This window comes from Nesoenas mayeri (assembly GCF_963082525.1).
Source record: "Nesoenas mayeri genome assembly, chromosome: 28".
In the NCBI taxonomy this organism is placed as follows: Eukaryota; Metazoa; Chordata; class Aves; order Columbiformes; family Columbidae; genus Nesoenas; species Nesoenas mayeri.
In genome coordinates, this window is record NC_137558.1 from 1478239 (window position 1) to 1607751 (window position 129513).

The 129513-nt window shown below is 67.9% G+C and overlaps 22 protein-coding genes across 27 annotated transcripts in view; 6 read left to right on the forward strand and 16 right to left on the reverse strand.

Moving 5' to 3' along the window:
* PAN2 (poly(A) specific ribonuclease subunit PAN2) overlaps positions 1–7061 on the reverse strand; it is a 9219-nt gene extending 2158 nt beyond the window's left edge. The window contains exons 1-18 of one of the 2 annotated variants that reach the window (XM_080360479.1): positions 6972–7061; positions 6242–6536; positions 5590–5759; positions 5365–5485; positions 5208–5285; positions 4851–5118; positions 3934–4276; positions 3492–3588; positions 2894–3013; positions 2646–2765; positions 2448–2576; positions 2110–2309; positions 1662–1801; positions 1336–1442; positions 1003–1101; positions 611–687; positions 337–478; positions 10–147 (exon numbers count right to left, since the gene is read on the reverse strand). In XM_080360479.1, coding sequence (XP_080216605.1) covers positions 10–147; positions 337–478; positions 611–687; positions 1003–1101; positions 1336–1442; positions 1662–1801; positions 2110–2309; positions 2448–2576; positions 2646–2765; positions 2894–3013; positions 3492–3588; positions 3934–4276; positions 4851–5118; positions 5208–5285; positions 5365–5485; positions 5590–5759; positions 6242–6517 — 2625 coding nt within the window. In that variant the 5' untranslated portion in view covers positions 6518–6536; positions 6972–7061. Of the gene's footprint in view, positions 1–9; positions 148–336; positions 479–610; positions 688–1002; positions 1102–1335; positions 1443–1661; positions 1805–2109; positions 2310–2447; positions 2577–2645; positions 2766–2893; positions 3014–3491; positions 3589–3933; positions 4277–4850; positions 5119–5207; positions 5286–5364; positions 5486–5589; positions 5760–6241; positions 6537–6971 lie in introns of both variants that reach the window. The other variant, XM_080360478.1, reaches the window with a different exon arrangement.
* Positions 7062–8315: 1254 nt separating this feature from the next.
* Positions 8316–9322, forward strand: IL23A (interleukin 23 subunit alpha; the record flags this gene model as incomplete). Its single annotated transcript, XM_080360500.1, has 3 exons — positions 8316–8486; positions 8611–8709; positions 8975–9322. 3 exons carry the CDS (start codon positions 8316–8318, stop codon positions 9320–9322), a joined length of 618 nt encoding a protein of 205 aa, XP_080216626.1.
* Positions 9323–9488: 166 nt separating this feature from the next.
* On the reverse strand, positions 9489–16662 carry STAT2 (signal transducer and activator of transcription 2). The gene is made up of 23 exons (XM_080360567.1): positions 16589–16662; positions 16096–16227; positions 15799–15949; positions 15627–15725; positions 15464–15556; positions 15303–15381; positions 15119–15204; positions 14892–15040; positions 14659–14817; positions 14435–14587; positions 14311–14331; positions 14128–14221; positions 13965–14021; positions 13805–13888; positions 13629–13736; positions 12465–12600; positions 12315–12364; positions 12156–12244; positions 11952–12088; positions 11669–11857; positions 11520–11577; positions 9710–10803; positions 9489–9644 (listed from the first exon to the last, which is right to left on the reverse strand). Exons 2-23 carry the CDS (start codon positions 16224–16226, stop codon positions 9514–9516), a joined length of 3348 nt encoding a protein of 1115 aa, XP_080216693.1. The 5' UTR covers position 16227; positions 16589–16662; the 3' UTR covers positions 9489–9513.
* A 1783-nt stretch (positions 16663–18445) lies between these two features.
* Positions 18446–26543, reverse strand: TIMELESS (timeless circadian regulator). 4 transcript variants are annotated; one of them, XM_080360520.1, is made up of 30 exons: positions 26428–26543; positions 25990–26126; positions 25589–25742; positions 25395–25509; positions 25251–25313; positions 25061–25162; positions 24820–24975; positions 24602–24735; positions 24042–24129; positions 23765–23941; positions 23475–23692; positions 23276–23379; positions 23028–23197; positions 22833–22952; positions 22612–22763; positions 22438–22535; positions 22243–22360; positions 21085–21286; positions 20853–21004; positions 20700–20785; positions 20501–20624; positions 20335–20417; positions 19926–20071; positions 19669–19840; positions 19522–19590; positions 19333–19451; positions 19106–19250; positions 18979–19021; positions 18776–18867; positions 18446–18693 (listed from the first exon to the last, which is right to left on the reverse strand). In XM_080360520.1, the coding sequence occupies exons 2-30, from the start codon at positions 26084–26086 to the stop codon at positions 18581–18583; spliced, it is 3612 nt and encodes a 1203-aa protein (XP_080216646.1). In that variant the 5' UTR covers positions 26087–26126; positions 26428–26543; the 3' UTR covers positions 18446–18580. The 4 variants fall into 4 exon arrangements, with proteins under 4 accessions (XP_080216646.1, XP_080216645.1, XP_080216644.1 ...); XM_080360519.1 differs by having other exon boundaries at positions 18979–19018; positions 22833–23197; XM_080360518.1 differs by having other exon boundaries at positions 22833–23197.
* A 585-nt stretch (positions 26544–27128) lies between these two features.
* MIP (major intrinsic protein of lens fiber) lies at positions 27129–29408 on the reverse strand (the record flags this gene model as incomplete). Its single annotated transcript, XM_080360530.1, has 4 exons — positions 27129–27353; positions 27667–27747; positions 27846–28010; positions 29049–29408. 4 exons carry the CDS (start codon positions 29406–29408, stop codon positions 27129–27131), a joined length of 831 nt encoding a protein of 276 aa, XP_080216656.1.
* A 2723-nt stretch (positions 29409–32131) lies between these two features.
* Positions 32132–34811, reverse strand: LOC308050452 (aquaporin-2-like; the record flags this gene model as incomplete). Its single annotated transcript, XM_080360568.1, has 4 exons — positions 32132–32323; positions 32934–33014; positions 33933–34472; positions 34797–34811. 4 exons carry the CDS (start codon positions 34809–34811, stop codon positions 32132–32134), a joined length of 828 nt encoding a protein of 275 aa, XP_080216694.1.
* A 2943-nt stretch (positions 34812–37754) lies between these two features.
* RBMS2 (RNA binding motif single stranded interacting protein 2) lies at positions 37755–41879 on the forward strand. The gene is given in 16 exon segments (XM_080360595.1): positions 37755–37821; positions 38195–38343; positions 38428–38486; positions 38581–38672; positions 38771–38928; positions 39839–39918; positions 40005–40114; positions 40201–40247; positions 40332–40422; positions 40530–40577; positions 41285–41293; positions 41295–41339; positions 41341–41394; positions 41487–41561; positions 41659–41685; positions 41687–41879. Coding segments are annotated over 16 exon segments (1263 nt in total). The 5' UTR covers position 37755; the 3' UTR covers positions 41840–41879.
* A 3708-nt stretch (positions 41880–45587) lies between these two features.
* Positions 45588–62512, reverse strand: BAZ2A (bromodomain adjacent to zinc finger domain 2A). The gene is made up of 29 exons (XM_080360468.1): positions 62443–62512; positions 59551–59682; positions 58807–59289; positions 57999–58163; positions 57573–57692; positions 57204–57395; positions 57074–57134; positions 56896–57004; positions 56672–56773; positions 55646–55856; positions 55503–55564; positions 55354–55419; positions 55060–55272; positions 54735–54989; positions 53565–53779; positions 53386–53460; positions 53103–53265; positions 52633–52692; positions 52417–52552; positions 51752–52341; positions 50934–51159; positions 49976–50131; positions 48785–48948; positions 48035–48312; positions 47817–47949; positions 47587–47733; positions 47285–47508; positions 47054–47197; positions 45588–45957 (listed from the first exon to the last, which is right to left on the reverse strand). The coding sequence occupies exons 2-29, from the start codon at positions 59678–59680 to the stop codon at positions 45789–45791; spliced, it is 5049 nt and encodes a 1682-aa protein (XP_080216594.1). The 5' UTR covers positions 59681–59682; positions 62443–62512; the 3' UTR covers positions 45588–45788.
* A 524-nt stretch (positions 62513–63036) lies between these two features.
* ATP5F1B (ATP synthase F1 subunit beta) lies at positions 63037–66118 on the reverse strand. The gene is made up of 10 exons (XM_080360416.1): positions 65953–66118; positions 65379–65561; positions 64940–65114; positions 64721–64842; positions 64335–64519; positions 64093–64251; positions 63883–64005; positions 63587–63799; positions 63309–63510; positions 63037–63230 (listed from the first exon to the last, which is right to left on the reverse strand). The coding sequence occupies exons 1-10, from the start codon at positions 66092–66094 to the stop codon at positions 63133–63135; spliced, it is 1602 nt and encodes a 533-aa protein (XP_080216542.1). The 5' UTR covers positions 66095–66118; the 3' UTR covers positions 63037–63132.
* A 552-nt stretch (positions 66119–66670) lies between these two features.
* On the reverse strand, positions 66671–71493 carry PTGES3 (prostaglandin E synthase 3; the record flags this gene model as incomplete). The annotated part of the gene is given in 10 exon segments (XM_080360449.1): positions 66671–67439; positions 67688–67712; positions 67980–68042; positions 68267–68356; positions 68492–68590; positions 68680–68749; positions 68835–68948; positions 71287–71332; positions 71335–71427; positions 71430–71493. Coding segments are annotated over 10 exon segments (684 nt in total). The 3' UTR covers positions 66671–67419.
* Positions 71494–72929: 1436 nt separating this feature from the next.
* Positions 72930–80008, reverse strand: NACA (nascent polypeptide associated complex subunit alpha). Of its 2 annotated transcripts, XM_080360481.1 has the most exons (9): positions 79923–79938; positions 79463–79534; positions 77858–77899; positions 74342–74427; positions 74163–74240; positions 73670–73816; positions 73468–73596; positions 73128–73250; positions 72930–73056 (listed from the first exon to the last, which is right to left on the reverse strand). In XM_080360481.1, the coding sequence occupies exons 2-9, from the start codon at positions 79530–79532 to the stop codon at positions 73042–73044; spliced, it is 690 nt and encodes a 229-aa protein (XP_080216607.1). In that variant the 5' UTR covers positions 79533–79534; positions 79923–79938; the 3' UTR covers positions 72930–73041. The 2 variants fall into 2 exon arrangements, with proteins under 2 accessions (XP_080216607.1, XP_080216608.1); XM_080360482.1 differs by lacking the exon at positions 77858–77899 and having other exon boundaries at positions 79923–80008.
* On the reverse strand, positions 75096–77836 carry LOC308050380 (uncharacterized protein). The gene is made up of 2 exons (XM_080360480.1): positions 75202–77836; positions 75096–75117 (listed from the first exon to the last, which is right to left on the reverse strand). The coding sequence occupies exon 1, from the start codon at positions 77443–77445 to the stop codon at positions 75238–75240; it is 2208 nt and encodes a 735-aa protein (XP_080216606.1). The 5' UTR covers positions 77446–77836; the 3' UTR covers positions 75096–75117; positions 75202–75237.
* A 263-nt stretch (positions 80009–80271) lies between the features above and the next one.
* Positions 80272–83833, reverse strand: PRIM1 (DNA primase subunit 1). Its single transcript, XM_080360483.1, has 13 exons — positions 83707–83833; positions 83432–83589; positions 83255–83361; positions 83110–83183; positions 82847–82983; positions 82722–82780; positions 82342–82452; positions 82154–82244; positions 81939–82080; positions 81801–81870; positions 81636–81721; positions 80564–80662; positions 80272–80477 (listed from the first exon to the last, which is right to left on the reverse strand). The coding sequence occupies exons 1-13, from the start codon at positions 83807–83809 to the stop codon at positions 80458–80460; spliced, it is 1257 nt and encodes a 418-aa protein (XP_080216609.1). The 5' UTR covers positions 83810–83833; the 3' UTR covers positions 80272–80457.
* A 509-nt stretch (positions 83834–84342) lies between these two features.
* LOC308050454 (retinol dehydrogenase 16-like) lies at positions 84343–85746 on the forward strand (the record flags this gene model as incomplete). Its single annotated transcript, XM_080360571.1, has 4 exons — positions 84343–84658; positions 84739–84997; positions 85231–85394; positions 85526–85746. The coding sequence occupies 4 exons, from the start codon at positions 84343–84345 to the stop codon at positions 85744–85746; spliced, it is 960 nt and encodes a 319-aa protein (XP_080216697.1).
* A 579-nt stretch (positions 85747–86325) lies between these two features.
* Positions 86326–87801, forward strand: LOC308050455 (retinol dehydrogenase 16-like; the record flags this gene model as incomplete). The annotated part of the gene is made up of 4 exons (XM_080360572.1): positions 86326–86641; positions 86722–86980; positions 87341–87504; positions 87581–87801. The coding sequence occupies 4 exons, from the start codon at positions 86326–86328 to the stop codon at positions 87799–87801; spliced, it is 960 nt and encodes a 319-aa protein (XP_080216698.1).
* Positions 87802–91511: 3710 nt separating this feature from the next.
* On the forward strand, positions 91512–92603 carry ACKR5 (atypical chemokine receptor 5; the record flags this gene model as incomplete). Its single annotated transcript, XM_080360573.1, has 1 exon — positions 91512–92603. The coding sequence occupies one exon, from the start codon at positions 91512–91514 to the stop codon at positions 92601–92603; it is 1092 nt and encodes a 363-aa protein (XP_080216699.1).
* Positions 92604–96316: 3713 nt separating this feature from the next.
* ZBTB39 (zinc finger and BTB domain containing 39) lies at positions 96317–98568 on the reverse strand. Its single transcript, XM_080360621.1, has one exon. It carries the CDS (start codon positions 98530–98532, stop codon positions 96394–96396), a length of 2139 nt encoding a protein of 712 aa, XP_080216747.1. The 5' UTR covers positions 98533–98568; the 3' UTR covers positions 96317–96393.
* A 3700-nt stretch (positions 98569–102268) lies between these two features.
* Positions 102269–102939, reverse strand: TAC3 (tachykinin precursor 3; the record flags this gene model as incomplete). Its single annotated transcript, XM_080360574.1, has 4 exons — positions 102269–102414; positions 102511–102540; positions 102668–102755; positions 102838–102939. The coding sequence occupies 4 exons, from the start codon at positions 102937–102939 to the stop codon at positions 102269–102271; spliced, it is 366 nt and encodes a 121-aa protein (XP_080216700.1).
* Positions 102940–105860: 2921 nt separating this feature from the next.
* Positions 105861–113815, reverse strand: MYO1A (myosin IA; the record flags this gene model as incomplete). Its single annotated transcript, XM_080360714.1, has 28 exons — positions 105861–105984; positions 106795–106922; positions 107003–107155; positions 107223–107355; positions 108620–108726; positions 108823–108957; positions 109050–109124; positions 109349–109435; positions 109593–109661; positions 109739–109888; positions 110025–110118; positions 110199–110399; positions 110474–110700; positions 110816–111016; positions 111131–111193; positions 111440–111544; positions 111624–111689; positions 111788–111874; positions 111958–112076; positions 112156–112303; positions 112396–112499; positions 112575–112673; positions 112755–112818; positions 112961–113007; positions 113096–113200; positions 113292–113386; positions 113506–113621; positions 113693–113815. The coding sequence occupies 28 exons, from the start codon at positions 113813–113815 to the stop codon at positions 105861–105863; spliced, it is 3225 nt and encodes a 1074-aa protein (XP_080216840.1).
* A 1483-nt stretch (positions 113816–115298) lies between these two features.
* On the reverse strand, positions 115299–119033 carry NEMP1 (nuclear envelope integral membrane protein 1). The gene is made up of 9 exons (XM_080360484.1): positions 118917–119033; positions 118217–118338; positions 117915–118125; positions 117672–117744; positions 117464–117557; positions 117185–117299; positions 116844–117069; positions 116441–116614; positions 115299–116236 (listed from the first exon to the last, which is right to left on the reverse strand). Exons 1-9 carry the CDS (start codon positions 119005–119007, stop codon positions 116029–116031), a joined length of 1314 nt encoding a protein of 437 aa, XP_080216610.1. The 5' UTR covers positions 119008–119033; the 3' UTR covers positions 115299–116028.
* Positions 119034–121631: 2598 nt separating this feature from the next.
* Positions 121632–124121, forward strand: NAB2 (NGFI-A binding protein 2; the record flags this gene model as incomplete). The annotated part of the gene is made up of 6 exons (XM_080360501.1): positions 121632–122429; positions 122568–122701; positions 123198–123249; positions 123474–123606; positions 123680–123880; positions 123996–124121. The coding sequence occupies 6 exons, from the start codon at positions 121632–121634 to the stop codon at positions 124088–124090; spliced, it is 1413 nt and encodes a 470-aa protein (XP_080216627.1). The 3' UTR covers positions 124091–124121.
* An 850-nt stretch (positions 124122–124971) lies between these two features.
* Positions 124972–129513, reverse strand: part of STAT6 (signal transducer and activator of transcription 6) — an 8702-nt gene continuing 4160 nt past the window's right edge. The window contains exons 10-22 of the mRNA XM_080360509.1: positions 129416–129503; positions 128523–128645; positions 128339–128431; positions 128058–128264; positions 127887–127981; positions 127665–127801; positions 127415–127561; positions 127214–127283; positions 126946–127071; positions 126743–126850; positions 125965–126045; positions 125638–125760; positions 124972–125561 (exon numbers count right to left, since the gene is read on the reverse strand). Coding sequence (XP_080216635.1) covers positions 125366–125561; positions 125638–125760; positions 125965–126045; positions 126743–126850; positions 126946–127071; positions 127214–127283; positions 127415–127561; positions 127665–127801; positions 127887–127981; positions 128058–128264; positions 128339–128431; positions 128523–128645; positions 129416–129503 — 1594 coding nt within the window. The 3' untranslated portion in view covers positions 124972–125365. The remainder of the gene's footprint in view (positions 125562–125637; positions 125761–125964; positions 126046–126742; positions 126851–126945; positions 127072–127213; positions 127284–127414; positions 127562–127664; positions 127802–127886; positions 127982–128057; positions 128265–128338; positions 128432–128522; positions 128646–129415; positions 129504–129513) is intronic.

The window sequence follows — 129513 nt, forward strand, 5'->3', positions numbered from 1 at the left end:
GCTCCTCACCTCCTTGCGCTGGTGGTAGGTCTCCCCCACCTTGATGTGGCCCACCAGGCTGCCCCCGGTGCGCGAATCCAGGATGTGGACCACGGTGGCCATCAGGTCGTAGACGTAAACCGAGTCGGGGTCGTCGCTCGGGCTGAGCTGCGGGAGGAACCGGCCCCGGGGAACCGGCTGAGCCGCGATCGCGGCCCCCAGACCCCAACCCCGCACGCGCCGTCCCCATCAGGCGTCCACGCTCACGTCCTCATCTCTCGCCCGCGTACTCTGGGTTCGGCTCCTGCAGCCCCATGGGACGTGACCGCGTCCCCAGTGGGACGGCGGCGCCTTTACCTCCTCGCTCTCGCTCCAGTTGCACACATCCAGCTCCTTGCTCTTGCTCAGCCTCATCTTGATGGCGTAGGGGATCCAGACGTTCTTCAGCTCCTCCACCGAGGGATACAAATGCCCCGCGTCGGGGTTCCCCAGCTCCTTCCTGCGCGGAGAACCGCAGGAAGCCGAGTTGGAGGTGTCACCCAGGCCAAATTCATCACCAGGTGACAAACAGCCCTGAGCGAGGGCAGAGAACAAGCCAGGAGGTGGCAGCACCCTGGGGAAGGTCACCTACCAGTCTCCCAAAGAGATTTCTTTGCCTTTGGTGATGTCAAAACCTCCTCTTTGCATCAGAGCTCTCTGGAAGGCGAACTGGCAACGAAACACAGGGATGCGTCAATGCGGGGGGCGCGAGGGGCACAGCCAGCCCAGAGGGGCGGAAAGGACAGGGACATAACGTCGGTGATGGGGACAAAGGCAGCGAGGACACCCAGCGCTGCGCCGGGGAAGGAAAAGGTGGGGGGACGGCAAATTTAGTCATTGTTTTGTCTTTTCCACCTCTAACCACAACCAAACGCTGCGAACAGAGCGGGGGACGCTCGGGTGGAGAGCGACAGGTTGGGGACAGCGGGACCCGAGCGAAAACGCCCCCGCGAACCCCAAAGGAGCCCGTTGTGCCGCCCCCACCTCAGCCTGCGCCTTCCAGAAATCGGCCTCCTTGGAGCTGTTCACCTCGCAGTTAATGACCAGGACATCGGGCAGGCAGCGGATGTTGCGCGTCTGGACCTGCGGAGGGAGCAGGAGACGGTGACACCGACAGCTCCAAACGCACCTTTGCCCGGCTCAGCTCGATGGGGTTTCCCTCTGCCCCCCATCCCGGGGGGATTCAGCTGGAATCGGGTTGTGCAGCCCAGGAAATACCCATCCGGGAACCGAATCCCAGCTCCGGAGCTTCCCCGGTGAGTAACGGAGAAGGCGGCGCGGCCGGCGCCGCGGGAAGGACCCGGCGCCCCCGCTCACCGTGGGCTGGTACTTCTCGCAGTTCTCGCACCAGGCTTGCGTGTTCTGCTCCAAGCAGATGCTTCGCTTTAAAATCTGGGCAAACTCGTAATCTTTGGCTGGCTTTTCTGAAGGGAGAAAGGAGAATAACGTCACCTCCCAAACACGCAAATCTTTACCGGTTTAGCTCAGCCAAACCTCTGGGGTTTTCCTCAAAACCACCAGCGAGAAGGTCAAGCCCCAAATCTGCTTTGCTTGGCTGGTTGGGACGCGCTGCCGGTGTCTGTCACCCCTACGGACACCAAACCCCACCTGGCCGGGGAAATCGGCGATCACCGCGCCCGTACCGGTGCTCTCGGGGTAGGAGAGGGTGAAGAGCAGCGTGGAGGACACACGGACGGTCTCTTTGCCGCAGCGGCACATGCTGCAGTTCTCCATCTCGCAGCTGAAGAGCTGCCCGATGACCGAGTCCCCCGAGGTCCCGAAGCTGCTGGAGGTGGAAAAGAGCAGCGGGGTGAGCGGGATCAACCGGAACCTGCACATCTTGGGGTTTTGGGGCCAGCACCCCAATTCCAGCAGCGCTGAGGGAACTCGGAGCCGGTGGCGGCTCCGCAACCCCGAGAAGGGGGTGAAGCTGAGGGGAAACAGCCTGGGGTGTCAACCTGGCTATGGGGTGGCTCCCCGTGTCCCGCGCAGCGCTCGGGGGCAAGAAAGGCCCTTCCCAAGGGACTGAGGGGACCCCGGGGAGCCAGCCCCCCGTCCCAGGTTTGGTTATTCCCCGTGCCAGGGGTTTACCTGCCGCCAGCCCCCCGATACGCCTGCGGCCCCTCCTGCTCCTGGGTCTCCTGGTGCAGCTGGGTGAGGATGAAACGGTTCCAGCTCTGGATGAGCCGGCCCAGGTTCACCTTCCCCGTGGCCTCGTCCGAGTCAGCCAGGATCAGCCCCAGCGCCGAAGCCTCCGGGATGGTGCGGAAAGCCCGTAAAAAATTGCTTCCCTGGGGATGGGGCAAGAGCGGCGTGTCACCGAGGTCAAGCGACGGGAGTTTCCGCGCTGGTTGATGCCGTCAGCCGAGGATACGGCACCACCCGGCTCCTGCGGCGCCCCCGGCAGCCCAATCTGTCACCCCACAGACCTGGCAGGGGTCTCCTCGGGACAGGTCCAGCATGTGGAACAGCAGCCCCAGCTCGCAGCCCAGGCAGAACTCCTTCTGGCACAGGTGGTTTTGCACCAAGCAGCGAACCGGCTCCAGGAAATACAGCACCTGGCAAAGACGGGGGGTCAGGGGAGGTTTGGGGGGGTCGTAGGGGGCCGGGCAGGGGGGGGGTCCAACCTGGATCATGCAGTTGCAGTAGGCGTTGGGGATGTGGGGCTCCAGCCCTGCAAACAGCGTCTTGTTGTAATGTTTGAAGTCAAAATCTTCCAGCCCCAGCTTGGAGTATTTGATGGTGACCTGAGCGGGGACACGAGCGTTAAACGGGCACCGTCCCGGTGCCGCGGCGCTCTCCGCGGAGCCACGGCGGGCGCTGGGGGTCCCTCGCCCCACATCAACCCCCTGGGGACCCCCTGAAAAGCCACCACCTTCCTGTACTTCTTGGCCACCATGTAGAGATGCGGCTCCTCCTCCCGCCCGATCGGGGACTCGGGGACTTGGCTGAAGCTGTCGAACTCGTTGTCCGTCTCTTTTAAGCGATAGGGAATCTGCGAGGGGGTGAGGAGGGCAGAGCGGCTGAGCCCCATGGCAAAGCGAGGCCCCACGCACCGAATCCAGCAGCTCCCGGGCTTTCCTGCCTCCCTGAACGAGCGAAGGAAGGAGCCGAAGGAGCGGGGCCGTGTGCCAGCACCGTCGCTCTCGCCAGGGACTTATCGCTCTGGGAAACTACGGCGGCGCTGCGGGCGAAACGCGGCCGTGTTTTCCCAAGGGCGAGGGACGTGCCCTCACCCTCCCACCCGGAGAGCTCGGACCTTTCCCACCGCGGAGCCAGCGATCGGTACAACTGGGGCTGCAGCCCAAGGGGGAGATTCCAGCTCCACCCAGGACCTGCGGAGGCTGCTCGGGAAAAGCCGGCACCTCCGAATTATCCACTTGGGATCCTGAGAACGTCACCCTAAACCCCACGGGAAGCTCCGAGGTGGCTCCGTGCGCGGTGAGCGCTCCGGCCCTCCTGAGAGCGGGTACCTGGTTGCGGAGCTTGGTCCTGGGGTTCGGGGCGTAGCCAATGAACCCCACCTTCTTCATGGTGCGCAGGATCTCGGGGTCCACCGGAGGAGCTCGCCTGCAAAAACACACCGTGGCTCAGGCACCGGGGGTCCCACGAGGGTCCCCCCGAAACTCGCTGTTCGTTTTCTATCACAATAAAGCGCCCGGATCACGCCAGAACACGGCAGCAGCGCCAAGTGTCGGCATGTTTGGCACAGATTAAAAACAAGAGGGTTTCCACACAAGCGGAATGAGCCGGGATCCCACCAGCTTGTCCCCAGCATCCCCAGACCCACCCAGTCACCTTAGTGGTTAAATCCACCGTGGGCAACTTATCGTGCATTTCACAGGGCATGAGATGTGGGGGGGACAACAGGAGTGGATCCCCAGCAGTTTTCACCGGGAGACACCGGGAAATTACCGGGGTGCCGGAGCCGAGTTGGCCGCGGGCCAGTCGGAGAGCAGCGCGTCGCTGGTGAGCGGCACGGGGATGAGGGACAGCGGCACCAGGTCCTGGTTCCAGTCCAGGTGCGGCAGCGTGTCCACCATGCAGGGCAGCGCGAAGTCGGTCTCGCGCGAGTAGGCGTTGAAGGTGACGTCGGGGGAGTCGGCCCAGAGGTGGACGCAGCCCTCGGAGTCCCCAAAGGCCAGTGCCTGCTTGCTGGCCGACACGTCGAACGCCATGATCAAGGGCCCCACGGTGTTGACGTGGAAGATGTCGGCGGGGTTGGCCAGCCCAGTGGGTTCGCAGAACTGGCACTGACCTGCGTGGGTGGGGAGGATGGAGTGAGGTGGCACCGGGTGAGCCGGCGCATGTGTCTTTGGTGGCCAACTCTGTCTCATTGGGGTTTAATGATGGGATTGTCTTGGGTGGAAAAGCCCCTTAAGATCACGGAGTCCGCGCATTAACACACCGTGTCCCTGAGAACCTCATGTCGGTCTGTCCAGCCTTCCAGGGATGGTGGCTCCACCATGACCCCGGGCAGCCTGTCCAATGCCCCACAGCCCTTTTACCAATAAATCATCCCCAACATCCAATCTGAACCTCAAGATCATCGAGTCCAACCATAACCCACCCCCAGCACTGCCCCATGTCCCTGAGAACCTCATCTCCATCTGTCCAACCCCTCCAGGGATGGTGACTCCACCACCACCCTGTTCCAGTGCTCGACAGCCTATTAATTAATCATTTTTACTTAATTTCCAACCTAAACCTCTTTCTCCAGCCCCTTGCCCAGCTCTATTTCCCTTCCCTGAACTCACTCCGGCACCTCAAGGTGTTTCTCATCACGAGTGGCCTCAGGACCGTGACCCCGGGGGGGACGCGGCTTCGCGCACCTGTCTGGGAGATGATGGCCAGGCGGGAGGTGTATGTGGGGATGAAGCGCAGGAAGAAGGGGTCGATGTGGACCTGCAGCGGGGTGGTGGCTCGCATCATGCGCAGGTCGTACACCTTCAGGAAGCGGTCGCACGCCAGCCCGTTCATCCGGCTGGAGAAGCCGCAGGTCACCAGCAGGTTCCCGTGGACGTCGAAGTCGGACAAGCTGCCCGAATAGGCGTCGAACTCGTGCTCCACCACAAACGTGCGCAGGTCGTGCAGGGAGACCTGGAAGGGTCCGACGGGGCGGTGGGTGCCACTTGGGAGCCCCCAGGGTGTCCCCAAGGGACGCTGAGCACCAGCAGAGCGGGTGTTACCTTCCCCGAGGTGTGTCCGCAGAAGAAGAAGCGGTTGGATTGCCGCATGACGGTGATGCCGGGAACCTCCACGGTGTACTGCGGAGCAGCAGCGCGGGGTGAGCGGTGCTGAGCCCCACGCTGAGCACTTCCCCACGACCCCCCGGTCTGGCTGTACCTTCTGCGTCTCCTGGACGGTGTTGAGGTCGATCTCCACGACGTGGTTCTGCAGCCCAGCGACCAGCAGCGTGCTGCTGTCCGTCAGCAGCAGACTGTGCATGTCCTCGGCCTCATCCATGCTGCGGGATGGGGAAGGGAAAACCCTCGTGGTCCCACCCCGCTCGGTGTGGGGAAGGGGCTGCAGGACCTGCCCCACATCCCCCTGTGACCCCCCAGCACTCACAGGTAGTCGAAAATGATGAGCCCCCCTCGGGACATGCACTTCAGGCTGGTTTTGGTCAGGAACAGGACGCCGTTCTCCAGGCTCTGGATCTGGCGGATGTCGTCGCTGCTGTTCACTTGGAAGGAGGAATATCGCTCCAGCGTCGGGCCGAAGAAGGAGGTGGCGTGGCCCTAAAAGCAGACGGGGACAGGCTCACAGAGTGTCAGAGGTTGAAGGGACCTGGAAAGCTCATCCAGCGCAATCCCCCCATGGAGCAGGAACACCCAGATGAGGTTACACAGGAACCAGGCGGGTTGGAATGTCTGCACAGAAGGAGACTCCACAACCCCCCTGGGCAGCCTGTTCAGGCTCTGCCACCCTCACCACGAACAAGTTTCTGCTCAGATTTAAGCGGAACCCCCAGTGTTCCAGTTTGCACCCATCACCCCTTGTCTTACCGTTGGCTCATCACAACTCACCCCAGTTTGCGCCTTCCCCGGGCGCAGGGGGGTTTCCCACCCCCCCATTCCCCCCAAAACTACAGAGACCACACAGACACAAGCAAAGAACCAAAAGCGGAGCGGGAAACACCACGAGGCTCACGCTCCAGGACACACCGAGCGCCGGCACCCCCGTTTCGCTCAGCGACCCCCATGTGTCCCCCTCTACTCACCCCATGGTTCCCGACCCACAGCATCTCCTCGTGCAGGTCGAAGTGGGAGGCGGCGACGGGCACCCCCACGTCGGAGACGGCGGTGTGCAGCTCGCTGTACATGCCCTCCATGAGGTGCACGGGGTCGGGCACGGCCATGGCGTCCATGGCCACGGCGTCGGGGTCCAGCTCCACGCCGGGCAGGAGGCTGCCGGGCAGCTCCAGCGCCGCATCCAGCGCCGGGTGCAGCGGGGCCGCGTATTCGCTCAGCGATGGGTCGAGCCCTTCAAAATTCATGGTGGGAAGCGGCGTCTCCCTGGGAAGCAGAACGGGAACTGAACCGGGCGGGCGGAACCGCCGCGGCGCCGGTTCGTGGAATCGCGGAGCTCCCGGTGAGTCCACGGGGCGGAAAAGGCGCCTGGAATGTCCAGCGCCAGCGGCCGGTGAAGCCCCTTCCCCCGGAGCGCCGTCACGGCCGCGAGAACCGCGGGAAGGGGTCCCGGGGCACCGAGCAGCCTTCCCGGGGAACCGGAGCCCCGCGGGCGGCACCGGGCCAGCTCCGCGCCCGCCGCCGTTATCTCCGCGGCCCCACACCGGACGCACCGGCGCTATCGGCCGCCGCAGCCCCGGGCGGGGCCCGGACCGAGCGGAGGGGCCCCCGCTCTCCCCGCCGCGTTCCCAACCCGGTACCCACAGCCCCCGCGCCCCGCGGCGGCGGCCGCTCCGCCCCGCGCCCCGCGCCCGCCGTTACCGAGCAGCCGCGGGCAGAGCCCCGCCGGGGCCGCGCTCCCGGGCCCGTCCCGCCGCGCCGCCACGGTCGGCCCGGGGCCGCCGCCGCCCCTCTCGCCGTCACTATGGCAACCGTGCCCCCCGCGCTCCCGCCCGGTAAACCGGCGCGCCCCCGGGAGAGGCGGACCAATGGCAGCGCGGAGTCGCGGGCGATGGCCAATCAGCGCCTGAGGGAGGCGGGACTAAGCGGTGCGGCGGGCGGCGTGACGGACGGCGCGGCGGAAGGGACAAAAATGTCGAAATCGGTCGTTTCGGTGCGGGGTTGTCACGCAGTGTCCCCAACGTCCCACGAAGTCCCAAAGTGTCTCCACAATGCCCCACGGGGGGGGGTCTCAGCGTGCACACCGGTGTCACAGCATCCCGTGGTGTCACACGACATCCCGCTGGGTGTCACGCAGCATCTCCTGGGGTCCCAAAGTGTCCCCAAATGCCCCACAGCGTCCTACGCTGTCTGTAGCCATCCCATCGTCCCCACTGGTGTCCCACAGCGGCTCCTGGTATCCACGGGGTCCCTCAGTGTCCCACGGGATCCAACAGTGTCCCCAGGGCCGTGCACCGTGAGCTGGAGCCGGTTCTGAGCCTCACCCGCCCCGGTCTCCGCCGGGACCGACCCCACCGGGACCCCAACCCCGGCCTCCCCCTCCCAAACCCGCGGGGCACACGAATCCACGGGCAGGGACGGCGGGACCTCGGCCCCGGGCCGGTGCCCGAGGCGCGGCCGGTGCGTCGCCGCGGGTGCGGGGAAGGCCAGGGGCAGCCCCGGCGGGCGGGAGCGGGAAGCGCCGGAGCCGCCCCGTCGGGGCCGCCGCGATTGCAGCGCCGCGGGCAGCACGACCCTGCCCGGCGGACACCGGCGCTGCGCGGTCCCCAGGGGGTGCGGACCGGGGAAGCCCCGCCGGGACACCGCGGAACCGGGGAGCGGCCACTTGCCTCGCCGGGGCCGCCCCGGCTGCTTTCCCGGTGCGGCCGGGGCACGCACGGGGGACAGCGGAGGGGACACGGGGAGACACAGCGAGCAGGCACCAAAGGAACAACGTGGGGACACTGGGTGCCGCAGGGCGCGGAGCCGCCAGGAACTGCCCTGGGTTTTCCTGCCCGTCCCATCCCGTCCCGGCGCGGTGCGGGACCGGGCGCGGCGGGGCGCAGCCCGGGGACCCCGGCCCGGTATCGGTTCTGCTTTCGAGGGAGGCGGCGATTTCGCAGTAACGGGGGGCGGGTGCCACCTGCCGCGGGGATTCCCCACCTGCCGCCGCCCCATAAGAGCCCGGTGGCAGCGCCGGTGGCGGCACCGACCGACCGACCGGCCATGGCCCCGCTCCGCCGCCTCCTGCTCTGCCTCTGCCTCCCGCTGCTGCTGCCGCCGCCCGCGGCCCCGGCCCCGGCCCCGGGACCCCGCACCGACTGGGTCGCCTGTAGGAGCCTCTCCCGGGAGCTGTCGCGGCTGGTGGCGACGCTCAAGGAGCCGCACCGGGTGCTGGTGAGTGCGGGGGGTTCGACCGGAGGGACCGGCGGGACATCCCGGGAGGAGCGGGACCCGACGGGACGGGATGCCGGGGGAAGTGTGGGGGGCACGGGGACCCCACTGACCCCTCCGCTGCCAGGAGGAGACGCAGCTGAGTGAGGAGGACCCCAAGAACTGGCCCCCCCGGATCCGCTGCAGCGACGCTTGTGACCCCTCCACGCTGGACACCAACAACACGGTACCGAGGGACGGGGGGTGCTGGGGGGACAGTGGGGAGCCTGGGGGATGCAGCCGGGTGTCCCAGGGCGGGTCTCAGGGTCCTCGGAGATACGTGCAGGGATCCCGGGCATGGAGAGTCTGAGGGATGTGCTGGGGGGTCCCCGAGGTGCCCCGGGATGCTGAGGGATGTGCCCAGGTGGTCCCAGGGATGCTGGGGGTGTCCCAGGATGCTGGGGACTGTGCCTGGGGGTCCCGGCCCCCCCATTCATGCCCTCCTCCCCCAGCGCTGCCTGCAGCGGATCCTCCAAGGGCTGCAGCACTACCGGGACCTGCTGGGCTCCGACATCTTCACCGCCCGCCGGCTGCCCCAGCTGGAGGCCACGCTGGACCAGCTGCTGGGGCTCGTGCAGGTGAGGGGCTGGGGGGCTGCAGCGGGTGGAGCGGGCACCCCGAACCCCGACCCTCCTGACCCCCCTATCCCGCAGCAGGAGCACGGCCGCCCCCCCCGGCACCCCATGGCCCCCAGCGAGACCTGGGCCCACCCGCTGCTGCAGCGCCTGGCGCTCCAGCGCCTCCAATCCTTCGCTGCCATCATGAGCCGCGTCTTCACCCACAGCGCCAGCGCCCGCTGAGCCCCCCACGACCCCCGACTATTTATTCCCCTCCCCGCCGAGGGGCTATTTATGTGTGACGCTCTCTATTTATCTCGGGTATTTATGAGTTTCTAATAAAGGTCTGAATGAGACGAGCGGCTCCCCATGCACAGCACAACACGGGTCTGGCCGCAGGCAGTGGGTGAGGAAGAGGTTTATTTACAGGGGGGTCACTGGAAGTCGGTGGCGTCGATGCTGAGCGGGGGGAAGTCGGTGGTGAAGAGGGAGCTGGCGGCGGCCGGGGCCGCGTCCTCGGACTGCGGCAGGAATGGGTCGTGGGGGGCCAGGAGCACGGCGCTGCCTGCGGGAGGGGGACAGCTCAGCGCCGAGGGGACACCTGTGTCCCCTCCCGGCCCCGACACCCACCTGCCAGCCTGGGGTCCAGCCCTCCATCCATGGCCTCAGCAACGTTTGGCATCAGCTCCGCCGGCTCCAGCGTCCCCTGCATCCCCCGTGGCCCCGAGCCCGGCTCTGGCCCGTTCACCAGCGACTCCAGCAGCTCCTGCACGTCCGTGTCCCCCGGCAGCAGCTCCAGGTCCCTCAGCTCCGGTGGCAGCTCCTCAGGGACCAGCAGCGGTTCCACCGCCCCAGCCACCGGCTGCATTATCCCCATGTCCCTAGCCACCGGCTGCAGCGTCCCCGTGTCCCCAACCACCGGCTGCATTATCCCCGTGTCCCCAGCCACTGGCTGCAGCATCCCCGTGTCCCCAGGCAGCACCTGCAGTGTCCCCAAGCCCGCTGGTCCCACCTGTGGTGTCCCCTGGCCCTCAGGGACCAGCTGCAGCACCAGCTGTTGCTCCACAGCCCCAGGTCCCACTTGCTGTGTCCCCTGGTCCCCAGGTCCCATGTGTTGCAGCGTCCCCAGCCCCCCAGGCAGCCCCTGCATTATCCCCACGCCCCCTGGTCCCACCTGCAGTGTCCCCTGGCCCTCGGGGACCAGCTGCAGCACCAGACCCCCAATCTCCGCCTGCAGCATCCCCGGGACCCCAGGTCCCACCTGCAGGGGCTGTGGTGGCTCCAGGACTTGGGGCCCTGCCTGCAGTGTCCCCAAGCCCCCAGTATGCAGTGTCCCCAGGCTCCCAGATGTGACCTGCAGCGTCCCCGAGCCCCCAGGCTGCAGCATCCCCAGGCTGGTGGCCATCATCTGCCCTGTCCCTGGGCTCAAGGGCTGCAGTGTCCCCAGGTTCCCAGATGTGACCTGCTGCGTCCCCAGGCCACCGGGCTGCAGTGTCCCCAGGTTCCCAGATGTGACCTGCTGCGTCCCCAGGCCACCGGGCTGCAATGTCCCCAGGTTCCCAGATGTGACCTGCTGCGTCCCCAGGCCACCGGGCTGCAGTGTCCCCAGGTTCCCAGATGTGACCCGCTGCGTCCCCAGGCCACCGGGCTGCAGCTGCAGCGTCTCCAGGTTTTCCGTAGCAACCACCAGCTCCTCTTCCGTCTGCCACGACTCATTCGCCTGCCTGCAGGGACAGACACGGGCTCAGGGGACACCAAGCCATGGGTGACAGTGTCCCCCTTCCACAGGGACAGATGTGGGCTCAGGGGACACCAAGCTGCGGTGACAGTGTCCCCCTTCCGCAGGGACAGATGTGGGCTCAGGGGACACCAAGCTGCGGTGACAGTGTCCCCCTTCCACAGGGACAAATGTGGGCTCAGGGGACACCAAGCTGCGGTGACAGTGTCCCCCTTCCGCAGGGACAAATGTGGGCTCAGGGGACACCAAGCCGCGGTGACAGTGTCCCCTTCCCACAGGGACAGATGTGGGCTCAGGGGACACCAAGCTGCGGTGACAGTGTCCCCCTTCCGCAGGGACAGATGTGGGCTCAGGGGACACCAAGCTGCGGTGACAGTGTCCCCCTTCCACAGGGACAAATGTGGGCTCAGGGGACACCAAGCTGCGGTGACAGTGTCCCCCTTCCGCAGGGACAAATGTGGGCTCAGGGGACACCAAGCCGCGGTGACAGTGTCCCCCTTCTGCAGGGACAGATGTGGGCTCAGGGGACACCAAGCCGCAGTGACAGTGTCCCCCTTCTGCAGGGACAGATGTGGGCTCAGGGGACATCAAGCCGCGGTGACAGTGTCCCCCTTCCGCAGGGACAGACACGGGCTCAGGGGACACCAAGCCGCGGTGACATTGTCCCCCTTCCCGCAGGGACCGGGGTGTCCCCTGGCGCACCTGGAGGACACGCGGATGAGGCGCCGGTTCAGGTATCGCTTCTGCTCCGTCAGGGTCCCTGGGGACAGAGCGGGGCGGTTGGCGGGCGGTTGGCCGGCGCTGTGCCATGTGCCGTGTGCCGCACCGCGCCGTGCCGTGCCGTGCCGTACCCTCCTGCCGCTGGCTGTAGTAGGGCCCAAAGGCCTCGTCGCGGGGGGTGTCGGGGTACAGGAACTGCAGGGGGTTCTCGGGGATGTTCTCCTCCACCAGCAGCTGGTAGTCGCGGATGATGTCGGGCAGCGCCAGCGACACCAGCTCGGCCGCCGTGTATGGAACCACCGCCCGGAACGCGGGGGGCCCTGCGGGGCGGGGGCGGGGGGGGGCAGGCGGGGTCAGCCCCCCGCAGCCCCGAGGCCGCGGTGAGGGGCGGCAGCGGGGGCAGAGGACACTCACCGCTCTCGGGGTGCTCCACCCAGGTGCAGGTGACCCCCCCCAGGACGCTCTCGCTGAAGCGGATCAGGAACGTCCCCGTTCGCTTGCTCTTGAGCAGCTTCTTCTCCTGCTTGCGGCTCACGAAGCCCAGGATGAGGCTGGGGAGGCGGCACCGTCAGCCCCTGCGCCCCCCCCGGCGCCCCCAGCCCCCGGTTCTGCTCCTACCCGTCCTTCCAGAGCGGCTTCAGGTGCTCCTGGAGCAGCCCCAGGATCCCGTCCAGCCAGGCCCAGAAGGAGAAGCCGGAGGCGCCGTCCTGCGGGAGAGCGGGTGAGCAGGGACGGGGGGACGGGGGGACAAGGGACAGCAGGACGGGCGCAGCTCACCTTGGAGAACTTGGGCCAGGACACGGTGCTCTCCGGCGACGGCTTCGAGCCTGGGGGCAAACGCGGGGTGAAGGGGGGGGCTCGGCCCCTGTCCTCACTTTGGGGGGGCTTGGAGGGGAGAGGGGGCTTGGGGGGGGGGTCTGGACTCACCGAAGAGCTTCTCGGCCAGCATGAGGAGGTGCTCCCGGGCCAGGCCCCGCTCGGCCACGCTCTCAAACTGCCAGCTCAGCACCTCGGCCAGCCGGGGCCAGGGGGCGGCGGGGGGCGCCGAGAAGAACTGCTGCTCCTGCCGAGACGGGGAGCGGACGGGGGACCGGGACGTGCAACACACATGGGGACATGCACCGGGACAGGGACATGCAACAGACATGGGGACACACACCAGGACAGGGACGTGCAACAGACATGGGGACACGCACCAGCACAGGGACGTGCACCGGGACAGGGGACTGGGACATGCACCAGACATGGGGACACACACCAGGACAGGGACGTGCACCAGACATGGGGACCCACACCAGGAGAGGGATGTGCAACAGACATGGGGACATGCATCAGACATGGGGACACACACCAGGACAGGGGACAGGGATGTGCACCAGACATGGGGACGTGCACTGGGACAGGGACGTGCACCAGACATGGGGACATGCACTGGGACAGGGGACAGGGATGTGCAACAGACATGGGGATGCACACTAGGACAAGGACGTGCACTGGGACAACGGACAGGGACGTGCACCAGACATGAGGACATGCACTGGGACAGGGACATGCACCAGAGATGGGGACATGCACCGGGACAAGGGACAGGGACATGCACCAGACATGGGGACGTGCACCGGGACAAGGGACAGAGATGTGCACCAGACATGGGGACATGCACTGGGACAGGGACGTGCACCAGAGATGGGGACATGCACCAGAGATGGGGACATCCACCGGGACAGGGACATGCACCGGGACAGGGACACGCACCGGGACAGGGACACGCACCGGGACAGGGATGTGCACCAGAGATGGGGACGTGCACTGGGACATGTACCCGAGATGGGGACACGCACCAGGACAGAGGACAGGGACACACACCAGAGATGGGGACAAGCACTGGGACAGGGGACAAGCATGTGGACTGGGATAGGGGATGGGGACGTGCACCAGGGACCAGGACGGAGCAGGGACTGGGGACAGCCAAAGTTCCAAGGCATGGAAAACGGACCAGGGACAACGACCAGGAACCCGGGACAGGACACGGGGACAGGGATGGGACAGCAGGACCAGGGGGAGACGGCGGGGCTGGGGGGTCCCGCTCACCTTGGGGTTGCTGGGGTCAGTGCTGAGCATGTTGAACCAGAGGACGGAGGCCCAGGCGCTGGAGAGCTGGTTGGCGTTGGAGATGATGACGAAGGGCAGCGTGGAGGTCTGCAGGGGGTTGGGGGGTCAGACCTGCACCCCCCGAGCCCCCAGCCCCCCCCGGCCCCCGCACTCGCCTCCAGCTCCAGCTCCAGCCCGCAGTAAGCGTACGCCAGCGTGAAGGTGATGAGGTGCAGCTCCTCCGTCACGACCAGGGGACCCTGCCGGGAGGTGACACCGCAGGGACCGCGTGGCACCGGGAGGTGACACCTCCGCACCCCCCGGCCCTGCACCCACCTCGCCGGCGCCTTTGGCGCCTTTGCCCGAGCGGCTGTCCTTCTGCTCCTTCAGCGTCTGCGGGCAGCACAGAGTCAGCCGGGGTCGGGGGCACCGTGGGGCTGGGGCTTTGCCCCCTCCCCGATGCCGTGGGGGACGCGGGGGTCGGGGTGGGGGTCCCTACAAGGTACTGGAAGTCGCAGACCAGCCCCTCCTGGGGACTGTCCCCTGCCAGGATGGTTTTGCTGCTCGACGTCAGGATGTTGAACTTGCGAAACCTGCGGGGCAGAGAGAAGCGGGGGGTGGGGGGGTCGGGACCCCCGCGGGGCCACAGTCCTGCCCACCACCAGCACCCTTCACTTCTCACCCTTTTATCTTGGGGGGGTCCCTGCAAGAGAAAACAGTGCGTCAGCATGAAGCGGGACCCCCGCGGCTGGGCTGGGCGCCCCTGCAGGGTCCTGGGACCCCCGTGGGCCCCCCCCAGCTCTGACCTGTCGATGTGGATCTTGGCCTCCATGCGGTGGTTGCGGTCGTGCAGGCGCACGAGCAGGCGGGCGCGGGCCGAGAACTTGCTGGCCGTGCGCAGGACCAGCGGGCGCTTGCAGGGGTTGGGCATGTTGGGCTGCTGCTCCACCACGAAGGCTCTGCGGGCACGGGGCGGGGGTCAGGGCTGCCCCCCCCACGCCCCCCAGCACCCCCCCAGGGCCGCCCCCACCTCTGCAGCAGGTAGGTGAGCTGCTCCTTGAGCCGCCGCTCCAGGAGGGGGGTCTCTGCCTTCAGCGGGTCCCGCTCGTACGTCACCTTCTGCCGCAGCTCCCCCAGCGCCCGCAGCAGCTGCAGCAGCTGGAACAGCCCCTGGCCCAGCTCTGTGAACCTGCGGGCGCCGCGGGGCTCAGCGGGGGCCCATGCGGACCCCCCTGTCCCCCCTCCCACCCATCCCAACCCTACCAGGTCTCCAGCGGGCGCAGGCAGGTGTCGGCGGGGGCCCCCATGCAGGCGCGTTGCTGCCGCTCGCGCCAGTCCCCCAGCTCCTGCTGCAGGAACTCCTGCAGCCGCTCGCTGCGCCCCAGCAGCTGCTGCATCTGCGCCAGCACCTCCTGGGGGGACACGCGCTCCTGAGGCCGGGGGGACGGGGACACCATGGCCCCCCCAGACCAGCCATGGCCCCCGCTCACCCGCCGCTGCCGGTCCAGGTTCTGTAGCTTGGCCTGGAGGGCTTGGAGCTGCCGGACGTACTGGGGGTCATTGGTCTTGTCCTCACCTGAGGGCAGGGGGCAATGTGGGGTGATGGGACACGGGGGCATGGGGCAGCACCACCCCATGTCTCTGCCCCTGGCGGGGGGCAAAATTCACCCTTACCCGGCACATAGTGCACCTTGAAGCAGAAGTCGAAGGCGTCCTGCAGGTCTTCCAGGTGCCAGAAAGCGCGTTCGAACTCCTGGGGAAGCGGGGGGGGGGGGGGGGAAATGAGGGGTCGGGCAGCCCCCGGGGTGTCTGTGGGGCGTCAGGGGGGTCGTTACCTGCACGGCCGTGTGGAACTCGGCCAAACGGCGCTGGATCTGCTGCTTGCGGTCGCTCTCCGGGGCAGCGCTGGGCGCCGGGGCGGCCGCCCCCTGCAGAGACACGGGGCGTGGGGCAGCGGCCGGCGGGGCCCGTGGGGCGGGAGGGGGGACCCTGCCCTACCTGCCCCCCCGCCTGGCCCAGGCGCAGGATCCGCCGCTCCTCCTGCAGCAGGTTGGCCACCAAGTTGGCAAATCGCTCCGGACACTCCTCGAACTCGGCCTGCGGAGGGACCAGGGCGGGGTCAGTGGGGCGCAGACACCCCCAGGACCCCCTTCACCCCAGACCCACCCACCTGGAGGTCCCGCCGGGCCTTGCGCAGGTTGTGCTTCAGCGTGAAATCTTCGTCGCCCAGCCCCAGGCTGCCCAGGCGCTCGCCCAGCAGCGCCAGCAAGGAGTGGAACAGCATCCGCGCGTGGGACGAGAGCGGCTCGGCCGCCTGGCGCCTGCGGCACCGCGGTCAGCACCGGTACCGCCACCAGCACTGCGGCTCAGCACCGGTACCGGTACCACTGCAGGTCAGCACCGGCACCGCAGCCCAGCACCGGGCGGCACATACCGGCACGGCCCCGCACCCCGGCCCCCCCGTTACCAGTTCTGGTCCTCGATCCAGGCGGCCAGGCACTGCCGCACGGTCATGGGCAGCGCGGCCCCCGCGTACAGCTGGTGCACCCGCTCCAGGTGCGCGTTGGCCAAGCTCTGCACCTCCTGCCACTGCGCCATGCTGAGGGGATCGGGGTCAGGGGGGTCCCACTGCCCCCCGGACCCGGCACAGCCCCCGGACCCGGCACAGCCCCCCGGACCCGGCACAGCCCCCCGGACGCGGCACAGCCCCCCGGACGCGGCACTGCCCCCCGGACACGGCACTGCCCCCCCGGACCCGGCACAGCCCCCCGGACTCGGCACTGCCTCCCGGACACGGCACAGCCCCCCGGACCCGGCACAGCCCCCCGGACGCGGCACAGCCCCCCGGACGCGGCACTGCCCCCCGGACCCGGCACAGCCCCCCGGATCCGGCACTGCCCCCCGGACACGGCACTGCCCCTCGGACACGGCACTGCCCCCCGGACACGGCACCCCCGTACCTGCCGCTGCCCCCCGGGACCCTCGGGACCCCCGCCCGGCCCCGCTCTCCGACCTCGGCGGCCCTTGGGGCAGGAAGGCGCGGAGGCCACGCCCCTCTTCCGGTTCTGCGCGGCAATTGGCGGAGCGCGGCAGCGAGGCCACGCCCCCTCGGCAGGGGAGCGCGGGTTCCAGCGGGGTTGCCCGCTTCCCCGAAATGACGTCAGGGGGCGGGGCCAGAAAGGGGCGGAGTGAGAAGAAGGGAGGGGCTAGAGAGGGAACGGGGCGGGACGGGACGGGACGGGGCGACCGGGACAGGACATGGGGACAGGAAATGGGGACAGGACATGGGGACAGGCACATGGGGACAGGCACATGGGGACAGGATATGGGGACAGGGATATGGGGACAGGACATGGGGACAGGCACATAGGGACAGGACATGGAGACAGGACATGGGGACAGGATATGGGGACAGGGACATGGGGACAGGGCCGCGGGACCCGGAGCCAGGCAGGGCACGCTGGGTGGGACAAGGACAGTGACGGGTCAGCTGCCAGCACGTGGTTCAGACAAGGCCACCCCGCGGAGCCAAGGTCCCCATGCCCCAGGGCAGAGTGGCCCCACGCTGATCGGTGCCAATACCCCCAGCCAGGGACAGGGACACGGAGCCGCCACACGGGACCTTTATTCAGATGATGAGGACGGGGCCGCTGTGGGCGGTGGGGGCCGGCGGGGGGTCCTGCTCGGCGGTGAAGTAGCCGATGAGCGCCCGCACCCCAGCCTTGAGCCCCGGCTGCAGCCCCAGCTGCACCCCCAGCCCCACGGGGCCGCCGACGGCAGCGGCCAGGGCGGCCAGCCCGGTGTAGCCCAGGTCCTCGGCCACCTCCAGCGCCCGCGCCGAGGCCTCGGCGTCACAGCCCTGGAAGGCGAAGTAGATGCTGGTGCCCAGGTTGTAGAAGGTGCTGACACCCGGCACCCACTCCAGCACCCCGTGGGCCTCCCGCTCCCCGGGCGGGGCGCAGGGGTCCCCGTCCTCCCGCCGCCAGCGCCGGGGGACGCGGCGGCACAGCCGGGTGTGGGTCCCGTTCCTCGGCGCCGCCGCGCAGGGCGATGCGGTGGCAGGACCCCCCGGCCGCACCAGGCTGAGCAGCAGCGGCAGCGCCGTGGGCGCCGGGGTGTCCCGCAGCCGCGCCAGCCCCCGCAGCAGCGCCGCGGCCGCCCGGTCCCCCATCTCCCGGCACAGCCGCAGCACCGCGGCCTCGGCCTGGGGGGCGCAGGCGGCCGCGCTCAGCGCCAGGGCCATGGCGGCGCGGGCCAGGGCGCGCGGTGCCGGCGGCAGCCGCGAGAAGCCGGGCAGGGACTCGGGGCACAGGCCCTGGCACGAGACGCCGCGCCCCGGCAGCGCCCGCGGGGGAACGTCCTCGGCGAGCTGTGCCAGCAGCACCCGCGCCGCGGCGCCGCCATCGTCACCCGGCGCAGGGGGGACGGCGGAGAGGGGGCGGCTGCCCAGGAGGAGGAGGAGGAGGAGGAAGAGCAGATGCCGAGCCATGGTGGCAGCTCCGGGGCGGCCTGTGGAGATAGAGGCAGGAGAGCCCCGTCACCCCCCCGCAGCCACAGCTCCCGTCACCCCCTCGCCCAGCTCACCCGTCCGCCGCCGTCCTGTCCCGTCCAGCCGCCGCGGCCGCTGCCCCCGCGGCCCCTTTATAGCCGCCGTTATCAGATGTTGCGACACAGGGAGCCCGTCCCTGTCCCCCAGCGTGGGGATACGGCGGCTCCCACGCCCCCCGGACCCCCAGACTCACACAACAGGCAAAGCCAAGAGCTGCGTTTATTTATTTGGTCTCTTTCCAGATTTAAAAGGTATCAGAGAAAAAAAAAAGCTGAAAGAAGAAAGGAGTTTGGGGTAAAACCACCAGGGAAGGTAACAGGGCCGAGAGCCGCCTGCTTGTCCAGCGCCCTTAAAACCAGCTTTAAACCCACAGAAACCCCGAAGACAGCCCAGGGAGAACCGCTCAATCCTCCTCTTCCTCCTCCAGGCGCCGGACACGTTTCCGCCTCCCCGGGGGCTGCGGCTCTTCGGCCTCATCCTCCTCGGAGCCGGGGGCTGCGGGGGCCGGTTCTGCGCCTGGGGGTGGGGAGGGCGCTGAGCCCCTGGGCAGGGGGGTGCAGCGCAGGGGCAGAGCCCCCGCAGCCCCCAGGGAACCCACCTGAGCTCCCCGTGACCTCATCCTCGCTGTCCAGCTCCCGGCGGCGCTTGGTGCCCGGCTGCACCGCGCTGGGGACGGGGAGCGGCTCCTCGCTGTGGCACGGAGGGGTCAGCGCCGCACCGGGGGACGGACCCCCCCGAGCGGGGACAGGACCCCCCGCGTGGGGACAGGACCCTGCGGCGGGGCCAGCACAAGGTTCTCACCTCTCCGAGTCCGATCCCAGCGTGGCCGGCGGCTGCTCTGCTGCTGGGGATAAGGAAAGGGGTTGATGGGTGACACCATGGCAGGGAGACCCCGGCCACGTCCTGCACCCCCAGCGCAGCCCCTCACCTGCATCCAGGGCCTGGGGACACCCGGGGGACTCCAGCAGCCGCTGTGGGGAGCCCGGGGGGTCAGGGCCGCGGTGGGCGATGGAGGCGGCTGCGCGGCGGAGCTGCTGCGGCGTCAGGGCGGCCGGGATGCGCCAGAAGGATTCCTGGAGGAGACGGGAGGCGGTGCAGGGCCAGGCCAGAGCGAGGGCATGGGGACAATAATGGGGACAATGACGGGGACCGCACCTGCTCGCTGGCGGGGGGCCGCAGCCCCAGCTGCCGCAGCAGCGCACGGAAGCGCCGGTTCTCCATGGCGTCCTCGTTCTCCTCGGTCAGCGGCACCAGCGGCACCGGGTGGGACGCACCTGGGCGCAGAGCAGCGTCAGCCCGGCCCCGTCACCCCCACGGCCGCCCCCGGGCCCCGAAGCCGCTCACCGTCCTCCTCGCGGTCCCGCGCCGTCCTCCGCAGGCAGCTCTGCAGCCAGCGCAGGGGCCCCCCCAGACCTGGGGACAAGGCGGGTGAGAGGGGACACAGCCCCAGGGGACAAGCCCAACCTGGGGGGGTCACAGCCCCTCGCCCACCTTCCCGATGCAGACGATACACCAGGCGCCCCCCGGCGCCTTCCTCGGGCGCCCCGTGCTCCTCCATGGGCCCTTCATCCTCCTCCTCATCGTCCTCATCCTCCTCCTCCTCGCTGTCCCCGTCCTCTGCCGAGCTGTCCTGGGCCGGCACCGCTGGGGCACCCGCTGCGCCCTGGGGGGACGGGGGGGTGTCGGGGTGCATGCGGTGGGGCAGCACCCATGGGCACGGCTCGGGGACCCCCCCCAGTCCCCCGTACCGGGGCGGGGGGGCCATGGCCCTTCTTGCGGCGCTTCTTGTAGAGCTCCTTGCGTTCCGCCACCAGCCCCAGCCCCAGCAGCTTCTCCACCACGCGAGCCCGCGACCGCCGCGCCGTCAGGTGCTTCATGATGTTCCCCAGGACGTCTGTGGGGACGGGGGGGTCAGGATGGGGGTGAGGATGAGGGGGTGAGGATGGAGGGGTGAGGATATGGGGGTGAGGATATGGGGGTGAGGATATGGGGGTGAGGATATGGGGGGGTGAGGATGGGGGGGTGAGGATGGGGGGGTGAGGATGGGGGGGTGAGGATGGGGGGGTGAGGATGGGGGGGTGAGGATGGGGGGGTCAGGATGGGGGTGAGGATGAGGGTGAGGATGGGTCCCCCCCCACCCACCCGAGCCCCGCTCACCATCCGATCCCTGGAACTCCTCGAAGAGCCGCGTCAGCTCCTCCTCCTGCTCCTGCGTCCACAGCACGATGCGGGTGCCCTTCCTAGGGTGGGGGAACACACACATGGCCATGGGTCCCCACCCCACGGCGAGGGGGAGCCCCGGGGCGGGGGGGTCCCGACCCACCTGTCCCGCGGGAAGTCCCTGGCGCTGGCGGCCAGTCCCAGCCGCACCAGCTGCTTCACCACCTGCCGCCGCGTCCGCCCGGGCGCCGGGAGCCGCGCCAGGATGGCGGCGACCACGTCCTGGCCTGCGGGAGGGGGGGGGCTGCAGTGAGGGAGCCCCTGCAGCCCCCCCCGGGGCGTCCCGCTGCACCCCCTGGTACCTTCCACCTCCTTGTACTTCCAGTAGAGCTCCCGCAGCTCCTGCTCCTCCTGGGGGGTCCAGGGGGGGACCCGGCTCCTGACAGCCCTGGGGGGGCGAGGGGAGGTGAGGGGGGTGACGAGGGCACCGCAGCCCCCTCCCCAGCCCCACTCACCCCTCGCCCTCGCGCAGGGACCCGTAGCCCTGGGTCATCTCCCACACGGCCGCCGGGCTCTTCCAGAACAGCAGCTCCACGAACGCTTTCTTGTTGGTGGCCGCCAGCGCGAAGAACTTGCCCAGGATGAACTTGGCCAAGGCCACCAGCTCCTGCAGGCAGGGGGAGGGAGAGCTGGGCGGGGGGGACATGGGGACGGACCCCTCCCCGGGGAAGGGGAAGGGGGGCGGACCTGGTGCGCGGCGGCCGCGGGGTCGCTGAGCAGGCGGTGGAAGGTGGCGAAGAGGGAGAGCTGGAACAGCAGGGCCTCCATGCGCAGGTCGCGGGCCAGGCGGTGCAGCAGCCGCGCCGCGCAGTGGTTGGTGCGGGGGCTGTTGCGCTCGTACCCCCGCAGCAGCAGCACCAGCGCCCGCACCACGGGAGCGCAGGCAAACCTGCACGGACCCCCGCCCCGGTCAGCAGGGACACCCCTGGAACCCCCCCCGGTGAATATGGCCACCCCCGGAACCCCAGGTCAGCAGGGACACCCCCGGAACCCTCACAGTCAGCAAGGACAGCCCCGGGACCCCCAGGTCAGCAAGGACACCCCCGGAACCCCCACAGTCAGCAGTGACACCCCCGGGACCCCCCCCCCGGTGAATATGGCCATTCCCGGACCCCCAGGTCAGCAGGGACACCCTCGGAACCCCCACAGTCAGCAATGACACCCCCGGGACCCCCCCCGGTGAATATGGCCATCCCCGGACCCCCAGGTCAGCAGGGACACCCCCGGGACCCCCCAGGTCAGCAAGGACACCCCCGGGACCCCCCAGGTCAATATGGCCACCCCTGGACTCCTAGGTCAGCAAGGACACCCCCGGAACTCCCAGGTCAGCAAGGACACCCCAGGATCCCCATGGTCAGCAAGGACACCCCCGGGACCCCCATGGTCAGCAAGGACACCCCCGGAACCACCCCCGGTCAATATGGCCAGCCCTGGACCCCCAGGTCAGCTGGGCCACCCCCATGGTCAATAAGGCCACCCCTGGACCCCCAGGTCAGCACAGCCATAGTGAATCTCCCAGACCCCCCTGGTCAGCAGGGCCACCCTTAGACCCCCCAAGTCACCAGGGCCAAGCCCCAGACCCCCCCCCAGTCAATATGGCCACCCCTGGACCCCCAGGTCAGCACGGCCCCCCCCTGGAATCTCCCAGACCCCCCTGGTCAGCAGAGTCAGCCTGGACACCCCCCAGTCAATATGGCCAGCCCTGGACCCCCAGGTCAGCACGGCCACCCCCTGGAGCCCCCAGTCAACAGGACCAAGCCCCAGACCCCCCCCAGTCAACAGTGCCACCCCCAGAACCCCCCTGGTCAATACGGCCACCCCTGGACCCTCTGTTGCCCCTCTCACTGTTTCAAGTAGTCGAGGAAGTTGAACTCCTTCTCCGACACCTGCATGGTCTCTTCCTCCTCTTCCTCCTCCTCTTCTTCCTCCTCCTCCGGCTCCTCAGCCTCGGGGGGCGCGGGCTCTGCGGGGACAGTGCTGAGGGACCGGGGCACCCCGGCACAGCCCCCCCAGGTCGCGGTGCCGCCGGCGGGGACTCACGGGGCAGGGGAGCGAAGAGGATCTCCCGCAGCAGCCGCGTCTCCTCGGCCGGCCCCGCGTCGGCGGCTCCGAACACGTCCCCCTCGGGCCACACGTCCCTGGGGAGCGGGGACAGGCTGGCACCACGTCCCCGCAGCCCTGCCCGCGCGGGGACGGGGACCGGGGTGCCGGTACCTCGCAGCGCGGAGCAGCCGCAGCGCCGGGGCGACTCGGCCGTCCCGCAGACACCCCTGGATTTGCAGCAGCGCCGCCGCACGCTGCTCGTCCACCGGCACCTCCGAGGCGGCGTCGAAGGGCACCAGGTCCTCGGGGAGGGGCACCTCGCCCTGTGTGCGACGCCGCTGTCACCCTGTGACACCCCCGGTGTCCCCCGCGGCGCCGGGTCCCCCCCGTACCTGCAGGCAGCCCTGGAGCTGCGAGGCCAGCGCTGCCCACAGTTTCTCCAGCTCGGGTGGCTGCGGGGCCGGGGCTGCGGCCACCACCGGCTTCTTCCTCCTCCTCCGCACACGCTTGCTCTGGGGGACGAGGACGGGGTCACGGGGGGACAAGCGGCCCTCCAGAGACCCCCTGGCGAGGCGGCCGCATCCCACCTGCACCACGAGGCCGGCGCGGCCGCGGCAGAAGCGCTCGAGCATGCGGAGGAAGAGATGGGCCGTCTCCACCAGGTCCCGCAGGAAGCTGCGCGGCTGCTTGGTCTCGTCGAACTTGCGGAAGAGGGTGAGGAAGAGCTGCCGGTACTCCATCAGGTAGAAGATGTTGCCTGGGGATGAGAAGGGGGGGGTCAGTTGAGGGGTGCCGGGGTCGGAACGCGGCGGGGCGGCGGGACAGACGGACTCACTCTTGATGACCTGGCTGCTGTCCCGCACCGCCTGCTCGGGGGACCGATCCATCTCCTGCACGGTGCGCAGCAGCTCCTGGTACGCCTTCAAGGCCAAGTGCATCCTGCGGACCGGCAGCGTCAGGGCAGGACCCGCACCCAGGGGGGTCCCAAGCGCACGGGGGGCGTCCCAAACACCCACGGGGGTCCCCAACGTCACCTGCGGGCCCAGGTCGCTGCCTCCTTCTTGTCCATCAGCGCCATCTCGTAGTAGGCGGTGAGGTTCTGCTCGATGAAGTGGAAGGCGCGGACGCCCACGGTCTCGGACACCAGCTCGGGGCGGAACCCGCGCCGGCGGTTGAAAGCCATGAAGAAGGCGCTGGCCCACAGGTAATAGGTCTCATCGTGCTGCTGAGCCTTCTCCCGCACCAGCTGGTCCTGGGGGTGACGGGGGGTTCAGCGGGGGGTCCCACGGCCCCGGTTGGGGGTCCCGCAGCCCCGGCCGCTCACCTTGACCAGCAGCATCAGGCGGTTGTAACAGCCCTCCAGGAAATCCTGGCAGAAGTGGCGCAGGAAGAGTCGCACGTTGCGGGCGGAGCGCCGGGGGGGCTCGGCATCGGGGGCCGCCCGGCGCCGCCGCAGCACCCGCCGCGGCTCCTTGCCCAGGTCGTGGCTGTAGCTCTTCAGCTGCGGGGGGGACAAGGAGGGAGTGGATGGGGTTAGTGGCGCCACGTCACCCCTATGTGTCCCCCCGTGTGTCCCCCCGCGTCCCCGTCTCCGTGCTCACGTTGTGCAGCCCCTTATGGAAGACGATGTCGTGATCGCCGATCGCCTTCAAGCCTTGCAGGACGTAGGAGCCGCCAAAGCGGGAGTGCCTGGGGTGGGGGGATGTGGGTTGAGTGGTGCTGGCCCCATCACGGGGGTCCCGGTCTCATCATGGGGGTCCCGGCCCCGTCACGGGGGTCTTGGTCCCATCACAGGGTCCCAGCCCCATCATGGGGGTCTCGGTCCCATCACGGGGGTCCTGGTCTTAGCCCCATCATGGGGGTCTCAGCCCCATCATGGGGGTCTCAGCCCCATCACGGGGTCCCAGCCCCATCACGGGGGTCTTGGTCCCATCACAGGGTCCCAGCCCCATCATGGGGGTGCCGGCCCCGTCACGGGGGTCCCAGCCCCACCATGGGGGTCTTGGTCCCATCACGGGGGTCCCGGCCCCATCATGGGGGTCTTGGTCCCATCACGGGGGTCCTGGTCTCAGCCCCATCACAGGGGTCCCAGCCCCATCACGGGGGTCCCAGCCCCATCACGGGGGTCCCAGCCCCATCACGGGGGTGTCCCCCCCGTCACCTGGACGGGCGCTGCAGCACTCTTGCCCTCTTCTCCGCCAGCTCCCGCTGCCGCAGGGTCTCCAGCTCCCGCGTGTCCTCCCCGTGCTCGTTGGCCGCTTGTCCCTGTCCCAGCGCCGCCAGCTCCTCCGGGCTCTGCAGGCAGCACCGTCAGCACTGCGGGGCGATCTGGGGGGATCCGGGGGGGTCCCGGCCCCGCCGCCCCCTGGCCCGGCTCACCTGGTCGCGGAACATGAGGGAGATGATCTCCAGCACGTGCAGGGCCCATTGCTGCTCCGTTTGGGCGCTGGCGAGGAACTTGAGCAGGTCGTCCATGCCGCTGATGTGCAGCGCCCACAGCACCCGGTCGTGCACGCTGGCGTCACCGTCCACACCCTGGGTGGGGGGCGGCGGGCGGGGGGCGCTCAGCAGGCAGAGCGGGGGGTCCCCGGGGAGCTGGGGAAGGGCCGTGTCCCCATACCTGCTCCTCCACGGGGTCCGGGGGGACGTGCAGCACGTTGCGCAGCAGCAGCAGGATCCTCTCGATCAGCAGCGTGTCCTCCTCCTGCCGCTGCTCCCAGTCCTGGGGTGACGGAGCCGTGAGGGGCGCCCGCGGGGACCCCCCCGGGTGGGGACGGACCCCAGGAGCCGCGCGGGGGCGCGGGACTCACCAGCTGCAGCAGGTCATAGAGCTTCTCGCTGAGCACCCCGAAAACTTTCTCGCTGGCGAACGCCTGCAGGGACCCCCGTGTGGGTCTGGGGGCACCCACCAGAGCCCCCCACCCACCCAGAGGCCCCTCCCCGGGCAGCCTCACCTCTTTGTAAGCCTGCAGGTAGGACAGGACCTGCAGAAAGTGGTGCCGGGAGGCGGCGTCCGCGGGCACTTTGCCGAAGCAGAGCAGCGCCGGCTGCGTCAGGTTCACCATCAGCCTACGAGCGGGTTGGGGGGGACATGAGGGACCCCGGCTCCGCAGGGACCCCCCCATGCACCCCTCCAGCCCGCAGGTACCTGACGACGGCGTCGAAAAGCACCTTGTCCTGCGGGTACTGCACCATGATGGGCAGCAGGTCGTTCTGCAGGATCTGCGCCGCCCCCAGTTGTTGCCGCACGTCCCGCGTCTCGTCCTCATGGCGCAGGTACCGGATCAGGTCCTTGACACTCTCTGGAGGGGGGGGGGTAGCACAAATAGGGCTCATAAACCTGATTTTTAGCTATGATAATAATAAGTTAACCTCCCCACAGGTCAGGCTGATGTGTTGCCAGCCATTTCTGACACGTTTTCTTGGCAAAGTGGCAGAAACCTGGGTCGCTGCTGAGCGGGACAGCGCTGGTTTCTTATCAGGAAAAAGGATAATTAGATAACTATTGTGATTCCGTAACGGGCCCGTGAGCCCCCCCGCCGCACGTACCCAGGCAGTCGGGCTCCCGGTGGTACACGTCCCCTTCCAGGTAGCCCAGGGCGCTGCAGGTCGCCAGCAGCTCGCAGTTCATCATGTACCAGTCCATGCAGCGCACCGGGGCGCCGGGACCGGGAACCGGGGGCCGCCTGCGGGACGGGCGTCAGCGCCGCCGCCGGCTGCCCCCCCGCGCCGCCCCGTTCTGGGGTTCCACCGGCCGGTACCGGGGCACCGGCCAGCTCCGGGCAGCCCCCACCCCTTCCCGGGGCATCCACCGGCCCCGATGCCGCGGTTCCCGGGAGCGGGGCACCGGCGGGGATTCCCCTTCGCGGCCCACCGGATACCGGAGCGCGGGTCGGTCGCGGTCCCGCTCCCGGTCCCGCCGCGCCCCCCGGGCTCCGGGCCGCCCCGGTCCCCCCGAACCCGGAGCCCCGGTGCCCCCGCTCTCACCGCCGGCCCCGTCTCGTCGCCCTCGCGGTCCCGGGACCCGGCGCGGGGGCGGCGTTACACAACCGCCCCAGTTCCCGTGGCGGGAAGCCCCGCCCCGCCCGCGGCCTTCAAGCGGCAACTCCCTACCGGAGAAGCCCCGGGGGGACCTCGTCCCCACCTCCCGTCACGCGCCGCCGGCACGGACCGGCGGGAGTTGCCCCGCAGCCCCTCCCCTCGGGTGCGGCACCGGCGCATCCCCGCTCCCCAACGGGGGTGCTGCGGCGCCCCCCGCGGCTCACCCTGGAGAAGGCGCGGCTTTCCGTGGCATTGCCCTTTTAAGAGCGAGCCGCGCCGCAGCGCAGCCGCACCCACAGGGCGGGGCCTCCTCCGCGGGCGCGGGAACGGGCGCTTCCCGCCAGCCCCCGCGCGGTTGCCGGGGCGACGCGATCCCGCTTGTCCCCCCCTCCCCGGTCCCTCCCGGTGTCCCCCCGGTACCGGCCACGGCCGCGAGCGGTTACCAAAATAAAAGAGCAGGTTTAATTCACCGAACACAGGACTCCCGCCGCGGCGGGGGGGGGGCGGCCCCGGCCGGGCCGGGCGCCGGTAGCCGGTACCGGAGCCCCGCCGCCGCCGCCCGCCGCGCCGCACACACACGCACCACACGCACCGCGGCGGCCCCGTCACAGCAAAGCAGCGGGCGGGCGCGGGGGCCCGGGCCCGGCCTACAGGCCCTGCGTCTTCAGCTCCAGCGGCTCGGCGGTGGGCGGCTCCGGTGGCGGCTCCGCGGCGGCGGCGGCGGCGGTGACGGCGGTGACGGCGGCGGCCGCGGGGGCCTCTCCCTTGAGCGCGGCCAGGCGCTCGGCCAGGCTGCGCGGCCGCGGGCACAGCGCGAACTCGTACAGCACCGCGCCCAGCACCGCGCCCAGCAGCGGGCCCGCCCAGTACACCTGCGGGGGGGCGGCGTGGGCACCGGCACCCCCGGCACCCCCGCCACCCCCGCCACCCCCGCCACCCCCGCCTCGGGGAGCCCCCTCCACCCCCTTATCCCTTTGGGAACCCACAAACCAGCTCGGGGGGGGCGCTCCTTGTGCCCCGTCTGCGCGGCACCCCGGGCTGTCACTGTCACTGTCACTGTCACCGTCACCGGGGTGGCCCTGGCAGCCGCCCCCCCCTCGGCGGGGACACCGCGGCTGGGGCAGGACCGGGATGGGCGTGGGGGGCCCGGGGTGGGATTTGGGGGGTCCCCCCGCACACACTTACCCAGTGGTTGGTGAAGTTGCGGGTGACGACGGCCGGGGCGAAGGAGCGCGCGGGGTTCATGCCGGCGCCCGTGTAGTGGATCTGGGGGGAAAAGGGGGGACGGTGGGGGGACGGTGGGGCAGTGGGGTGCCCTGCACCCCCCCGGGTCAACAAGGGAGGGTCCCCGCGGCCGCCCTTACCCCGAAGAGGTGGCCGAGGGCCAGGGAGAAGCCGACGGGCAGCGCGGCGGAGCTGGGGCGCCCGTCATGGCGCTCGTCGACGCTGGCGAGCACGCACAGGATGAACTGGGCTGTCAGCAGCAGCTCCACCACCGTGCCCTGGCCCGGGCCCACGCCGGGGTGCAGCTGTGGGGAGGGCGCTCAGCACCCCATGGAGCTGCCCCCCCATTCCCCGACACCCCAACCCCTCAGCACCTGCAGACCCCCCCATCATCTCCAGCCCCACATCCCCACTCACCCCCAAACACCCAGCACCCCCTGGACCCTCATTAAACCCCCATCTGAACCCCAGCACCTCTGAACCCCTCAATCCTCCATCGCACCCCCTCGGTTCCCAAACCCCTTCATGGAGCCCCTTCCCCACAGCACCCCAACCCCTCAGCACCTCCAGTTCCCTGCAGACCCCCCCGTCATCTCCAGCCCCACATCCCCACTCACCCCCAAACACCCAGCACCCCCTGGACCCCCATTAAACCCCATCCCCAATGCCCCAAACCCCTCAAGCACCTCTGAACCCCTCAATCCTCCATTGCACCACCACGGTTCCCAAACCCCATCATGGAGCCCCTTCCTCACAGCACCCCAACCCCTCAGCACCTCCAGACCCCCCCATCATCTCCAGCCCCACATCCTCACTCACCCCCAAACACCCAGCACCCCCTGGACCCCCATTAAACCCCCATCCCCCCTCACCCCCAAACACCCAGCACCCCCTGGACCCCCATTAAACCCCCATCCCCAAGCACCTCTGAACCCCTCAATCCTCCATCGCACCCCCATGGTTCCCAAACCCCCCCATGGAGCCCCTTCCCCACAGCACCCCAACCCCTCAGCACCTCCAGTTCCCTGCACACCCCATAATCATCTCCAGCCCCATATCCCCGCTCACCCCCAAACACCCAGCACCCCCTGGACCCCCATTAAACCCCATCCCCACTCACCCCCAAACACCCAGCACCCCCTGGACCCCCATTAAACCCCCATCCCCACTCGCCCCCAAACACCCAGCACCCCCTGGACCCCCATTAAACCCCCATCCCCAAGCACCTCTGAACCCCTCAATCCTCCATCACACCCCCACGTTTCCCCAACCCCCGCCATGGAGCCCCTTCCCCACAGCACCCCAACCCCTCCAGCCCCCCCAAACCGCGCGGCCCCTCTCACCGCGCTGAGGCCGAGGGTGCCGCGCACGGGGGCCGGGGTCACCCCGTAGAGCACCCCGGCGCCGGCCAGGGCGCCCAGCAGCTGCGCCAGCAGGTAGCCCAGGGCTCGGAGCAGCGACAGCTGCGACGCCATCACCAAGGCCAAGGTGATGGCCGGGTTGACGTGGCCGCCGCTGACATGGCCCAGCGTCTGCACCAGGGTGGCCTGGGCCAGCCCGAAGGCCAAGGCGGCCCCCAGGACACTGGGGGGGCCCGGGGCCCAGCGCAGGGACGCCCCCAACCCCAGCAGGGTGTACAGGAGGCTGCCCAGGAACTCGGCCAGCACGGCCCTCCAGAAGGCGGACGAGCGCAGCTCCCGCATGGCCTGGCCCCGCTGCCCTCGGCCCCGCTCCCCTCTCCGGGGGGAGCCCAGCACCACCTTTATAAGGCCCCCCCGGGGCCGGCCCTGGGGGTGGGATCCCACCGCCGCCACCCCCCGTTAACTGCTTCGCTGCCCGGGGTGGTGACGTGCAGAGACGGACCCCCCCGGGACAACCCCCACGCCCCTGGGATAGCTGGGACCCCCCCGGGACAGCCCCACACCCCTGGGATAGCTGGGACCCCCCCGGGACAACCTCACACCCCTGGGATAGCTGGGACCCCCCCAGGACCCCCCCAGGATAGCCAGGGCCCCCTCGGGACAACCCCACACCACTGAGATAGCTGGGACCCCCCCGGGACAACCCCACACCCCTGGGATAGCTGGGACCCCCCCGGGAAAACCTCACACCACTGGGATAGCCGGGATCCCCCAGGACAACCCCAGGATAGCCAGGACCCCCCCAGGACAACCCCAGGATAACTAGGGCCCCCCCAGGAAAACCCCACACCCCTGGGATAGCTGGGACCCCCCAGGACACCCCCGGGATAGCCAGGACCCCCCCGGGACAACCCCAACTGGCCCATGGAGACCCAGGATAGCCAGGACCCCCCCAGGACACCCCCACACCCCTGGGATAGCCGGGACTCCCCAGGACACCCCCAGGATAACCAGGACCCACCTGGGACAACCCCACACCCCTGAGATAGCTGGGACCCCCCCGGGACAACCTCACACCACTGGGATAGCCAGGACCCCCCCAGGACACCCCCAACTGGCCCATGGAGACCCAGGATAGCCAGGGCCCCCCCAGGACAACCCCATACCCCTGGGATAGCCGGGACCCCCCAGGACACCCCCAGGATAACCAGGACCCCCCCGGGAAAACCCCACACCCCTGGGATAGCCGGGACCCCCCCCAGGACACCCCCACACCCCCACCTGGCCCATGGGGGCCCAGGACATCCAGGACCACCCCCCCATGCAACCCCTGACCCCCAGGACAGTGGGGACCCCCCAGAGCTGGGGGGCTCTGTGTGGTTTGGGGGAGGACACCCCCATGCTTGGGGACCCACAGGCAGCACTGAGCCACCCCCCCCCCATATTTTGGGGACACTTTGGGGTGTCGCTGACAGGAGCCTCTCCCAGCCCCACATGGGGGGTGCTGGGTGCCCCCCCCGGGTCAGCCCCACTGGGGGCTCCCCCCCCCTGCCCTGTTGTCTGTGCGGGTTATTCAGCGCGGCTTAGCGGGGGCTCATTCCCCGCCGGGGGGGGATTAGGGCCAGGACCGGCCATTGGCGCCCGCCGGAATCTGCCGGGGCTGCAGAGCCCGCCACAAAGCGTTTGCTGCGCTCAGCACCCCGGCACGGGACAGGATGGGGGGTCCCGGCCCCCGCCCTCGCCGGGGCCGCGGGAGGGGACACGGGGCTGGGGGGGCACTCGGAGCTGGGGTGTGGGACGGGGGGCTGGCGGCCACCGAGACCCCCAGCGACACCTTCACTCGCTCCGGCACAAAACACCTTCAGTCCCCCTGGGAGAGCTGGGGGTGATGGAGCCACCGAGACCCCCCAGCGACACCTTCACCAGCTCCGACACAAAACACCTTCAGTCCCCCTGGGAGAGCTGGGGGTGATGGAGCCACCGAGACCCCCAGTGACACCTTAACCAGCTCTGACACAAAACACTTTAAATCCACCCAGGAGAGTTGGGGGTGATGGAGCCACCGAGACCCCCCAGTTACACCTTAACCAGCTCTGACCCAAAACGCTTTCAGTCCCCCTGGGAGAGCTGAGGGATGATGGAGCCACCGAGACCCCCAGTGACACCTTAACCAGCTCCAACCCCAAAACACTTTCAATCAGCCCAGGAGAGCTGGGGGGTGATGGAGCCACCGAGACCCCCCAGTGACACCTTAACCAGCTCCGACCCAAAACTACTTTTAACCCCCCTGGGAGAGCTGGGGGTGATGGAGCCACCAAGACCCCCCAGTGACACCTTAACCAGCTCTGACCCAAAACACTTTTAAGCCCCCCAGGAGAGTTGGGGGTGATGGAGACGCCAAGACCCCCCAGTGACACTTCAACCAGGTCCAACCTCAAAACACTTTCAGTCCCTCCGGGAGAGCTGGGGGGTGATGGAGCCACCGAGACCCCCTAGTGACACTTCAACCCCAAAACACTTTAAATCCCCCCAAGAGAGTTGGGGGTGATGGAGCCACCAAGACCCCCCAGTGACACCTTAACCAGCTCTGACCCCAAAACACTTTAAATCCACCCAGGAGAGTTGGGGGTGATGGAGCCACTGAGACCCCCCAGTGACTCCTTAACCAGCTCCAACCCAAAACACTTTTAACCCCCCCAGGAGAGTTGGGGGTGATGGAGACGCCGAGACCCCCAATGACACTTCAACCAGCTCTGACCCCAAACTACTTTTAACCCCTCTGGGAGAGCTGGGGGGTGATGGAGCCACCGAGCCCCCCCAGTGACACTTCAACCCCAAAACACTTTCAGTCCCCCCGGGAGAGCTGGGGGGTGATGGAGCCGCCGAGCCCCCCAGTGACACCAGCTCTGACCCAAAACTACTTTTAATCCCCCCAGGAGAGCTGGGGATGATGGAGCCACCGCAGCCTCCCCGCCCCCCGCCCCGTGTTGCGGGGGCACTGGGTGTCACACTCAGGGGTGGTGGGGACACAGGTGCCACCCCCGTGGGGTGGGGGAGCGGGGGGCTCAGGCCGTCGGGGGGGCCGGGGGGCTGCGGTTGGGGGGCGAGGAGGGGGCCGGGCTGGGGGTGTCCAGCGGCGCCACGTCCCGGCAGGCGAGGCAGGTGCCCAGTGCCGCGCGGGGGGCACCGGGGGCCAGGAGCACGTCGTGGCAAAGCGCGGCCAGCAGCGCGCCCAGCACCGGGCCCAGCCAGAACACCTGGGGGGACACGTCAGGGCTGGGGGGGACGCAGAGCTGGGGGGGACACACAATGGGGGTGCCCCATAGATGGGGGAATGTGGGGCTGGGGGGGGACACACAACAGGGGTGCTCCATAGATGGGGGAATGTGGGGCTGGGGGGGGACACACAACAGGGGTGCTCCATAGATGGGGGGACACAGAGCTGGGGGGGACACATAACAGGGGTGCCCCATAGATGGGAGGACACACAACAGGGGTGCCCCATAGATGGGGGAACGCGGGGCTGGGGGGGGACACACAACAGGGGTGCCCCATAGATGGGGGGACATAGAGCTGGGGGGACACACACAACAGGGGTGCCCCATAGATGGGGGGACACAGAGCTGGGGGGGACACATAACAGGGGTGCCCCATAGATGGGGGGACACAGGGCTGGGGGGGACACACAACAGGGGTGCCCCATAGATGGGGGAATGCGGGGCTGGGGGGGGACACACAACAGGGGTGCCCTATAGATGGGGGGACACAGAGCTGGGGTGGGGATGGAATGGGGGGGGCCCACACTGCAGCTGGGGCAGCCACCCCCACACTGGGGTCTCGGGGGTCCCGGGGGTGCTGCTGACTCACCCAGTGGTTGTCCCAGGTGCCGGTGACAATGGCCGGACCCAGCGAGCGCGCGGGGTTCATGCAGCCCCCCGAGAACGGCCCCTGCGGGAGGGGGGGGCAGCTGAGGGTGACAGCCCGGGGGGGTCAGGGGTGCCTGGGGTGGGGGTCACAGCCGCGGGTGTTGTTTGGGTGTCTGGGGTGGCGGTCACAGCCCTGGGGGTCTTTGGGTGTTTGGGGTCGGAGTGACAGCCCGGGGGGGGTTTGGGTGCCTGGGGAGGGGGTGACAGCCCCGGGGGGGGTCAGGGGTGCCTGGGGTGGGGGTCACAGCCCCAGGGGGGTTTGGGTGTCTGGGGTGGGGGGTCACAGCCCTGGGGGGCGGGGCTACGTGTCTGGGGTGGGGGTCACAGCCCGTGGGGTGTCAGGGGTGTCTGGGGTGGGGGTCACAGCCCGTGGGGGGTCAGGGGTGTCTGGGGTGGGGTCACAGCCCTGGGTGGGGTTTGGGTGCCTGGGGTGGGGGTCACAGCCCCGGGGGGGGTCAGGGGTGTCTGGGGTGGGGTCACAGCCCTGGGTGGGGTTTGGGTGTTTGGGGTGGGGGTCACAGCCCCAGGGGGGTAGGGATGTCTGGAGTGGGGGGGTGTTTGGGTGTCTGGGGTGGGGGTGACAGCCCCGGGCGGGGTTTGGGTGCCTGGGGTGGGGGTCACAGCCCGTGGGGGGTCAGGGGTGTCTGGGTGGGGGTCACAGCCCTGGGGGGGGTCAGGGGTGTCTGCGGTGGGGTCACAGCCCCGGGTGGGGTTTGGGTGTCTGGGGTGGGGGTCACAGCCCTGGGGGGGATGGGGTGCGTGTCTGGGGTGGGGGTCACAGCCCGTGGGGTGTCAGGGGTGTCTGAGGTGGGGGTCACAGCCCCAGGAGTGTCTGGGGTGGGGGGGTGTTTGGGTGTCTGGGGTGGGGGTGACAGCTCCGGGGGGGAGTTGGGTGTCTGGGTGGGGGTCACAGCCGCGGGTGGGGTTTGGGGGTCCTCACCGCGGCCATGGCGCCGGCAGCCACGGCACTGCCCACAGCCAGCCCGCCATGCGGTGCCGCGTGCCCGGTGGTGCCGAACGCAGCCAGCGCCAGCTGGAAGGTGCCGAACATCTCCCAGGCCAGCGCCCGTCCCGCCGTCCCCGTCCCCACCTGCCGCCACAGCCGCGCCTCAGCGCCACGCCGCCGGCACGGGGACGCCACGGGGACGCGGGCACTCACCGTGGTGACGAGGCCGGCGTCGTGGGGCAGCGCCGCGTGGGCGGCGGCGGCGGCCAGCGTGGCCCCGGCGCACTGCGCCAGCAGCGCGGTGACCCCGCGCAGGGCGCCCACCTTGCGGGTGCACATCAGCGCCAGCGTGAGCGCCGGGTTGGCCTGGGGCGCCCCGAGGGCGCAGCCCAGCGCCCCGGCCACCAGCCCCCCGGCCAGCGCCGGCGCCAGCGCCGCGGGGGACGCCGAGGCGCCCAGGACCACCCCCACGAAGATGAAGGTCGCTGCTGCCTCCACCAGCACCCCCCGCCAGAAGCGGCCGCTCCGCAGCTCCTGGGGGCACAGGGCGGGTGTCACCGCCGTGGGGACGTGGGACCTCGATGATGGGGTGATGCGGGACCTCAGTAACCAGGTGCCGTGGTGGTGGGGGCATCTTGGCGCCAGGGTCACCGCGACAACGGGGACACCACGGTGGCAAAGATGGTGCCCTGGCTATGGGGGGTGACGGTCACAGCGCCGGGGGCAGGAGCTACCGGAGGGGTTGGTACTAGGGGGTCTTATGGGTTGGGGGGCTGCCCGCTCACCCCCCGGGTGCTGTGGGTCTGGGGGCTCAGGGGGGTTGGGGGCCAAGGGGCCGCGCGGCTCGCAGGGCCTTACCTCCCCGATGGCCATGGCGCAGCTGGCACGGGGACGCCAGGGAGGGGACGCCCCCGGCACTGCCACCCCCCCCCGCCCCGCCACCCCCCCGTGTGTGTGGGACCCCCACGCTGGGCACAAGACACCCTGGAGTGCTGAGGGGGCTGAGGATGGGGCAGAGCGCGGGGGGGGTGCAGGGGTCCGGGGGGGTCTGAGCATCCCTGGGCGCCATGGCAACGCACGGGGACATCGGGGTGTTGCCACAGCGACCAGAGGGAGATGAAAGGGTGAGATGAAAGGCCGGGGGGGCAGGGGGGACGGTGCTTGGGGGGGGACACACACACCTCCCCATACCCAGTGACGAGCGCGTGGGGACAAGGGTGTCCCTGTGCTGGTGTCTGGGGGGCGGCAGGCGAGGGCGTGGGGGTCCCTGTGCCCCCCGTGTCCCTGTCCCCCGTGTCCCTGCCCATCGTGCCTCTGTCCCCCGTGTCTCTCTCCCTGCCATGTCCCTGTCCCCCTCGTGTCCCCGTCCTCAGGTCTCTTTGTTCCCATGTCCCTGTGCCCCTCCTGTGTCTCTATCCCCCCACGTCCCCATCCCCCATGACTCTTATCCCACACCGTGTCCCTGTCCCCGTGTCCCTGTCCTCCCGTGTCCCTGTCCACCCGTGTCCCTGTCCCCCCCGTGTTCCTGTCACCCCTGTGTCCCTGTCCCCGTGTCCCTGTCCCCCCCATGTCCCTGTCCTCCGGTCTCTTTGTTCCCATGTCCCTATCCCCCGTGTCCCTGCCCGCCCTGTGTCCCTGTCCCCCCGTGTCCCTGTCCCCGTGTCCCTGTCCCCTCCGTGTCCCTGTCCCCCCCGTGTCCCTGTCACCCCTGTCCCCCTCGTGTCCCTGTCCCCCCCGTGTCCTTGTCACCCCTGTCCCCCCGTGTCCCTATCCCCCGTGTCCCTGTCCCCGTGTCTCTGCCCCCGTGTCCCTGTTCCCATGTCCCTGCCCCCATGTCCCTGCCCCCGTGTCCCTGTCCCCTCCGTGTCTCTGTCCCCCCCGTGTCCCTATCCCCCGTGTCCCTGCCCCCCTGTCCCTGTCCCTATCCCCCGTGTCCCTGCCCCCGTGTCCCTGTCCCCCCTGTGCCCCTGTGGTCCCGTGTCCCTATCCCCCGTGTCCCTGTCCCCGTGTCCCTGTCCCCCCCGTGTCGCTGCCAGCTCAGCAGCCCCGGCCGCACGTGGGGTGAGTCAGCGGGGCCGGGAAGGGCCTGGTCAGCACGGGGGGGACCCGGGGGGGGACCCGGGGGGGGGGCCCGGGGCTGCTGACGTTCCGCAAACAGCCAGAACAATCCGCGCCCGGGGCGCCGCGAAGGGGGAGACACGGGGGGAAACAAACACGTGGGGACACGGTGGGGGAAACACGTGGGGACACGGGGGGGCGCGGGGGCGGCAGCGGCTCCGCCAGCGCCACCGCTCCCCGGGCTGGGCCCCCCGGTGCTGCCCCCGCAGAGCCCCTGGGTGCCCGGGGGGGGCGCTGCCGGCCCGCGGACCCCCCGGTACTGCATGGTGGGGGAGGGCGGGGGGGTGGGGGGGGGGGTGTACGGGCGCGCCAAGATGGCGGCGCCCCGCCCGCCTTCAGATGGGGCGGAACCGGCCCGCGTCACGTGACGGGGAAAAAGGCGGTGCCGCGATGGCGGCGCGGGGTGGGGCGGGAGCACGTGACCGGCGGCTCCAAAATGGCCGCGCCCATGGTGCGGGCGGCGCGGGGGCGGGGCGAGCGCCCCCGCCGAAGGGTAATGGCGGCGGGGGGGCGGGGCTTGGCGGCCTTAAAGAAGCCGCGCTTAAAGGGACCGCGCGTTACCGAACGGGGCGCTCCGGCCGCCACCGGCCCCGCCGCCGCCATGGAGTCCCCGCCGCCGGGGCAGCTCACGCACTGACCCCGTGGGGCGGGGACCCTGGTCCAGCCCCCGCGGCGGCAGCGCCCCCGCCAGCACCGTCCCTCCACGGGGTCCCGGGTGTTCGGGACCGAGCGATCCCGCGGTTGGCGCCCGGCGTGGCGGGGCGCAGGTCCCGGTGTAGCGAGCGGGTCGCTGCCGGGAGTGGGAGGATCCCCCCGGTGTCACCTTCCCACAGGCGGCCTGTGTCACTGTCCCCCCCGTGTCCCTGACCCTCGTGTCCCTATCCCCCTGTGTCCCTGTCCCCCCGTGTCCCTATCCCCCTGTGTCCCTGTCCCTCTATGCCCCTGTCCCCCCGTGTCCCTGTCCCTGCCGTGTCCCTGTCCTCCCGTGTCCCTGCCCCCTGTGTCGCTGTCCCCCCGTGTTGCTGTCCCCCCTGTGTCCTTATCCCCCGTGTCCCTATCCCTCCGTGTCCCTGTTGCCCCTCGTGTCTCTGCCCCCAGTGTCGCTGTCCCCCCCTGTCCCTGCCCCCCCTCTCCCTGCCTCCCATGTCCCTGCCCCCCGTGTCCCTGCCCCCAGTGTCGCTGTCCCCCCATGTCCCTGCCCCCCCTGTCCCTGCCCTCCGTGTCCCTGCCCCCCGTGTCGCTGTCCCCCCGTGTCCCTGTTCCCTCCGTGTCCCTGTTCCCCCTGTATCCCTATTCCCTCTGTGTCCCTGCCCCCCGTGTCGCTGTCCCCCCGTGTCGCTGTCCCCCCGTGTCCCTGTTCCCCCCGTGTCCCTGTTCCCCCTGCGTCTCTATCCCCCCCGTGTCCCTGTCCCCCCGTTTCCCCCCCCCGTGTCGCTGTCCCCCCGCCGCGGCGACGCCTCGACTGAACGCATCATGCAGCGGGGAGCTGGGACCCGGGGCGGGGCGGGGGGGATGATCCATCCCCGCGGCGGGGCGGGGGGGCAGCACCGGGACACCCCCGGACCCCGCCGGCCGGGGCTCGGGTCGCGGGTGGGTCGGCACTAGGACCCGGCGGCGCGGGGCCGGCGCGGATTCCAGGCTGGCTCCGCGCGTGACGTCACGCGGCCCCGCCCCGCCGCGGCCCCTCGCGCTCGGGAAAATGCTGCTGTCGGTGCCGCCGCGCTCCGCGCTCCCCGCGCTCACCTACAACAAGGGCGGCAAGAAGGTACCGGGGCCCCCCCGGGGCCGCAGCAGCGCCATCCCGGCCCGGGACACCCCCGGTGGCGGGAGTGGACGGGGACCCGCCGTCCCCTCCCCCGGGTTGGCCGTGGCGGGCGGGGGAAGCGCAGGCGGGGCCCGGTCACCCCCCCCCGGCGGATCGCACCGGGATCCTCGGCAGGCCCGGGGAGGGGCGGGGCGACCCCCGGGGGAACCCCCCCGCGGGGACGGGGGTCAGGGCGGGACACGCGGGGAGTCACGGCCCCCCCCGTGCCTCAGTTTCCCTCTACCCGCGGGGCTCTGTGGGGCCGGGGGAGGTCTGGGGGGGTCAGATCCTCCCCGGGGGATCCGGGGTGCTGACACCCCCCGTGCCCCCCCAGCAGCCCTATGTGCCCCCGGCGCAGCCGCTGGGCCCCCCCAGCCCCAGCCCCGCCGGGGGGGGCACGGACCAGCTCAGCAAAACCAACCTCTACATCCGCGGGCTGCACCCCGGCACCACCGACCAGGACCTGGTCAAGCTCTGCCAGCCGTGAGTGGGGTCGGGGGGGTCCCCACTGTCCCCCCCCCCACAGCCCCCGCTGGGCGCTGAACCCCCCGTTTTTCCCCCCCCCAGCTACGGGAAGATCGTTTCCACCAAAGCCATCCTGGACAAGACAACCAACAAGTGCAAAGGTTGGGAGTGGCAAGAGGGCTCTGGGGGGGCTCTGGGCGGGGGGGGGTCGCTCTCATTTTTGTGTGTGTGTGTGTGTGTCCCCCCCCCATTCAGGTTACGGCTTCGTCGACTTCGACAGCCCCACGGCGGCTCAGAAAGCGGTGACGGCGCTGAAGGCCAGCGGGGTGCAGGCGCAGATGGCCAAGGTACGGCACGTCCTGCCCCCCCCCACCCCACAAAGACACCCAGACACCCCCCCCTGGGCACCACGGGGTCCAGACACCCCCCTGACCCCCCCCCACAGCAGCAGGAGCAAGACCCCACCAACCTGTACATCTCGAACCTGCCGCCCGGGGTGGACGAGCAGGAGCTGGAGGCGCTGCTGAAACCCTTCGGGACCGTGGTGTCCACCCGCATCCTGCGCGACCCCCACGGGGCCAGCCGCGGCGTGGGCTTCGCACGGTATGGGGGGGGCCGCGTGGGGCTGGGGGGGGCCACGGGGTGACCTGTGGGGCTGGGGATGCCTGGGAGGATGGGGGTGGACACCACGGATATGGGGTGTCTGGGGGGGTCCACGTGGGTATGGTGGGGGGTCCACATGGGTCTTGGGGAGCCACAAGGGGCTGGGGGGCTCAGGTGGGCTGTGCTGGGGGCGCACAGGGCAGCATGTGGGCCTAGGGGTGCCTGGGATGATGGGGGAATGCTGGGGGGGTCCACAGGGGTCTTGGGGGGTCCATACGGGTCTTGGGGGAGCCACAAAGGGCTAGGAGGCTCAGGTGGGCTCTGCTGGGGGGGCACAGGGCAGCGTGTGGGCCTGGGGGTACCTGGGATGATGGGGGAATGCTGGGGGGTCCACATGGGTCTTGGGGGGTCCACATGGGTCTGGGAGGAGCCACACGGGTCTTGGGGGAGCCACAAGGGGCTGGGGGGCTCAGGTGGGCTCTGCTGGGGGGGCACAGGGCAGCGTGTGGGCCTGGGGGTGCCTGGGATGATGGGGGAATGCTGGGGGGTCCACATGGGTCTTGGGGGTGTTCACATGGTTCTGGGGGGTCCACATGGGGGTGGGGGGGCAGGTGGGCTTTGCTGGGAAGTACAGGGTAGCAGATGGGGCTGGGGGTGCCTGGGAGGATGTGGGATACAGGGGGGATCCACATGGGTCTGGGGGGGCTGCATGGGGATGGGGGGACAGGTGGGCTTTGCTGGGGGGGGTAGAGGGCAGCCTGAGGGGTGGGGGTGCCCAGGAGGAAAGGGGGTGCTTGGGGGGCTCCATAGGGCTGGGGGGGATCCATAGGGGCCTGGGGGGGGGTCCACACAGGGTGGGGGGGTCGGGAGTCCCCGTGCGCGGGCCCCGGCCCAGCCCCGCTCCCCCCAGCATGGAATCCACGGAGAAGTGCGAGGCCGTCATCACCCACTTCAACGGGAAGTACATCAAGATGCCCCCGGGGGTGCCAGGTGAGCTGGGGGGGGGTCCTGAGCCACCTGGGGGGGTCTGGGTGGCAGCTCACAGCTCTGATTGTCCCCCCCCCACCACCCCACAGCCCCCCCGGACCCGCTGCTCTGCAAGTTCGCGGACGGGGGGCAGAAGAAGCGGCAGAGCCAGAGCAAGTTCGTGCCCAACGGGAGAGCGTGGGCGCGGGACGGCGACACGGTGAGGGGGGGCCGGGGCAGGGGGGCACGCACCCCACAGCTGCTGGGGGGGGACGTGGGGTAGCCCTGACACATTTGCCCCCCCAGAACACCGTGACCTTGGCCTATGACCCCGCGACAGCGCTGCAGAACGGGTGGGTGCCCCCCGGAACCTGGTTTGGGGGGGGGTGGGGTGCTGGCTGTGCCCCCCCCCCCGCCCCTGACTCCCCCACCCACAGGTTCTACCCGGCGCCCTATGGCCTGGCCCCCAGCCGCATGATCGCCCCCCCCGCACTGCCCTACCTGCCCTCCCCCGTCTCCTCCTACCAGGTACGAGGGGCGCAGGGGGGGTTGGGAGGGGGTGTCCCCTGCACGGGGAAGGGTGGGGGGCTTGGGGAGCCCCTGCCACCTCCCACCCCCCCGAACCGCTGCTGCAGGTTCACGGCCCCGCCTGGATGCACCAATCGTACCTCGTGCAACCCACGGTGAGCCCCGCCCCCGCCTGCCCCGCCCCCCCATCTCGCCCCCACCTGCCCCGCCCTGACACCATTCCAGGACCCACCCTAGTTTGGCAGCCACACCCTGTGCTCCGCTGTCATGCCTCCGCCCCATTCGGTCATGCCCCGTCCACTGCTGCCATGGCCCCGCCCCATTCGGTCATGCCCCGCCCACTGCTGCCATGGCCCCGCCCCATTCGGTCATGCCCCGCCCACTGCTGCCATGGCCCCGCCCCATTCGGACATGCCCCGCCCACTGCTGCCACGGCCCCACCAACTACTGCCATGGCCCTGCCCCCTTCGGGTATGCCCGCCCACTGCTGTCATGACCCCGCCCCTTCTTCCATGCCCTGCCCCTTCTGCTATGACCTTGCCCCTTCCAGCATGCCCCGCCCACCGCTGCCACGGCCCCGCCCACCGCTGCCACGGCCCCTCCCCACCTGCACCCTGGGGCTCCCTGGCCCCTGTGTGTCCCCCAAACCTGGGTCCCCACAGCCCCAATATACACCCCCCCCCCCCCCCCCCCCCTCCCCATCCCCAGTCCACCCCCATGTTCACCCTGACCCACATCCTCCCCCATCCCTGTATCCCCCCACCACGTCCTCCCCCGATCCCCACGTCCCCCTGGCCCGTGTCCTCCCTCCCTGTCCCCCTTTCCCCCCCGTCCCCCGTGCCCCCACTGACGGGCTGTGCAGGGCGCGGTTTCTGGCCCCCGCTGTGGACCACGCCGTCCCGCTCCAGCCCTCCGTGCGTGGCCCCCCTGGCCCAGCAGCTCGGCCACCTCTCTCTGGGCAGCGCTGGCACGGTAAGACCCCCCCCCACACTTTAAACCCCCCGCCATTCTCACCTCCCAAAAGACCCCCCCTGACCCCCCCCCCATTGAACCACCCCCCCCAGTACGTCCCCGCTGCTGCCGTCCCTGGCGCCTTCATCCCGCCGTACCCGCCGGTGCCGCCTGCGCTGCCGCTGGAGGTGAGTGTGGGGGGGGGGGTGAATGGTTAGGGGGGGCTCAGGGAGGTATATTGGGGTTCCAGGGGGGGTCTCAGACCCGCTGCCCCCTCCCCCGCAGGACGGCAGCGCCGCCCCGGCCCACGGCCCCCATCGAGTCGCCGTCTGAACCCGGCGCCTTCCCTACCCCTACCCCAAATAGTGGGGGGGGGGGGCACCGGCCCGAGGGACCCCCGGACCTGCGGGAGGGGCTGGACTGGGACCCCCCACCCCATCACCCGCTGCCTGGGGATGGACCCTGACCTGGGATGGGGGGGGCCTGTCCCTGTGCTGGGGGGGTCTCGCTGCCACCCCCCCCCCCCCCCCCCGCCCACTTCACACGCCCCCCCCCCCCCCGGAGGGTTTTTTTTTTTCCTCCTGAGTTTTCTAAAAAACTAAAAGCAAAAAAAAAAAGCCACAAAAAAAAAAAGGCAAAAAAGATAAAAAAGAGGCAAAACCAACAACCGCTGCCCCGGGGGGGGGGCCGGGGGGCCCCGGCCGCCCCCCCCTCGTGCTTCCAGGGCGCCGCCCCCCCCACCCCCCCCGCTGCGGTGCCCCCCCGTGCCTTCTGCTGCCCGGTGCGGCCGCTGCCCTGGCTTGGGGAGGGGGGGGACACACACACACCATGGTGACCCCCCCCCTCCCCCGCCAGCCCCCCCCACCGTGGGGCGCGGTCCCCGGGCACCAGCCCCCCCGCAGGGCCGGGGGTGCTGCCCCCCATCCTCCCTCCCCCCCCCACAGCCATTCCTGCCCCCGTGGGCGTGGGCCGGGGTCTGCATGCTGCCCCCCCCCTCCCCCCCAAACCCCGGCCCGGGGGGGCAGGACAAGTGCAATAACCCCCCCCCCCCCCCCACCTCCATGGGCGCCCCGAGGGTCAACCAGGCACTTTAGAGTCCCTCCCCCTACCCCCCCCCCCAGCGACAATCACGGGGGGGGCCCCGGGGGTGGCTCTTGCAACCAAAGATTGAGGGAGTGTTGGGGGGGCGGGGAGGGGGTGAGTTGCCCCGCCCCCCCCCCCCCCCCCCGCCCCGGCTTCGCGACCCCCCGCGCTGTGGGTCTGTCTGTCCGTCCGTCCCTCCCCGGAGCGGGGGGGGTCAGCCGCCCCCCCCAATTTGCTTCCAGCTCTGGGGCCGCCATGCCCCCCCCCACCCCCCCCCCAGCTCTGCCAGGGCCTCCCGGTTCTTCCATCTCCCCCCAGGAGTCCCCAGCCCCCCCCCCGGGGCCACAGGGACCCCCCCCAACACATCTACCTCACCCCACAGCTCGGTGTTCAGCCTGGGGTGGTGGGGGCAGGGGGCTGTGGCCCTTTGTCCCCCCCGCTTTGGGTTGACACCCCCCCACCCGGTTTCCAGCCATCACCCACTTTTCCCCCCTTCCCCCCCGTTGCTGCTACTGCCCGGACCCCCCCGGGCACAGCCCCTTTGGTTGGGGGGCAGCGGCCCCCCCAGGAAGGAACCAAAGAGGGAGACCCACAGCTGCCCCCCCACCCCCAACCAGGGCTGGGGGGCCCTGGGACACCCCCCCTGCTGCAAGGGGGGGGGGGGTCACCGATTGCTGGGGTTCCCCTGGTTTGGGGAGGGGGGGTGCTTGAGCTGCAGAGGAGAAGCCGAGGCCCCCCCCCAGGCCCCCCCCTTTTAATTTATCCCCCTTTTAATTTATACGTAGCGCATTTTGTACAGGTTTTTAAGTTGCTTTTTTTTAAAAGAAAAAAGAAATTCTCCAGAGGTTTCTAGTTTTGTATTTCTTCTTCCTGCTTCCGCGCTCGGCCCCCCCGACCCCCCCCCCCAGATAAACACCCCCCCCAATAAACCCCTCTCAATAACCCACCTCCTTCAAAGTTTGTTTTTTGTTTTGTTTTTAAATAAAAAAGGCAAGAAATGCAAATGCTTCTGTTGTGTGGGGAGAGGGAGGGTTGGGGGGGTCCTTCTAGCCCCCCCAAAAAGTGTCCCCGCCCCCCAGAATGTCACCCTTTCCATATTGGCTTCCTGGCCACAAGGGACCAGTGCTGGCTCAGCCCACAGCACCCGGGATTCCCAGCTGGTCTCCCATCCAAGTACTGACCGGGCCCGACCCTGCTTAGCTTCCAAGGCATTCTCAGGGTGCTATGGCTGTGTATATTATATACATATATATATGTTCCTTAAGTATATCTTGATAGTATCTTAACTAAACCCTTTTCTCAAGGGCAGAGTAGAGGGGCAGGAGAACCTCTCTTACCTACTGCCCCCCCCTTCTAACCCCTCCATGTCCCATTGGCTTCCTGGCCACAAGGGCCAGTGCTGGCTCAGCCCACAGCACCTGGGATTCCCTGCAGGTCTCCCATCCAAGTACTGACCAAGCCCGACCTGCTTAGCTTCCAAGGGCATTCTCAGGGTCCTGTGGCTATACATATTATATACATATATATGTTCCCCAGGTATATCCTCATAATATCTGAACTAAACCCTTTATTCAAGGGCAGAATAGAGGGCAGGAGGACCTCTCTGACCTACTCTGACTCCCCCCTTCTAACCCACCCCAGGTCCCATTGGCTTCCTGGCCACAAGGGCCCAGTGCTGGCTCATGGTCACCCTGCTGTCCCCAGGACCCCCAGCTCCCTTTCCCCTACACTGCTCTCTAATAGCTCATTCCCCAACTTATACTTATCCCCTCCAAAGTGTGTTCCCCCCCCCCCCATAGATGCTCCAACCACCATCTGTTTATCAAACGTGAGTCTTTTATTCTCGAACGCGACACGCGGGGGGGTCCTACAGCTCGTGGGGACATCGACAGGCAATGGGGAGGTGAGGTGGGGTGAGGTGGGGGGGGGCGACACACAAAGCAGCGCCTCCCCCCCGCACCCCGCCGCCCCCTTTTCCTCCTTTAAACCTTATTAAAAATGAGATTGGTCCTAAAAATATAGAAAGAAATAAATTTAAATTCACAAAAACCTGTACATTATCAAAAAGTCACTAAAACAACACGGCTGGGTCTAAAAAAGGCGGCCGAGGGGGGGGGTTTCAGTGACACTGTTCCCCCCCCCCCCCCAAACCTGTGGTACCGGCCGTGGAGGGGGGGGGGTGTGTTAAACTTGGGGGGGGGGGAACGAACACGAGAACAACACGGAGACGCCGAAACCACCCGAAAAACCCGCGAACAGGGGACAGCGCAAGGTACTGAAAATATAAATATTCTGCTCATAGAAACGGCTCCGAGCGACCCCCCCCCCCAGCAACCAAATACAATAAACGCTTTCTGAGGTTACTCATAGAAAAAAGGCTACTTTGCTTTTTTTTTTGGGGGGGGGGGGGGGGTGTTGTGGGGGGGGGTGAGGGGGCGGTCGTGCCCCCCCGCCCAGGTAGGTGAGTTGTTTCAGTGCTCGGGGGGAAGGGGGATGCGCCCGGGACCCCCCAAACCGCCCCGAACCCCCAGAGCGAGTACCCGTAATATCCTGGCCAGGGGGAGGCGGGGGGGGGGTGAGGGGGGGTGGGGGGACACCCCTCCCCATGCTGTGCCCTCCCCACCCCGGCTTGTTGGGGGGGGGGTGGGGGGGGCAACACCCGCCTGAGGCATCAAGTCCATGGTGGGGTTGTGGGGGGGGGGGGGTGTCCCTGAGGGGTCCCAGTTGGGGTGGGGAGGGGGGGGGGGGGGTGTGGAGTGGGGTTGGGGGGGGGGGCCGGGCTCTTCCTGAGAGGCAGCAAAGGGGCTGCCGGGGCCCCCCGCTGCCCCCCCCCCCCCCACTTCCCCCCCGGGTTTGGTCCCTGGAGCCAGGTGGGGTCCCCCCTCCCCATAAAGTGTCTGCGCAGGGCGGGGCTAAGTCCACTTTACTGGCCAGTAACACATGTCGGACACATTCACTATGAACTATTGCTATTATTAAATATTCCGGGGTGGGGGGGGGGGGGGTAATTTGCTTCTTTTTATATAGGAGGGGGTATGGGGGGGGGGTTACTTCTGTTTTTAATTAGAAAATAAAACTTTAAAAAGAAATAAAGAAAAAAAAACACCTCTTTTTTTGTTTTCTTTTTGGCGTACACAGTCTGTGAGTTTGTGGTGCTGGGGGGGTGTCAAAATAGGGGCTGTTTTGGGGGGGGGCCCCGCAGGATCAGCAGGCAGCGAGAGCAGCTCCAGAGGAGTCAGTTCTAGGGGGGGGCGGGGGGACCCCGACCCTGGGTGGGTTTAGGGGGGCCACCCCAACACCAGGGTGGGCTGGGGGGGCGCGGGGGGGGCCCCTCAGGGGTCGAGGGGGGGTTTTCCCTGATAAAACTCTTCCCACCGGCTCTGGAAGAAGCTGCGCATGGCGTGGCCGGCGCGGCCCACGGCAGAGTCGTCCTCGTTGAACGTGCGGCAGTTGTCGAACACCAGCGCCGCGTCCGCCGCGAACTCCGCCGAGCTCGAGTACCTGCGGGGTGCGGGGGGGAGGGGGGCGGCGGGAGGTGACCCCCAAAGCCGAGAGAGGACCCCAGCCCTAAAGGGGAACCCCAGCCCTAAAGGGGAATACCAGCCCTAAAGGGGAATCCCAGCCCTAAGAGCCAGGAGGGAAATCCCCAGCATGAGGAAAGACCCCCAGGGGGGGAATCCCCATCTCGAGGTGGGGGGGAATCCCCATCTCCAGGGGGGGAACCCCAACACCAGAAGGGACCTCAATCTGCAGAGAGAACCCCCAGGCCCTGGAAAGACCTCCAGGGGGGAATCCCCATCTCAGAGGGGGGGGGATCCCCATCTCAGAGGGGGGGGGGATCCCCATCTCAAGGTGGGAGGGAATCCCCATCTTGAGGTGGGGGGGAACCCCCATCTCCAGGGGAGAACCCCAACACCAGGAGGGACCCCAATCTGCAGGGGGAATCCCCAAATGCAGGAGGGAACCCCCAGGTCCTGGAAAGACCCCCGGGGGGGATCCCCATTTCCAGGGGGGGAACCCCAACACACAGGGGGAATCCCCAAACGCAGGAGGGAACCCCCAGGCCTAGGAAACACTCCCAGGTGGGGGAATCCCCATCTCGGGGTCGGGGGGGATCCCCATCCCGGGGTCGGGGGGAGCAATCCCCATCTCCATGGGAGAACCCCAACACCAGGAGGGACCCCAATCTGCAGGGGGAATCTCCAAATGAAGGAGGGAACCCCCAGGCCCAGGAAAGACCCCCGGGGGGATCCCCATCTCCAGGGGGGAATCCCAGCACCAGGAGGGACCCCAAATCTATAAGGAGGGGACCCCAGCCCCAGGAAGGAGCCCCAGGGGGGAATCCCCATCTCCAAAGCGGGGGGGAATCCCCATCTCCAAAGGGGGGGGGAATCTCCATCTCCAAAGGGGGGGGGAATCCCCATTTCCAAAGCAGGGGGGAATCCCAGCACTAGGAGGGACCCCAAATCTCTAGGGGAGGGACTGCAAGCTGCAGGGGGGATCCCCAAACCCAGGAAGGATCCCAAACCCCAGGGGCCACCCCCAAACCCCAGGGGACCCCCCCAAACCCCAGGGGACCCCCCCAAACCCCGCTCACCCGCCCCGCAGCAGCCTCGTGCGCATGGTGGCGAAGTCCATGGGGTTCTTGATGACCTTACGGTAGCCGGGGACCAGGCGGGGGTTGACGGGCTCCAGGAAGGGCCACGCGTCCTCGTGCGACTCCATCTCCATCAGGATGATCCTGGGGGCGCGGGGGGGGGGTGGGGAGATTATACGAGGTCAGCGGGAGCCCCCCCGGACACCCCCGCTCCCCCCAGACCCCACTCACTCGCAGAAGGTCAGGTCGCTGGGCTGGCTCCGCAGCGTGGCGCCCCGGCGCTTGGGGGGGGTCAGCCCCCCGCCCGCGTCCCGCGGCACCGGCAGCACCTCGCGGCGGCGCGACGCCGGGCGGCGCCGGGGGGTCCCCTCCTCCTCCACGCTCCCCCCAAACAGGCGCCCCCATTTCCGCTTCTTGCCGCGCCGAGGGGTCCCGGGGTCCCGGTGCTGCCCGGCCTGCGGGGAGGGAGGAGATCAGCGCCGGAGCCGCCGCTCGTACACGGTTTGTGGGGTGGGGGGTGCCCCATAACGCACCCGGGACACACAGACGGAGCAGAACCAGTCGCCCTCGGGCACCTCCGTCATCTTGGGCCGGTGGCAGTAGAGGTGGCAGCCGCGGTCGCAGCCGTCGCACAGCAGCAGGTGCTCGTCGTCGTCCCCGCGCCGGCACACCAGGCAGGTCTGCGGGGATGGGGGATGAGCCGCGGGGACCCCCGGGGACCCCCCCCACTCCCCAGCACCCCGGTCCCATCCTCCCCACTCACCACGCGGTTGACAGACTTCTCCCAAGCGATGGATTTCTCCAGCTGGTAGATGCAGAGCGAGACCTGCGCCGCGCTGCGGCACCGCTCCAGCGTCTGCCGCCACGTCCGCACGCGGGGGGTGATTTCGTAGGCTCTACGGGGGGGAAAACGGGGGGAAATGGGGGCTCAGCGCGGCCCCCGCATCCCGGCGGGTCGGCGGCGGGGCGCGCGGGACTCACATCTCGGTGGGGTTGGGCTCCTCGGGGCGGTTTGGCGGCGCCTTCTCCAGCACCACCTCGTGCAGGGGCCAGAGCGGTTCCTTGAGGTAGCGCCGCTCCACGTTGCGCTCCAGCGCCGCCAGCCGCAGCACCGCCAGGTCCAGGGGGTTGGTGGGCTCGCGGCGCGGGGGCTGCCCGTCCCGCCGGCTCCGCACCGTGATGTCTTCCAGGGGCTCCACTTTGTGCTCGCAGTACCGCAGGTCGTCCCGCGTCGAGTCGGGGTTGGGGCACGTCCAGCCCTGCGGGAAGAGGGGGATCAGGGTGGGCGCCGGAGGGGGGGGGTCGAGGTGGGCGCCGGGTGGGGTTCATGGCACAGTGGCACCCACACTGGGAGGGTCACGGCACAGCGGCACCCATGCCGGAGTGAGGTCACGGCACAGCGGCACCCACGCCTGGGGGGGTCACGGTACAGTAGCGCCCGCGCCAGGGTGGGGGTGTCACGGCACAGCGGCACCCGCGCTGGGGGGGGTCACAGCACAGTGGCACCCAGGCCTTGAGGGGGGGTCATGGCACAGTGGCACCCACACCAGGGTGGGGGTCACGGCACCGTGGCGCCCACGCTGGGGGGTCATGGCACCATGGCGCCCACGGCGGGGGGGGGGGGTCACGGCACAGCGGCACCCACGGCGGGGAGCGGGGTCACGGCACAGCGGCACCCACGGCGGGGCGGGGTGGGGGTCATGGTACAGTGGCGCCCGTGCCGGCACCCACCCGGATCTGCAGATCCGCCATCAGCACGCGCTGCTCCAGCTCCTCCACCCACTGCAGCACCGCCAGGTCGGTCTCGTACGTTCTGTCCGTCACCGACCACCGCGCCAGCGCCTCCCGGGACGCCGCGGCGCCGGCCGCCTCGGGGCAGGGGTGGAAAATGGGGTCTGGGGGTGGAAATTACATATTAGAGAGCAGTGTAGGGAAAAGGGAGCTGGGGGTCCTGGGGACAGCAGGGTGAGCATGAGCCAGCACTGGGCCCTTGTGGCCAGGAAGCCAATGGGACCTGGAGAGGATTAGAAGGGGGGGTCAGTAGGTCAGAGAGGTTCTCCTGTCCCTCTGCTCTGCCCTTGGAAAAAGGGTTTAGTTCAGATACTATCAAGATATACTTGGGGAACACATATATATATATATATATGTATGTAATATATACAGCCATAGCACCCTGAGAATGCCCGATCTGGGAAGCTAAGCAGGGTCGGGCCCGGTCAGTACTTGGACGGGAGACCAGCTGGGAATCCTGGGTGCTGCGGGCTGAGCCAGCACTGGCCCTTGTGGCCAGGAAGCCAATGGGACCTGGGGTGGGTTAGAAGGGGGTGGTCAGTAGGTCAGAGAGGTTCTCCTGCCCCTCTGCTCTGCCCTGGGGAGACCACACCTGGAATCTTGTGTCCAGCTGTGGCCCCTCAGTTCCAGCAGGACAGGGAACTGCTGCAGAGAGTCCAGCGCAGCCACCAAGATGCTGGAGGGAGTGGAGCATCTCCCGTGTGAGGAAAGGCTGAGGGAGCTGGGGCTCTTTAGTTTGGAGAAGAGGAGACTAAGAGGGGACCTTATTAATGTTTATAAATATATAAAGCGGGAGTGTCAGGAGGATGGAGCCAGGCTCTTCTGGGTGACAACCAGTGACAGGACAAGGGGCAGTGGGTGCAAACTGGAACACAGGAGGTTCCGCTTAAATCTGAGCAGAAACTTGTTGGTGGTGAGGGTGGCAGAGCCTGAACAGGCTGCCCAGGGGGGTTGTGGAGTCTCCTTCTCTGCAGACATTCCAACCCGCCTGGTTCCTGTGTAACCTCATCTGGGGGTTCCTGCTCCATGGGGGGTTGCACTGGATGAGCTTTCCAGGTCCCTTCCAATCCCAAACATACTGTGACACTGTGAAATGGTCTCAGTAGGGGGGTGGGGGGCGGCGCCGCTCACCCGTGGGGGTTCGCCCGCAGACCTCGCGCAGGAACTCGCGGTGCTTGGTGAGGTGTTTGTGCAGCGCCTTCTCGCGGATGCCGCGCGGGTGCAGCGCCCGCGCCACCGCCTCCAGCTCCTCCGCGTCCCGCAGCCACCACCAGCCGCTCGCCATCTCTGCAAGGCAGCGCCGGGGGGCTCAGCACCCCCAAACCCTGCAAGCCCGCATCCTGCTCCCCCAAACCCTTCACCCTCAACCCTGCACCCCCAAATCCTTCATCCCGATGTCCTGACACCCAAACGCTGCACCCCCCAGATACTTCACCCCCAGATCCTCCCCTTAAACTCTGCACCCCCAGATCCTGCAACCCTTAAACCCTGAAACCCCAAACCCTGCAACTCCAGATCCTGCTCCCCCAAACCCTTCACCCCCAAACCCTTCACCCTCAACCCTGCACCCCCAAATCCTCCATCCCGATGTCCTGATACCCAAACACTGCACCTTATAGATATTTCAACCCTAGATCCTCCCCTTAAACTCTGCACCCCCAAATCCTGAACCCCTAGATCCTGCAACCCTTAAACCCTTCACCCTAAACTTGACACCCAAAGATCTTTCTACCCTCAACCCTGCACCCCCACATCCTGATACCCAAACGCTGCACCCCCCAGATACTTCACCCCCAGATCCTCCACTTAAATTCTGCACCCCCAGATCCTGCAACCCTTAAACCCTGAAACCCCAAACGCTGCAACTCCAGATCCTGCTCCCCCAAATCCTTCCCCCCTCAACCTTGCACCCCAAAATCCTTTTACCCTCAACTCTGCACCCAATACCCGGCACCCCCAAACCCTGATACCCAAACACTGCACCCCATAGATATTTCACCCCCAGATCCTCCCACTAAACTCTGCACCCCCAAATCCTGCAACCCCCAAACCCCAAACCCTGCACCCCAAGCCCCTGCCAGGCTCTCACCAGGGGGAACAGGCTGCTCCGTCAACTGGGTCAGGTACTTCTGTTCCATCTGCTTGAAGAATTTGGTAGGGGGTCGCCCTCGGCGCTTGGGCTGCCCCGGCATGTCCTGGAGCTTCTCGAGGCCGCCGCGGCTCCGGGGACAGGCACCGTGGGCCCTGGCGCCGGCGTGCACCGGCGTGGAGGCGAGCAGGGGGGCCGCGGGGTCGTCCTCGGGGAGGCCGTTCAGCTGGGAGGGACAGAGCGGTCAGAAGGGACAAGGACACCGGGGTGACGAGGCAGAGATGCTGGGGAAAAGGGACAGGGATGCTGGGGGAAGGGACGGGGACGCCGGGGAGAAGGGACGGGGACGCCGGGGAGAAGGGACGGGGACGCCGGGGAGAAGGGACGGGGACGCCGGGGAGAAGGGACGGGGACGCCGGAGGAAGGGACAGGGACGTTGGGGTGATGGGGAAGGGACAGGGATGCTGGGGTGACGGGACAGGGACCCTGGGGTGATGGGACAGGGACGCCGGGGAGAAGGGACAGGGACCCCGGGGTGACGGGACGGGGACGTTGGGGAGAGGGGACAGGGACGCTAGGGGGACGGGACAGGGACGCTGGGGAGAAGGGACAGGGACGCTGGGGTGACGGGATGGGGATGCCGGGGTGACGGGACAGGGACCCCAGGGTGATGGGACAGGGACCCCGGGGTGATGGGACAGGGACCCCGGGGTGACGAGGCAGAGACGCTGGGGAGAAGGGATGGGAATGCTGGGGTGACAGCACAGGGACGCTGGGGGGACCGTACGGGGTGCAGCCCCCGCAGTGTCAGCCCGTACCTGCCTGGCCGAGCCCTTGGGCAGCTCGCCGTGGGGCTGGCCGTGGGGCTGGCCGTGGGGCTGCGCGGGGGGTCGCGGCACGGGCTCGGCGGAGGAGGTAGCCAGGGGACCTCGGTCATCGCAGGGCGTCCGCGGCAGCAGGTTGAACCAGGGTCCCCACTTTTCCGCAGCCTCCGGGACGCTCTCCTCCTCTCCCTCCTCCTCCTCCTCCTCTTCCTCCTCAGCGGGGTCGGCCGGGGCCGGGGGGAGCCCCGTGTCCCCCGCGCCGGGGCTGCTGGCGGGGGTGAGCACGGAGCCCTGCAGCAGGGACGACTGCGTCTGGCTCAGCCAGGACAGGAAGGCGGACTGGCTGAGGTCGTGCTGGCTCTGCCCCAGCGGCTCCGGCTCCTCCAGGGCCCCGTTCAGGGTGGGGGCCGCGGGTCCCCAGTGCGGCGGCAGCTCCTCTTTGCTCTTGCGGGGGCGGCCGCGGGCGCGCGGGGCGGCGCAGTTCATCCGGCTGGGAGGCGGCGCGGCCGCCGGCTCCTCCTTCACCGCGCACAGCTGGGGGGTCGCCTTCTCCTCGGGGGGCCCCGGGGGCTCCGGCTCGGCCTCTGCGAGGGCAGGAGGAGCAGGTGAGACGTGGGGTCCCCTCGTGGGACATCCCCCGGGGGCCCCGCCACGCTCACCCTCCGCGCCCTCCACGAAGATGCCGCCCAGGTGGGGCAGCACCCAGTAGCGGCGCCGGTACCGGTCCTGGCCCAGCACGGCCGCCCGCAGCGTCTGCGACGAGTGGAGCAGCTTCTTGCGGAAGAACAGCTGCCTCTGTGGGGAGAGACGCAGTGGGGTGACGGTCCCCACAGCCCCATGGCAGGGGGGGGGTCCCAGCCCCCGGTGCCCCTCACCTTGGCCAGCTTCTCGATCTGCCTCTCCAGCTCGGGGACGCTGGACGCGGACGTGTCAGCCTGGGGAAAGATGGACCCATCAGACCCCCAGGATGGACGGACCCATCAGACCCCCGGGGAAGGATGGACCCATCAGACCCCCGGGGAAGGACGGATCCCCAGGGAAGGACGGACCCATCAGACCCCAGGTTAGGACGGATCCCGGGAGAAGGATGGACCCATCAGACCCCCAGGAAGGATGGACTTGTCAGACCCCCAAGGACGGACGGACCCGTCAGACCCCCAAGAAGGACAGACAGACCCGTCAGACCCCCAAGAAGGACGGACTCGTCAGACCCCCCGGGAAGGACGGACCCATCAGACCCCCCAAGAACGGACGGACCCGTCAGACCCCCAAGAAGGACGGACGGACCCGTCGGACCCTCGGGGGCAGCATCCCCACCTCTGCGCCCCCCGCCCCAGCCACCCACCTCCTCCTCCCTGCGGGATCTTCGGCCTCGCGTCTCCTCCTCCTCCTCCATGTCCAGCCCCGTCTCGTCCGTCAGGCGGGAGCTGCGCCGGCGCCGTCCGTCCTCCAGCCCCGTGATCTCCGACTCGGGCCGGCCGGTCTTCTTGGCCAGGGCGACCTTCAGCCTGCGGTGACACCGCAGAGACACCGTCCTCCAGCTGCCCCCTACCCCAAATGTCACCCCAAGACCCCCGCCCGGGTGCAGCCCACGGCGCGGTGGCCGTGGGGACCGGGCAGCCCCCCACCTGCGCAGCCGGCCCTCGATGATCCACTTGTTCTTCCTGTAGCTCGACATGTTCTCCAGCGTCTTGTCGATCTCGCTGTGGGGACAGGGGGCGGCTGTGGGGGCTGCGGGGGCTCCGGCAGCTCCGGGGACAGATCGGGTCCCGCGGGAGGGGTCACGTTTGGCCCCCCCCGGGCTCACCTGATGATGCGGGCGCTGCCGTTGAGCTCGGTCACCAGGAAGGCCAGGATGGCGGCTTTCTGCTCGGGGGGCAGCGCCTGGAAGGGTTTGGTGCGCAGCCCCTCGCACAGCCCCTCGCCCGCCCCGTACGCCGTCAGGAAGCAGCGCAGGATCTCGGAGACCGTGTCGCGGTTCAGGTTGATCTCCGACACCTTCTCCCCCAGGATCTTCAGGGACTGGGCAGAGCAGGGAGGGGGTTGGGAAGACCCGTCTTTGCCCACAAGAGCAGAACCCCCCAAATCTGGGCTCCCCGAGCTTGCAGCAGCCAGGGCATTGGGGGCACCGACCCAGCTGGGGAAGGGACACGAGCAGGGACAGGAGAAGGGTCCGGGGAAGGAGAAGATGCGGGAGAAGGGTCCAGGGAAGCAGAGGGTGCAGGGGAAGGGCCCAGGGAAGGGTTCAAGGAAGGAGAGAGTGCAGGGGAAGGGTCTGGGAAAGCAGAAGGCACAGGGGAAGGGTCCAGGGAAGGAGAAGATGCAGGGGAAGGGTCCAAGGAAGGAGAAGGCGCAGGGGAAGGGCCCGGGGAAGCAGAGGACGCAGGGGAAGGGTCTGGGGAAGCAGAGGGTGCAGGGGAAGGGTCTGGGGAAGCAGAGGGCGCAGGGGAAGGGTCCGGGGAAGCAGAGGGTGCAGGGGAAGGGTCCGGGGAAGCAGAGGGCGCAGGGGAAGGGTCCGGGGAAGCAGAGGGCGCAGGGGAAGGGTCCAGGGAAGCAGAGGACGCAGGAGAGGGGTCCGGGGAAGGAGAAGGCGCAGGGGAAGGGTCTGGGGAAGAGGAAGGGTCCGGGGAAGCAGAGGGCGCAGGGGAAGGGCCCGGGGAAGGAGAAGGCGCAGGGGAAGGGCCCGGAGAAGCAGAGGGCGCAGGGGAAGGGTCCAAGGAAGGAGAAGGTGCAGGGGAAGGGCCCGGGGAAGCAGAGGGTGCAGGGGAAGGGTCCGGGGAAGCAGAGGGCGCAGGGGAAGGGTCCGGGGAAGCAGAGGGCGCAGGGGAAGGGCCCGGGGAAGCAGAGGGTGCAGGGGAAGGGCCCGGGGAAGCAGAGGGTGCAGGGGAAGGGCCCGGGGAAGCAGAGGGCGCAGGGGAAGGGTCCGGGGAAGCAGAGGGCGCAGGGGAAGGGCCCGGCGGGCGCAGGGCCGGCTCACCTGGCAGTACGGCGGCAGCCCCGGGTCGCAGAGCGCCGCGCGCAGCAGCCGCACCAGCAGGTCCTGCAGCTCGCCCGCGCTGTCGCGCCCCCCCAGCAGCCCCTCCTGCAGCGCGCACAGGCTGGGCACGTCGCGCGCCGGGTCGAAGCCCAGCACCTTGCCGTAGCTCTGCAGGAACTCCAGCACCGTCAGGCAGTGCGAGAAGGCGCGGCTGGGCAGGACGAGCCCCGGGATGCGCGAGAAGGCGGGCAGGGGCTGCGGGGGGACAGGGGGGTCAGGGCCGGCTCACCGGCCGCCCCCGCCGCCCCCCGGTGCCCCGGCCTACCTGGTGGTCCCCCAGGCACATGTCTTCCGTGGGCTTCTTCATCTCCTCCAGGATGAGCTGCTGCCGCCGCCGCTCCTCCAGCCGCCGCTGGGCCAGCAGCCCCTTGTCCGCCTTGCGAGCCCCTTTGCCCTTCTTCTCCTTGGGCCGGGCCTTCTCCTTGCCCTTCTCCACCTTCTCCTTGCCCTTCTCCGCTTTGCCCTTCTTCTCCTTGGCCTGGGGACGTACCCGGGGACGTGTGGGGACAGCGGCTCCGGCTCCTGCCCCGTCCCGGCTCTATCGTACCCGCACACTCACCTTGGGTTTCTTCTTGGCCTCCTTTGCTCGGGGGGCTCTGGCCTCCTGCTTCTGCTTGTTCTTGGCCTGCAAGGGACAAGCTCAGCGACCTGGTGGCGCCTCCCCCCTCCATCCCGGGGCCGCCCGGAGCCCCGCGCGGCCGCTCGTACCTTCCGCCTCATTTTCTTCTTGATTTTGCTCATTTTCAGCTTGTCCTCATCGCTGAGCACGTCTGCGAGCAGAGAGGGAGGGTGGCCATGGGGACCCCCCGAGCCGGGCGCAGCGAGCCGGGGGGCCGGGGAGGTGGGGGTACCTTGGGCTTCCAGCCTCTTCAGCAGCCGCGCGTCTGTCTTGCTCAGCAAATCCACCATCTTGAGCTTGGGCGGGCGGCCTCGGCCGCGCTTGGCGGCCGGTGGCTCCTTGGGTTTGGTCTTCTCGGCGTTGCGGGGTCGGCCGCGCTTGCCCGTGATGGCCTGGATGCGCGAGGGGATCTCCTCGGGGCTCAGCTTCACCCACTGCAGACCCTGCGGCACCCACCGGGGTCACCTCCCTGGGACCCAGCGGCGTCACCTCCCACAGCACCCACTGGGGTCCCCTCCCTGGGACCCACCAGCGTCACCTCCCTGGGACCCACTGGCGTCACCTCCCACAACACCCACCGGGGTCCCCTCCTGCGGCACCCACTGGGGTCCCCTTCCACGGCGCCCACCGGGGTCCCCTCCCATGGCACCCAATGGGGTCCCCTTCCATGGCACCCAACGGGGTCCCCTTCCATGGCACCCAACGGGGTCCCCTTCCACGGCACCCAACGGGGTCACCTCCCATGGCGCCCACCAGCATCTCATCCCATGGCAACCACTGGGGTCACCTCCCGCGGCACCCAACGGAGTCCCCTTCCATGGCACCCACTGGCGTCACCTCCTCCCACGGCACCCACCAGGGTCCCCTCTTGTGGTGCCCACTGGGGTCACCCACCGGGGTCCCCTCCTGGTGGGACCCACCTGCATCACCCACCAGGGTCCTCTCCCACAGCACCCACCAGGGTCACCCACCAGGGTCCCCTCCTGTGGCGCCCACTGGGGTCCCCTCCTGGTGGGACCCACCTGCATCACCCACCGGCATCCTCTTATGCGGCGCCCACCAGGGTCCCCTCCTGTGGTGCCCACCGGGTTCACCCACCGGGGTCCCCTCCTGCAGCACCCACTGGGGTCCCCTCTCGTGGCGCCCACCGGGATCACCCACCGGGGTCCCCTCCCGCAGCGCCCACCGGGATCACCCACCGGGGTCCCCTCCCGCGGCGCCCACCGCAAATGGGGGACAGGGTGGCCCCCAGACCCACCTCCGTCGTGTCCCGCTCCTCGTAGAAATCTCCCACCGGCATGCGGGGGCTGAAGCTGAAGTGCTCGCGCCGCACGTCCTGCACCACGTTCCTGCTCAGGTACTGCCGGGAGGAGGAGGAGGAGGAGGATGAAGGCCGGGACGAGGGGCGGCGCTCTGGGCCCCGCAGCTCCCAGCGGCTGCAGTTGGGGGTCCCGGCTCAGCCCCCCCACCCTGCGGACGCACCTTGATCACCTCCGGGAACTGCTTCATCCTCTTCCCGCAGGGCCCGTAGTACCAGGTCTCTCCCTGCCAGCGATGGTTCCCGCGCTTGATCCGCACCTCCCGGCGCCACCTGGGGACAGGGCCGTGAGCGGGGGCCGCGGGGCGGCCGGGGGGCGGCCGGGGGGACGCCGACACGTACCCGTGCTGCAGGGGGACGCGCACCTCCTCGGGGGTGGCGATGCGCCGCCGGGGGACGTCACCTGTGGGAAGGGACGGGATGCATTCGGGGCGCGGGCTGGACGGGGGGCCCGCGGGGGTCTCGGCCTCACCTGCTGCCGCGGTGCTCGCCGGGGTGGCCCCTGCACCCCCCGCTCCCGGCGCAGCCAATGTCTCCGGGCAGCTATCGGCAGCATCGTCCTCATCCTCCTCCTCCTCCTCCTCGGTGGACTCGGGCTCCAGCGGGGGGTCGAGCTCCAGGGACCCCCCCGACTCCTCCGGCCCCGTATGGTCGAGGCCGCTGTCTGCAGAGCCAAGGTCAGGGATGTCACCGTCACCCGTGACACCGGGGACGGGGGGGACATGGCTGCGCATCCCTCTCCCCAATCCCTTGCGTGTCCCCCCAGCACCGACACAAAGGTGCCGCGGGAGCCAGGTGGGGCGGCCGCCCCCCGGCGGGGAGCAGCAGCGGGGGCACGTACCGAGGGCGGGCGGGGGGCTGGCGGGCAGGAGGCCGAAGGGGCCGGGGGCGTCATCCAGGGAGGATTTGTCGCTCACGAGCCGCGAGTCGTCCATGGTGTAGAGGTCCCCGGTGCCGGGGTCTGGGGGGACAGCAGGAGCTGGGCCGGGGGGGCGCAGAACCCCATCCCTGCTCATGGCGGGTGGATGGACCCCCCTGGGCGAAAAGGCGCCGGGAGCGGAGGGGTTAAGGGGTTTCCATGCCCTGGGAGGGGAGGGACATGGGGACACGGTGGGGAGGGACACGGTGGGGAGGGACATGGGTCCAGCGCTGCCCACGGCCACCAGCCCACGGAGACACTGTCACCATCACCGCTGTCACCGTCACCACCGCCCGGTGGGGATGCACAGGGCCCCTGCCCACCCTGACCCCACAGCAGCCCCCCTACCTGTGGCCAGGGACTCGAAGGGCTCCAGGGGGTCCCCGCTGAGGATGGGGGTGTCCTCCAGCCGGGGGGCGATGGGGGACACGTCCCCCAGGCAGCCGCTGCCGGCGGCCAGGACAGGACCCGCGGCGCCGGGGGCGGCCCCGTTGTAGCTGCACATCTTCAAATCTGAAAGGAACAACCGACCTGGAACAACCCCCGTGGCAACGGGACACGGCGGTGACAAACACCCCACGGTGTCACCTGCACGAGATGGGGCAGGGGAAGGGGCTGGGCAAGGAGAAGATGCAGGAGAAGGGTCCGGGGAAGAAGATGCAGGGGAAGGGTCTGGGGAAGAAGATGCAGAAGAAGAGTCCAGAGAAGGAGAAGATGCAGGAGAAGGGTCCAGGGAAGAAGATGCAGGGGAAGGGTCCAGGGAAGCAGAGGATGCAGGAGAAGGGTCCAGGGAAGCAGAAGGTGCAGGGGAAGGGTCCAAGGAAGGAGAAGATGCAGGAGAAGGGTCCAAGGAAGGAGAAGATGCAAGAGAAGGGTCCGGGGAAGGAGAAGATGCAGGAGAAGGGTCCAGGGAAGCAGAAGGTGCAGGGGAAGGGTCCAGGGAAGCAGAAGACGCAGGGGAAGGGTCCGGGGAAGCAGAGGGCGCAGGGGAAGAGCTGCCACCGCCTCCTGCAGCGGGTGGTTGGGGCCGACCCCCCAGCACCCCGGCCCCGGTTTAACGGGATCCCGGCACAAGTCCCAACGGGCCGGGTGTCCCCGGGGAGCCCAATTCCCCAGTGCGGGGTCCCCAAACCCAGAGCTCTGCCCACACTCCTACCTGGCGCCTCCTCCAGCTCCACGCTGCCCACCAGCCCCGCGCCGTTCTCCGCCATGGCGGGGGGCATCTCTTTGGCGTCGGAGCCTCCGCGCCCGGCTCCGGCTTCCCCCGCGTAGAAGCCGTCGGGGCCGTTGGGCATGAGCTCGAAGCTCTGCTCGGGGAAGGCGTCGTACAGCTCCTGCGAGTCCAGGTTCAGCCCCATGGCGCCGGGGGTCCCGTTGCCCCAGAACTCCTGCCCGGGCGCCCGCAGGTCGGGGCCGTGTCCCGGGGACGCCGGGCGGGACCCCCCGGTTGTGCCGTTGAGCGGGAACGGCCCCAGGGGGGGCACGGGGGGGCTCCCGGCCTTGCGGCCGCCGGCGGGGAGGAACGGGGGGTAGTCCCAGAGGCAGTCGTAGGCGCGGAGGGGGGGCGAGCCGGGGGTCCCTGAAGTGCTGGGGTGACATACAGTAGAGAAGCCATTGACATTCGTGTCCCCGTTCAGACCTGCGAGGGAGCCAGAGCACAGACCGCTCAGCGGCGCCGGGGCGTTGGTGACACCCGCCTTGCCTCGCCATGACAGACCAGACGGCTTCGGGACACACGGACAAGCTGTCCCGGCGGCCACGGAGCCCCCACCCCAGCGCCCAAACGGAGCCGGGCGCCGCGGCTCCTCGCTCGGCAGAACCGGCCCCGGATTAGCCGGGTGCTTGGCAGCGCCGCATCAGCTGACGGCCAAATCCACGCCGGTGCCGGGGGGACACTGACCTTTCCCGGGCGGGGGGCCGGCGGGCGGGGGGCCGAAGGGGCTGTCCCCTGAGGCAGGCGTGGGTTTCGGTCCTGAGGCAGCGGGTGCGGAGGAAAGGCCGGTGAAGTTCAGGTGGTTGTTTGTTTCCATCGCTGCCGAGGGGACAAGAAGCGCGGGGTCACCTGCCGGCGGTGGCACCGGGGACCCCCGCGATGGAGCCGGGGGGACACGGGGCGCTGGGACCGCGGTGTCCCCAGCGAGATGAGCCGCCAGAGCTCGGCACCGCATCCCCAGTTGCCGGCGCCACCCGCTCGTGCTCCTTCCCGGGCGCCGCCATCGCGGGGCCTTGGCAGCTCCGGCACAGTGACGCACCGGCCCCCCCGCGCGGCTCCGTGACCCCGGCGCTCCCTGGGGAACGGCGGCGCTCCCGGCACAGAAACGCCTCTGCGGTGACAACCAGAGGGACCGGAGCCTTGTGTCCCCCCCCGGGCTCCCCGGAACTGAGCTCAGCCCGTGTCGAAACCCCGGCGCGGATTTCATCATGTCCTCGCTGGTGCCCGGCAGAGGCCGCGGCCACCAAACCCTCTCCCTGCCGGCCGGGGCCACCGGTGATTCATCCGCCAGAGAAACCCGTATGGGCGGCGACGCAGCTGCCACACGCTGCTCCCAGATGTCCCCGAGTGTCCCCGCAGCCGCCCCCACCCCCAGGGGGCTGGCGCAGCCCCCCCGGCCGGAGCTGCCCAACGAAAAGGCCTTTGCGATGCCGCCCGGCGCGCGATGCGCCAGCGGGAACGGCGTCAACGGCACCGCCGCAGGGACGCGCCGGAGCCGCGCAGGTGGCGGCTGCAGGTCAGCGCCGTGGACTGGGATGGACTGGGATGGACTGGGATGGACTGGGACGGTGCCAGGTGTGGGGAATGTGGTCGGGAGGGAAACACCGCGGCCCTGAAAATAAAAGCTGGAAGGTGAGAGCGAACCCCGGCAATGGCCGCGGGGCTGCGGCAGCACCGGCTGCCCCGGGATGGGGACATGGGGGTAAACAGGGCCCGGCCCCACTGCGGGGACACCCCGGGTGCCAAATGCCACCGGGAGCGTGGCCAGTGCCAGCGCAGCACGTGATGGACGCGGAGCCACAAACTGGGCCACGGCCGGTAACCGGAGCCGGCGCCAGCGGGCGAGGAGAGGAGGGCGAGCGCCGGGATGCCGGCGGCCCCCGGGATGCGCCAGCGGAGGGACCGGAGCCGTGCGGCGGGTGGCACCGCGGGGGTGGCACCGGGGGCTGATCGCGGCACCCAGAGCCGACGTGGCAGCGCCCGCTCGCCCGGTGCCAAAGCACCGGCACCCACCGGCACCCTGCCCGGCTCACCGGTTCCCTGGGGGAGCTCGGCCCCCCCGCCCCGCAGCACCGGGCGGCCCCGGGAGCCAGACGCGACCTGATTAGAAAGGACGTTTCACAAACAAGGGGACGCGCGGCTGCCATTTCCCGGCCGCTTCCTGCGGGGGGGACGGACATGGACGGACAAAGCGCCGGGACCGGCCCCCCCCGCGCCGCACCCGGTCCCTGCGGTAACAGCCCCCCCGGAGCGCTCCCGCGGGAACCGGGGAGTGCTCCCCCCCCCCCCCCCCCCCGCCCCGCCGCAGGGGGGTCCCGGAGCGGGCGGGGGCGGCGGAACCGAGCGGGCACGGAGCGGGGCCGGGCGGTGCGGGGGGGGGTCCCGCCTGCGCCCGGGGTGCGAACGCGGGGGAACCGCAGCGGCCGCGGCTCCGAGCCAGGTGAGGCCCGGACGCTGCACCGGGAGATCGCCGGTAACGGGGGGTCCCACCGGGCACACCGGGACGCGGGGAGCATGGCGGGGAGGTTCTCACCGTGTCCGGCAAAGCGCGGTTGGTCTCCCCAGCGCCGCCCCCGCGCGGGGCCCCAACCGCCCCCTCTCCCCGGCCGTTAACGGCCGCCGCGGACCGTTCCCCCCCCGCCCCGCCCTGACCCCGCACCTGGCAGCGGCGGCGCGGGCCCGGCGGGCGGTGCGGGCCCGGCTCAGGGCGGGACGCGGCTCCGCATGGCGCCGGGCCGGGCCGCACCGGGCCCGCCGCGCCGAGCGGAGCCCAAACGGCGGCGGCGCAGGGCAGGAAGCGCCTCGCGCCGCCGGGCGGTCCCGGTCCCGCCCCCCGCCCCGCGCGTCACGGCCGCCGCGGTGGCGTCACCGGGAGCGGCGCCGCGCGCGTCACCGGGGGGGGGGGGCGGGTCGCGCGCCCACGTGGGAGGGGATCCCCGCCCCCGGTGGGGTCAGGGCGGGGGGAATCCCCACGCGGGGCCGCCCCCCCGCACCCGCCCCGTCCCGGGTCCCCCCCCCGCTTCTCCCGGGACCGCCCCCCCCGCCCACCTCCGCCCCGCTTCGCCGGTCGCTTCCCCGGTCGCTCCGGAGAACGGCGGCGCCGCGCGGGGCAGGGGCGGCCGGCGCGGCCGCGGGGCGAGGCCGGGACCCCGGCGGACGCGGGCGCTCCCCGTCCCGGCGGTGCGGACACCGGCGACCCCCCCCCCCGCACCCCGGCCCCGCGCCGCCCCGGCCCCCGGGATCCCCGGTGACGTCACGCGGCACCGGCCGGGCCGCGCTGCGCAGGGACCGGCGGCGCCGCCGCGCACCGGGGGAGAAGCGCGTTCCGGTGCGGGGGGACCTGTCCCGGTGCGGCCCCAAGGGAGGGCGGGGCCGTCCCGGTGCGGCCCCAAGGGAGGGCGGGGCCCGCCCGGTGCGGGGCCCGGTCCGGGCTTCCCTGCCCGGTCCGGTGCGGGAATCGCGGTGCAAAGCCAGAGATCCCGGGAGCGAGCCGGGGATCCCGGTGCGGCCGGCGCTGCCCCGGGGAGGGTCCCGGTGCGGGGGGATCCCTGTGTGCGGGCCCGTCCCGCCGGTGCGTACCTGGGGCGGCGGCGCGGGCCCGGTGCCCGCCGGTGCGGTGCCGGTGCGGAGCCGGGCGCGGCGCAGGTGCTCCCGGCCCCGCGTGATGTCACCGCCCGCCCCGCCCCCCGCGGCGGCCCCGCCTTTTAAAGGGACCGCGGCCCTTAATGGCGGGGCGGGGGGGGCGCAGCGCCACGGCCCCCACGGCTGCAGCTCTTGCGGGGACCCCCCCTCCCCGGGGACACGGAGACCACCCGCCCCATCTCCGGTACGCCCGGTGAGGGGCCGGTGCTTGAGCCGCTTGCAGCCGGTGCTTGAGCCCCACGCGGGGGGGCTGGGCCGGAGGGGCCCCCCGGGACCCCGCGGACAAAGCAGCAGCTGCCGGGGCCCCCCCGCGGCGGCTCTTTGTGCCGCAAAATGGTGGAGTCAGAACACGGAGTTGGGGGGGGACGCACAGACACTGGGGACAGACAAGGGACCAGCAGCTGCCACCACCCCCAGCCCTGCCCCACTGGGGGTGGGGGGGGGCAAGGGGAGCCCCCAGCCCCCCCATTTCATTGGTTCCTGGATCCCACCCCCTTCAGATCCACGATGCAGCACAAAGGTCCAGGATGTTTTAACCGAAGTTTTATTGGAAATGTTAAATACTGGGGGGTCCAGCCCGACCGACGCGGAGCTGGGGGGGCCGGGGGGGCGCGCTGACCCCCTCCCTCACGCGTGTTCTTCCGCCAGCTTCTCCGCCTTGGCCACGGCCTCCTCGATGGGCCCCACCATGTAGAAAGCCTGTTCTGGGAGGTGGTCGTATTCACCTGTGGGGAGACATGATGTTAGGCGCAGAACGGGGCCCCCCCGGCCCCCTCAGCGCCGCCCCCCGGGGGCCACCGCACCTGCCAGGATCTGCTTGAAGCCTTTGATGGTCTCCTTGAGCGGCACCAACTTGCCCATGTGGCCGGTGAAGACCTCGGCCACCTGGAAGGGCTGCGACAAGAAGCGCTGGATCTTGCGCGCCCGCGCCACCGTCAGCTTGTCCTCCTCGGACAGCTCGTCCATGCCCAGGATGGCGATGATGTCCTGCAGAGACTTGTAGTCCTGGAGGGGGGGGAAACGGGGTGAGCGGCCAGCGTTGGGGTCCACAGCACCCAAGGGTGCTGCGCCCCCCCCTCACCTGCAGGATCTTCTGCACCCCACGAGCTACGTCGTAGTGCTCGGGGCCCACGATGTTGGGGTCCATGATGCGGGAGGTGGAGTCCAGCGGGTCCACGGCCGGGTAGATGCCGAGCTCGGCGATGGCGCGGGACAGCACGGTGGTGGCGTCCAGGTGAGCGAAGGTGGTGGCGGGCGCAGGGTCTGTCAGGTCATCGGCCGGCACGTAGATGGCCTGGGAGGGGGGACGGGAGGGGATGGTGGGACCGCGAGGGGGACGCGGCGCCCGTGGTGCGGTGTCTCCGGTGCTGCCCTCACCTGCACCGAGGTGATGGAGCCTTTACGCGTGGTGGTGATGCGCTCCTGCATGGTGCCCATGTCGGTGGCCAGCGTGGGCTGGTAGCCCACGGCTGAGGGGATCCGGCCCAGCAGGGCTGACACCTGGGGGGAGCAGAGCCCGTTGAGGGCTGCGCGCGGCCGGGGGGCGGCCCAGACACCCCCACACGCCCCCCCGGCCCCAGCACAGACCTCGGAGCCAGCCTGGGTGAAGCGGAAGATGTTGTCGATGAAGAGCAGCACGTCCTGACCCTCCTGGTCCCTGAAGTACTCGGCCACCGTCAGCCCCGTCAGGGCCACCCTGGCGCGGGCGCCCGGGGGCTCGTTCATCTGCCCGTAGACCAGGGCGACCTGCGGCGGGACCGCGGGGTTGGCACCGCGCCGCTCCGCTGCCTGTGCCCCCCCCCGGGACCCCCCCGGGAAACCGGCCCCACCTTGGACGTGGCATCTTTCAGGTTGATGACCCCGGACTCGATCATCTCGTGGTACAAATCGTTGCCCTCGCGGGTTCGCTCCCCCACGCCGGCGAACACCGAGTAACCGCCGTGGGCTTTGGCCACGTTGTTGATCAGCTCCATGATCAGCACGGTCTTGCCGACGCCAGCACCGCCAAACAGACCTGGGGGAAGGGGAACCTGCTCAAGCGCACGCCGGCCCGGTGGCCCCCGGCGTCTCCCTTCACCCCTTTCCTCCTCAGATCAATAAAAGTGGCTTCAGCAAACTCAGAAGAACGAAAGTCAAATGGTTACTCATCAGCGAAGGAAACTGCTGCGGAGGGGTCGGTGCTGGGTGCCCCCCTCCCCAGACACCCCCAACCTACCGATCTTGCCGCCCTTGGCGTAAGGAGCCAGCAGATCCACCACCTTGATCCCTGTCACCAGGATCTCCTGCTCAACGCTCATCTCCACGAATTCGGGGGCTTCGGCGTGAATGGCGGCGAACCTGCCGCGGGAGGGGGAGAGGAGTTAACCCCCCGCTCGCACCCGCAGGACCCGCATCCCGCCCTCAAACCCCGCGGGACGCTCAGGGCGTCGCTCACTGTTTGGTCTTGATGGGGCCCCTCTCGTCGATGGGCTCCCCGATGACGTTCATGATCCTGCCCAGGGTCTCGGGGCCGACGGGGATGCGGATGGGCGCCCCGGAGTCCAGAACCTTCTGTCCTCTCACCAGCCCCTCCGTGCCGTCCATGGCGATGGTTCGCACCGTGTTCTCCCCTGCGGGAGCCCAAGGGCGCTGTCACCGCGGCGCCCTCGCGCTGACCCTGGGGACAGCTGCTGGTGGCTTCCCCGGCCGTGCCAAGAAGGACAACCACAAAAAGCAGGACCCGGGGGCACAAAACCAAGCGCAGAGCCCGCCGGGTGCGCTTCTCCTCCTCCTCAGATTGAAATCCGTGGCTTCAGCGAGCTCAGGAGAACGAAAGTCACCAAGATCCATCATCACAGGAGGGTCCGTCCCCACCCCGTCCCACACACACTCACCCAGGTGCTGAGCGACCTCCAGCACCAGCCGCGTCTCCCGGCCCTGCACCTCCAGCGCGTTCAGGATGGGCGGCAGCCCCTCGTCGAACTGCACGTCAACCACGGCCCCGATAACGGCCACGATGCGGCCGGTACCGGCGCCGGCCTTGGCGGCGGGGGCGGCTTGGGCCGCATAGTCCCGGCCTGGGGGGAGAGGGACGAGTCAAGGTCGGGAGGGAACGGGGCGGGAATGGGGGGGTCGAGCGGGGACCCCCAGGATGCGCCGGGACCCCCCGGGATGGGGCGGGAACGGGGGGTGCAGCGGAGCCCCCCGGGATGCGCCGGGACCCCCGGGATGGGGCGGGAACGGGGGGTGCAGCGGAGCCCCCCGGGATGCGCCGGGACCCCCCGGGATGTATTCGGACCCCGCGACCCCCCAAATCCCCTTCACCCCCCCCCGTCCGAGCCGCCGCGTCACCTCATGGGTCTCCCCGGGGTCCCCGCCGCCGCTCCCCTCACGGCCGCTCCCGGCCCCGCGCCCCCCGCCCGCCCGCCGCGCAGGCCCCAAGGTGACCCCGGGCCGCCCCGCACTCACGAGCCCCGGCGGCGGCGGCCGGGCCGGCCCCGCGGCTGAGGAGCAGCGGCAGGAGGGGGCGGCGCGGCCCGGCCCCGCGGCGCAGCAGCGGCCGAACGGCGGCGGCGGCGGCGGCCGAGCAGCGACCCGCGAGCCCCAACATGGCGGCGCCGACTGAGCCCCGCGCCCCGCCCGCAGCACACGGCCCCCGGGAGGCGGGGCCGCGGGGCGCGTCACGGGCCGCCACGCACGCCCATTGGGCGCCGCGTTACGCCGCGCCGCCGCATTCGCTTTGCCATTGGTCGGGGTCGCCTCGGCGCTCGCTTGGCACCTCCTAACGATTGGGCGGCAGGTCTATCCGTCAAGGAACACCGTGATGTGATAGGGCGAGACTGGAGTGAGGGGCGGGTCCTAGCTGAAGGGCGCCGGAAGCAGAGAAACACGTGTTCCACGGTTGTCCTTGGGGCGGGCGCGGTGACCGCGGGCGCAGGTCCCGGTGCCGCAATGCGGCCGGTTACCGGGACACGGCAGCGGCCCGAGGGGCGCAACACGGGCCCGAGGGGACAGCCGGGGGCCGCCGCCGCGCAGCAACGTGCCGGCCCTGTCCCCCTTGAGCTACTGGTTCCCCCAGGGTACCGGTTCCCCCAGTTCTACCAGCCCCTCCCGGTGCTCCCGTCCCCCCCCGGGCCGAGCAGCCGCCCCCGGCGCAGGCAGAGGAAGAGACAGGCCCAGGCGGAAGGAGAGCCAGGGAGTCTTCAACAGTTTATTAGAAAGAATGTAGACATTAAAAAAATCCCCGCTGCTCTGAACAGAAACTGAGGTTTTTCAGCCCGGATCGCGGCCCCACCCACACAGTGCAAAGACGATTTGGTCTGAAATAACAGATTAACGAGCAACAACGCGCAGCCCCGGCCCCGCAGCGGGAGGTGAAGCTCTGGGGACGGGCGGGAGGCTCCGGCAGAACTGGGGAATAAACCACCAAATCACAAGAATTTAGTTGTCAATAAAAACTTGAGCGCAACAGACCTGAAGACACCGCGGAGGAGCCAATGACTCGTTTCAGCCAGTTTTGTTCCCAGTCGTTAATTAATTTCAGGCCACAGAGTGGGGGGAAAAAAGAAAAAGACAAAAATTCTCATTTACCCCATGGTGTAAAGTGAAGAATTCCGGGTGTAATTACATCTGCTACGAGGAAAAGAGGCTCCGTAAACTTTATTGCGACTGCTCTGGATCCACCGGCTACACCTCAAGGGGGTTGTTTTTGGTTGGAAGGCTGGAACGCGGTTCATGCAGAACGTTACGGTCTCTGGCGGCCGCGGAGCCGCGCGCCGGGACACACCAACCCTCGGGGAAGCCATCGAAATGGGCTGAAAATGGGTTAAAGGATGCAGGATCTCCCGGGAGGGCTATCAACTCAGGAATTCTTATCTCAATTATGAAATGTTGTGATGAAGTTCTTTCCCCAAACCCTGAAGACGACGGTTGTTCTTACTCCAGATCCGGCATTTCTAGAGAGAAACAGGAGGGTGTTAGCGAGTGGGTTTGGTTGTTTTCTAAGGGGCTTTGGGGCAGTTCTGGGTCTCCCCCCGCACCCCGATACTCAAGCAGGGCCACCCCCAGAGGGGAAGATCCCACTGATCTTCATGCTGGTGCAGAAGCGCTTGCACCAGGTTCTACCATCTCAGGAATCAACTCAAGTCAGGATTTAGCAAGACCGAGCGCACAGAACATCCGCTGAACCCCAGCGCCAACTTACTCTCATCATCACTGTCCGGTGAGTCCTGCAAAGGAGAAACATTCACTGAGCAAACTGCACCCAAAGATGCTTCTCCCTCCACCCCCCAGCACACAAGCTGCTGTTTTGAAGTGCGTGGAGCGTGGGGCGCGTGTCAAAATCTCCCCATTCCACGCGACGTGTTCGTTTCCAGCCCCATAACGCCCGCGGTTGCGCTGCCCGGATGAGGTTTGGTGCGTTTTAATGTGTTACCAGCGCCGAGAGACGTGGGTTTGATATCACACCAAGCAAGTTGATATCACACCAAACTTACATCATCTGCCCCATCTACTTCTGGCAAATCTACATCGTCGTCTCCGCCCATGTTGTTCATCATCTGTTGGGAGAGAATCGCAGTGTTATGGGGTGAAGGCTGAGCTGGGGACAACCTAAAAGCAGCTTCAAACTGTTCCAAGCAACAGCTGCCAGGTGAAAGACAATTAAAAACTTCAATTAATTGTCTTGCAAAGCAACCAGCAGCTGCCACAGGAGATGTGTTCATTGAATACCCAAAAAGCGGTCACGGGAAAGCGCCGGGACGCGAAGCGCGGGTCCCCGTACCTCGGAAAAGCGGTCGAAGTTGGACATGTCTTCGTCTGAATCGTCCTCCCAGTCCTTCCAGTTGTTGAAGTCCACACTGAGCCAGTTGAGCTGCGGGGGACACGGGTTAGTGAGGGGGGGAGGGACAGCGGCGCTACGCGTCCATACAAACCGCGTTGTGATCAGAAGCGGCACCGCTACGTGTAAACGCGACCCAAATTCGAACCGAATGAAGCACCGACGCACCTTCGCCCTCTCTTTTGTTAACCGCGGCCACGCCTGGCCCGACTCCCCTTTTCGTAAACAACACAAGATAGATCTGTCTGTTCTTTTATGCTTTGACTCCTGGAAAAGAGCAAAGGCCCGTTAGCGCGACCCCAAACCTCAGCGGGAACTGCTCAGAACAAAGGGGATTTTCAGAAGACGATACTCACATTTGGATCAATATTATTAAAAAGATCAATTTCGTTTAAATGTTTAAAGTTATCGCTTCCTCCAAGACAACTGTTGAGACAAAAAGAAACAAGCGTTTAGCACGAAACATCCTATAGAACGAACGCGGCTCATTAACGGAACCCGCCGCCCTTACCTGAACGTGAGTTTGGATTTTTCAAAATTTACATTAACATCTTTACTGTCTTCGACGCAAAACTCCACAAAGACGTAGTCTCTCCGGTCGTACCACTTGGCGGAGGCGGGCTGCCTGCGGGTAGAGCGGGACGAGCGTCAGAGCCGCCGTTTGGCCCCATTTACCCCCAAACCATCACTTGTCTCCGTGTTTATCCCACCGGGTGAGAACCCAACGCTTTCCCTCTTTACCTAAACAAGCAGCGTTTCCTAAAAGTCCAACAACACAGGATAAAACCTTATAGGATGCTTTCAGTTGGAAAAGACCTTTACGGTCGGTAAGTCCAACCGTTATGTTCTTATTATGGTATTTTTAATTATGGGACACGTTTCCTCTTCCGACAGGGAATGATTCGCGGTGAAAAAGCAATGAAAGCGCCGTTTGTTCCCTCCGCTGGGGACAAACCCCAACACACCGTCACCCAACAGAGATTGTGGGAGAGAATTGCAGTGTTATGCGTTATGTGTTTGTTATGTGTTATGAGAATCACTCAGGACGACGCGGGGGCTCCTGAACCACGTTAACGCTCTGTAATGGTTTTCAATGGAGACGTCTCCGGCAATCCCGGGGAGCCGCACGTGCTCCTGGGTCTCGTAGCCACAATTTGGCCGCGACCTCGGTATCTCTGCCAAGATCGGGGAGTTTGAAGCACCGAGAGCCCGTTTGCAGCGCTTCAAAAGTCTCATTGAGCCGGCCTAGAGCCGCTGGAAACCTCACGTGCGTCTGAGCTGCGGAATCAAAGAGACTGCAGAAAATTTACTAGCCCAGAACCCGCGTTTCTACCACCGAACACGCCTGTTGTAATTAGAGCCGCGCTGGAGTTGCCTCTCTCGCTCTTTTTATCTGGTTTGTAAATCTCTGAACCTCCCGGAGGGAGGACGGAAACGTTCCTTAGGCCGGACTTACCGCTCCAACCGGTAGCGCGGCGCCGGAGCTGCCGAGCGCGGTTATGGATGCGCCGCAGCCGCTCGCGCTGCCCACGCGGAGGCTCCTTGGAGCCCCCCAAAAACCCCCTGTTTGCTCACCAGGTGCTGAGCGCCAGTGCCCAACTGTTCCTCCTTCCTTCCCAAACTCATCTCGGGGGACTCAGCCTCACGCCCTGTGCTCCGGTTACGCATCATCCCCGCGGGATTTACGTTTCCTTGAAGGAGATTAATTCAAACGCTATACGCACGTAACCACAGCGTCGGGTCGCCCGTATCCCACGTTCTCAAGGATTTAACCTGTCGCATCTACGTTCGCTGCCACCCGTGGCTTTGGGACTTCTTAACCCGTCCCTTCAAGTCCTCGCATCCTGAGGACGGTTGTGACAACAAAGCGGGTTCCAGAAGCTTCACAGCAGCACTTTCGGGTGACACACGCGCTCGGTGTCACCCCAGACGCCCGTCCCTGCCCACGATGGGCACAGACGCAGCTTCTCGCACCGAATGATGAACATCAGCTCTCGCCGTGCAATGCAAGAGGTTTCCAAACCTGTCCTGGAGCTTCGCCGCCACCAATCGCACTTACTAGGGACTCGGCTTTGTCTCCTGACACATCCTACAGCCTGAGGATGCTGCAAAAGTCACCTGCTGAACAACATCTTCAGCCCTAAGAAATCATCTTTACGTTATTAGTTTTCATTTCTATACCCTGGAAAAGGTTTTTCTTTAAAAAACTAGTTTCACGCTACAATTGTAAGCGGGATGCAGTAGCGCTGTAGTTTCTAGGTGATGTGTTCTACAGGCATTAAATGAAAACCTCCCAACTTTGTGACATCCTTCTTGCTTTCAGTCACACTGAGATGAGGTAAAAGCCTCGGGGACAAACAGCAACCGGCCGCACTTTCCTCAGCACCTGCAGATCAGCCTTTCGGAGCAACAAAAAGCCTCGGAAAAGCACAACCACCTTCGCTCATGGAAGGGAAAACCTGGAGATGCGGCGGGTAACAGCGCAACCCCCGGAACGGGCGGATTTCACCCCAAAAGCATCACCGTGCGGCGCTCGGCTCCTCCTTCCCCCGCCCCGCCGTGCGCACGGGAGCACACGCGGCCCCGGGGCCACCGCGGGATCGCACGGAGCTCGGCTGCTCGGGGCCCCGCGGCGGGGGTTCCCGGCGCCGTTCCCGGGGCCGTTCCCCGGGGCGCCCCGCGGGCAGGCGGATCAACGCGCCGCTCACCGGGGACTCCCGGCGGCTTCACCCGCGGCCGTTGGTGCCGCTCAACGCCCGCGCTGCGGGCGGCACCGGCCGCCGGGCGCCGCTCACCCTGCACACGCGGGCTCCATAGGAACGGGCGAACCCGCGGGAGGCGGCCCCGGGACAGGCCCCACGCCCGCTCCCTCAGGGCGCCTCCCAGCGCGGGCTCCGGGGCAGCGTCCTCCGGCGGCCAGGCCGCGCCCCCCCCCCCCCGCGCTCCCCATCCGCGGGCCTCACATGGCGAACGGCGGCGGCTCCGGCTGGCGCTCGGGGCGGTGCGGGCCGGGTCCGGCGGAGCGCGGCGGTACCGGGGGCAGGGCCGAGGCGGCGGCTGCTCGGGGCTCGGCGCGGCCTCGCTCCCACAATGCCCCGCGCGGCGGCGCCCAGCGCTGGTGACGCAGCAAAATACCCGCCGCGCCGCCTCCCGCCGCCGCCGCTGCGCATGCGCGCCCGCCGCGTGCGGCCCCTGGCGCGCGGGGCCGGCCGCCCCGCCCCGCCCGCGCCCCGCCCCTCCCGCGCGCGCGCCCGCTCCCTCCTCCCTTCTAGCAGCTTCTCGCCGCGCAGGCGCGTTGCGCTCCGGGGGGGTGGGAAGGGGCGGGGCCGGCGGTTGCCGTGGCGACGGGGCAGCCGCAGCGCGGCCTGGTCGGCGGACGGGGCTCAGCCGGGCTCGATCCCGACCCCAGCCCGCCCCGCCGCCGTTAGACCCCCCGGTTTGGGTCACGCACACCCCTGGCTGCGGGAGCACGTGCTGGCGGGCAGGGCCCGGGACGGCAGCTCCGGGCTCACAGAACCCCAGAGCGTCAGGGGTTGAAGGCACCTGGAAAGCTCATCCAGTGCAATCCCCCCATGGAGCAGGAACACCCAGATGAGGTTACACAGGAACCAGGCGGGTTGCAATGTCTGCAGAGGAGGAGACTCCACAACCCCCTGGGCAGCCTGGGCCAGGCTCTGCCACCCTCACCACGAACAAGCTTCTTCCCATATTTAAGCGGAACCTCCTGTGTTCCAGTTTGCACCCATTGCCCCTTGTCCTGTCACTGGTTGTCACCAATGGCTCCATCCTCCTGACACTGCCCCTTTCCACATTGATCACCATTAATCAATCACCCCTCAGTGTCCTCTTGTCCAGCTCCAGAGCCCCAGCTCCCTCAGCCTTTCCTCACACGGGAGATGCTCCACTCCCTCCAGCATCTTGGTGGCTGCGCTGGACTCTCTGCAGCAGTTCCCTGTCCTGCTGGAACTGAGGGGCCACAACTGGACACAAGATTCCAGGTGTGGTCTCCCCAGGGCAGAGCAGAGGGGCAGGAGAACCTCTCTGACCTACTGACCACCCCCTTCTAACCCCCCCAGGTCCCATTGGCTTCCTGGCCACAAGGGCCCAGTGCTGGCTCAGCCCACAGCACCGGGATTCCCAGCTGGTCTCCCATCCAAGTACTGACCGGGCCCGACCCTGCTTAGCTTCCAAGGGCATTCTCAGGGTGATATGGCTGTATATATTATATACATATATGTATGTTCCCCAGGTATATCCTGACAATATCTGAACTAAACCCTTTTCTCAAGGGCAGAGCAGAGGGGCAGGAGAACCTCTCTGACCTACTGACCCCCCCCTTCTAACCCACACCAGGGTTCTTAATTATTAATAAACTGTCGAATGCCGCTGTGCAAACCTCCTGCGCCATCCCTGCCCCAGGCCTGGCCAGGCTGAGGGTACCGAAGGGCTCCCGGTACCAAAGGTCGCCATCACCCATTAAATCCCCTCCGGCTTCCTGGGGACAGAAAGGACACAAGGGACAGGACATTGGGGCTGAGATCTCCCCCAGGAACGTTCCACCCCAGGGCTGGGTGGGCAGTGAAGCCGACACAGAGCAGAACGTATGTCACCAACAATAAGCCACAACTTTTATTAATCGATAGAAATAGTACAAATTTTAAATTTAGTTGCATCTTACTCTTCTCTGAAACACCAAAAAAGGTTCCTTGCTCTGGCAGCTACATCGTCAACTCCTGCAGAGAGAAAGGCCGGTGAGAAGCCGGCGGCACCGACCCCGGGACGTCCCCCCGGCACGCGCACTCACCATTATCGCGTTTACGATGTCGTTACTGTTGTTCTTGAGCGCACGCACGGCCTTTGCTCGCGACACATTCGCCTGCGACATCACCAGCTCGATGTCTTTCACCTCGACGCCGGTCTCGTCAACCTGAAGGACACGGAGCAGTGGGATTCGCACCAGCCCTGCGCACCGTTCTGGCTCCGTGTCAGGATTGGGAGGCACAACCAGCCCTGGGGACCGGACCCCCCCGGGAAGGGCATCACGGCCAAAACGTGGACAAGGGAAGGGAACGCGGGGATCCGAACACAAAGTGCAGAAGCTGTGCAAGACGCACAGCCCCTCGGAGCGGGGAAGGCGCCCGTACCTCCTCTTCCTCGCTCTCCTCCTGCACAGTGGGGGTCTGTGTGTTTTCCTGGATGTTTGAAACGGCTTCTCCTTGCACTTTGAACTTCTCGGCAGCTGCCAGCTGGGCCTGCTGGGACAGGTCTTCGATCTGGAGGAGGGAAGAGGCGTGAGCGAGGCCGGCCCTGCGCGGAGCAGGACGCGGAGCCGCAGCGTCCGCTCACCTTCGCTTCGCCGAAGACGATGTAGGTGTCTGACGCCGGGCTCTTGTACACGTCTGGCTTTGTGATGACGAAGAGGATGTTCTTGGATTTCCGGATGGTGACTCTGGTTACTCCTGTCACCTGGCGCAGGCCCAGTTTAGACATTGCCTGAAAAACATGAGAGAAACACGAGTTACTGAGACAGCGCGGCCGGCGAAAAGACGCATCCACACATCTGCTCTCCAGAGATCGGCGTGCTCGCGTTTTCCTGCTGCAGAGCGGTGCTCCTGAGGGGGAACACCCCACACCAGGACTGCGAGACCCACAGCACAACCCTGGGCCCCTCCACACGAGGAGTTTTGCCCTGAATAGAGTCACACAAACCTCCCTCGGCTCCAGAACGCCAAGTGGGGACCATATGGGGCAGGAGGAGCTGCAGCCCTGAGTGGGGCGCAGGGTGAAGACCCCAGAACTTGGGGACACGCAGTTTGATCCACCCACCGCCCCACCTCACCTTCCGTGCTTTCTTTTCACTCCGGCTCTGTTTTGCTTTGCTAACGGGTTCTTCATCTATTTCGGCGGCTGCCGCGAGCTGCATGGAGAGAAAAGAAGCAATTATGAGAATCCCGTGGCGGTGGAGGATGACACCAGCACGGACCCTGCGTCGCCGCTGCCACGCGCCGCCCGCCCTACCTGTGCCTGCTGTGTCGTGGCCTGTGTGGAGTCTTGCTCTTCGAGCTCTGGTACAGATTCATCGCTGTCAGACTCTGTTCCGGACCCTAAAAACACACACCCGTCACTCTGCAGCTCGAGCGGGTCCAGGGGACGCAGTGAGATCACCCCCATGCTGTCGGAGCCCTGTGGGTGCCTGGAGACGCGCTCTGGAATGCCGAGTCGCCGGGACGCAGCCCTGGCCTGAAACGCAGCCGGGGACCCCCCAGCTCCCTGCGGTGAAGCTGCGGCCGCAGGAGCTCAGACACGGCACAGAAAAGAAATCAAATTCCCCGGGTCCTTTCCGTGACTTCACCACGGGACAATTTGCAATTATCCTGAAAAACCCCATCAGGGAGCGGCCTCTGTGCCAGGTCCTGCCAGCTGCCGGAGCCGGGGTGGCTCAGAGCGCTGCCAGCTCCTGCAGCACCGCTGCCACCAGCTTGCCAACCGTGGCATGGCTGTGTGCGACCACAGGGGAGCAAGCGGAGCAGAGCCGGAGGGCGGAAGGACCCCCACAACGCAGCCGTTACCTGGATTCGGTCCCGTTTCCTCCCCTGGACAGGGCCCTGCAGCCACGCAGGAGCCCTTGGCACAGCTCTGCCGGTGTCGGTGCGCGCACAGGACGGGCCCGCTTGGGCACCCGCGCTGCCCGCAGCTCCCATCCGCTGGCAGATGGACAGAGGGAGAACCACGACAGCAGACACACAACCGGGTACACACCGGAGCCGCAGCGCCCGCGCCACAAACACACCGTGCTCCGTGCCAACAACAGGCGTTAGTGCCACTGGCTGCGCCAAGCCCGGTCCCAGGGCCGTCTCCCTCCCCGTTCCCCGGCTCACCGGCTGCTCGGGGCAATGGGCTCGGTCCCGCACGGCTCAGCGCCGGGCACCGAGCGGCGCCGTGGGCGGGTTAGTATCCGGTGGGCAGGCAGTGACACTCCATGCACACAGCAAACCCCGGCGGCAAATACCCTTGTCGTTCCTCAGGACGGGCTTAGTCGGGGGAGCGGGGGCCCCCAGGGGGGCCACGGCCGCACGGGGAGACAGGTCCACCAGGATGGGCCGCACCGGTGGCTCGGCGGCAGGTGGCTCAGGGGGGATCAGAGGTGGCAGGTCCTCGTCCTCGGTGGCAGTGCTGACGGGGGCCGCAGCCTTCGCAGGGGGTTTGGAGGGGGGCGGGCAGGGGCCTGGCTTGCTCACCTTGCCAGGAGGGGGCTGCTTTTTGGTGGGGGCAGAGGCCTCTGCTTTTTGGGGAGCAGGGGCTGCATGATCAGCTGATGGCTTTGGGGGGGCACCAGGAACCCCTGGAGCTGCTGGGGGGGCAGCTGGGGCTGCAACGGGGCTCTTGGGGGGGGCTTTGGGTGCAGGAGGCGCAGCTGGTGCTGCAGGGGCAGAGGGAGCAGCAACGGGGCTGCCCTTTGCCGGCTTTTTGGGGGCTGTGGGGGCAGCTGGAGCTGCGGGAGCAGCCGGGGCAGCAACAGGGCTCTTGGGAGCCGCTTTGGCTGCGGCAGCCGGTGGAGCTTTCGCTGCTGGTGCAGCCGGAGCAGGAGGAGACAGCGGGGCAGCGACCGGGCTCACCGGAGGCGATTTGGCCACAGGAGGGGTGGCTGGAGCTGCCAGTGCTGGGGTGACAGGCGGGGAGCTGGCAGGGGCTGCGGCCACAGCAGGCACAGGAGCTGCCGGGGGGGATCCAGGACTCGCTGGAGTTGCTTTGGCTGGAGCAGCCACGGCTGCTGTGGCACTGGGAGCTGCTGGAGTGGCACTGGGAGCTGCTGGTGCGGCACTAGGAGCCGCTGGGGTGGCACTGGGAGCCGCTGGGGTGGCACTGGGAGCCGCTGGGGTGGCACTGGGAGCTGCTGGTGCGGCACTAGGAGCCGCTGGTGCGGCACTAGGAGCCGCTGGGGTAGCACTGGGAGCCACTGGGGCGGCACTGAGAGCCGCTGGGGTGGCACTGGGAGCTGCTGGAGCGGCACTGGGAGCCGCTGGGGTGGCACTGGGAGCCACTGGGGCGGCACTGGGAGCCGCTGGGGTGGCACTGGGAGCCGCTGGGGCGGCACTGGGAGCCGCTGGAGCGGCACTAGGAGCCACTGGGGTGGCACTAGGAGCCACTGGGGCAGCACTGGGAGCCGCTGGGGTGGCACCGGGAGCTGCTGGTGTCAGTGGCCCTGGGGGACAAGGGGCAGCTCCTGCAGAAGGTTTGGCTGGGGCAGGAGCTGCCACAGGTGCTGCTGGAGGGTCTGGGCTGCCGGGAGGTGTCCTGGCTGCAGAGGGAGGGACTGGGGGGGCAGCAGCTGGGGCTGCCGGGGGACTGGTTTTGGTGACAGGAGCAACTGGGAGCTGTGGGGAGAGTGGAGCACCAGGGGCTGGGCCCGGCAGGGCAGCAGCGGGGCTCCCAGGGGACATCCCAGCCGGCGGCAGGGGGACAGGGGGTGACAATGGGGCCGTGGGGACAGCTGGGACGACAGGCGGTGAGATGGCACCAGAAGAAGCGGGGGGCGGCAGGGGACAGGCCGGGGCTCGGGGCTCGGCCGGAGCAGCAGCCAGCGGGGCAGCCGCGGGGCTGCCCGGGGACAGCGGCACCGCCGGGGCGGCTGCTGCCGGTGCCGCAGTGGGACCAAGCGGGGCCGTCACAGGCAGAGGTGGGGAGCCCGGGCTCTGGGGACACACCGTGGCCATGGGGGCTGCTGGAGGGACAGGGGAGGGAGGGAGAGGGGTTTGGGCTACCCCAGGGACACCTGCCACGGGGGGAGAACCGGGACTCACCAGGGGAGCTGCCGGCACTGCAGCAGGAGCAGCAGCCAGAGCCGGGGCTCCTGGAGACACTGGGGTAACTGGAACAGGCCCTGGAGACCCTGGGGCTGCAGCCGGGGACGGGGGAGCTGGAGGTGGGGGGACAGTAACTGGGACCTGCAGAGCTGGGGTGGGGAGCGGGGGGGGCACCGAAAACACGGGGGTCACCGCAGCCGGGACCACAGGTGGGGAAACGAGGGCCGGGCTGGGCGGCTCTGCAGGGAGAGCCGGGCCCGGAGCCGGGGAAGGAGCAGCCTGAGGAGCAGCTGGAGGAGAGAAAGAGAGTGAAGCCATGAGAGAAGGGACAGGAGATGGTGGTTGGCCCGGCACAGCCGTGGCACAGCCGTGGCACAGCCGTGGCACAGCCGTGGCACAGCCCCGGCCAGCACGGCACAGCCATGGCTGGAGCTCTGACGCTGCTCCAAGCCTGGGAAATCACATCCCCACTGGTGGGAACAGGCGGGTGACAAGGACCCCCCCAAGGACAGGAAGGAAAGTCCAATGTGACAGTGTCCCAGGAGCGCCCTGGCAGGGGACAGCCCCCCCCAGCCCCAGCAGGCAGAAGCCCCTTGGGGACAAGGACACCGAGGGACAACACTGAGTCCCTGCGCTCCCCCTGCAAGCTGTTAGGGTTAAGGTCACTGCAGCCCCCAGAACGGCAAACTCCGGTTAACAGGCACACGGTGTTAACAAGGGTTCCGCGTACCTGGCGCTGGAGCAGCGACTGGGGCTGCGGGAGGGGCTGGAGCTGAACGGGGAGAACAAGAGTTGATTAGGACGAGTCCCATGGCCCTGAGCACTCGCCAGCCGGTTCCTCCACGAGCCGCCTCCAGCCAGCACCGGGAGAGCTGGTTATTCCGAACGGCACCGGCACGATCAAAGGGGAAGAGGCTGTGACAGCCAGCGAAAGCAGCACCAGCCTGACCAGCGGAACCGGCACCACAGCCGGTTGGGAGAGCAGAACCAGCCTAGCCACGCGCCAACGCAACTGCGCACCCGCCCTCCGGCAGCTCTGGCCCCGCACGTCCCGGCACGTCCGCTGGTGGGACGGCGAAGGGAGAAACCATCGACAGCCGCAGAGCCCAAATCAGGCTGGTTCAGAGAGCCCGGCACGACACGGGAGCACCAGACCTCCTAATGCCCCGTTTTCCCAAGCTCTCCCCAAACGGGAGGAGATGGGCACCAGCCCAGCGCTGGGCAGCCGCTCCAGGAGCACTGGACAGCAGTGACAGTGCACACAGGCATGAGGACACTCGGTGTTCTGGGAAACACACCGGCCCCTCGAGCAGAAGCAACAACCGCGGCCATGAGCTGAGCTGGACCTGAGGCCCCGCAGCACCGGAGAGACGGACAGCGGCTGGACAGACACCGGCTGGACAGACACCGGCCATCACCGGAGCACCCGTTCCAGCTCCCCAACACCTGCGCTACATGTGATATTTCCGGTTCACACCTCTCCGCTGACAGCCCCACACAGCGGTGGCTGCAGAACCCCAGAGTGTCAGGGGTTGAAGGCACCTGGAAAGCTCATCCAGTGCAATCCCCCCATGGAGCAGGAACACCCAGATGAGGTTACACAGGAACCAGGCGGGTTGGAATGTCTGCAGAGAAGGAGACTCCACAACCCCCTGGGCAGCCTGTTCAGGCTCTGCCACCCTCACCACGAACAAGTTTCTGCTCATATTTAAGCAGAACCTCCTGTGTTCCAGTTTGCACCCATTGCCCCTTGTCCTGTCACTGGTTGTCACCAATGGCTCCATCCTCCTGACACTGCCCCTTTCCATATTGATTACTATTAATTAATCACCCCTCAATCTCACAGAATCACAGAATATCAGGGACTGGAAGGGACCTCAAAACATCATCCAGTCCAACCCTCTGTCACCCTCACCACGAACAAGTTTCTGCTCAGATTTAACTGGAACCTCCTGTGTTCCAGTTTGCACCCATTGCCCCTTGTCCTGTCACTGGTTGTCACCAGCAGAGCCTGGCTCCATCCTCCTGACACTGCCCCTTTCCATATTGATCCCCAGGAATGAGTCCCCCCTCAGTGTCCTCTTGTCCAGCTCCAGAGCCCCAGCTCCCTCAGCCTTTCCTCACACGGGAGATGCTCCACTCCCTCCAGCTCTTCATGGCTCCGCACCACCCCCGGTTCAGTGGGGAATGGACACGCACCCAAACCCGGCCCCACATGCCCCCTCGGCCCGGCCACGTCCCGCGGGATTCCAGTCGCGGCTCCCGCAGCCACAGCCGAGGGGGTTTTGCCGGGATCCCCCGGAACGCGCCCCGGTGCCCGCTCCCCCGGGCTCACCTGTCTCAGCCTGCGGCTGCGGCAGCTCCTGCTCGGTGGCCGGGACGGTTTCTGTCGCTTCGCCGGGCATTGCTGGGGAGAGGGACAGGGCGGCAGGCCCGGGCTCGCCGGGGCTCGGGACAGCCCGAGCGCGGCCCCCGGGAACCCAGAGACCCCAATCCCCCAGCACCGCTCAGCCGCCGTCGGTCCCGGGCACCCCCGGCCCGGCGGACCCCGAGCGCCGCCCGGTCCCGGTGCCAACGGGGCTCCCGCGAACCGGCGCCTCGCCCGCCTCCCCCTCCCCGGAGCGGGTGGCCCCTTCCCGGTGCGCGGGGCCATCCCCGCCGCCCAGCCCTGCCCGGCGCGACCACAACCCCAGCGGCGGCTTCCACCGGGTCGCCACTGCCCTCCCGCCCTCCCTCCCGGCCCCGCCGCGGCGCCGGGCGGGCGGATGGCGGCGGATGGCGGCGGCGGGACTCACCGTGCGGGGAGCAGGGCCCAAGATGGCGGCGGAAAGAGACCGAAGAGCTGGAAGCGCGACTTCCGGCACGAAGAGCACTTCCGGTGCAGCGGCAGCACCCGCCGCCCGCCCCGGGAACCGCGCTCGGGCGTTCCGGGCTGCGCTGGGACCCCCCGGGTGGTGTACGGGGAACAGGGACCCCCGGGGTGGGGTACGGGGGGGTGCGGGGGACAGGGACCCTTGGGGTGGGATACCGGGGACAGGGACCCCCGGGGTGGGTTACCGGGGACAGGGACCCCCGGCTCTCCCGTGGCACCAGCTCCATCTCCCTCCCTCCTCGGTGCATCCACAGGTGCAGGCGCTGGGGTAACAAAGACTTTTAATGGTTTTTGTGTAGAAAAGGAACAAAAGGCACAAAAATTGTGAAGGGCCCGCGGGGCCACCAGCCCTGGGGTCCCCGCTCACGGCACTGGGAGCACTGGGACCCCCGGCCGGTGCAGGTGACAACAGCAGAGTCCTCAGTGTCCCCATGTCCAGGACCCGCGTCCCCGAGACCTCAGAAGTCTCCTTGCAGGTCTGCAGAGAGGAGAAACGGGTCATTTTATAGATAAAGCGGTTTCTCAGAGCCGGGGTCCCCCCTCGGGGTCCCCCCTGCCCCTCACCGCTGCGCCGCAGCCGTTCGCCCCGCCGGGCGCGCTCCATCTCCTCCACGAACTGCTCCAGCAGCCGCACGTAGGGAGCCAGGCTGGTCTTCTTGTAGTCTGGGGGGATTCGGGGGTTGAGCAGGAGTAGGGCAGGGGGACCCCCCGCTCACCCCAGACCCCCCCGCTCACCTTGGACCCCCCACTCACCCCGGACCCCCCCGCTCACTCCAGACCCCCCGCTCACCCTGGACGCCCCACACACCCCGGACACTCTCGCTCACTCCAGACCCCCCTCTCACCCCGGACCCCCCCGCTCACTCCAGACCCCCCGCTCACCCCAGACCCCCCGCTCACCCCGGACCCTCCCACTCACCCCGGACCCCCTGCTCTCTCCAGACCCCCCGCTCACCCCGGACCCCCTGCTCACCCCAGACCCCCCTCTCACCCCAGACCCGCTCACTCCGGACCCTCCCACTCATCCCGGACCCCCCCACTCATCCTGGACCCCCCACTCACCCCAGACCCCCCTGCTCACTCCGGACCACCCCCCGCTCACCCCGGTTCCCCCCGCTCACCCCGCACCCCCCGCTCACCCTGCACCCCCCGCTCACCCCAGACTCCCCCGCTCACTCTAGACTCCCCTGCTCACTCCAGACCCCCCGCTCACCCCGGATCCCCCGCTCACCCCGGACCCCGCCCTGCTCACCCCGGTTCCCCCCGCTCACCCCGCACCCCCCGCTCACCCCGGACCCCCCCGCACACCCCAGACCCCCCCGCTCACTCCAGACCCCCCGCTCATCCCGGACCCCCTGCTCACCCCGGACCCCCTGCTCACCCCGGACCCCTCCGCTCACCCCGGACCCCCCACTCACCCCGCACCCCCCGCTCACCCCGGACCCCCCCGCACACCCTGCTCACCCCAGACCCCCCCCACTCACCCAGCACCCCCCACTCATCCCGGACCCCCCGCTCACCCCAGACCCCCCGCTCACCCCGGACCCCCCGCTCACCCCGGACCCCCCCACTCACCCCGCACCCCCCACCCCCCGCTCACCCCGCACCCCCCGCTCACCCCGCACCCCCCGCTCACCCCGCACACGACGCTTGGGCTCCGTCTCGCCGCCGTCCTCCTGCTCCCCGGCATCGCCAGCCGCGTCCAGCTCGTGGCACAGGGAGCTGCGGGACGTGGCGGGACACGGTGGGACATGGCAGGGGCTGCCGGCCCCCCCGGGACCCCCCAAACCCACTCACGTACCTGATGGTGGGGACGGCGAACGGGTCAAACTGGTCCAGCCTCTGCAGATCCAGCGGCACCGAAACGCGACCTGCGAGAGAGGGGACTCATGGCGGGGGGTCCTTGGGGGGTGCGGGTCCCGCAGGCCCCCAGCCCCACCTGTTTTGGGGTGCACGCTGAAGGGGCTCTTGAGCAGGTGGCCCACGCCCTTGCTGACGTTGATGTCGAGGCGGGGGAAGCAGTACTGCAGCATGATCTCCCAGTCCGCGTAGCACGGCGTGACGCCCTTCCCGGTCGCCGCCTGCCGCGGTGGGGACAGATAGGTCAGGGGGGGCCCGTGGGAGCCCCCAACCCCACCCGGGGTGCCCACTCACCCGTGTCCGCTCCATGCGGTCCTTCAGCAGCGCCCAGCGCTGCGCCGAGTCGCGCTTCTTGGGGAACTCGCTCTGCAGCGGCTCCCGGTGCTGTGGCCACGGTCAAGGCTGATTGCGGACCCCGCCGGTCCCGTTGCCCCCGCGCAGACCCCCCCTGCACATCCAGCAAAGCCAAAGCGTGAAGGATATCATCCGGAACGAGCGCCAGCACCTTGTCCCAGCTCTCCGGGCTGCCCAGGATGTCCTGCCCCACCAGCGCGTACGCCTTGAAGTATTTCTCCACCACGCCGACCGAGCGCCTGCGGAGCGGCGGGGAAAGGGTCAACCGTGGGTTGTGACAAGGGACGTTTAGGTTGGATATATGGAAAACATTCTGCGCAGAAAGGGCTGTTGGGCACCGAACAGGCTGCCCAGGGCAACGGTGGAATCACCATCCCTGGGGGGGTTTAAAAGCGCATAGATGAGGTTCTTGGGGACGCGGTTTAGCGCTAAAGTTGGGTTATCGATGATCCTGAAGGTGTCACCCAACTAAAATGATTCTACCCCGTAAGCAGGGGTCCCCACACACCTGATGAACGGGTGGATGGGCTCGCACAGGTTCACCTTCTTCACCGTCTCCGCTCCGCCCTGGGGACACAGCGGCGCTCAGGGCGGGGGGGGCGGGCAGGGGGTCCCCGGCGCCCCCGCACCCACCTTCACCAGGCTCAGGTACTCCACGGTGGCCGCCCGCAGCGCCGGGGACCATTTCCGCACTGCGTCGTCGCACACCCAGCAGTGGACGCCCCTCCGGCCCGAGTACACCCACAGCCGGTGCCGCACGCCCAGATCCTCTGCGGGGGAACAGCCGGTGTCGGCACGGGATGTGGTGCCCCCCAGCGCCACAACCCCCCCGGTTCGCAGTCAGGGTGTTGCTGTGGGGCAGAGCGCAGTCAGGATGGCACCCCCAAGCCCCTCACCCACGAGCGCGCGGTCGATGACGCGCACGGCGATGGTCATCAGGGTCCAGCACTTGGCGCAGATGTCGGCGGAGCTGCGGGCAGAGTCGGGGGGGTCAGGCTGCCCCGCGCCCCCTTCGTCCCACCCCGCGTTCCAGCCACCCACCTGCAGCACGTCCGCACATCGTCGTAGTCCGTCATGTCGATGTCAAACACCAGCTCCTTCTCCTGCGGCTGGAAGGCGCCCAGGTGCACCGTGTTGTGCTGGTTGGGCTGCGGGACGGGACGGGCTCAGTGGGGACCCCGGTGGCCGCGTCCCCCGAGGCGGGGGGTCGGGACTCACCCGGTGGGAATAGACGGCCCCGATGTCGATCTTGTAGGGGTTGATGCGCTGCAGCTCCCGCTCCAGCTCCTGGGGGCTGCCGAACGACTGGAACCGCAGGTAAACATCGTCTCGCAGCGTGAAGGAGAATTCCCGCAGCTGGAAATAGTTCTTGACGGCTGCGGGGAGCGGGGGGGGCCGGGCTGAGAGCAGGGACACCCCTCCCTGCACCGACCCCCATTTCCCGGTCACCGCGGTGTCCCGGGAGCCGGTCCCGCGGTCCCCGCCCCGCTCACCGCCGCCGTAGCTGAGCCAGCGCCCGTAGGCGCCGTGCGGGAAGAGCCGCCGGTAAAAGACCGGGAGCAGCTCGGGCAGCGCCGCCGGTTCGAACGGCGCCATGGCGGGAAACGGCGGCGGGAAGCGGCGGGACCGGCCCGGGGGCCGCCGGGAGCTGTAGTCCGGCCCCGGGGAGGGGCGGTCCCGGGGCACCGCGGGGTTCCGGACACACCGCGGGGCACAAAGCGCCGGGGGAACGGGGGGTGTGCGGGGACTCCCGGATCGCGGGGTCCGAGCGGTGCCCGATGGTCCCGGGGTCCGCGGGAGCCCCCGGGCGCTGCCCCGCTCCGGGATAACGATCCCCCGGCGGCCCCGCGGCTGCGACCGGACCCGAAACGACGCGGTTGGAGCCGCAGCGGCGCCCCGGGGCGGAGCTGCAGCCCCGGGACCGGACACCCGCACCGGGACCGCACCTGGGGGGCACCACAGACGGGGCGGAGCCGCCGGGGGCTCGGTAGTGTCGACGGCCCCCACGGCCCCGCGGTCTTTGCACCGGAGCCACTGATGACCCCGCGCTAATTAATCATTAGCGGGTGCCACACGGGCAAGATCAAGGCGAGGCCGGAGCCGCTCGGCCGCCAGTGCCGGTACCGAGGATGTGGCTGTACGTGGCGGCGGTGCTGACCGCGCTGTTCCTGCTGCGGCGCTGGCACCGGGAGCGGCAGATGGTGCCGGGGCTGTCGGAGAAGTTCGTATTGATCACGGGCTGCGACAGCGGCTTCGGGAACGCGCTGGCGCGGGCGCTGGACGCGCGGGGGCTGCGGGTGCTGGCCGCCTGCCTGGGCGAGCGCGGGGCCGCCGAGCTGCGGGCGGCCGCCTCGCCGCGCCTGCAGACCGTCCTGCTGGACGTCACCTCCAGCCAGAGCGTGGCCGCCGCCGCCGCGTGGGTGCGGGAGCGCGTGGGGGAGCGAGGTAGGACGGGGCGGTCGTCCCCATCGTCACCTGTGCCGCCGCTCCTGTGCAGCTCTGGGTCACCCCGTCCCCTCCGCCAGGTCTCTGGGGGCTGGTGAACAACGCGGGCACCGCCGTCCCCACCGCCCCCAATGAGTGGCTGAGCAAGGCCGACTTTGCCAAGGTGCTGGACGTCAACCTGCTGGGGCTCATCGAGGTGACGCTGAGCCTCCTGCCGCTGGTGCGGCGGGCGCGGGGCCGCGTGGTCAACGTGGCCAGCGTGATGGGCCGGCTCGCTGCCTTCGGCGGGGGCTACTGCGTCTCCAAGTTCGGCGTGGAGGCCTTTTCCGACAGCCTCCGGTAAGTCCGGTGTAGCAGACGCGGCCCCGGTTTCCCCGCCGCAGGGGTTTCCTGGGGAAAGGGAAGGCGAAGCCTCAGCAGAGGGCTCGTTTGGTTCCCTTGGCCAATAACTTCCCAGAGGGGCTGTGGCCACGCCGGCTGCCCCGGCACAACCGTCCCCCTCGGACCTTGCCCGGGGCAATGGCTCCGCGGTCCCCAGCCTGGCCTGGCTCATGGGGCTCCATCCCTTCCAGGCTCGAGATGCGTGACTTCGGGGTGAAGGTCAGTGTAATCGAGCCCGGCTTCTTCAGGACACAGATCATCAGCACCAAGAACCTGGAGAACAGTTTCATTTCCACTTGGGAGAGACTCCCGGAAGAAATCAAAGCAACTTACGGGGAGAAATACATGAAGGAGCGTAAGTACCTCAACCAAAGGGTGAGCGGTGCTGTTTCCTGACCCGAGGCACGTTCCCGGCGTGTCCCGCCGCCCCGTCACCCCCCGATGCTCCGAGCCCGGCAGCGTGAGCGCCGCGTTGCGTCCCCGCAGACCTGGCGCTGCTGCGGAAGGCGCAGAGGAGCTGCAGCCGCGACCTGCGCGCGGTGACGAGCTGCATGGAGCACGCGCTGACCAGCCGCTGCCCGCGCAGCCGCTACGCGGCCGGCTGGGACGCCAAGCTGTTCTTCATCCCGCTCAGCTACCTGCCGTCCGCGCTCACCGACGTCGTGCTTACCAGGTCCCAGCCCAAACCCGCCTCGGGAGCCGCGTAGGCGGGATCCGGCGTCACCCGCGCCTGGGGTCATGCATATAGGTTCCTCAATTTCTAGCTCGTTGTAGGCCTGATAACCCGCGGTGCTTTGCTGCTGAATAAAGATAACTCTGGCTGCTGGGCTGGCGCGGTTTGGTGTTCATCCTCAGCACCGCGGCGCTGCCTCTCTGAAGGAACCGGCGCCGGTGGCACCGCGGCAGCTCGCGGGGTGTCCGGCTGTTCCCTGAGCGCCCGTTCCAGCCCCCGCTGGGCTGTGAGCGCCGCGCTGGTCCGAGCCCACGCTCCGGGAGTTGCCACACACCATAAAACCAGACCCGTGCAAACCGAGGCGGGTTTCCCTGCAGCAACGGGGCCGGGCAGCCCCCGGCGGTGCCAGGAGGGGCCGGGGATTGCAACGGGGACATGAAACCTTCTCCAGGTGCTGCTGCAATCCCACCTCTCCCCCGGTGCCTCCCAGAGCCATCCCAGCAACCGGCGCTCCCACCAGTGACCGAGCTGGGGCTGGTCCTCTGCGCTGCTCGCTATATATATGGCACAGACACAACCGCGGGTTGCACAGGGGCTGGTGCCGGTACCGAGGATGTGGCTGTACGTGGCGGCGGTGCTGACCGCGCTGTTCCTGCTGCGGCGCTGGCACCGGGAGCGGCAGACGGTGCCGGGGCTGTCGGAGAAGTTCGTGCTGATCACGGGCTGCGACAGCGGCTTCGGGAACGCGCTGGCGCGGGCGCTGGACGCGCGGGGGCTGCGGGTGCTGGCCGCCTGCCTGGGCGAGCGCGGGGCCGCCGAGCTGCGGGCGGCCGCCTCGCCGCGCCTGCAGACCGTCCTGCTGGACGTCACCTCCAGCCAGAGCGTGGCCGCCGCCGCCACGTGGGTGCGGGAGCGCGTGGGGGAGCGAGGTAGGACGGGGCGGTCGTCCCCATCGTCACCTGTGCCGCCGCTCCTGTGCAGCTCTGGGTCACCCCGTCCCCTCCGCCAGGTCTCTGGGGGCTGGTGAACAACGCGGGCATCGCCGTCCCCACCGCCCCCAATGAGTGGCTGAGCAAGGCCGATTTTGCCAAGGTGCTGGACGTCAACCTGCTGGGGCTCATCGAGGTGACGCTGAGCCTCCTGCCGCTGGTGCGGCGGGCGCGGGGCCGTGTGGTCAACGTGGCCAGCGTGATGGGCCGGCTCGCTGCCTTCGGCGGGGGCTACTGCGTCTCCAAGTTCGGCGTGGAGGCCTTTTCCGACAGCCTGAGGTACGGCAGTGGCGGTCGCCCGGTGCTGCCCGTGCCGGAGCTGGTCCGGCAGCCCGGTGTGCGTTGGCGGGGGCGGACGTGCCGCCGGCTCTGCCCCACTTTCCCCACGCGGGATTTTGTGCTGCACCCACTCTCCTCTTTCCCTCTAGAGCCAGGGAAGGGGGCTTGTGAAATACCAACATTGCCGCTCACGGGTTGGGAAAGCGCTGGAGCAGCCGTTGTGCAAACGTTGGACGGGTTTTGAGAACCTGAGCCAGGACAGGGCTCCCCGACGCCCCTCGGGGACGATGGGCTGATGGGGGGGTTACAGGCTGGGGCCGGCAGCTCCATCACTGGGGCTGACGTCCCATCCCCACCCAGGCGCGAGATGCGTCCCTTCGGGGTGCAGGTCTCCATCATCGAACCCGGTGGCTTCCGGACGGCAATGACGGACCCCGCGGCGGTGCTGACCGGCTACCGGCGCCTCTGGGAGCGGCTCCCTGCAGAGACCCAGGCCGCCTACGGCCACCGCTACCTGGAGTCCTGTGAGTCCCTCCCCGCGTGGCCCCGGTGCCGCCGGCGCCGCCGGCGTGCCGCGGTGACCCCGCTCTGTCCCCCCAGACGCCAGGAGCACCGTCCTGCTGCACCGCCTGAGCAGCTCCCGCCTGTCCCGCGTCACCGGCGCCATGGCACACGCGCTGCTGTCCCGCCGGCCCCGCAGCCGCTACGCCGTGGGCTGGGACACGCGGCTGCTGCTGCTGCCGCTCAGCTACAGCCCGGCCTGGCTCGCCGATGCCACCATCGGCCTCTTGCTGCGCCTTCCGGCCGCGGGGACGCCCTGAGGACGGCCAGCACACCGCGGATGGGGACACAGCGCCCACGGGCCCAATAAAGCTGGTGCAAACAAAGGGCTGCTCGTGGTGACTCCGCCGTGGCAACTTGCTCTGCCAGGGCGGCTCCTTGTGCAAGGAGCGTGTGCCGGCGGTGCTACAGCTGTTGCCCCAGCCCACAAAGCTCCATCCAGCTTAGCAAACCAGCCCCGGCGGCCCCCGCACGCGGTGCTCCCGACCTCAGCACAAACCCCGACGGCAAAGGGCCGCAGCGCCCGCGGTGCTCACCAGCCGAGATTTCGGCGTGAGGGTTTACCCGGGTGTTACATAGAAAGAGAACAGGATCCCCACCACCCAGCCCATGGGCGGCAGAGCTGCCTTGTGAAACCCCCATCCCCAAATCCAACCCCCGTCCCCGAATCCAACCCCCGTCGCAAATCTGACCCCCATCCCCAAATCTGAACCCTGTCCCCAGATCCGATCCCCATCCCCGAATCTGATCCCCATCCCCAAATACGACCACTGTCCCCTAATCTGACCCCCGTCCACGAATCTGACCCCCGTCCCCAAATCCAACCCCTGTCCCCAAATCCAACCCCTGTCCCCAAATCCGATCCCCGCCCCCAAATCCGACCCCCATGCCCAAATCTGACCCCCATTCCCGAATCCAACTCCTGTCCCCAAATCCAATCCCCATCCCCGAATCCGACTCCCATCCCCAAATCTGACCCCCATCCCCAAATCCAACCCCCATCCCCGAATCCAACCCCCGTCCCCAAATCTGACCCCCATCCCCAAATCCGATCCCCATCCCCAAATCCAACGCCCGTCCCCAAATCCGACCCCCAACCCCAAATCTGATCTCTGTCCCTGAATCTGATCCCCATCCCCAAATACGACCCCCGTCCCCGAATTCGACTCCCGTCCACAAATCCAACCCCTGTCTCCAAATTCAATCCCCGTCCCCAAATCTGACCCCCATCCCCAAATCCGACCCCTGTCCCCAAATCCGACCCCCAACCCCAAATCTGATCCCTGTCGCCAAATCCAATCCCTGTCCCTGAATCTGATCCCCATCCCCAAATACGACCTTCGTCCCCGAATCCGACCCCTGTCCACAAATCCAACCCCTGTCCCCAAATTCAATCCCCGTCCTCAAATCCGACCCCCGTCCCCAAATCCGATCCCCGTCCCCGAATCCGACCTCCATGCCCAAATCCGACCCGCATTCCCGAATCCAACTCCTGTTCCCAAAACCAATCCCCGTCCCCAAATCCAACTCCTGTCCCCAAATCCAATCTCCATCCCCAAATCCGACCCCCATCCCCAAATCTGACCCCCATCCCCAAATCCAACCCCCATCCCCGAATCCAACCCCCGATCCCAAATCCAATCCCCATCTCCGAATCCAACCCCCATCCCCAAATCCGACCCCCATCCCCGAATCCCACCCAAGGCCCAGAACAAAGCTGCCGGTTCCTGTTTGCGCCGCGAGGCCGCGGTGCTGCCGGGGCCGGTACCTGCGCGGGGCTGTTGTTGTGGGACCCGACTTATCAGTGCCCTCGTGCTTCCCCGCGCCGGCCGTGCCTTCCTTCCGAGCCGATTGTTGATCGCGGAGTCTTGTCTGCGCTCGAAAAGGAGATTTCCTGCAATTGTTTCGCAGGACTTGCAGCCCCATGCAAAATTTTCTGCCTGTCAGCCCCCTCCCCAGCGCCGGGCGAGGTCTGGCCCCCTCCCTTCCCCGGCCGGGCAATCACCGCGCCGGGATTAATTGCTGCGCAGGCAGAGGTGCTTCCAGCACAGCTCAGGGTGATGGGAGCGCTGAGCTGCAGAGATGGTCCCTTTCCAGCAGTTTTTACCCCAATACGCTGAGCTCACTGCAGCATCAGGGCCAGTCAATGTCATGTTCACCCCAACCCCTCAGCACCCCCACAGACGGGGGGACCCAGCGCAGCCGCGTCCATCCCAGATGTGTTTTCCCTCCTGCCCATGGTCACGGCAGGATCTGGGCAGGACCCAGCGCTGAGCTGGGTCACAGAATCACAGGATCACCAATGTCAGGGGTTGAAGGCACCTGGAAAGCTCATCCAGTGCAATCCCCCCATGGAGCAGGAACACCCAGATGAGGTTACACAGGAACCAGGCGGGTTGGAATGTCTGCACAGAAGGAGACTCCACAACCCCCTGGGCAGCCTGTTCAGGCTCTGCCACCCTCACCACCAACAAGTTTCTGCTCAGATTTAAGTGGAACCTCCTGTATTCCAGTTTGCACCCATTGCCCCTTGTCCTGTCCCTGGTTGTCACCAGCAGAGCCTGGCTCCATCCTCCTGACACTGCTCCTTTCCATATTGATCCCCAGGAATGAGTCCCCCCTCAGTGTCCTCTTGTCCAGCTCCAGAGCCCCAGCTCCCTCAGCCTTTGCTCACACGGGAGATGCTCCACTCCCTCCAGCATCTTGGTGGCTGCGCTGGACTCTCTGCAGCAGTTCCCTGTCCTGCTGGAACTGAGGAGCCACAACTGGACACAAGATTCCAGGTGTGGTCTCCCCAGGGCAGAGCAGAGGGGCAGGAGAACCTCTCTGACCTACTGACCACCCCCTTCTAACCCACCCCAGGTCCCATTGGCTTCCTGGCCACAAGCGCCAGTGCTGGCTCATGGTCACCCTGCTGTCCCCAGGACCCCGAGGTCCCTTTTCACTGCTCTCCAACAGCTCATTCCCCAACTTACACTGGAACCTGGGGTTGTTCCTGCCCAGATTCAAGACTCTACACTTGCCCTTGTTATATTTTCACCCCCGTGGGGGTGGCAGGACTGGCCCGGGGGGTCCCGCTCCATCCCCGAGCACCCGCAGCTCCAGCATCGACACCTGCCCGGGGCCTCCACCGCACGGGAGCTGAGTCCCGGGCTGGAAACCCGGTGACATGTCACGGCGGGGCTGGCGCAGGATGTGGGGCCACCACGGTCATTTCCTGCCGGGAAGCGGCCACCGAGCCCCCCCGAGCCCCGTGGCTCCCAGAGGCGTCCGAGCCGCCCAACCGAGAGGATCCCGAGCAGCCGCTTTGCTGCGCCGCCGGTGAGCGACCCGCGCCCTCCCCACCGCGTCCGTCTGTCCGCGCTCCCCCAGGTACCGCTGGGGACCCACAGTGAGTGCGGGAGCTCAAGGAGCCCGGGGGTTGCTCTGCTGTCCCCACGGTTTCGGGAGCCGGCGGGGGCAGCCGTTTGCCGCGGTGTCATTCCCCCGGGCACGGTGGGTTGTGCGAGCCCGTCTGGCGGCACCGGGCTGGACGAGTCCATGAACGCGGTTGTGCCGCCATCGGAGCTCTCGCTCCTGGGGCAATAAAAGGATGTTAAGGTCAACTGCATTTCCCTTAAGTTTATAGTTTTGTCACCTACCTGCAAGTCCCAAAGGGCTCCCAGCGGCGCGGCTGCGAGACGGGCAGAGCGAAAGGGACGGGGGGTGGTGCTGAGCTGACCAGACACACTCACTGGGATGTTCAACCATCCGGGCACCTGTGTAGGTGGCACAGCTGGGGTCGCGTCCCCCCCGCTGGTCCCCGGTGCTGCCTGTCCCTGGTCCCAGGCCACGCTGAGGGACGGGGCACAGCCAGCATGCGCGGGGACACGGGGACACGGGCAGCTCGTGGTTGTGTTGCGTTTTGCCTGGGACGTGAGGTTGCGGTCTGATATGGCTCAACGCTCTCCCCATCCTCACAGCTGCCAGCATGGCCGAGGCGACCACGGCCCCCGCCGAGACGCGCACCGTCCTGAGCGAGTACGGCGACTACCACAACTGGTCCGAGCTGTTCCACCTCCTCAACCACACCTACACCTTCTGCGAGTTCAGCCTGGATGAGAACGTCAAGCGCGTGGTCCTCTTCATCCTTTACCTGGTCATCTTCGTGGTGGGCTTGGTGGAGAACCTCCTCGTCATCTGGGTCAACTGGCAGACGCGGGGCAACAAGAGCTTGGTCAACCTCTACATCCTGAACATGGCGGTGGCCGACCTGGGGGTGCTGCTCTCGCTGCCCATCTGGATGCTGGAGGTGATGCTGGATTACACCTGGCTCTGGGGCAGCTTCCTCTGCCGCTTCACCCACTACTTCTACTTCGCCAACATGTACGCCAGCATCTTCTTCCTCACCTGCCTGAGCGTGGATCGCTACGTGTCCCTGACCAGCTCCTCCCTGTTCTGGCGCCGGCACCAGCACCGCGCGCGCCGCGTTGTCTGCGCCTGCAGCTGGGTGCTGGCGGCGGCCATCCCGTTCCTGGAGGTCGCCCACATGCAGCTGGTCAACACCGGGGACCCCATCTGCATCTTCATGGCCCCCTTTGAGACCTATGACGAGTGGGCGCTGGCGGTCAGCTTGGCCACCACCACCATCGGGTTCCTCATCCCCTTCCCCATCATCACCGTCTTCAACGTGCTGACGGCCCGGTTCATCAGGCGCAGCAAGCCGGAGAGCGGGAAGCACTGCCTGCTCATCTACGCCTACATCGCGGTCTTCCTCGTCAGCTGGCTGCCCTTCCACATCATGCTGACGCTCCTCACCCTCGACGGCAACCACATCATCCTCCACTGCGCCTTCGCCAACTTCCTCTACTTCTTCTACGACATCATCGACTGCTTCACGCTGCTGCACTGCGTGCTCAACCCCGTCCTCTACAACTTCCTCAGCAAGAACTTCCGCGCCAAGCTCGTCTCCGCCGTGGTCAAGTACATCCCCAAGGACCAAGGCAGCGCCAAGGGCGCCGGGAGCTCGTCTTCCAGCACGCAGCACTCCATAGTCATCACCAAGGACAACAACGCTAATTAAGAGGGGTCGGACTCTCCTGCTCATCGCCGGGGGGCAGCGGGGTCATTGTTCCTAGTGATGAGCTTTTGGACAACATCTTGGGACGAGGGGGCGCGGGAGCCGCGGACATCGTGCCTACGATGCGCCGACTCGTTCGGCTACAGAAAGGACGCGAGAAAGAGGTATTTCTTGTTCTCCAAAAGAGATACTCGGGGTAACGAAGCGCGTTACGCCCGCTCGGAACCTGAACACAAATCTGGCCCCCGTGACCGGACCTGGGCCGGGACACGCGGTCCTGTCCCATCACCACGAGTTTCTCCGTAGCCCCAACTGTCACTTCCAGACGAGCTGGTGAATCCCACGAGCAGGAGAGGAAATTCACCCCTTTGGACGCAAACAGCCCAAAGCCCAATTCCTGATCGCACAGAAATGATGGCGACGCGGCCCCGAGCTGTAATGGGGGGGGGATCTGAAACGAGTCCAGATCTGAAACTATTCGCGAACTGTAAATTAGCGATGCTTAAAACCTCGTTGGACTGGGCACAGCTGCTTCCCAGTGGGGTTCCCAGTTTGTGGTTTGAGGCAGGAGACACGTCCCACTACACCCGGTGTCCTTTAGAGCTTTGGGCTGCGGGAGGGACCGGAGCATCCACAGAACAGTTATCGCTGTCCGGATCCCGCTCGGCACGTCGAGCCCCGGGCAGGGGAAGGGGAAACAGCGACCGGCGCTGGAAGAGAGTCCATAAATCTACCAAAGAGCCTTGAGCTGCCCGAGAAAACACTTTTCCAGAAAAGTGAAGCATAAGCAGATCTGGGGACAGGATGCCGGGGGGGCAGGATGTCCCGGCTGCGGGAGAAGCCGCCATCGGGGGTCAATGGGGTTGTCACGGGACGGGAACGGCTCTGCAGGGGTGGGTAAATCTCAACGCTTCAGGGCTCCTTGAGCACGTGGACGTTCCTTCCTACGTTGGTAGAACGAGCCCAACCTGCCTCTTCCACAAAACAACCCCAAACCATTTGGGGGACGCGGCGGCAGCTTCGGGCAGACGTGACCCGCAGGTCTGATCCTCAACGCCGCTCGCAATGGGACGCGGGAGATAAACAGGCGATATAACCAGGGCAGCGCCATACGCAAGTTCGAGTTACTGAAATATGTAAAAACGTGGTATTTTACCTATTAAATGATGATTTTAAGCTCTCCTGGTGCATTGCAGCTTTGTTCGCAGGCTTCAGATGAACCCTCACGCAGCTCCAGCGGCCACCGGGGTTGGAGACCCAGCAAATCCTTCCACTGGGTCCCCCATAAAGCCCCAACCACCCCGCTGGGTGAACTTCACCACTTCCTGGGTCCGTTTCTCCTGAAGAGCCAGAAAGGACAACCCGTGCACTTAAAGCCACGGGTTTTTGGAGAGAAACAAGGTACGAGAAACGAGGTCAACGTTTTCCGTTTTATTATTCTAAATAAAAACCACACTTTGTGCTGAACAATGGAGTATAAAAGAACCCGATGTACAACGATTTTAGACATCTACTATTTGGGGGGAGGGAAGTTTACAAAATATACAAAACTTTACAGCAAATAGATAGTAAACACTTAAATATCAGGAGGTCAGTACCTACTATTAACTTAACAAAAAGGTTAGACAGCAATTCAACTCTTCTTTCTTCTGCTTAATTATTCTGATAAGAGACCTGGATCCTTTGAGAAAGGGGGAATCAAACTGAGCTTTGCTGGAGGAATGGGAATAAGCTCAAGCTCAAATGCATTTCGGGGGGGATTTTGTGTCGGGGTCTCGATTCCTGACAACACAGCAAAGAATCCAAGACGCTGCAACGCCCGAGCGCATCCCCCTCGCCCCCAAAACCAACCAGAACACGGAGTAGGCGTCGGGAGGGTGGGATCGCTTGGGGTTTCAGTGGAAAAGCTTCTCTTTTTTTGGTTCATGTGCACAAAAGGCTGTTGCTTCACAGCTTAGCTCCACGCGCGCGGCGGCACCCGCCCCGTCCCAAAGCTCAGCGGAGCTTTTGGGATGCTCAAGGCTCTAAGGACGCGGTTTCCAAAGCCTCGGCTGCCCCCTCGTCCTTCATCCAGCGCAGGGCAGGTTGTGGCCAAACCCCGTAACACCACGAGGAGCCGCCACCTCGGTTCCCACGTTGCGCCGCGCGGGCTCAAAATACTTATTATTATTATTATAATTAAGAACTTACCAACACTGAGCTAACACTGCTCGGTCACAGGTTTGCAAACCAGAGCCCCGGTGGCAGACGTCAGGCTCCAGGCACTGAAATGGAGCCGAGTGCGGTGTCACAACCGCCGGGGTGACGGCGGCCGGCCCCAAACCTGCCCGATAATACAGGGACTGGGGGAAACAGGAGGAAAATAACACTGCCACGTCGAGGAACTGCTACGGAACAGCAAAGGATGGAGCTGGCGCTTCCCGGGGATGCCCAACATCAGCACTCGCCAGGCGCTTTGCATCTCGCTCCGCCGCGCTCCCAGGAGGTAGGTACGTACCACAAGTGTCACCACCCTCATTTTACAGATGAGGAAACTGAGGCAAAGGGGTGAAGTGACTTGCCCAAGGCCACAGCGGAGCGGGGAGAGCGGCCCCCGGGGGTTCCCGTCCCCCCGGCCCGCGCCGCTCCTCGTCCCTCCGCTGCGAGGGGGAAGCGGGATGAGCTGACGGGGTTTGCAAATCACTAGTTTTGTTTTGTAACAGCTTATCTTGACAGAAGCGCCGGAGCCCGTTCGCTACGACCGCGGCTCGAGAGCCCCGAGCGCTTCCTGTTTGTGAGGTAGAACGAGTTACCTAAGGGCAGTCAGAACTCGTGCTGCGGCGTCGGAAATGTTTGTTCGGCTCCACCTCTGCCCCGCAGCAGGACAACACGGGAAGGAGCCGATCCGCACCCTTCCTGCGGTAAACACGGGGCCGAGCCCCGGGAGCGGCCGCCGAAGCCGCGGCGCAATTCGGCGAGGGACGAGCGCGCCCGCGGCGCGCCGACAGTTTGCGAACCCCTCGGGCTGAGAGCAGAGTCCTGGCAAAGGGACCTTCCTGGTTAAGGCAACAGCTTCGCCGCGCCGGATCCGCAGCGGCGCCGCTTCCAGTGGCCGCGGGACGCGCCGCTCCGGCTCTTCGGCTCCTCCCGGGCACCGGGCAGAGCTCCCGGAGCCGATCGCGGAGCCGTGGTGATGCCAGAGCTGCCCCTGCGGCCACAACCACCCTCCGACCCTCCCCGGTCCCACACACTCACGCTGCTTCTTGCTCCCGAGCGCCGCTGCGACACGTTGCTCATCTCCTCGCAATAGCAGCAGAACCCCAGTGATGCCCACAACAAGTCGTTTGTTTTTGTTTCTTTCCATTCTCCTCTTCCTTTTGACCCTTCTCTCCGAGTCCAGCACCATCCTGCTCTGGCTCTGGCCCTCTCCGCTGAGGTCAGGTGTGGAAAATCTTAGCAGCATCAGTTTGTGGCCAAGCTCAAACTGAGGGTCAGCCTAGTCGAATGGGCTAAAAGGTTACAAAAAATATAGATCATCTAGATTCAAAACCTAGTGAGAAATGCTAAAAACACATAACTCGATGGCCTCTAACAGGACCGGAGGTAAGTAAACACGACAGACTCCTTGAAACAGTGATGTAGCTTACGTGCTGTTAATTTGTACAACGCCACCAATCTCAAACAAGCCCTGACAAGGCTGAAAAAATAAACCAAACAGAAGAGGATTCCATCCATGACGCTTGACCATTAAATAAAATAAATGATACTTTTTCCACAGCTTCTGTAACGAGCGTTTGCTCCTTTGCCGGCCCCATCAGCTGTCCGCGGTTTTCTCCGCGTCTTTGGAATGGATGATGTACATGAAAGTCTGCTCGATGGTGAAGTCCGGGGGGAGGCTGCCCTTGTGCACGCCGATGTGCTTGCTCATCAGGTTGAGCGTGGAGCTGTAGTGCCCGCACACCGTGCAGCGGTACATGAGGGCCCCCGAGTGCGTCCGCAGGTGGCACTTGATGGTGGAGCGGCCGCGGAAGAACTTATGGCACACCTTGCACTGGTACGGCTTCTCCCCAGTGTGGATGCGCCGGTGGTAGTTGAACTCGCTGGTGTGGGCGAACCTCTTCCCGCAGACCTTGCAGCTGTACTTGCTGTTGCCTGGCTGGCTGGGCAGCGCCAAATCTTCGCTCAGGAACTCCTCCGGCAGCCGCCTCCTCTGCAGGCCCGGTGGCTGGAGCCGCTCGCCGAAACCGGGGCGGATCTCCAGGCCGCCGCCGCACTTGTGCTGGCTGACGTGGTACCGATACGCCGCCTCCAGCTTGAAGCTCTGGCCGCAGAAGTGGCAGCGGAAAAGAGCCTCCTCCACGTTCTGGTGGACGGCCAAGTGCTTCTCCAGGAGGTGCCGGTCCACGAAGCTGTTGGCGCACACGGAGCAGGAGAAGACGGCGATGCCCAGGTGGGACAGGGTGTGCCACATCAGGCTGCAGAGGCTGAGGTGCCTCTGGTCGCACACGCCGCACATCTGGCTTTTCAAGTTCACGTGGTCCAGGATGTGGCTGCGGACGGTGTGGAAATCCTTGGCCAAAGGCTTCCCGCAGGCGGCGCACGCCAGCTCCGCGCCCGGCGCGCCCCCGAACGCCGCGGCTTTCCCCGGCAGCAGGTCGCTGGGGTGGACGATGATGTTGTTGTCAAACACCCCTTCCCGGCGGTGCAGCGTCAGCTGCCACTGCGTGAAGAACTTGGTCTCGCACATGTCGCAGGAGAAGAGGAAGATGCCGATGTGGGACAAGACGTGGGTGACCCTGGAGTTGCGGTCCTGGAAGTGCGTTTCGCAGACCTTGCAGTTGCCGGTGAGGAGATCGACGTGATCCCTGGCGTGCTGGCGGATCAGCTGGATGTTGGGCTCCAGGACCTTCTTGCACACCTGGCAGGGCATGGCCTTGCTGTCCCGGCTGTCGTTCTCGAAGGCCAGCTCCTCTTCGCTGTCGTCGCTCAGCTCAATGACCTCTTCCGACGGGCCCAGCTCCTCGCTGGCGTCTTCGAAATGCAGCTCGTCATCACCCAAATCCTCCAGCTGTAGCTCGTCCATCTGCCCAAACGCTTGATCTTTGGAGTGGTCGCTGTTGCTGGGACAGGAGTTGCTCCCCGTGGAGACGTCCAGGGAAGGGTCAGCGGTAAAGAAGCCGCCCTTGCCGTAGTCACCGTTGCTCTGGACCTTATACTGCTGGCAGGAGCTTGTGGTGTTTGGAACACCCATGTTCACCCCGGCCAGGCTGGGCTGGGCGGCCGCGCTTGCCGCAGGAGCAAACTGCCCCTGATCCGCCTCCTGCTCCGTCTTGGGAGGCTGCTGGGAATGCAGCAGGGGAAGAGCCTGGCTGGCTTCGATGGCCGCGTTCCTGTCATCCTCCTTGTAGCCACCGGCCGCTTCCCCGTGCAAGATGTAATTCCGTTCGGGGCCAAAATGCTCCGCGGCGCCCCGGATTTCACCCAGTGAGTGGCTCTGGTCCGAGGAGGTGCTGCTCAGAGGACCCGAGCGGCCCTCGCCCACGGCCAGCGAGGGTTGCTTGGTGATGGCCGAGCTCTCCAGGTCGGGGAAGGTGGAGTGACAAGCCTTCAGCAGGTCCTCCATGCCCAGCCGCTCGGCCACCTCGTAAATGACGCCCACGTTGATGAGGTCGGTGAAGAGCTCCGAGGTGTACACGAAGCTGAGGATCTTCTCGAAGTTGGCCGGCGTGATGAAATCCACCACGTAGGTCCGAGCGGCGTCCAGCCCCGTGTTCAGGAAGAGGTTCTGGAAGTAGCCGGCGGCGCAGGCCAGGACGGCCTTGTGTGCGGCGAACGAGCGGGTGCCCACCAGGATGGTGACGTCGCACATGGTCTCGGAGAGCCGGCACTTGTTGAGTTCCTTCAGCAGGTTGTTGGGGTGGTTGGTGCTGTGCAACTTGATCCTCATGCCCATCTTAGCAGCTGCTTAAGTGTCCCTTTCCTGGTCAGCTGCTTCTTCACGCATTCATCAGCTGCGGGAGCAGGAGGCGCTTGGCATCCAGAAACTGGCAGGGCAAGGGGCTCTAGAGAGAGGAAAAAGCCAAAGCGTTTAATACCTTGACAACCAAAGAGACGTCGTTCTGGTCATACCTCACATCTTCCACCTTCCTGATGAGCAACAGCTGCATAAGCCGCTTAGACGGAGGCTGAGTAAAACTAACGGTGTAACTTCACAGGCTGACTCTTTGGGAAGCAAAGAGGAAGATGCACAAGGGTGCAAACAGACAAAATAAAAAGGCGTTTGCTCTGCCAGCGACAGCCTGAAGTCGCCACCTCTATCTGGGCACGGCCAGAGGTCCCTCTGCCGTGCAGCCGCGCTCAGCTCTGACAATGAGCCCCAACTGGCGCCTGGTGCGCAGCCATCCCCCCATCCCCGAGCCAGTTCTATTGCTCCTGCCCGGAGGGTGCAATTTGGGCTCCACACGCTGGTCGCTTCGCCTCCGGGTCTCCCGCAGCCACAGCCGCTTGGTACCTTCGCTTCGGGTCGCTCCCGTGCCCTCCCGGTTTGCAGGGGGGATCTCACCGCGGATCCTCGGCAGCTCCTCTGCCTCCCCGGCACCCGCGGCGTCGTTTGGAGCCCCCGGAGCCGGCCGGTTTGTATTCCCAGCACCGGCAACTCCCACCTGAGCTCGGCCTTCCCGCCTGTCCCGCTGCCCCTGTCACCCTGTCCCGCTGCCCCTGTCACCCTGCCCCGCTGCCCCTGTCACCCTGTCCCGCTGCCTCTGTCACCCTGCCCCGCTGCCCTTGTCACCCTGCCCCGCTGCCTCTGTCACCCTGTCCCGCTGCCATTGTCACCCTGCCCCGCTGCCCTTGTCACCCTGTCCCGCTGCCCTTGTCACCCTGCCCCGCTGCCCCTGTCACCCTGTCCCGCTGCCTCTGTCACCCTGCCCCGCTGCCCTTGTCACCCTGCCCCGCTGCCATTGTCACCCTGCCCCGCTGCCTCTGTCACCCTGCCCCGCTGCCCTTGTCACCCTGCCCCGCTGCCTCTGTCACCCTGTCCCGCTGCCATTGTCACCCTGCCCCGCTGCCCTTGTCACCCTGCCCCGCTGCCCCTGTCACCCTGTCCCGCTGCCTCTGTCACCCTGCCCCGCTGCCCCTGTCACCCTGTCCCGCTGCCCTTGTCACCCTGTCCCGCTGCCCCTGTCACCCTGTCCCGCTGCCCCTGTCACCCTGTCCCGCTGCCTCTGTCACCCTGTCCCGCTGCCCTTGTCACCCTGCCCCGCTGCCCTTGTCACCCTGTCCCGCTGCCATTGTCACCCTGCCTCGCTGCCCTTGTCACCCTGTCCCGCTGCCCCTGTCACCCTGTCCCGCTGCCCTTGTCACCCTGTCCCGCTGCCATTGTCACCCTGTCCCGCTGCCCTTGTCACCCTGCCCCGCTGCCATTGTCACCCTGTCCCGCTGCCCTTGTCACCCTGTCCCGCTGCCATTGTCACCCTGTCCCGCTGCCTCTGTCACCCTGTCCCGCTGCCCTTGTCACCCTGTCCCGCTGCCCTTGTCACCCTGCCCTGCTGCCCTTGTCACCCTGCCCTGCTGCCCTTGTCACCCTGTCCCGCTGCCCCTGTCACCCTGTCCCGCTGCCCCTGTCACCCTGTCCCGCTGCCCCTGTCACCCTGTCCCGCTCTCAGGCCACCCGGGGACCCCACGAACTTACCCCAGGAGCTCTGGCCCTAAAAATGCCTTTCCCCCCTCCCCAGGACAGAGGAACCAGCGCAGGCTTCGCAGGACGGGACGGGGCACTGAGGAGCTGGGACGGTCCCCCCGGGGCACCGAGGGGTGGCGGGGGGGGCCCTGCCCGAGGATGATGAGAATGAGGATGAGCAGAGGGGCTCTGGAGCGGCAGCTCCAGCAGCGCTGGGGGCCCTGCGGGGAGGGACAGGAGGGGAAAGGGACAGAGAGGGAGCGGGGGGCAGGAAAAGGCCCCGGACGGCGCCGGGGGGACGGGCAGGGACCCCCGAAGCCGCCTCGGGAGAAGCGGGAGCAGCGCGGGGGGGGCGCGGCGGGAACCCCCGGAGAGCGGAGGAGCCGCGCGGGGAACGGGGGGACCCACGCGGGGCAACGAGGGGCCCGGGGCCGCGGCGGGAAGAGCGCGGGGGGCAGGAAGAGGCCCCCAGGGAAGCCCACGGCGAGAGGGCGGCGCGGAGCCCCCGGGGGTCGGAGCGGGGCCCCGCGGGGCAGCCCGGGGCCGGCGGCGCTGCTTACCCGCCCGGCGCCCCGCACCATCCCGGCTCGGCTCACACAAAGGCGCCGACCCGCCCTCCGTCCGCCCCGGCGCCGCCGGAGCCGCCTTCCGCCCGCCCGCCGCCGCGGGGACACAGCGCCGCCCCGCGGCCCGGAGGAACGCGGCGGGGGCTCCGGCGCGGGCGGGGACACGGGCACGGGGACACGGACAAGGGGACACGGGTGGGAACATGGGCACGGGGACATGGACACCGGCGGGGACGCGAACACGGGTGCACGGACACTGGCAGGGGGACACGGACACTGGCAGGGGGACACGGACACGGGCACGGAGGCACAGGCGGGGACACGGACATGGGGAGACGGACACGGGGAGGGACATGGACACGGGGACACGGACACGGGGACACGGATAAGGGAACACGGGTGGGGACACGGGTGGGAACACGGGCACGGGGGCACAGGCGGGGACACGGACACGGGGAGACGGACACAGGGAGGGACATGGACACGGGGACACGGACACGGGGACACGGATAAGGGAACACGGGTGGGGACACGGGTGGGAACACGGGCACGGCGACATGGACACGGGCGGGGACGCGAACACGGGTGCACGGACACTGGCATGGGGACACGGACACGGGCGGGGACGCGAACACGGGTGCACGGACACTGGCATGGGGACACGGACACGGGCACGGGGGCACAGGCGGGGAGACGGACACGGGGACACGGGCACGGGGACATGGACACGGGGAGGGACATGGACACGGGGACACGGACACGGGCACGGAGACATGGACAAGGGGACACGGGTGGGGACACGGGCACGGGGACATGGACACAGGCACGGAGGCACAGGTGGGGACACGGACACGGGCACGGGCGGGGACACGGACAGGGACAGGGGAGGGACACGGGTGGTGACACGGACACGGGCGGGGACACGGACACGGAGACACGGACACGACGAGGGGGGCACGGACGGGGACACGGACACGAGCGGGGACACGGACATGGGCACGGAGACACGGACACGGAGAGAGACACGGGCAGAGACATGGACACCGCGTCATTCCCGGGGGACACGAGTGGGGCGGGTCGCTGTAGCTCAAGAGCAGCCCGGCCCGGCCCCGCTGCCCCGTTCCCCCCGTGGGCCCGTTCCCGGGAGCTGTCCCGAGTCCCAGCGCGGCGCAGCCAAGACACAGAGGCGGTCCGGTGTCCCGGGTGGGTGTATAGAGGTGTAGATGTACAGAACCGGGGGGTGTACACGGGGCCGGGTGGATGCACCCGGTGTACGGACAGGCACAGCTCCCGGTGTGGGTGCAGACACCGGCCCGGTACAGCTGCGAGCGCGGTGCTGCGGCTCCAGCCCCGGCGGGTCCCACGACGGCTCCGCGCTCCGTGGGCAGCGCAGTTCCCGGTGCCAGTGCCTCGTCCCGGGGGCACAGGGCACGGACCGAGCCCGCTCACACCGCCCGCAGCGGCGCCCCTCCGGCCGCGGGGGGCCCCGGGGAGCATCGCGGGGACGGGCCGCCGCTGCCCCGCCCCGCCGGCCGCCCGGGCTCCGCCGCCCTCTTCCCCATGAGCCCCACGAAGAAATCGTGCATGTCCCCTGCGGAGAGACCGGCCGTCAGCGCCGCGGGGCCCGGCCGCGGCACCGGCACCGGCACCGGCACCGGCACCGGCACCGGCACCGGGCGGGACTTACGCTTCTGCGGAGCCGCGGGCGCGGAGGGACCTGGAAGAGACCGAAGCGGGTGAGCGACACCGGCGCGGCGAGGACCGGACCGGGCGGGGACCGGACGGACCGAGCGACCCTACGCAGCGCCCCCCCGCCCCTGCCTCCCGGTCCCCCCGGCCCTCACCGGCGTTCTCCCCCCGCAGCAGCTGCAGGAGGGCGGCGTAGGCGGCCCCGGGGAATCTCCAGGGCAGCGGCTCCGGGACGGGCATCCCCTGCGGGAAGCGAAGCGGGTGAGCGGGGTCGGGGTCCCGGAGGGTCCCGGGGGGTCCTGCCTCTGCCCCCCAACAGCCCTACCTGTGCGGGAGCGGCCGGCCCCGGCGGGGCGGGGGGGCGGCGGGCGAGGGCGAGCGGCAGCGCCAGGACGAGCAGCGCCGCCAGCACCGGGCGGCTCCTCATCCTCCGGGGGGGCCTGGGGGCGGCGGTCAGCGGCGGAACGGCGGGTCCCGGGGCCGCCCCGAGCCAGCGCCCCCGCCGTGGGGCAGCCCGGGACGAGCCCGGGACCGGCCCCGCGCTGGGCAGGGAAAGCGGCGACACGGGAGACGGGCGGGCCGGCGGGACCCCCACCCGTGGCTGCGGCTGCAGGAACCGCGGTGCTTCCCGGAGCCGTCGGGGAGTGGGAAGGGGGCAGCAAATCCCCCCTCCACCGCGGGAACCCGTGTGCACAGAGGTGACAAACGGGGGCTCAGACATTAGCACATACATGCATCCCCTGACACATACATGCATCCCCTGACACACACACACACGTCCCCTGACACACACACACACGTCCCCTGACACACACACGCGTCCCCTGACACACACACACGTCCCCTGACACACATACGCGTCCCCTGACACACACACACGTCCCCTGACACACATACGTGTCCCCTGACACACACAGGCACACACACATTTGCTGATGGCCAGATCTCAGCCCCAGACTTGCTTCCAAGCCCCCCCAAGTCCTCCCCAAATTCAAGCAGCATCTTCACCCCTTCTCTACTCCCGGCTCGTGTCCTCTCCAGCACCTTCACCAACTTCTCCCTTCTCGCAGCCCGAGCTGGGTGAGGACACACGGCCCAGCAGCCCCCCAGGAACCCCGGGAAGCCCCCAGCGCCGGGCACTGTGGGGGCACAGACCTGCTGAGCCTTCAGATGTCACCCGGTTGTCCCCCACTGCTGGTGGCCGTGGAGCAGGAGATGCGGTGAGGCGGGCAGTGGCTGCAGGGTGACACCGCTGCGGGCTCGGCTGTTGGCAAAGTACCGGGGTGCCGGCTTCTGTGCGGAGTTAAATAAGGGGCTCTGCCCATGGCACAGCGTGGGTGGGCGAGAGGAGAGCTGCCAATGGGGGCCGGGGGGGGTGGTACCCCCACCCTGCAGCTGCACGCCCACGCAGGCACCGTGTCACCGACAGGCACCCGTTCCACACGTAGAGTCACACCATGACACAAGCGTGCCCACGCAGGCACGCCAGCTCCCACCGCGCCGGGGCGGGGGCCAGCGCACGGCGCCGTGCCCACACCACCCCTCCTGACGCCACGGGCACGGGGGAACACGCGCAGCCCAGCACAACGCGGCCATCGGCACGTGCGGGGACACGCGTGGCCGGAGGGTCCCGTCCCTGCCGCCGGCGGTTGTGCTGCGGTTGTGCTTCGAGGGGTCTCACCGCCATGGGGAGCAGCTGGACGCCCACCACACACACATGATGTGCACACAAACACGCATTCATCCACACACAGACATAACAATTCAGCTGCACACGCGTGTGCACACACACGCACACCGTAGCGCACGTGCTCCCCATCGCCCCCAGCCCCACTCTGGGGGTCCTGGCTTGCTTGGTTCCGTGCTGCCCATGGGGGATGTTCCCAGGTGTGGCCGCGCACCCCTGTGACCCAGACAGGCCCAGCACCACCCGCACCAGCCCCACTCAGCCTCCTGGGAGCACAGGTTGCATCCTACATCCCGATTCCCCCATCCCAGCTGCCTGGGCGCCCTCACCCCGGCCGGGGGACCGAGGGGCGCAGAGGTGGAGGATGGGGAGGAAAAGCCATGAGGAGCTGGAGGGATGCGAGGGAAGGGGGAACACACAAACCAACAAGTGAGCACCGCCAACTTCAGCCTGAGCAACAGGCGGCCGCGGCGGCCCCGCGGGAAGGACGCGGCAGCGGCGGCTCACGAGGCAGCGCAGCCCAGGGCAGCATCTGCAGTGTCGGCGACGTTAATTAAATCGGAGCCTGGCCAGAGACGGCCTAATTAATTAATAACACCTACTTGTGTGGTGCCAAGTGCAATGCAGCTGCGAAGAGCCGCGCTGCCCCGGGGCTGCCATGGGCTTGTTTACGGCTTTCGCCCCTCGGCGCCGGGATGTGACAGCCCACATTGGCAAGCGGGTGAGCCCCCAGAACCGGGGCACGTCCATGCCACCAAGTGCCCCCCTGCACGCACACACGCACGTGCCCCCCCACGTGCACGCGCTGCCCGAGCGCCCTGGCACACGTGCCCACACGTGCCCCCCCCCGCCCCGTGCGGATGCTCGAGGGCCCACCTGGGAGCTGGTGCTGATGCCGGCGTGACGGGGAGTTGTCAGCTCCCGGAGGTGACGCGGGTGATGTGTGGGGACAGGAGAAAGAGAAATAAAACCAACGCTCTCCAAGAGCTTGATGAGCACAGGAGAGAAAAGGCAGCGCGGGGGGGCTGCGGTGGGAGCTGCGGGACTGGCGGGGGTCCCACGGGCCCTGGGCTGTACGGTGGCACCGGGGCCACGTGGTGGGTCCTCTCGGTTCCCCTGGTCTGCTATGGGGGTAACCGCTGTCCCTAAATGCAGCTGCTGTCCCTAAATGCAGCTGCTGTCCTCAAATGCAGCTGCGGTGGCAGCCCAGGGAGGGGCACAGCTGCATGGGGGGGGCACAGCAGGGAGCACAGGGCAGGGGATGATGGGGACCATGGACGGGGGGAGATGGGGATGGGGGCTGTGGGTGGGTGGGTGCTGGAGACCTCACGTGCCAGCCGCCCGCAGCCGCCCGGAAATTGCTCTGCAGCAGAGCGAGCTGCGTTCCCACTTAATGGGAAAAGTGGCCGCAATTTGGGGCCTTTCCAATCGCCGCCCAGCCGAGCCGGCTGCAATCAGGCGCAGGGAAGGCGGGGGGTCGGGGTTGGGGGGGCTCCGGGCTCTGCCCCCTCCCTGCGCCAGCACCGCGGCTCCGCATCCCCCCGTAACGCCCCCTGTGACAGCACCGACACCAGAGCATTTTAATGGGTTTGCAGCAATTCCCAGGCAGTGCCAGGACCTGGCGGGATGGGGAGGGGGTCCGGCGGGGTGGGGGGGTCCCCTCAGTGCACCAGCACCTCCATCTTGTGGCTGCCGCGCTTCTTGCAGACGGGGCCGTTGCTGCTCGCCTTGGGTGACTCCACCACGGTGACGGCCACGTCGCCCTTCTGGAAACGGGTGGAGAACCTGGGGGGGGAAACAGGGCAGAGGGTGGGGAGGGGGCGCCACCCCACCTCCTGCCCCCTGAGCTGCCTCCTTTACCCCTCTGTGGACTCATAGGTTCAATACCATTGATGGTCGTTAGCGTTTAGGATTAAGTGGGGCTTATCAATTTAGTCTATTATGTACGGGATTTGTAATAATGGGAGGGCGAGCAAGACAAAGACTGGTGGGGTTGTTCAGATTAGTTCAACTTCTTGTTCATCAACGGTGTTTGAAGACAGTTTTTCTATTAACATAAGTGCCAGGAGGTCAAGGACTAAGCTGCAGATTGCTAAGGGCATGGCCGTGGAATTCCATGAGGAGTTCTATGGTAGGAGATGAAGCATCTTGAAATCCAAATTGTGAGTGAGAAGTACAGGGTTTTCACCTGTGATTTAGTCCCGACAAGGCTATGCAATGAGTTTACTAACATCTCATAACGAAGAAGAATAAGTGGTTTGACGTGGTTGGCTTGAAATCAGCGTACGAGGGTTCGACTCTTTCCTTTCTGTACATGAACCAAGCTGGTTCTTCCATGGTGTGGGAAGGAGGGGGAGCAGCCATGGACCACTTCTCAGGGGCCAATCAGGGCTTTCCAAAACACACCCCACCCTCATAAGCCCCGCCCTCATAAGCCCCACCCGCATAAGCCCCACCCTCGCAAGCCCCACCCTCGCAAGCCCCACCCTCGCAAGCCCCACCCTGGGAGCCCCACCCTGGGAGCCCCACCCTCATAAGCCCCGCCCTTGCAAGCCCCGCCCTCGCAAGCCCCGCCCTCGCAAGCCCCGCCCGTACTGGTCGGTGATGTGCAACGGCAGCGCCTGCGCTTTGGTGTCCATCAGCGTCTGGTGCAGGCGGGTGACCAGCTCAATGAGGTGGCTGCTGACCAGCAAGAAGTCGCCCTTGGCCCCCCCCGTGGAGGTCTGCGAGGAGAGTTGGGGGGGTCAGCCCCACCACAGACCCCCCAGGACCCCCATCCCTCCCTCCATCCCTCCCCAGGTACCTCCTTGAGGTGCAGGGCCAGGAAACCATCGGAGAAGCGGGTGACGGTGACGCTGCGGATGTCGCCCAGGCTGAGCACGGTCTTGGGCTGAGCAGCCTTGGGGTCGGCCAGGACCAGGTGCTCCTTGGTGAGCAGCAGCAGCCGCGGCACCGTCTGCAGGTGAAGGGGGGTTCAGCACGGCCCCGCGTGCCCCCTCGCTGCCGCGGGGACGGGGACTCACCTTCCCGCTGGCTCTGTTCACCTTCTGCACCGTGTCGGCCATCACCAGCTTGTCCTTGGCCACCGCGTTGAGCTTCTGGTACTTGGGGTTCTGCGTCAGCCCCAGGTACTCGCCCTGGAAGGGCTGCGGCAGGCTGAGGACAGGGGACGTGAGCCGGGACCACCCTGTGCGCCCCCAGCCCCAGCACTGCCCATGCGCCCCCCCTAGCCTCGGCACTGCCCCGTGCGCCCCCAGCCCCAGCACTGCCCTGTGTACCCCCAGCCCCAGCACTGCCCCGTGCGCCCCCAGCCCCAGCACTGCCCCGTGCGCCCCCAGCCCCAGCACTGCCCTGTGTACCCCCCAGCCCCAGCACTGCCCCGTGCGCCCCCAGCCCCAGCACTGCCCCGTGCGCCCCCAGCCCCGGCACTGCCCTGTGCGCCCCCAGCCCCGGCACTGCCCCGTGCGCCCCCAGCCTCAGCACTGCCCTGTGTACCCCCCAGCCCCAGCACTGCCCCGTGCGCCCCCAGCCCCGGCACTGCCCCGTGCGCCCCCAGCCCCGGCACTGCCCTGTGCGCCCCCAGCCCCGGCACTGCCCCGTGCGCCCCCAGCCCCAGCACTGCTCCGTGCGCCCCCAGCCCCGGCACTGCCCTGTGTACCCCCAGCCCCAGCACTGCCCTGTGTACCCCCAGCCCCGGCACTGCCCTGTGTACCCCCCAGCCCCAGCACTGCCCTGTGTACCCCCAGCCCCGGCACTGCCCTGTGTACCCCCCAGCCTCAGCACTGCCCCGTGCGCCCCCCGGCCCTGGCACTGCCCCGTGCGCCCCCAGCCCCGGCACTGCCCTGTGTACCCCCAGCCCCAGCACTGCCCTGTGTACCCCCCAGCCCCAGCACTGCCCTGTGTACCCCCCAGCCCCAGCACTGCCCCGTGCGCCCCCAGCCCCAGCACTGCCCTGTGTACCCCCCAGCCCCAGCACTGCCCCGTGCGCCCGCAGCCCCGGCACTGCCCTGTGTACCCCCCAGCCCCAGCACTGCCCCGTGCGCCCCCAGCCCCAGCACTGCCCTGTGTAACCCCCAGCCCCGGCACTGCCCTGTGTACCCTCCAGCCCCAGCACTGCCCCGTGCGCCCCCAGCCCCGGCACTGCCCCGTGCGCCCCCAGCCCCAGCACTGCCCCGTGCGACCCCCGGCCCTGGCACTGCCCCGTGCGCCCCCCCAGCCCCGGCACTGCCCTGTGTACCCCCAGCCCCAGCACTGCCCCATGTGCCCCCCCCAGCCCCGGCACTGCCCTGTGTACCCCCAGCCCCAGCACTGCCCTGTGTACCCCCAGCCCCGGCACTGCCCCATGCGCCCCCCGGCCCTGGCACTGCCCCGTGCGCCCCCCCAGCCCCGGCACTGCTCTGTGACCCCCCAGCCCCGGCACCTTTTTGGGTAGAGGCTCTTCTTGTCCTTGAAGAGCTCGCTGGCACAGAGCTTGGCTTGCAGCAGAGCCCGGCGCTGCGGCGGCAGCTGCTCCCGGTACTTCTTGCACTGCAAGAGAGGGGGCGAGTTGTGTCACCGCGGACCCCCAGCATGGAGGGACACAGAGGGACATGGGGCCCCGCCAGAGCACCCCCCTGCTCCCACCTTCCAGTGGTAGAAGATGCTCCTCAGCTCCTGGTTGGCGTCGGCCAGGAACTTGTACGGCGCGGGGGGCCAGGTCCGGTCCAGCACCGCCAGCGGCGGCAGGTTCCTCCCCAGCCCCACCAGAAACTTCTGCACCTGGGGGGTGACAATGCGGCGGGGGGGTCGGGAGGGTCCTCAGTGCAGCCGCAGGGCTGGGAAGGTGCCGTGTCCCCCCTGTCCCCGCTCACCAGCCGCCGGTAGATGAAGTTGGCCAAGCAGGCGCTGGCCCCGGCACGGAAATGTCTCCTGTACGCCCTGCGGACCTGCAGGGACAGAGAGAGATCAGCGGTGGGGATGGAGGGGACACAGGACCTCATCACCCTCCCGCTGCCACCCGCCATGGCACACACATCCCTCCCTCCTGTCCCAGTTGGCCCCAGTGGAGAGGACAGCGGCTGCAGCCCGACAGGGTGGGCAGGCAGGCGGACAGACGGACAGACAGACAGACAGCAGGACAGACAGCAGGCGGGGCGCGCGGCCCCGTTACCTGGAACCCTCTCCAGTGCGCGGCGATGGTGGTGGCGGCTGTGTGACGGCGGCGCTGGTGTTTCAGCTCCCGGAGGAGCCGGCGGGACTGGTGGGAGCCCGGGGAGGAGACAGCGACACACACACAGAGCGAGAGGGAGCGCGAGAGGCGGGAGGGAAGGACGGGACACGGGGAGAGGGGATGAGTCTGGTCCCACCACGGGACCCGCGGCGTCCCCGGAGCCCCCACCGCGTCCAGCCCTCACCTTCCAGCCCCGCGCGTACGCCTGGATGAGCAGCGCCGAGCGCTTCATCTGCTCGTACTTGTTCTTTTGCTGCGGAGGGGAGAGGTGGGGTGAGCTGGGGGGTCCTGTCTAGGGAGGGAGGGGTGGGCTGGGACCCCCCTTCTCACCCGGTGGCCCCGGAACCAGGCGGAGATGAGGATCTGGCTCTTGCGCATCAGCTGGTACTGGGTCCGGCACCGCCAGCCCCGAAACATCTTCTGGATAAAGGTGGCAAGCTGTGCCACGCGCTCCTGCCGCCGCCGCTCCAGGTCGAAGAGCTGGGGACAAGCGGGGACAGCCAGGGTGCCGAGTGGGGACAGGGACATGCAGCTGCCTCCAGGAGACCCCAGGACAGGCTCAGGGCTCTCAGAACCCCCACAGCCCCACAACAGGGTCCCCGCACCCCAGACTCACAGTTCGTGGCGAGCGGATGAAGACCTTGGTGTGGCCGAACGCCAGCTCCTCGGCGGGGATCGGCAGCTCCGCCAGCACCCGCTCAACCCCATCCCTACGCCATGGGGGGGACAAGGGGGCTCAGAACCCGCAGCCTCCGGAGCGGGGACCCCCGTGTCCGTCTCAACCCCGTACCTGTCGCTGCCGGCCCAGCGGGGCCATGTCTGGGCGCTGAGCATCTTGTAGCGGTTCAGGAAGGGGCCGTAGAGCTGGCGGAAGGCGTAGCCCGCCCGCCGCACCCGCACGTTCTCCATCAGCCCCAGGTACCGCGCCTGCGCCAGCACCAGCTCCGGCGTGAAGAGCATCGCCGCTTTGCTCTCATTGGGCTTGATGCACCTGGGGAGGGCGGCGGTGGGCGGGGGGTCCCGCTGGCGCCGGGGTTGGTGCCGGCGCTCCCCAAGAGACGATACCTGATGTAGTTTGGGTTCTTGGAGTAGAGGTTCTTCATCAGCGTGGCCACCGAGGCTTTGAACTGGTAGCCGGCGGTGGGGGGCAGCTTGAGGGACGCTTTTTGGGGGTCCCCCTCGGGGAAGAGCGAGCGCAGCAGCGTGTGCCGGGCGGCCCACATGGCCTGCGACAGGTCGCGGAACAGCAGGTCGTTGTTCTTCTCGATGAAGCCCGTCACGTTGTAGGTGACCTGGGAGCGGGGCCGGCGGCGGGTCACGGCTCAGCACCTCCAGCCCCGCAGCTCCCGGGGGGGAGGCCCCGGGGGTCCCGGTTGCCGCCGGTGTCGGTGCCGGGGGGTGCCCGACCTTGCCGGCGTAGTGGTGGATGCGGAAGCAGCGCGGCGGCAGGCTGGTGTCCATGATGTGCCGGGCGCTCTGCGTCTCCTTGCTCTCGTAGTGCTTGTGGGTGGCGAAGAGCTGGTTGAGCTTGGCGAGGAAGGTGTCCTCGTTGACGGTGCCGGGCCGCAGGCACTCCTCGTCCAGCATGGCCAGGATCCCGCCGGTGCTCTGCGCCGCCAGGGATGGGTCACCCATGGAACCGGAGCCGCTCCGGGCTCTGCTCCCCCCAAACTCACACCGGGTGCAATATGGGGAGCGGGGACCCCACCGGGGGGAACTCACGTTCTCAATCAAGTTACAGATGATGGTGTTGTCGAAAAACTCCACTGGTGTCCACTGGATGCCCTGAGAGGAGACGGGGGGTGGATAAACAGACACACAGACACGTGGGGCACAGACCCTGCCCCCCAGGACCGCCCAGCTGATGTGGGGCAGGAACCGGACATCCGGCCATGGGGATGAGGATCACGAATCCCCCCCGGCCTTCCTGCCATTGAATGTGCTCCCGGTGGGGAGCGCGGTGAGGAGGGACGTGCTGGAGCCGTCTCCGGCGCTTCCCTGTCCCGGGGGCTCCGGGGGGGCTGCGGGTACCTCTCGGACGTATTCCTCCTGCTCCTCCTTCAGCGTCAGCAGGATGAAGATCTGCTGCAGCTTCTCGTTGCAGTAGTTGATGATGAACTGCTCGAAGCCGTTGTCCTGCGAGACAAGGGGCCCGCGTGGCAGTTGGCGCCCGAGCCCCCTGTCCTGCCCCGTGTCCCACGCGCCCTGCGCCCACCTGGAAGATCTCGAAGCCGTAGATGTCCAGGACGCCCATCACCTTCCTCTGCTTGCCCGGCTTCACCTGTGGACGCAGCGGGCGCTGGGCTGTGTCCTGGCCCCACGTGGGGTGCGGGCCCATCCGGGACGGGGGGGCCGGTGTCAGTCCCCCCCGGCGCTCACCTGGATGCTGGTGTTGATGCGGTTCACCAGCCAGTCGAAGAGGCGGCTGTAGATGTTCTTGGCCAGCGCGTCCCGGCCGTAGTAGCCCTGGAAAGAGGGGCGAGTGGCTCGTGCCGCTCCCGGGGGGCTGCCGGGCATCCCCCCTTCATGCCGGGAGCCGGACCCCTCACCTGGGGGACGCTGAGGGCGGTGAGCACCGTCTCGTCCCGCGCCTTCACCGTGCGGGAGCACAGCGCCCGCTCCAGCACGCCGGGGTCCAGCCCGATCAGCTCGCAGATCTCCTGCAGCTCTGCGGGAGGCAGCGGTGCTGGGGGGCATCCAGGGGGCTCTGGGGGTCCCAGCTGCCCCATGCCCAGCCCGGTCCGTACCCCGCGGCTCGGCGATGCTGCAGGACTCCATCCCGCTGGCCTGGAAGCTGCTGCTCAGCTGCACGTTGCCCAGCTTGAGCACCACGGCCGTCACCTCCAGCAGCGCCGTCACCTCGGCCGGCGAGAAGCCGATGACACGCATAGCGTCCTGGGGACGGACACAGGCAGCTAGGGGCACGGGGACAACCCCAGGGTGTTGTGGGGTGTGCGTGAGGGGGAGTCGCAGCCCCCCAGTTGCACCTGCATGGCGTGGAAGTTGGCGGCGTCGTCCATGCCGGACAGGGCAGAGCTCTCGCGGTTCAGGTAGCCGTAGTGCTGGCAGTCCTGGCGCAGCTTCAGCTGCTCTGGGGGGGGACAGGAGGGGGCTCAGCCACTGCCCCCCGGTCCCCCCGACCTCCCGCGCGGGGTCCTGCACCTACGGAGCAGCTGCGCCGAACCCCCGGCCAGGAGCTGGTAGAAGATGTGGAAGTTCCTCTCGCCCTTCACGTGCCGCACGATGCGGGATTTCTCCAGCAGGTCTGCGGGCAGGGCTCAGTGGCACCGTGACGTGCAGGGGACACCCCCCGGCGACCCCCCCAAGGGGGGTGATCCGTACTCACAGTTGCTAATGACCCCTCCCAGGGGCTCCCCCTTGAAGTCGAATTCCACGTCCATGTACTTGCCCTGAGGGACGGGGCTGGGATCAGGGCGGGGGACCCGCTGCCCGTGTCCTCGTCCCCACTGCGCCCCCAGCCCCATCCGGGTCCATATGGCCCTGGTGGGGTCTGGCCCTGCTCCCCGCAGCTCCACCGCCCCGCTCACTCACGAATCGCGAAGAGTTGTCGTTGCGGATGGTCTTGGCGTTTCCAAAGGCTGTGAAGGGCGAATGGGGTTACAGGGGGTCCGGGGGGGGTTGTGCCGAACCCCGGGACGGGCTCGGGGTGCGGATGTGGCCACTCACCCTCCAGCACGGGGTTGGACTGCAGCAGCTGCTCCTTCACCTTGTCCACCTCCTCCCCTTTGCTGCTCACGGCCGCCACGTAGGACATCACCAGCTTGCTGGCCTCTGCCACGGGGGACCGCGGGGGACCGTGGGTGCCGGGGCTGCGTCCCCCCCGCTCACCAGCCCCACCGGTGCCTGGTAGCCCTGGCTCTACCTGTCTTGCCGGCGCCGCTCTCGCCAGTGATGAGGATGCACTGGTCCCTGTCGCGGTCGCGCAGCGAGCGGTAGGCGTCATCGGCGATGGCGTAGCTGCGGACGAGGAGGGGTCGAAAGGGTTTGGGGGTTTCAGAGCCCCCGCCGCAGCTGTGCGGCCACCCCGAGTGGGCTCCCCCAACCCCTCGGTGGGGACCGCGGGCTCCCCTGCTCACATGTGGGGCTTGACAGCGAAGAAGTTGCAGTCGTGATACTCCTGCACCTTGTCGGGGGTGTAGATGGGCAGCGGGCGGTACGGGTTCACCGAGATCAGCACGTTCCCGATGTACGTCTGCGGGCGAGCGGGACAGAGCTGGCACCCCGCCCGGCCCCGCGTCCCGCTCCCCCCAGCCCGGCGCTCACGTAGATGTCGCCGCGGTGGAACCGCTCCTGCAGCGTCCGCAGCAGCGACTCCTCGGTCAGCGGGTCCAGCAGCACCAGGTCCCCGGCGGCCGCGGCGTCCAGCAGCGAAGTCGTGGTCTCCATCGCTCCGGGGGGGCTGGACAGAGCAGAGCGGGGGCTGCAACCCACCGACACGCAGCCCCTTCCCCAAAATACCCCCCGGTCCCCAGCAGCCCTTGCGCCCCCAGGCTCTGGCTGCTCCTTAGGGGCTCGGAAGGGGACACGGACCCACCGGGGACACCCAGCGTGGCTGGAAGCGCCGGCTGAGCCCGGGGCTGGGCAGGATGTGGCCCGTGGCCAGGGGACGCGGCCAGGACCTCGGCTGCTCCCTGACCCGCCATGCCCAGCTCTCCCTCGCACCCTGGGGCCAAGGCACCCGTGCACCCAACCTGGGTCCTTCCCGGCGCACCCGGTGGGGATGGGGGCTCGGGGGGGCAGGATCGCTCCTGTGGGGGAAAAGGGGGCCCAGCCAGGAAATACAGACACCTGGATCCTGTTCTTGGGGCAGGACACATTCAGCGTCCGCTTCCTCCCTCCTTCCTGGCAGGGGGAAAGCAGCACGGGGGGGACAGGCTGGGGTGGGGGAGCGGCAGCACCCACGGGCTCCCACCCGAGACCGCGCCGCTTCCCCCCGAGCTCCCCCTGTCCCTCACCTGGATTTTCCAGAGCAGCTGCGTTCTGAAGGGCGACCTTCAGCCCCACTTTACAGCCCAATGCGGGGCTGTAAACCCTGCAAACCCAGCCCCACGCCTGGGGAAAGTTCACGAGTGGGGTGGGGGAAGGATGGCGTGATGGGGCAAATGGGGTGACCAGAGCGATGGGGAGACCCCATAGGGGCTGGCAGAGCCCCCCAGGTCCCTCAGTCTCACCCGGCAGCACCACAGAGACCCCCCCATGCTGGGTGTGGGACCCCACGCTGAGTGCATGTCACCCCACTCTGGAGCTCCCCACAACCCACGGGGTGGGGGTGCCCTGGGGAGGGTTGTCCCAGGGTGGGGGCTGCGGGTGGCCCCGGGCTGGTCCCTGGGAGCAGGGGGGGGTCCCAACTCACCTCCGGGTCGCAAAGCGGCAGCTCCTGGAGTGGCCGCAGCCCAGCACAGAGCCCGGTGCTGGCCCAGCCCGGCCCACGACGGGGCGGGGGGTGGAGGGACCTCCCTCAGGGCACCGCGCCCGCTCACAGACAGGGAAACTGAGGCACGGAGCGCCCCAGCCCACGGGGAAGCAGCCTCAGGCAGCCTCGAGCAGGAACCAGCGGAGGAAAATCACTCGCAGCCCAGCAAACAAAGGAGCTTCCTCCAGGGTTGCGGGAAACGGCGCAAGAACTGGGGATGGTGGAGCCACGAGCGCCTGGGCTGCTCTGCGGTTTGCCCTGGGGCTGCCGCAGGGAACCCAGCGCCAGGGCCGGTGTTTGTCCCCAAGCACCACGCGGCGTCCGCGGCCAAGCGAGCTCCCCCGGGCCGAGCCCTGGGGTCACCGCGGGACAGACAGACGGGGCTCATTACCTACAAAATACATCTTTATTAAAAATATAATCACTTGTTAACCCAGCAGAGGGGACAGAGCGACACAGTAATGGGGGCAGCGGGAAGCGCAGTGAGGGCCGGGGAGTAAATCCAGGGGGGGAAAAACCAACGGCGAAAGCAGCAGAGCGGCCACAGGGCTGCTTTATTGCTTCGAAAGTTGCATAGGTTGGGGTGTCCCCCCCAGCTCTGTGCTCCAGCACAGCCCAGGAACGGCCGGCAGTGGGGACAGTGCCACAAACAGCGGCTTGAAGGCAGGACACCGGCTTCCACGGGACAGGGACAGCAGCAGCGAACAGCCAGTGAGGAGGAAGCACATCCACACTCCTCCTCGGCATGGGGGGAGCCCAAGCACGGCCCCTGCACCCCGCAGCAGCCGGGGAGCCGCCTCCTCCCGAGCTCTGCGACCTGCACACGAACCTGCTGCGGGTTTGGTGCCCACACGGGGTTTCAGGCCCTTGGGCATCTTTGGTAAGGGAGGAGGAGCTGCCCGCTCCCTCCTGCAGCAGATGCTGAGCACGCAGGTACCGGCGGAACGGGTCCAAAGTTCCTCTTGTGCCACCCGTGCTGCAGCAGAGCCCGCGGCGCAGAGGCTGTGGCAGGGAGAAGAGGGTCAAGGTACGCGGCTCGGGGTGCTGGCCGGAGCCTGATGGGCGCTCAGGCACGGGAAGGACGCCCCCGTCCCTGCGATTCGTGTGCTGGGGGCTCACGAGCACCCACACCAACAGGCAGTGGGGAAACGGCAGTGCTTCTGCGCTCGCCTCCGTGCGTCCGACCTCAATGGGCATCCAGGTGGTTGTGGGTCAGGGAGTAACTCCCGTGATTCCTGTCAAAGGAGTCATCATCTTCATCTTCCTCCTTCTCCTCCTCCTCCTCCTCGAAGAGCTGCTCCTCGAGGAAGCTGCTGCCCAGGCCGTACTCCCACTCGTGCACAGTGACCTCGCTGGGGGTGATGTGACACGCGCCGCCCACAAACTCAGCAAACCTGAGAAGACGCCACGGAGAATCACGTTGTGCATGGTCTCAGCGCTGGGACCGGGCGGTACCTGCGCTTCCCGCAGCGCGTCCCGCGTCCTCGCACCCTCTGTGCTCTCGTCCCCCTCTCTCCAAAGCCAGAGGTGACAGCGCGGTGACCACGGGCTCTCAGAAGCGCACGGAGACGCCACCGAGTGCTGCCAGGGGATGTTACCTCTTAGGAGAGTGGATGCGGGAGATTGCGGTCCAGGCAGAGAAATCCGGGCTCCTGCAGTAGTTGCGGAGCTCCTCGAGGGCTTTGCGTGTCTCCACCTCGCCCTGCAGCCGGTACTCCTCCTCCGTCAGCAGGCGCGGGGGGCTCGGCCCGAGCCTGGCGCTCTGCACCCTCCTGCCCGCCCAAAAGCACCGGTTACTGCCCGCCACCCCTGCTCCTCGCTCCCGCGGGAGCTCCCAGCCCCAGGGAGGAGCGGGACGCTCTCCCGCACCAAGCCCAGGGAAAAAGGGACGTCACCTCCCCCATACACCCCCCCCAGCCCCAAATCCCAGAGGAAACACCCCGGTTCTGCGCCACAGGCTCCATCCGTGCTCCACAAGAGCTGAGGTGTGAACAGCCTCACCTGTAGAGAGCAAAGCCCCACTGCAAGGGATAGTCCAGGCTCTTGGTGCAGATGGCAACGAGCACCAGGGCCAAGGCGATGGGATGGATCTGGATGCTCGAGTACATGAACAGCAGCCCCAGGAGCTGCAGCGCCCAGGACAGGAGGTTGATGCTGCGCTTGTTCTCCAGCGGACCGTACCGGTAGCACACGCCGAAGCTCACCAAGCCCGCCAGCAGCAGGTAACCTGAGGGAGAGCAGGAAACGGGCAGGAAGCCTCGGCATTTCCCCCCAGCGTGCTGCAGCTCCAGTAGGAAACGTGCAGACCGGTGAACCGGTGGCTCCGAAAGCCCAACACCTACCTAGGAGGTACTGCCAGTAGGACTTGCAGATCTCCCGCAGGTTCTTGAAGATCAACTGGAGCAGGTACAGGGAAAAGGACCAGCCTCCTACCAGCAAGAAGTAAACAGGACTTTTCTAGAAGAGGAGATGGGGAAACTCAAGACAGGCAGTGGGCAACTGTAGCTGCCTCCCCTGGGTTGTTGAGCTGCGCTCTGCACAGCCAGACCCACAACCCAGCACCCCAGCTCCCTCGCAGAACACCCGTACCAGGGTCTAAAGGGTGAAAACCTGGTACTCACCTTGGGCATGACCTTGGACATCATGTAGACGAGGACGAGCAGTGAGGCCAGCAAGCCAAAACTGATCCCGGCCGAGTAGTAGAAGAGTTGGCTCCTGCAGAGATCACACACGTGTGAGGTGTTTTACAGCTCGGATGGGGCGCTGCACAAACATACCCACAGGGAGCAACAGCTGAGAGCTGCAGAACCAACTGGGCTCAGCACCCACCTGCTCAGCATGTCCCCGCAGAAAAACAGCAACAGACCCAGGAAGAAAACCAGGAACAGCTTCGGGTCAAAGCCTGGAAAGAAAAAGGGTCGGTGTTGGGACATACGGACGAAAACACGCTTCCCTCTGCGGGGGTGTTTTCCTTCCCAAGAAAGGAGCAGCCCCGCTGGCCCTCAGAGCACGAGCTGGCCCGTTCATGGCCACACTGGCCCCTCGGGAGCCACCACCATGGAGCAGACGTACGTCGGAAAAGGACGACGCGGTACGTGGTGCCGGCCTCCAGTAGCTCAACCTTCAGGCAGGTTTTATTGCTGTAGAGATCAACATCAATGCTGGTGTCGTTCAGCTTCTCCTTCAGGAAGAAGAACACATCATTCCACACGCTGAACTGCTCCAGCTCCTCCTCGCTGTCCACCTGGGTGACGCGGATCATGCGGCTGCTGTTGATCCGGATCTGCGCGGGGAAGGGATGCGGATGGAATGGCCGCGGCTGCCGGGGGGGCTCAGCCTGGCCGGACCCAGCGTCTCCCTCCTCCTCCTCTCACCTGCGTCCGGGTCCAAATGTCGTGCCATTGCGGGACGCGGGTGTTGGTGTAGCAGAAGTGGCGAGGAACCGAGTTCAGGTACGCGTGGCCCTCGTGGAGCGGGACGATCGACTCCTTGGCATCTGCGCGACACAGAGCGGGGGGATTCGGCCACGCAGACCAGTGCGAGGGCTCCGCGCCTGCCACCCCCACCGAAACACGGCACCCGCCCGCCCTTACCGGAGCTGCCCCCGTTACGGGCGCTCTGGGCGAGCAAAGATAAAAGCTCTTAGTTCGTTGCCCTCGGGATGTGCCACCCGGTTTCCTGGGATAATCCCGTTCCTGGGGCTGCCACAGACAACACAAGCTCGTACCCCGCTCCCCACACCCATCCCTGGGAAACCAAACCCGAGCACAAGCTCATCCGGGAGCCCCCGGGCTGCGGGAGACCCCCGGTCGCACAGGGCCCGGCCGCACCGGGCGCTCCCGCACCTTCGGGGGGACCGACGGGGCCGAGAGGGACGGAGGGAAGCGGCCGCGGGGCCCGGCCCCTCCAGGCACCGCCCGGACGGGTCAGCGCCGCCGCTGCGGCCGCGGTCCCGCTCCGCTCCGCGCCCGCCGAGCCGGTCCCGGCCCCGCCGGACGCGCGACGCCGCCGCCGGCTCCCCGGGGCCACCGTCTCGCCCCGCGCCCCGCCCGGCGCCGTCGCCGCCCCCCGCACCTGCGCCCCCCAGCGGCGGCGGGAGGAGCAGCAGCACCAGCAGCACCAGCGCCCCCAGCAGCCGCCGCCGCCGCCCCGGAGCCGGTTTCATTCCTCCCGCCGCGGCCGCGCCGCCGATTTCCGCTTCCGTCGCCGCCCGCCTGGCAACGGCCGCCGAGGGCGCGCGGCAGCCAATGAGAGCGCGGCGCTCGCGTGACGCCAGCGAGGAGTGACAGCTGAACCGACCTACCGGAACGCCGCTCGCCATCCAGCCCCGCCTACCGGCTGGCTGACAGGTTCTACAGCTTATCAGCGCAGCTCAGGCAGAACCAACCGCGGCCCCGCCCTCGGTTACCACGGTGACTGACAAGGGGCGCACCCGCCCTTAGCAACCGCGAGCCCCGCCTTAGTAACGGCGCTGACAGGCACACCCCTCGACCTATCACAGCACACGCCCCGCCCATCACGCGCTCCCGCCCCCATCGCCAATTTGGACTGATTGACAAGCTCTTCCTCCTATCAGAAAGCAGTCCTGCTTTTTTCTTTTAATGGGCGGTCACTTTGGGGGGGTTCGGGTCCCGCCCCCTCCGTCCGCTCCGGGACTGGAGCTCAGAGGCTAACGGGACCCGCTGCCCCGGGACAAGGCGCCTTTCCCCGGCCAGGCCGCAGAGCCCCGCCTGCCCCCGTTCCCCGGGGAGTCCCGTGGGGCCGGGGCGCCCCAAGGCAGCGGGGGGATCCCGCACTCCACGGGCGTAGCGGCGGCTCGGGGCTCAGCACCCGCTGTCCCGGTTCTCCCCGCTGCAGGCTGCGCTGCTTCCACGGGGCAGCGAGGCCGTGCGGGGCTCCCCAGCCCCTCGGGTGGGCGCCAGGGCGCAGGGTCCACCGGCCGCCCGTGGGCGGGGAGCGGGCTCGGGCCCCCCCCCGCACCCCCCGGGCCGTGGGCGGTGGAGCCGGGAAGCGGCGGGGCCGTGGGCGGAGGATGTGCGTCAGCCGGGGGCAGCGCCGGGCCTGGGAACGGCCCCGCCGCGCTGGACGCCTGGTCGCGGGGGGGCGTGGGTGGGGGGGCAGCCGGCAGGAGAACGGCGGGCGGGAGAACGGCGGGGACCCGGGGCAGGAAGGATCCCCGCGGCGGGGATTGTGCCCGCGGGGGAGCTCCGGCTGCCCGCCCCCCCCCCAGCCAGCCCCGGGGACGGGACCCGCCACGGCCCCTCCGGGTAGGAGCGTGGGGGCGGCTGGACCCACGCCAGGCGCCCGGCCGCGGTATAAATAGCGCCGAGCCACGCAGGGCCGGACACGGGGCGGGGGCCGTGACCCTCCCGCAGGGCCCAGGTGCTGCGGGAGGGGGGTTCCAGCATCCCCCGCAAAGACTCGAGTATCGTTCTCCCTCCGCTCCCCATCTTTTCTCTGAGGCCGGGCCTGTGCCGTGGGGGTGTTCACCCTGGAGCCTATCGATGGCAGCCGGTGACTAGGAGATGACATACAAAGTACCGGCTCTCCGCGGGGGTTCTGGCACCCCGGGACAGCGCCGCGGTAACGGGGACAGCGGCGCCCGGCAGCACCGCTGCTGCAGGAGCCGGAGATGCTGTGAGCGGCGACCCCGGCCGGGGTGAAGGTCCCTGCGCTCTCCGGGAACCGCGACTCCTGCTCCCGTTCAGGGGCTCCTTGTGCCTCGCGTGTCCACCCCGCTCCCCGCGCTCCCCACCCGGGACACGGGCTCCGGTTCCCCGCTCCCCCCCGCGGCGGAGGCTGCCCGGTCCACGGGACCCCCGGAGCCGCCGTGCGGGGCGCCGGTCCCCGCTCCTCCCGTTCCCGGTGCCGCTGCGCCTCCTGCCCGGGGAGGGGGGGCCGGTGCAGCCACCCCCGCCAGCTGCCCCCCCCCCCGCCGCTGCCGCCCGCGCTGCGTTCGGCGGGGGCGGCAGCCGCGGGATCCGCCCCCGGGGCCTCCCACGCCGCGGCGCAGCCGGGGCCGCTGCTATTTCACGGTACCGCCCGTGTGGGCGGCGCGCAGAAGCGGCGCGGCGCGGCGGAGCGAGCGCGCCCGGCCCGGCCGCGGGACCCCCCGAGCCCCGGGACCCCCAGGACTCCCGGGACCCGCGGAGCGCCGTCCCGGAGCCCCCGCCAACCCCCCCCCCCGCCCCCCGGCGGCCGCGCACGGGGCGGGTGCAGCGGCCGGAGCGGCGCCAGCCGGCGGTGAGCGAGCGGGGGGCGGCGGGAGGGGACGGGGGCACCGGGAACCGCGGCGGGGCGGGGAGCGGGATGTGGCCGGGGCACCGGGGGGGGGCACCGAGCAGGGCGGGGCAAGCGAGGCCGTTGGCCGCGGCTGGATCGGGATACCGGCACATCACCGGCCCCGCGCCGTCGGGGATGGGGAGGGCTGGGGCAGCCCCGGGTGCGTGTCCGGCCCCACGCGGGGGGTGCGGGGCTGCTAGTGGCGGTAGGGGGGGTCGCAGCACAGTCCCAGGAGTCGGGGGGGGACAGAAGTGGACCCCACTCGTGTCCGTGCCATGTCCAGGGGGGCTGTGGCCACAGGGTCTGTCTTAGCAAGCACGGGTGGGCCTGGGTGTCTGGTGGGGGTCAGGGACCCTGAAGCACCCCATATCGCCCTGTCCCACATGGGGTGACCCCCCTCCCCGCCCTGTCCCTCCAGAGCACGGGCCAAAGGGTGGGGAGGGGGCTTCTCCTGCGTGCCCGTCCGTCCGTCCCCTAGCACGACGCCGTCCGTCCCGCAGGCTCGCCATGGCCCTGCCCCGCACGCTAGGGGAGCTGCAGCTGTACCGGGTGCTGCAGCGCGCCAACCTGCTGGGCTACTACGAGACCTTCATCCAGCAAGGGGGGGACGACGTGCAGCAGCTCTGCGAGGCGGGCGAGGAGGAGTTCCTGGAGATCATGGCGCTGGTGGGCATGGCCACCAAGCCCCTGCACGTCCGCCGCCTCCAGAAGGCCCTGCGCGAGTGGGCCTCCAACCCGGGGCTCTTCAGCCAGCCCGTCTCGGCCGTCCCCGTCAGCAGCATCCCCCTCTTCAAGCTCTCCGAGGCCGGCGGGCGCAAGGCGCTCAGCAACGGGCACGCCAGCCCCGGCGACGCCGTGGGCAAGGGGGGCAGCAGCGCCGGGACGCCCCCAGCCCGCAGCCCCACGGAGCCAGGGGAGAAGCTGTCGCCGTCGGCAGCCCCACCGTGGCCGGGGAGGAGCACCCCCGAGTCGGAGGGCGGTGGGGATGAGGAGCCAGGGGGTCCCCCCTTCTCCCCGGGCGGGCTCGGGAGCGAGCAGCCGGCGGGCACGGAGGTGCTGGAGCCGGAGCTGGTGCGGACGGTGGCGGAGAGCGTGGAGCGGCTGCTGCAGAGCTGCCCCCGGGGCGGCGAGGCCGAGCTGCGGGCGCTGATGAAGCTCAACAAGAAGCTGGCCAAGGCCGTGGGGCACATCTTCCAGCTGGAGGATGGCGACCGGCACAAGGAGGAGGAGATCCGCCGGCACAGCGCGATCTACGGCCGCGGCGAGGCCCGGCGCCGCGAGGGCAAGCAGCTCACCCTGCACGAGGTGGGTGGCGTGGCGGCCGGTTTGAAGGTCCTGGAGATGTGCTGGCTCGAGGTGGAGGGTGCGGGCCGGGGTCCTGGAGCAGACACAGGGTCCCACGGGTGCTGCTGTCCCCACTCACGCGTCGTTTGTGCCCCCCAGCTCATCATCAACGAGGCGGCCGCCCAGTTCTGCCTGCGGGACAACTCGCTGCTGCTGCGGCGTGTCGAGCTGTTCTCGCTCTCGCGGCAGGTTGCGCGGGAGATCACCTACCTGTCCTCGCTCAAGGTCACCAGGTGAGCCCAGACCTGGCCAACCGCCCCTCACCAGGTGTCCCGGCCATCGCCCCCTCCGTGCCCCGGGAGCTGCAGCGCAACCCAGGGCCGGGACTGTGCGGCGCCGACCGCCCTTTCCCTCGCGTGAGCTGTTTACTGCCTGACCTCAGCGCCGTGGGCGGCGGGAGGGCGGCCGGGATGCCGGGCGCTGGGGACACTGCTGGGGACACTGCTGGGGACAGCCCCGTTCCTTGTCCCCTTCCCCCCGCCCGCCGTGCACCGTGGCCGTGCTGCCTTTTCCCTTCGCTCTCCAGCTGCTCCCCCGTCTTGCCACCCCCGGTTCCATCTGTGCCAAAGCCCCGATCGGAGCGGCCCCGCGGCACCGCCCTGCCCGGGCGGCCGCCCACGCCTGGCGCTGCCCGCGGTGTGGCAGGAGCCGGGCCGGCATGTGCGCCGTGGGGCCGCTGCACGGCCGCCCCCACGCCTGACGCGGCCCCTTCGCCTCCCCCCCGCGCAGGGCGCATCCCGAGGAGAGCGGAGCCACCGCGGCCAAGCGGCTCAAGCAGGAGGTGGGTGCACGCCCAGGGCGCGGGGGGGCACACCCGTGCGCAGGTGTGCACAGCTGGGAGCGTGGGCAGGACGGCGCGGCGTGCCCGGGGCTGCCCACGCCGGCTCGGGCAGGCAACGAGGGGCTGCGGGGTGGGGGCTGCGGCGCTGGCGCGGCCGTGGGCAGCGGGGGGTGCGGAGCCCCCCGGCGGGACATGGTCCCGCGCTCACCATGCGCTCCCGGCAGGTGGGTGAGCAGAGCCGCCCGGAGCTGTTGGCGCTGCCGGGGGCGCCGGAGCCCCCCGGGGCTGCGTACCGGGCCAGCCTGGAGGAGGACGCGGGCAGCCTGTCCGGGGAGAGCCTCGATGGGCACCTGCAGGGTGAGTGGGGTCCCCTTCCCTTCCTTTCCCGTTCCCGGCTCCCCCAGCACTGACCGTCGCCCTTTCTCCGCAGCGGCTGGGCCGTGTCCCCGGCTGACGCCGCCGCCCAGCGCGGCCCCCGACGTGGCGCTGGGCCTCCCCCCCCACGGGCTGTGGAGCCGCCACATCCTGCAGCAGACGCTGATGGACGAGGGGCTGCGGCTGGCGCGGCTCGTGTCCCACGACCGCGTGGGGCGGCTCAGCCCCTGCCTGCCCGGGAAGCCCCCGGCGCCCGGTGAGCCTCCGCGGGGTGGGGTGGGGGGGTCGCGGTGTTGCGGTGGGGCCGCAGCTGCCGTCCCCCCCGCGGCAGCGCCGCCCTGACGCCGCCACCCTGCTCTGTCTCCCTGCAGAGTTTGAGGACGGTTTGGCAGAACGGGGCCCGCCGGCCCCCCCGGACCCCCCCCGCGGCACCATCAAGGTGGAGCAGGAGACCAGCCGGCAGTGAGGCCCCCCAGCCCCCCCGCCACCATTAACGAAGCAATAACGTGCTGGGGGCCGGGTGCCGGTGGCGTGGCGGCGGCGCTCTGGGCATGGGGAGCCAGCGGGGGCTCGGCCACAGCCCCCCCCGGTCCCGGCCCCTCCTGCACCGACGCTCTGGTTACCTCAGCCGCGGTGGGACGCGCTCCCCCCGCAGCAGCAATACCCTCGTCCCCACCGGGGCTGGGGAGCCCTCGATGGACTCGAACCCGCTGTACAGACCCCCTCGGCTCACCCCTCCTTACCACCCCCCCGGGTGTCCCCAGGCCGGTGTCCCCCGGCTCCATCACCCGCGGGAGCCACGTGCGGCACCGCGTGCTCCAGCACCGCCGCCCACGCCGGGCACACGGTGCCGCGCACGCCCCCCCCCGCAGCGCCCACGCGTCAGCGTTTCCCCCCCCCACAGCGGCACCGCGGCGTTTCGGCTGTAAATACCCCCCCCCCGCAGCAACCACCGCTCAGCGCCAGCAACTGCGCACCCCCCGCACGCACCCCCCCGCCTGCCCCCCGGTACCCGTGTGCATGGGCCCTGTGCCGTGGGGTGTCACACGTGCCGTGGGTGGGGTGTCACAGATATGTGCCCCCCCGGCATGACGCAGGTGGCGTTTGACGGGCACTGGGGTGGTGCTGCCCCCCCCCAAACCCCTTAGGGTCCATCCTCCCCCCCGCCCCGTTTCTGTGAGCCGTGCCCAGCCCTGGGGTGTCCCCCCCCCGTCCCCAACTTAGGACTGTGTGGTGTCTTTTTAGAGCATTAGCGACTCTTTCCTTTGTAACGTGTACAGTAGATTATTTATTTTGTTATTTTGGAATAAAACTTTATTTTATGGCTTATCTTCCTGCTCCCAGGCGATGGATCCAGTGCCCCCCCCTCCCCCCCGGAGCTGTGGGGGGGTCCCAGTGTCCCCCAGGCCGGGGGGGCCCGTCACGCGCCGCGCTGGTGCGGCCGCCCCGGCGTGGTTCCCGCTGCCGCCTCCCGCCCTCGCCACTGACTCACGGCGGCCCCCGCGGCGCTGAGCCCGGCGGCGTGGGCTGGGGGCAGCGGGGGGGCCGCGCCTGCACCCCCTCCTCACCGTGGAGCGTAGATGTGGGGGACGGCAGGGTGTTATCCGGGGTGCTGTTCCCCCCCCCAAAATAAAACCAACTCCCCTTCCCTAGGGTTTCCACCCTGGTTGAGTCCAGGAGTCCAAAGGCTGTGGTGGGGGGCACGGTCCGATGATCCCCCCCCGGCAGCCCCGTGACCTCCTCAAGCGTGTCCCGGCCGGACGTTGTCGTCCCACCGCGACTCCCCTGACCCCCAGCAAGATGTGCTGGGGCTGGGGTACCCGGTGCGCTGCGGGGGGGGCGCGAAGGGGGGGCACAGCGCGGGGCCCTCCAGCTCCATGTCATGCAGGAACTGCTCAAAGTCTGAGCTGGGGGGCAGGTCCATGCTGGGCGGCATCCTGGGGACACAGGCAGTGGGGTGACCCAGGGGATACCCCCCCAGCCCCCTTGCGGACCCCCCCCCCCCATACTTACCACTGTGGGGAGCTCGGCAGCGGCGCCTCCACCATGGGGGGGAATGGGGCCAGCTCGGGCATCTCCTCATCCCGCGGCTCTGGCGAGGGGCCCCTGGGCAGGTACTGGTTGTGCATGAAGGGCCTGGGGGGCCACAAATGGCAGGGGGGTGCCGACATAAGCCATGGGGCACCCCGTTACGCCTGGGCTGCTTGTAGCCCCACGGCACAGGGGGCCATGCTTGGTTTGGGGGGTTGGGGTCAGTCTTGGGAACACCAGCACTGGGAGCACCGGTGAGCTGGGGCGGGTGGGAGAAGGGCCCCCCCCCGGCCATGTGCCAGCGCTTACATGGGGTTCCTGAAGGTCACGTCCTGGCAGCGCGGCAGCGCGGGGTCCATCACCAGGGGCGGCGAGAGCATCTGCGAGGGGCTGCGGGGAGAGCGGGGGCGCTGAGCCGGGGGAGCACCCCTCCGCCACATGGGAGTTAATTATACCAATGCTATGTGAAAGCAAGGCTGTTATCACTCTGGTCCAGGACAGACTGGCACAGCAGCATTGGTCCGCAAGGGGGGCATCCCATCTCATCATCCTCAAATAAGGGGTGCATCAGAACCCAAAACACGGCTCATCTCAGCACCATCCGGAGCGCTTATGTTGGGCAGCTGAGCACCAGGAGCGCTGTTTTCGGGGATGGAAAGATCTACGATGCGCTGGGTAAAAACTGGGGCATTGTCATTTCATCTTTAATTTTGATCACGAGTGTTACAAGCTGGTTCAGGGAGGTTTCCCTGAATCTGGAGCCACTATTTTAATGGCATATTCCCGTGTGGCTTCATAATCTAGAAATGTGGCTGTCTCCAGGAGAAGCTCATTATCAAACCCTGGTTTTAGCCTAAAACGGACATCACGGTCTATAAAACAAGTAACTTTGCCATTCAGATCAGCATCCCTGTCTGTTACTGTTATCAATGCAATTTTTGTATTAAGGGGGGGCTTCTCAGACAAGAGCACTGTCCGGTTCGCTGCATTGATAACGTATCTTGTGTCTATTGATGGGACATCGTCATTAATATCCAAGCACTGGGGGGCACACCCTGCTCCCCACCCTCGCCCAGCACCGTCCTACCTGGGGAAGGACCCGAGGTTGTCGGAGACCATCATGTTGATGCTGGTGTCACCTGGGGGGTGTTGGTAGCCCGTGGGGACGGATGGGGGGCAGAACGGAGTGGGGGGGCTGCAAGCGCAAAAACAGGGGGTTCACATCTGCGAGGGTTCTGCACTGCAGCCCCCCCCCGCCCAGGGCACAGCTGGGCACAGCTGGGCACTCACCACATGGGGCTGAGCACCGACTGCAAGCTCTCGGGGTGCAGCTCGGGCTGCAGCATGGGGGGGGTGAACATCGGAGCCTGAGGGTGGTCATGGGGGCCCCCCGCGGTGCTCTGGGGCTGCTGGTCCCTGCAGAAGCGCATCACCCCCATCAGACAGGCGGGTCCGGGTACCCGCAGGGTGGGTGCACACACGCACGTCCCCGCGATGTGCCGGCCGGGGGGGTCTGTGCACACACCTCCAGCACGGCCACGGCCCCGCACGCACCCACCTTTCGCTTTCCACCGTCATCTTGATGGCGGTGGACACGTAGCCCCGTCCATCCTTGCCCGTCTGCTCTTCTGCTCAAAGGGGAGAAGCGTCCGTGAGCCGTCACCCGGCACAGGGCCACGGCAACCCCCTCGCCCAGGGGCTTCTCTCCAAACCGCGTCGCTGGGGAGGCCAACGCGACACCCATGTCCCCACCACTCACTGTTGTAGTGGCTGCCGAACGCCTGGTCCTTGGGGATGTTGGGGTAGAGGTTGCGGAGCTGCCCCAGGTCGCGGATGCGGTCGCCGAGGGAGCGGATGGACAGGTCCTTGGCAGAGAAGGGCTGGATGTTCTCCACCTGGCTGGACCCTGCGGGGGGACACGGCAGAGAGCTCCGTCATCCGCTCCCCAGAACGCCCCATGTCCCCAAGCCGCGATGACACCCAGAGCAGCCGCTGTCCCCCCATCTCACCGTCCTTGCCCCGGATGACGTGAGCGATAGTGACGCCCCCGATCTCCGAGTCGCTGAAGCGGAGCAGGAAGGTCCCGTCAGGCTCGGTGCTCAGAAGCTTGCAGACGTACTGCTTGCTGATGAAGCCGACGATGAGCCTGGACGGACGGACAGACAAACAGTGAGCCAGGGTGGAGGGCAGGGACCAGGACAAGCAATCCCACCAGGCCCACGGGCACCCACCTGTCTGACCAGTAACTCTTGAGGCATCTCTTGGTGAGGTCCAGGACTCCATCAAACCACTGCCAGAAGGTGAAACCCCGACCAGGCAGGATCTCCTGGGGTGGAAAGAGGGCGTGAGGCTCCCCAGGGCCACGCCGGCCCCTGCCCGCCCTGGCCAGCCCTCCCAGTCACCTTGTTGAACTGGGCCCAGGACACGCTGCGGCTCTGGAAGTCCTCAGGTCTGGCGCTGTGGTCATTGAAGATCTTCTGGGCCAGGAAGAAGTAGTGGTCCTTGAGGAGCCCCTTAGAGGTCTGCACCTCTGCCATGAACTTCAGGTTCAGCGTATCGCACATCTTCTCCCAGGGCACCCGCTCGGCCACCACGAAAGGCACCCGGTCCTGCGGCGGGGCCGACGGCGTCAGGACGGCGGGTCACGCGCCGCCGGCTCCGTCCCTCGCCCCGCGGCACTCACGATCTCGGAGAAGGCGTTATCCCACAGCACGGTCGCTTTGGCGTTGTTGTCCTGGTTCCCGTGGACGATGACCACGATGGGCAGGGACAGGACCTGGGGCACAGCGCGGTTCCCCCTCAGCCCCGGGGATGCGGGGCGGCCGCGCTGGGACCGTCACAGGGGCCGTGCGGGAGGGGGTCGGTACCTGGAGGTGGACGGACAGGTTGCCGGGGGTCAAGGCCACGGTGGTGCTGAACAGGACGGCACATTTCTCCTCCGTCACCGACTCAGATCCCTTCCGCTCGCAGCGCTTGATCTTCTTCAGCAGCTACAAGGGGAGAGCTGAGCATCAGCCCTGGGCAAGCGCTGGCCCTGGGGCCCTGTGCTGGTTGGACTGAAAATGGGTTGATTTCCTTCCTGCATTACAAACCTTTCTCTCTCCCAGCCAGCACGCTCAGGATTTGCACTCAGTTGGAGAACAAGCAGATACCAGCCCAGCACAGGGTTCATGTTTTGAATCGCTCTGCTCTGAGAGCCAAGGACACTCTGAGCTCTGCCCACAGGGGTGAGGCAGCGAGGAAGGGGATGGATGGACAGAGCTGGACTGGCACCCACACGGAGCAATCACACTGTTCCAGCCCATTAGCATCCTGCTCATTATTTAAGGAGAGTTGGGAGTTGGGATCTTCTGGTTGTCTGTTCCGCTCTCTCTCTGGGGTGCAGATGTGGGGGTTTGGTTGGGACGTTTAGTTCGGCTTTTACCATTTTGCAGAGGCCTCTGAGCCTTTCTGCCTTTCTCCTCTTTTCTCTCTCTGGGATCGGCTTTGGGACCAGGTGCCGTTTCCTGGCACTGGCTGCTCAGCGTGTTCATGGGGAATTGCCTTGACTATCTTTTATTTCTATTTTCTGTCTATATTTACTACTAGTGTATTTTGTTATTTTATTAAACTGTGTTCATCTCAATCCAAATTTCTCCTTCTGATTCTCTCCCATATTGGGCAGGGTGAGTGAGTGACTATCATGGTTGTATTGCGCTCGGGTGAAACCACGACAGCCCCCAGCCCCCCCGCCAGCCCGTCCCCGGCTCGGGGCACTCACCACGTTCTTGAAGTTGGCGCAGCAGGTCCCGCTGGCGGGGTTGGTCTCCAGGGCCACCACGTTGTGCATGATCTCCCCCGTGCTCTCGCTGTGCAGGG

Bases quoted from the DNA above. Each gene is read 5' to 3' on its own strand.
- STAT2 (XM_080360567.1), bottom strand. From the start codon at position 16,226: ATGGCGCAGTGGCAGGAGGTGCAGAGCTTGGCCAACGCGCACCTGGAG. The intron at 15,950-16,095 runs GTAACGGGGGGG...GCGGTGCCGCAG, and splicing joins TGGATCGAGGACCAGAACTG to GCGCCAGGCGGCCGAGCCGC. The intron at 14,022-14,127 runs GTAGGGACCCCC...TGCTGCCCGCAG, and splicing joins TCTGCGACTTCCAGTACCTT to ACGCTGAAGGAGCAGAAGGA.
- TIMELESS (XM_080360518.1), bottom strand. From the start codon at position 26,086: ATGGACTGGTACATGATGAACTGCGAGCTGCTGGCGACCTGCAGCGCC. The intron at 21,005-21,084 runs GTCCGCCCCCCT...CCCTGCCTGCAG, and splicing joins CCGCGGCCGCCGCGCACCAG to GAGCTGGTGGCCTTGGCCAA. The intron at 19,841-19,925 runs GTACGGGGGACT...CCGTCCCCCCAG, and splicing joins GCCATGGCCCCCCCGCCCCG to GGCGCAGCGGGTGCCCCAGC.
- BAZ2A (XM_080360468.1), bottom strand. From the start codon at position 59,680: ATGGAAACAAACAACCACCTGAACTTCACCGGCCTTTCCTCCGCACCC. The intron at 59,290-59,550 runs GTCAGTGTCCCC...GCTCCCTCGCAG, and splicing joins CGGCCCCCCGCCCGGGAAAG to GTCTGAACGGGGACACGAAT. The intron at 57,135-57,203 runs GTGAGGCCGAGA...CCCTTCCCACAG, and splicing joins GGCGAGCACCGCGGCAGCAG to GTGACGTCCCCCGGCGGCGC.
- ATP5F1B (XM_080360416.1), bottom strand. From the start codon at position 66,094: ATGTTGGGGCTCGCGGGTCGCTGCTCGGCCGCCGCCGCCGCCGCCGTT. The intron at 65,115-65,378 runs GTGAGTGTGTGT...GGGCTCCCGCAG, and splicing joins GGAGGTCGCTCAGCACCTGG to GGGAGAACACGGTGCGAACC. The intron at 64,520-64,720 runs GTAGGTTGGGGG...CCCTTCCCCCAG, and splicing joins CGCCAAGGGCGGCAAGATCG to GTCTGTTTGGCGGTGCTGGC.
- LOC308050380 (XM_080360480.1), bottom strand. From the start codon at position 77,445: ATGGCTTCACTCTCTTTCTCTCCTCCAGCTGCTCCTCAGGCTGCTCCT.
- NACA (XM_080360481.1), bottom strand. From the start codon at position 79,532: ATGCCCGGCGAAGCGACAGAAACCGTCCCGGCCACCGAGCAGGAGCTG. The intron at 77,900-79,462 runs GTGAGCCCGGGG...CTCCCCGTTCAG, and splicing joins GCAGCCGCAGGCTGAGACAG to CTCCAGCCCCTCCCGCAGCC. The intron at 73,251-73,467 runs GTACGGGCGCCT...CGTGTCCTTCAG, and splicing joins AGGAGAGCGAGGAAGAGGAG to GTTGACGAGACCGGCGTCGA.
- PRIM1 (XM_080360483.1), bottom strand. From the start codon at position 83,809: ATGGCGCCGTTCGAACCGGCGGCGCTGCCCGAGCTGCTCCCGGTCTTT. The intron at 83,590-83,706 runs GTGAGCGGGGCG...CGCTCCCCGCAG, and splicing joins CTGGCTCAGCTACGGCGGCG to CCGTCAAGAACTATTTCCAG. The intron at 81,871-81,938 runs GTGGGGCTGGGG...CCTCTCTCGCAG, and splicing joins CAGCGTGCACCCCAAAACAG to GTCGCGTTTCGGTGCCGCTG.
- ZBTB39 (XM_080360621.1), bottom strand. From the start codon at position 98,532: ATGGGCATGAGGATCAAGTTGCACAGCACCAACCACCCCAACAACCTG.
- NEMP1 (XM_080360484.1), bottom strand. From the start codon at position 119,007: ATGAAACCGGCTCCGGGGCGGCGGCGGCGGCTGCTGGGGGCGCTGGTG. The intron at 118,339-118,916 runs GTGCGGGGGGCG...TGTGTCGCGCAG, and splicing joins GCCGCCGCTGGGGGGCGCAG to ATGCCAAGGAGTCGATCGTC. The intron at 117,070-117,184 runs GTAGGTGTTGGG...GCTCTCCCTCAG, and splicing joins CTACTGGCAGTACCTCCTAG to GTTACCTGCTGCTGGCGGGC.